At 41.4% G+C, this 132,904-nt stretch overlaps 1 protein-coding gene across 1 annotated transcript; it reads left to right on the top strand.

Annotated features, from left to right (window-relative positions):
- Positions 1 to 69,402: 69,402 nt before the first annotated feature.
- LOC132379095 (tetraspanin-3-like) lies at positions 69,403 to 132,553 on the top strand. Its single transcript, XM_059946657.1, has 7 exons — positions 69,403 to 69,638; positions 94,116 to 94,307; positions 98,681 to 98,755; positions 101,457 to 101,558; positions 102,475 to 102,627; positions 106,575 to 106,658; positions 131,881 to 132,553. The coding sequence occupies exons 1-7, from the start codon at positions 69,576 to 69,578 to the stop codon at positions 131,971 to 131,973; spliced, it is 762 nt and encodes a 253-aa protein (XP_059802640.1). The 5' UTR covers positions 69,403 to 69,575; the 3' UTR covers positions 131,974 to 132,553.
- The last annotated feature ends 351 nt before the right edge of the window (positions 132,554 to 132,904 follow it).

Genomic DNA, 132,904 nt, shown 5'->3' with positions numbered 1-132,904 from the left:
GAAATGTGGCCTGATTTGTGATGTTCTGAGGTGGAAGACCATGGTGTGGAGGTATTGGGTGGATAAGCAGTGAACTAGTCAACAGAAAGGTCACAGGATCATAGAGTCATAGAGCACTACAGCACAGAAACAGGCCCTTCAGCCCTTCTAGTCCACGCCTAGTCCCATCAACCTGCACCCGGACCATTGTGCTCGATATCCCTCTCATCCATGTACCTATCCAAATTTAAATGTTGAAATCAAACCTGCATTCACCACTTCCATTGGCAGCTCGTTCCACACTCTCACCACCCACTGAGTGAAGAAGTTTCCCCCTTATAATCCTCTTAAAATAAGTTCTTAACTACGTTCTAATCTAACCCATCTTCAGTGGGAAAAACTGCTTGCATTTGCCCTATTTATAACCCTTGTCATTTTGTCTACGTCTATCAAATCTTCCCTCATTCCCCTGTGGTCCAGGGGATAAAGTCCAAACCTATTCAACCTTTCCCTATAACTCAGGTCCACACGTCCCAAAAATATCCTTGCTAATAGTCTTTGTACTCTTTCAATCTTATTAATATTTTTCCTGTAGGTAGGTGACCAGAACTGTACACAATACTCCAAATCAGGCCTCCTTATTATCCAGACGAATTTACCTCAAGACACCAGATTTTCTGCTCATTCTCCTGGTTACTTTCTCAACAATAAAATGTGGTGTCTCGGACCGGTGATAATACTACCCTGTGTACAGAAAGCTCAGTGTCATCAGACTACATCTCAGGTTGGAGGAGCAACACTTCATGTTCTGTCCAGGTAGCCTCCAATCTGACGACATTAACATAAATTTCTCCTTTCAATAATTGTCCTCTGTCCCCTTCCAACTTCTGTCCCCCATTTTGGGAATTAGACCTTCCCCTAATGCCCTTCTTTTCCCCTTTCCCCCATAGTCTACTCTCCTCTCCTAACAAATTTCTTCTGCAGCCTTTATCTTTCCACCCACCTATCACCCTCTAGCTTGTCCTCCTTCCCCCCGCCCATCCATCTTTTTATTCTGGCATCATCCCCCTTCCTTTCCAGTTCTGAAGAAGGGTCTTGCCCCAGGATGCCAATTGTTTACCCCTTTCCACAGATGCTGCCTGGCCTGTTGAGTTCCTCCAGCATTTTGTGTGTTTTAATCTGGATTTCCAGCATCTGCAGAAACTTGAGTTAAAAATATAAATCCTTAAGTGTCCAGAGCAATGTGGTTAATGTGTGAGAGAGACACTGGGTCTCTTTCATTCTTGGGTAACTAGGGATAGACAACAAAAGCTGGAATTCAGCGTATGTGATTTAAAAAGTCCAGAGAAAATTCCCAAACTAAATCTTGTCTTCTTGCTCTTTGTTCGAGTTTAACAAAAATTCCTGGGAACAGATAAAAGCATAAAACTAGGCAATGCTTGGTGCTTAGATCAATATTTTTTCCCTCAAACAACATCAGTGCCCTGTGGCTGTCTGTAAGAAGTTTGTATGTCCTCCCCATGACTTTGTGGGTTTCCTCCCATAGTCCAGATAGGTACAGGTTAGAGTTAGTAAATCGTGGGCATGCTATGTTGATGCTGGAAGTGTGGTGACATTTGCAGGATGCCCCTGGCACATCCTCAGACTGTGTTGGTTATTGATGCAAACAAAGAATTTTACTGTATGTATCAATGTTTTGATACACATATGACAAATAAAGCAAATCCTTTAACCGAACAGCTTAATATTTAAATTGTGGGATCTTGGTGTGCATAAACTGGCTGGCAGATTTGGCTGCTTAGGGACTGTGACTATTTCCAAGTCAGCTTATCATTATCAAGTCATGTTTATCACATGTATGATCTTTATCCTACTTCAGAGTAGGCTTATTGTCCGTATGATGTCTCTGAAGATGTAAGGAGCTTCTGTTTCCTTTGTTTTAATTCAGACTCTCAATGCACAAAACCACAAGGTTAACTCTAAACTGTTCACAAGGATATCGGCTAACTAAATGAAGTTACGCACAGCTGGTTAAATGATTGCTCATTCCCCAGTTCAATGGGGAATTCCTGTAGCTTTTACCAAGCACATTACAGAGGAACTTAATATTGTGTACTTGGCTAATTCAGAGGAAGTTTGGGATTGAATTCCAGTCTCAGTAAATTCCTAAAAGTTAAATGCTGTACACAGCTTGGGTTATATTTTTAACCTCAAACTGTCTCTGTTTTCCCATTTTTATCATATGATAATAATTTGTGGGACAGTACAGAGGACATGGGAGATCAACAGTACTGCCTGAATGCCTGACGGCCAGTCAAGCTGATCTACAAAGCCCCACATTATATTCCCATCAACAAGAACCCACCCCCCATCCAGACCGTGTGCCCCTCTCACTACTACCATCGGGCAGAAGGTACAGGAGTCTCAGGTCCCACACCACCAGGTGCAGGAACAGATTTTACACTACAGCCAGGCTCCTGAACCAGTGTAGTTAACTTCACTCACCTCAGCTCTGAGCTGATTCCACAATCACTCTGCGTGGATGTTCATATTCTCAGTATTATTCTTTATTTGCACAATTTGTCATTTTTTGTGCACATTGGTTATTTGTCAGTCTGTTTTGTATAGCCTTTTTGTAAAGTTTATTGTACTTATTCATGCCTGCTAGAAAATGAATCTCAGGCCTCCGTTAGTCTCGATAGACCATGGATTTGCACCTTGGGAAATTTTCAGGACGCAAGCCTGGGCAAGGGTTTTTTTAATGCAAGACCGGCAGTTGCCCAAGCTGCAAGTCTCCGTTCTCCATGCCACCAATGCTGTCCAAGGGAAGGGAAGTATATGGTGACACATACACATGATGCTTGTGACAGGAGAACTGTGTGGGAGAGTTTTTAAAGTGGAAAAGCTGTTCCACTCTCTTGACCTCAGAAGTCCAGGTCCAGTGATATGAGTAGTCATCACAAACCAGGGTAGCAGATGCCCATGACATCTCCTGTGCCTCGTTATGCCTTTTGCTCTCCATGAGGCCTTGTGAACTGCCTCGCTGGCTGTTGGATCTCATCTGCCCAGGCCACCTGAGCTGACTTCACTCGTCCCTATCTCACCAGGGTATGAGGCCCGCCAGCTACCTTCATCTGCTTTAGCCTGCCTATCGATACAGTGTACTGGGGTGCGGCTGTTGTCACATGCCAACGATTATTTGGAGCCACAGGTGAGAGCTGAATATGCGGCGGAAATGATGGCCCAGAATAGACGCGACAAGCCCCCTCACCGGAGATGCTACACTCTCCGGCACCTCACACACCCCCGACGCGCACATTCTTTAATGATAATTTAATTTCCATTTTGGCTTCAGCACCTGAGCTGGGTCACCACAAATGTGATCCGCACTCTGGGGTTATTGAAGGAGGAAATCAGCACCTCTTGGAAGATTCTGGAAACAGATTGGGTTAGTTTGTTGTTAATGTTCAAATTGGGAATTCCCACATCTGCCTACATTCAGACTTATGGCAAGCTAAAGGCATGGTGCTGACAGCATCCACTTCCAAGGCAGCTCTGGTTACGTCTGGTAAGACGATGAGTGAAGGGGTGTACAGGGACAAACTATCGTGAGTCCTAAGCACACATCTGATTTTACAATGCAAAGTAAAACTGTAAGTATGCTGCTGGTTTTACATTTAACAAATGCAGAACATGTGAAAGAGAAAGTGGTTAACAAAGGAGGTTTGCAGATTAATGTGCTATCAGATGTTAGTGATGTGGTGTGAATTTTCAGCAAACGATGGCTGAGTCGTCTGACTTTGAGGAAGGTGTCTTGCTCTGTTCTTGGCATCTGGGAACAACTCACCTGACAAAGAGTCTGTTTCTGTCCTGTCTGACTCTAAGACCACTTGAGAGGGCAGGTAGGATCTTGGTTTAATGCCTGATGAGACCAGAGATCAGAAGAGCACAATCGATCTGTGACCCTGGTTCTTGGTGAAAGCCTGGGCTTTATACATTTATATATTTCGAGATACAATGTGGAACAGGCCTTTCCGGCCTAACGAGCTGCACCGCCTGCAGCCCACCTACTTAACCCTGGCCTAGTCACAGGACTATTTACAAAGACCAATTAACCTACTATCCAGTACGTCTTCAGACTGTGGGAGAAAACCAGAGCACCCGAAGGAAACCCACGTGGTCACAGGGAGATCGCACAAACTCCTTACAGGCGGTGCCAGAATTGAACTCTGATGTTCTGAGCTGTAATAGTTTTGAGTTAACCTACGCTACTCTGGCGCCCCAGTCTGCTGGCCAAAGCAGAGAGATTGAAGTAGAGTCATAGGCTCCCTCCGACTCTGCGGCACTCTACTGACAGGATCAAAGGATTTGAGCAAATGAAGCTGCCTTCTTGATGCACCATCAATAATTCACTCTGAGACGTAAGGCGAGATATCAGCTTTTATTGACTGGAAGAAGGAACCAGCAGTGAGTGACCACCATACGACATCCTGGAGACTGAGGGGCCGGGCTCAGGCCTCGATCGCCTTTATACAGGGGTCTGTGGGAAGAGCCACAGGAGCAGTCAGCAGGGGGCGTGTCCAGACAGGTATATGTAGTTCACCACACTTCTGGAGGCAGGATATGTTCAGAAGAAGCGAGGGAAGGGACAAGGAGAAAGAAAAAGGAGGATTCACACAAACTGCTGCAGGAACTCAGCAGGCCAGGCAGCATCTATGCTCAGCACAGTTGACGTTTTGGCCTAAGATCCTTCAGCAGGTCCAGATGCTGCCTGGCCTGCTATGTTCGTCCAGCACTTTGTGTGTACTGCTTGGACTTCCAGCATCTGCAGATGTTCTCTTGTTTGTGAAGAAAAAGTAGGAATCTGAAAGTGGGAAGAAAAGTGACAAAATATAGCCCAACAAGTGACTAGACTAGCAATTCCTTTGAATGTAGGAGAATGAGGAACTGCCTTATGGAAATGTTTAAGATGAGGAGAGATGTTGATAAGTGGGAGCTAACAGTTTTCTCCCCAGGCTAGGGGGAGTCCAATACAAGGGGGCATATACTCTGGGTGAGAGGGGAAAGACTTAAAAGGGAACTGAGAGACATCTTTTTCACACAGAGGGTGGTGAGAATATTGGACACAGAGTGGTTGAGGCAGGTGAGGTTCAAGTTTATTTGTCATGTGTACATCGAAAAAAACAGTAAAATGTATTGTTTGCGAGGCTGCACTGGGGGTAGGCCCAATGTGTCCCCACGTATTCCAGCGCCAACATAGCATGCCTGTGATGCTTGGCAGATCACAAGCAACAACAAACAACAGCAAAAACAAGCCCCTTTCCTCCTTCCTACTCACCAACGCACATAGTCACAGAACAGGCCTCCAGCCACCAGCTACCAGTGGACACAGACTCGGGCCTGCAGGTACAAAGCATCCACCTCCCCTGTAGACTCAGCTCCTGCCAATGAACCTCCACTTCTGCACTTGCAATTTAACCCTCGTGTCTTTATCCTCAGCATCAATCCTGAGACACGCCCATCACCAAACACTAGGCCTCAAACTCCAGACTTGCCAATAACAGGTTAATACTCCTCACGCTTTAACCCAGATTAATTTGTTTGTCACGTACATCAAAACATACAGTGAAATGTGTCGTTTGCACTAACAACTAGCACAACCCAAGGAATTGCAGAGGCCGGTCTGCAAACGTCACCACGCATTGTGGCACCAACATAGCAACCCCATAATGCTCAGCTGAACAACACAGAACACAACCAGAGCAACAGAGGATGAGAGGTGATCTGACAGAGGTTACAAGATAATGAGAGGCATTGATCGCGTGGATAGTCAGAGGCTTTTCCCAGGGCTGAAATGGCTAGCACTATAGCTTTAAGGTACTTGGAAGTAGGTACAGAGGAGATGCCAAGGGTAAGCTTTTTACGCAGAGTGGTGAGTGCATGGAATGGACTGCCAGCAACAGTGGTGGAGACGGATACGATAGGGTCTTTTAAGAGACTCCTGGATAGGTACATGGAGTTTAGAAAAATAGACGGCAATGAGTAAGCCTAGGTAATTCTAAGGTAAGAACATGTTTGGCACAGCATTGTGGGCCGAAGGGCCTGTATTGTGCAGTAGATTTTCTATGTTCTATGTTCTAACCAGAAACCAACAATAACAGCAAAAATAAGCCCCGTTACTCCTTCCTGACCACTCAGCTGCTGCCAATGAGCCTCGATTTCCAGACACTAGGCCTATATGCATACTGTATTGCTCTACTACTCAAGCTTTTGCACAGCTATGAACTAAACTACAAATGATCTGTTTTAAGCTTTCGATGAAGGATAAATAATGAGAGTTTCCTACCCATTGTTAAAATAGTGCCATGGGATCATTTATAAATTAGTGGAGACAGGAAATCTCACAACATTATACAACAGCTGAGTGAGGGGTTGAATTCTTAAGGCATTGTATGCTATGACAAATGAATTAGTCCAGAGAGGTACTTGGTGTCAGCCTAGACATGTTGGGCCGAAGGGCCTGTTTCGATGCTGTATGATTATATTGTCACTTGAGAGAGCAGGTGGGATCCTGGTTTCATGTCTCACGAGACAGACTGCTCCTCCAAGACTACAGCACTCCGGGTAACAGAGATCAAAGGAGCATAGCCCATTTTTGTTTCAAGTTCAACATCAGAATTCCACCATGCTTCCTTATCCCAACCGGTATATTCTGACATATTCTATGATATGAGGGGCCGGAATGGTAGCGTGGGTGTAATTCTTCACAGCTCCAGCAATCAGGGTTCAATTCCCGTTCTGCCTGTAGAGAATTTGTGTGTTCTCCCTGGGTTTCCACCGGTTACTCCAGTTTCCTCCCACATTGCAAATTCCAAACTGTACAGATTAGTAAGGATTAGTAAATTGTATGGATGCTATGTTAGTGCTGGAAACACGGCAACACTTGGGGGCTGCCCTAGCACATACTCGGACTGTGTTGGTTGTTGATGCAAACGATGTGCTTCACTGCATGTTTCAATGTTTTGATGCACAGTTCACAGATAAAGCTAATCTCTATCTTAATTAATCAAGTCAATAGTGCAACTAACAACCTGCTGAAGGATCTCAATGTGTCAGGCAGCATCTGTGGAGGGAGAAGGTCAGTCGATGTTTCAGGTCGAGACGCTTTGTCTGGACTGAAAGATAGAGGGAAGGTGGCCAGCAGAAACATGCGAGGGGGATGGTGGAGCAAGAGCTACTGAATTAGAATAAGATTGAGAACAGCTTCAGTCCAGATGAAGGATTTTGACCTGAACAGTGAACTGTCAATCTCACCATTGATATGACTATAAGGCATAGGAGCAGAATTCGGCCATTTGGCCCATTGAAACCATTCCATCATGGCTGATTTATTATCCCATTCAACCCCTCTCTCCCGTCTTCTCCCTGATGCTGTCTTACCTGCTGAGTCAAGTCAAGTCAAGTTTATGGTCATTTCACTATATACACTATATACGTGTATACTGTCAAATGAGACAATATTTCTCCAAACCAGGCTGTAAAGCATAGTACTACACATAACACACAATACTTAGGAAAGTAAGAATTCAATCTACAAGTGAATTATGCATAGATAAACAAAGTAAAGTGCATAAATTAAATATTGTAGGGTACAGTACAAGTTATCTGGTGACACTTTGAATACAAAGCGGCAGGGATTTCAGAAGCCTGATGGCCTGAGGGAAGAAGTTGTTTACTATGCTGACTGTTCTTGTCTTTATGCATCGGAGTCTCCTGCCTGATGGTAGAAAGTCAAAGAGGATGCTGGATAGATGAGTGGGATCCTAGATAATACTAAGGGCCCTGCATACTCAATGCTCCTGATAAATGCCCCCCACGGATGGTAGGGAGACTCCTGTGATCCTCTCGGTCATTTTCACTGTCCTTTGTAGACCCTTTTGGTCTGATGCTCTGTTGCTTTCACACCAGATGGAGATGCAACTTGTCAGGAAGCTCTCAATGGTGCTCCTGTAAATTTCTGTTAAGATTAGTTGGGGGGGGGGGGAGGTGGTGGGGAGAGGATTGTTTGCCTCAATCTCCTCAGGAAGTTGAGGTGCTGCTGTGCCTTTTCATTCAGGGAGGTGATATTCAAGAACCAGGTGAGGTCATCCCTGATGTGAACTCCCAGGAACTTGGTGCACTTCACTCTCTCTAATGAGGAGCCATGTATTCACGGGAGGAAGATATTGTCTGCACCTTCCTTAAGCCCACACATCATTTCCTTGGTCTTCTCCAGTAGCTTCATTTGTCTCTCCAGTCCAGCATCTGCAAAGTCAAAGTCAGGTTTATTGTCTATGCACAGGTGCATTAAAACACTTCCACGGCAGGCACAGAGTATCATATAAGGAGCAATTCACAGGAAAAGCTGTCTCTAGTGTCTTCATTAGGGAGATGGTGTTTATCAAAGGATTGCACATTTTCAAATTAATTCCAGAAATTCAGTGCCAGCAGAGGAAAGGCTCCTGGATAGGAATCTCACAGAGCAGTGCGTAGAGAGGTAGAACAAAGACAAAGAAAAATACACTGGCTGATGGATGTATTAAATGTACTAAATACTGTCCCAAATGTATTGGCCAGACGGTTGCCAGACAAATATGGGCTCTGATTTCAACTCAAATCTTACAGAAACCAAGTCAGATAACATGCTGTTGTAAGTATTTGACCACACGCGAGTTCAAAGAAAACCCAAGAGGATAAAACTGCTCTCCATTCATCGTTGATCTTTTCTCCAACCTCATTTCATTTTCACTTTGTGTCCTTTAACACTGGAACCTTGACAACATGGTCTGCCTGAGTACTGAAATTTATCTCTTTTGTTATTGGTCCTGTCAGTCACACCAGAAGCTAATATATTTTCTGCAGCTGCCTCTAAAACTTATTTTCTTTCTCCCCCTGCCTCGCCCCAGTACTTCCTGCTCTCCTGTTGAGCTGTTCTACAATGGGAAAGAATTGCAGGGCTTCCAGCAGCCCGCGCACACAGGAAGAGGAGGGGGCCATTCGGTCCCTCGGATCTGATCCACCATTCAATTCGATCAGTGACAATCTGTAAAGCCATAGAATTACGGAGAATTACAGCTAGGATATAGTCCTTCAACCATGTCCACGGAAGGTGCAGAGGAGATCTACCAGGATGCTGCCTGAATTAGAAGCATGTCTTGGGAGGATAGGTTGAGTGAGCTAGGGCTTTTCTTGTTGGCGAGAAGGAGGACGAGAGGTGGCTCACAAATTTCCATAGAGGTTCTGTAGAGAGCATTCTAACTGGCTCCATCACCGTCTGGTATGGGAGGGAGGTGGTGGGGTCTGCTGTGCAGGATTGAAAAAAGCTCAGAGAGCTGTAAACTTAGTCAGCTCCATCATGGACACTAGCCTCCATTGTATCCAGAACATCTTCAAGGAGTGATGCCTCAAAAAGGCGGCATCCATCATTAAAGACCCCCATCACTAAGACATGCCCTGTTCTCGTTGCTACCATCAGGAAGGAGGTACAGGAGCCTGAAGGCACACACTCAACAATTTAGGAACAGTTTCTTCCCCTCTGCCATCCAATTTCTGAATAGATATTGAACCCATAAACACTACCTCACTCTCAGCACACACAAAATGCTGGTGGAACACAGCAGGCCAGGTTGCATCTATAGGGAGAAGCACTCTCGATGTTTCGGGCTGAGACCCTTCGTCAGGACTAACTGAAAGGAAAGATAGTAAGAGATTTGAAAGTAGGAGGGAGAGGGGGAAATGCAAAATGATAGGAGAAGACCAGAGGGGGTGGGATGAAGCTAAGAGCTGGAAAGGTGATTGGCAAAAGTGATACAGAGCTAGACAAGGGAAAGGATGGGAGGCCTAGGGAGAAAGAAAGGGGGAGGGGAGCACCAGAGGGAGATGGAGAACAGGCAGAGAGAGAAAAAAACAAACAACTAAATATGTCAGGGATGGGGTAAGAAGGGAGGAGGGGCATTAATGGAAGTTAGAGAAACCTCCAACCAGGTTCTCCAACCTGATGGTATGAACATTGACTTCTCTAACTTCCAGGATGCTCCCAGGATGAGGCTTTCCATTCCAGGAATTCTCAAATGTCCTCTTTCTTTCAGGATCGTGGTTTCCCTTCTGGCATCATCAAAGATGCCCTCACCCGCATCTCCTCCACCACCCGCACTTCAGCCCTTAACCCATCCTCCCATCACCACAATAGGGACAGGGTTCCCCTTGTCCTCACCTACCACCCCACCAGCCTCTGGATCCAACACAATATCCTCCGCAACTTCCGCCACCTTCAACAGTACCCACCACCAAGCACATCTTTCCCTCCCTACCCCTCTCAGCTTTTCGCAGGGATCGTTCCCTCTGTGGCTACCTGGTCCACACGTCCCTCCGCACTGAACTCCCACCCGGCACTTATCCCTGTAATCGCAAATGCTACACCTCCCCCCTGACCACCATTCTGGGCCCCAGACAGTCCTTCCAGGTGAGGCAACACTTCACCTGCGAGTCTGCTGGAGTCGTCTGTTGCATCCGGTGCTCCCAGTGCGGCCTCCTCTACATCGGCGAGACCCGATGCAGATTGGGGGCCCTACCCCCTCCCCTATCTCTATTACTGGGCTTCGGCTCTCTCTTCCCCCCATTCCTGATGAAGGGTCTCAGCCCAAAATGTTGGCTACTCTTTTCTCACGGATGCTGCCTGACCTGCTGAGTTCTTCCAGCGTTGTGTATGTATTCCCTATAGATGCTGCCTGGCCTTGTGTGTCCCAACAGCATTTTGTGTGTGCTGCTTGAATTTCCCGCATCTGCAGATTTTCTCGTGACTACCTCACTATGTTTTTTATTTTTATTTTTACACTCCTTATTTAATTTAACTATTTAATATATATACTTACTGTAATTTGTTTTTTTCTCTATTATTATGTATTACATTGTACTGCTGCCAATTCGATGATAAGAGGCATTGATCGAGTGGATAGCCAAAGACTTTTTTCCGGGGTGGAAATGGCTAACCAGAGGGGACATAATTTTAATGTAATTGGAGGAAAGTATAGGGCAGATGTCAGGGGTAAGTTTTTTTTACATGGAGAGTGGTGGGTGTTTGGAAGGTGTTGCCTGGGGTGGTGGCAAGAAGGTCTTTCCTCAGATTAGGGGACCAAAACTGCACACAATACTCTAGGTGCGGTCTCACCAAGGCCTTGTACAACTGCAGTAGAACCTCCCTGTTCCTGCACTCAAATCCTTTTGCTATGAATGCCAACATACCATTTGCCTTTTTCACCACCTGCTGTACCTGCATGCCCACCTTCAATGACTGGTGTACAATGACACCCAGGTCTCGTTGCATCTCCCCTTTTCCTCATCAGCCACCGTTCAGATAATAATCTGTTTTCCTGTTCTTGCAACCAAAGTGGATAACCTGACATTTATCCACATTAAATTGCATCTGCCATGAATTTGCCCACTCACCTAACCTATCCAAGTCACCCTGCATCCTCTTACCATCCTCTTCACAGCTAACACCGCCACCCAGCTTTGTGTCATCCGCAGACTTGAAGATGCTGCATTTAATTCCCTCTTCTAAATCATTAATATATATTGTAAAAAACTGGGGTCCCAGCACTGAGCCTTGCGGTACCCCACTAGTCACTGCCTGCCATTCTGAAAAGGTCCCATTTACTCCCACTCTTTGCTTCCTGTCTGCCAACCAATTCTCTATCCACATCAATACCATACCCCCAATACTATCTGCTTTAAGTTTGCACACTAATCTCCTGTGTGGGACCTTGTCAAAAGCCTGTTGAAAATCTAAATATACCACACCCACTGGCTCTCCCCTATCCACTCTACTAGTTACATCTTCAAAAAATTCTATAAGATTCGTCACACATGATTTTCCTTTCACAAATCCATGCTGACTGTCTGGTGATTTCACTTCTTTCCAAATGTGCTGTTATCACATCTTTGATAACCGGCTCTAGCATTTTCCCCACCACCGATGTCAGACTAACCGGTCTATAATTCCCCAGTTTTTCTCTCCCTTTTTTAAAAAATGGGGCTACATTAGCCACCCTCCAATCCTCAGGAACTAATCCAGAATCTAAGGAGTTTTGAAAAATTATCACTAATGCATCCACTATTTCTTGGACTACTTCCTTAAGCACTCTGGGATGCAGACCATCTGGCCCTGGGGATTTATCTGCCTTTAATCCCTTTAATTTACCTAACACTACTTCCCTACTAACATGTATTTCCCTCAGTTCCTCCATCTCACTAGACCCTCGGTCCCCTACTATTTCCAGAAGATTATTTATGTCCTCCTTAGTGAAGACAGAACCAAAGTAGTTATTCAATTGGTCTGCCATGTCCACGTTCCCTACGATCAATTCATCTGTGTCTGACTGTAAGGGACCTACATTTGTCTTGACCAGTCTTTTTCTTTTCACATATCTGTAAAAGCTTTTACAGTCAGTTTTTATGTTCACTGCCAGCTTTCTCTCATAATCTTTTTTCCTTTTCCTAATTAAGCCCTTTGTCCTCCTCTGCTGGTTTCTGAATTTCTCCCAGACCTCAGGTGTGCTGCATTTTTTTGCTAATTTATATGTTTCTTCTTTGGACTTGATACTATCTCTAATTTCCCTTGTCAGCCGCAGGTGCACTACCTTCCCTGGTTTATTCTTTTGCCAAACTGGGATGAATAATTGTAGTTCATCCATGCGATCTTTAAATGCTTGCCATTGCATATCCACCGTCAACCCTTTAAATATCATTTGCCAGTCTATCTTAGCTAATTCACGTCTCATACCTTCAAAGTTACCCTTTAAGTTCAGAACCTTTGTTTCTGAATTAACTATGTCACTCTCCATCGTAATGAAGAATTCCACCATATTATGGTCACTCTTACCCAAGGGGCCTCGCATGACAAGATTGTTAACTAACCCTTCCTCATTGGTCAATACCCAATCTAGAATGGCCTGCTCTCGAGTTGGTTCCTCAACATGTTGGTTCAGAAAACCATCCCACATACATTCCAAGAAATCCCCTTCCTCAGCACCCTTACCAAATTGGTTCACCCAATCTATATGTAGATTGAAGTCACCATTATAACTACTGTTCCCTTATTGCACGCATTTCTAATTTCCTTTTTAATGCCAACCCCAACCTCTCTACTACTAGACACATTAGGGACATTTAGGAAACTCTTAGATAGGCACATGGGTGATAGAAAAATGGAGGGCTGTGCAGAAGAGAAGTGTTGGATGGATGTTAGAGTAGGTTAAAAGGTCTGCAGACCATTGAGGGCCTAAGGGACTGTACTGTGCTGTAATATTCTATTAATGGAAAAGACAACAGAAAGTGGTGGATACAGTAGAGTCTATCGCAAGCAAAGCCCTCCCCACATTGAGTACACCTACAAGGAGAGCTGCCTCAAGAAAGCAGCATCCATCAACAAAGACCCTACCATCCAGGTATGCCCTCTTCTCACTACTACCATTGGGCAGGAGGTACAGGAGTCCTGGGTCCTATATCACCAGGTTCAGGGACAGTTATTACCCTAAAACATTAGGCTCCTGAACTGGCGTGGATAAGTTCTCACCACTATGCTGCACTGCGTCTATGTCCTAACAGACAAAGGGGCTTGTTTTACTGTTCACTGCTGCTTGTGTTGTTCCGCTGTTGAGTTGGCACCACACTGCATGGTGTCACTTGCAGGCTGCCCGCAGCACATCCTTAGGCATGCTGGTTGTTGATGCAAATGATGCATTTCGATGTACATGTGATAAATACGTGAATTTTTATCCTACACCGGAGCCAGTGTTCTTCCCCTTCAGACCTCATACCTGATGCCGGCACAGTTTCTTCAGCACACAGGCACTCTTAAGTGCTGCTGCAGGGTCAGAGAAAACGTGGTTTGTGTGCTGAGGTCGCTGTGGCGTGCCACTAGGCTCCACGAACAAGAGAATCACATGTGCGACAGGTGCAATCTCCCACTGTGTGTCCATAAGGACCAATCACATTCAATAGCAATTTTCTCTCTCAAAGCTGTAACATAGCAACCTTCTTGTTCAGTGGAGTAGCACTTCAGGTAGACACGGAGAAGGCGGGAGAATGTGGTTGAGGGAAAATAAATCAGCCATGAGCAAATGGTGAAGTTGATTGACGGGCCAAACGGCCTAATTCTGCTCCTTTATCTTATAGTCTAAATGGTGCCTCACAGCTCAGCGACCTTGCATCGATCTGGACCTCCCGCCTGTGTGGAGTTTGCACGTCCTCCACATGATTGCACGGGACGTTCTGGTTCCTCCCACAACCCGGAGACGTGCAGGCCGGTTGGTCATTTGGCCGCTATACAGTTTTTTCAGTCTGTGGGGTGGTAGAATCTATGGGGAGTGTGGGGAGACTAGAACAGAATTTGTATAAGTGATTGATGGGACTTGGTGAGCCGAAGGGCGAGACTGTGTTCTGTTTGAACACATAGCAAGTACATTTCATGTTCTATGTCATCGCGACAGAAAGGTACAGCATAGGTTCTTTGGCCCATCTAGCCCATGCCAAACCATTTAAACTGCCTACTCCCAATGATCTGCATTGGGACCATAACCCTCCACATTGCCTACCATCCTATGGCTATCCAAACTTCTCTTAAATGTTGAAATTGAGCTTTCATGCACCACCTGCACCAGCAGCTTATTCCACACCCTTAAGATCCACTGAGTGAAGAAGACTCCCATCATGTTCCCCTTAAACTTTTCATCTTTCACCCTTAGCTCATAACCTCCGGTTGTCGTCCCACCCAACCTCAGTGGAAAGAGCCTGCTTGCATCTACCCTGTCTATACTGCTCATAATTTTGTATGCTTCTATCAAATCTCCTCTTAGTCTTCTACGTTCCAAGGGATAAAGTCCTAACCTGTTAGATTTTTCATTATAACTCAGATCCTTCAGAGCCAGCACCATCTTCGTAAATTTTCTCTGTACTCTTTCCTATAGGTAGGTGACCAAAACTGCACACAATACTCCAAATTAGGCCTCACCAATGTCTTGTACAACTTCAACATAACATCCCAACAAGGGAAAGTCAATTTCTTTCAAAAAGAAACTGTATCTGAGAGCTACATATTAAAATGAGGAATTTATACTGATACATAGAAATTCCATAGTTAATCTTATCAGCCTTTCAAGGTTCTGTCCAGGCCAGTTTACAGGGTGTTGTAACATTAGCCAATCATTGAAAACATTACATAAATTACAAGTCACGGCCTCTGTTTCAGCTACTAAGCTCTAGAATTGACCTAATAGAGGAGTATAAGATGACAAGGGGCATTGATCGTGTGGACAGCCAGAGGTGTTCTCGCAGGGCTGACGTGAGGGGGTATAGTTATAAGGTGCTTGAAAATAGGTACCGAGGGTATGTCGGGGGTAGGTTTTTCACACAGAGAGTGGTGGGTGTGTGGAATGCACTGCCAACAGCGATGGTGGTGGAAGCAGATACGATGGGATTTTTTAAGAGCCTCTTAGGATAGGTACATGGAGCTTAGTAAAATAGAGGGCTATGTGCTAGGGAAATTCTAGGCAGTTTCTAGAGTAGGCTACATGGTCGGCACAACATTGTGGGCCGAAGGGCCTGTGACATTCTGTAGATTTCTATAGATTCACTCTATAAATTCTATAAATATATTAACCTCTGGTTCTCTACCTCCCTTTCAGAATCTATCTTTTTGATTAAGTTTTCACAACTCACCTCATTCTGTGTTTGTGAAGTACATTGAGTTAGATTAATGACAGTATAGAGCATACGTTGTTTTTACAAGATATCTCACTGGACTGGTGCTGTATTAGGTTTAGACATTATTCTCAGTACTCAGTGGAGCCTGTAGCAAAGAACATGGCTTCTGTGTGAAGTAAGTTAACCCACCTCCTAATGGTCAGGAGCTAACACATATGTTTCTGTTTTGGCACTAACCCACTGAATTTGCTCAAGGAGATGACATGAGGACATCTAGAGGTAGTCAAGCAGATGAATATGGAGGGAATGGATCATGTGCAGGTAGAAAGGCTTAACTTAATTTGGCATGATGGTTGGCAGTGGTCTCATGGTCCAGAGGGCCTGTTCCTGTCCTGCACTGTTCTATGTACGTATCTGTATGGTGCTCGCGGGAGAGAAACTTCCAGCTGGGTAGTGTTACTGTGCATCAGTGCCCTTAAACCTCTGGGTGGTTTTAGGAGGAACCTTGTCCACCTAGGTCAGGAGTTCCCAACCTTTTTTAAGCCATGGACCCCTACCATCAACCGAGGGGTTTGTAGACCCCAGGTTGGGAACTCCTGACCTGAGTAATACAGATTACAATCTCAGTGAGGCCATGAATGGGTAAGGAGAGGCTGACAAAAAAGTCAGGTCCCATTTACAATCTTCCCCTGAGGTCTAGCACTACCTCCCCCTCACCTCCATTGACACTTACCTCATCAATAATTGACCAATTAGGTTGTGATTGGTTTGGTGAACATCTACTTTCAGTTTTTTGCTTTTGGCTACAAGAAATTATTCACATGAAACATCCTTCCTGGTTGGCTTTTCCCATTGGGGGGCACGGTTAGGTCAGGGTTCAATTCCCGCCACCAGCCGCAAGGAGTTTTACGTTCTCCCTGTGACCGTGTAGGTTTCTTCTGCGTGCTCTGGTTTCCTCCCACCTTCAAAAAATGTCCGTTAGAGTTGCACGCATGCTATGTTTGTTCCGGAAACATAGCAACACTTGCAATGTCCCCCAGCGCATCTTCAGAATGGGCTGATTGTTGACACAAAAATACACAGTTCACTGTATGTTTTGATGTTTAGGTGTAAATGTGTCAAATAAAGAGAATTTTTATTTTAATTATTTTTTTGTTTTGTGTCTCTCTTCCCCAAAATATCTTGTTGCCAGGCTTAAATATTTTCTAACTCCTTGCCACAGGTGCCGAGGATGTCGGGCTGTTTCCGCGTAGCTGTGTGAGGCAGATGAGGAAACAACATCCAAGCAATCTGTCAGAACTTCCTGCATCCGGACCTCACTCGGTCCTGACACAGAGCAGAGGCAGTGAGCAATGAATGCCATCTGCTCCAGACTGGTGAACAAACGTGAAGGTCCGTGAAGACCCTTCCTGTTGTTGCTCACTGCCACCTAAACACATAGGAAGAGCTTCTTCCCCTCTGTCGTTAGCTTTCTAAACAGTCTGTGAAACCATAAGCATTTCCCTGGATTTTGCTCTCTTTTTGCTCTAATTATTTTTTATACTTTGTGTAATTTACAGTAGTTTTCATGTATTGCATTATGTAGCTGCCAAAAAATAACAAATTTCGTGCTGTACATCAATGATATAAAACCTGATTTTGATTTATTTATTTATTGAGAAACAACATGGAATAGGTTCTTTCAGCTCTTCACACTATGCTACCCAGCAATCCCTGATTTAACCTTTGCCTTATTACGGAACACTTTACAATGACTGATTAACCTACTAACCGGTAGATCTTTGGACTGTGGGAGGAAACCCACATAGAGAGCATACAAATTGCTTAGAGCTGCTGAAATGAAACCCTGATTGTTGGTACTGTAATCCATTGTACTAACCACCATGTGTAAATCATTGTGCTAACCACCACGTGCAAATCATTGTGCTAACCACCACGTGTAAATCATTGTGCTAACCACCACGTGTAAATCATTGTGCTAACCACCACGTGCAAATCATTGTGCTAACCACCACGTGTAAATCATTATGCTAACCACCACGTGCAAATCATTGTGCGTACTCTACCGTGCTGGCACTAATTCTGATTCTTCTCATGGGGTTTTAGGAATGGTTTATCAGTGTCTGTTTTCCATGAATGAGTAAAAAATATTCCATTGCATCAGTACATTGTGAGCCCTGCCATTCATCACCACAATGCTCACTGTACCAAATCAGCTTCCTGTCCAAAAGCACCTCAGACTTTCACTTCCCAATTTTGTATTCAAGTATCTCCTTTGTCTCACCCCACTCTATCCCTCTTCCAATGCCTGCAAACTTCCAAGACACTGCCAATTCCTACATCTGGTGCAGCGTTGATTTTCACCACTATATCCACCATGATTTCAGCTGTTTATTCCAGTTTGTAAACCTCTCCACTTTTCTCTGCTCCTTTAAGACTCTTCATAAACCTCCACCATCCTCATCTTCCATTTGCTGGTCACTTGTAATAATACCTGGGGTCAAATTCTCTCCGCTTCTGCTCCTGTGAAACTTTCTGAGAGACTTTGCTAATCAAGGCACTATATAAACACAAATTATAAACACAGAGGTTCTGCAGATGCTGGAAATCCCGAGCAGCACACAGAAAACGCTGGAGGAGCTCAGCAGGTCAGGCAGCATCTATGGAGGGGAATAAACAGTCCATGTTTCAGGCTGAGACCCTTCATCAGGATGGTGAGATGTTGTTTATGCTCTTCCGAAGAGCACAACTCTTTCAAACAACAGCATCTCTTCAGTGCAGATGTCTGCCAGATCAGCTTGTCAGCTTTCGATGCCTAAAGACTGATGCTGTCTCACGCTGTGAAGAGCACAGACATGATGTTGGGAAAGACAATTCCGTTTACATGGCACCTTTATGTCGTATTCAGCAATTATTGTTTGATGTCGTCCCTATTTTTAAGATAAATAAATGCCCATCGTATTCCCATAAACATTCAGTGGGTTGACTGGGCAAGTGAAGGGTATTTGATAAGTCTGAGCAGAGAGCACTCTGTGACATTGCTTGTTTATACAAAGCACTCGGGGATGGGAATGGAGCTTGAACCCCCTGATGAACAGATGTGAAGGTTTGAAGTGAAGTTTCACGAATGTGAATATAGGGTTTGGATTATCCTTTCAGTCTTAGTGTGAATCAGCTGTGAGTCATTCAGCTTGTTGAGCCTTATTATGTCTCACAGTGATGCATTAACAGTGACATTAGTGACCCTAATCAATAATTATGCCTTTAGATATCACAATTTAGTTTTCATCACATTGAACATCTGACTTAATTGAACAAATTATAATAAGGACTAAAATGGAAAATTTAAGAGACCATTTAGCCCATTACTATAATACAATCCTCTTAGCCCCTTTGTATACAACATCATTAAGTGCAGAGGAACCTTACTTATGTAATAAAAGGAATTACGTCCACCACACTCACTCCGCCATTGTACCAGACACAGGGCAAATAACATACATAAAGAATCCAATTATATTGAAATACAGTTATCAAAATATTTTAAAAACACATTTGTGATATAGTAATATACAGTATGCACTTCTTTATTAATGCATTAAATAACAATATCTGTGATTTCTGTTAGTGACGAAGTCACAGGTACTGCTAATACTACTGTGATTTGTTACCTGCATACATAAAATTGAACAAAGTGCTAAACTTCAGCTAGGGGTTAGTAAAACTAATGGTGTAAATTTTTTCCCAACCAAGTTCACAGATCCCCTGGAATCTATCCACGGATCCCCAAGGTTAAGAAACACTGCTCTAATCACCTCCCGTCCAGATGTCTATTTAATTGTCGTTATTGTATCTGCCTCAAGTACTTTCTTTGGCAGCTCATTCTGTAAACCCACCAACCCTTTGCATGAAAATGTTGCCCCCTTCGTCTCCTTTTAAATCTTTCCCCTTTCACCTTAAACACATGGCCTCTAGTTTCGGATTCCTCTCCATGGGTAAAAGACTGTGTCAATTCACCTTGTCTATGCCCCTCTTGATTATTTACTTCCCTAAAATCCCATCTCACAGACTCCTACATTCTAATAAATAAATTTCTAGCCTGCCCATCCTCTCCCTATAACTCAGCTCTTATGTCCTGGCAACATTCTCACAGTTCTTTGCACTTTTCCCAATGCAATGATATCTTTTCTTTAGCGGGTATTCCAAATACAGCCTCATCAACATCTTGTACAACTGCAACCCAATACTCACTGCAATTACTGATACTATTGTACAAAAACATTATTTCACTTTTGTTTATGATCCACAGTAGCACCATTAACTTTTGAGTGAACCCAGTAAGTTCAAAGGACACTGGAAGTATACAAGCATGCTGGACCCTGGCTCTGACCACAAACCCATTCATGTTCTTGATGCCTGGTGTTCCAGATCCCAACCCAAGCTCCAACCCCACAGCCAACCCACGGCCCAGATACTGACCCTTGCCGCACCCAAGACCCTCGGGCTCTCATCATATACCTTACTTGCACTCTGGGCTCTTGGCTCACACTACAAGTCAGAAGACAGACTGTCAAGATTTCTGACTAATCGGATGCCAGGTTGTTTGAATTTAAGTATACTGTGGAAGACAGCCGGTGTAGGAGAAGTTGTTTCAACATTTTAGCCGTAGGGATGAATGTACCATACAATAATTATGATCTACAGCCACATAGCTGTAACCCTGTATAAAATATAGTTGTTCTTATACTCCAGGGCCTCTTACTTGTTGGTAATTACCACTTGCACATATGGTAGTCACTAATATTAAACTGCAGGTTCAGTAATAACTAATATTATACAGAGTATCCAGCAGTTACTAGTGTTAGTTTACAATCCCTGATGTGCAACATGAAAGGACGCTGTTATTGGGTGGTATCTTTTCTGCCGTAAAGAATAATCAAGCAGCCTTCTGTTTTTTGTTTAGCAAAAGAATTCCAAACACTCAAAATGCTCAAAGCCTTGAGTTCAAAGATCAGCTGAGGTTCAGTTGTAGGTGCCTAGTTGTTGGAAACTTCCCATCAGTTTTCGCTCTGCCAGGCACCTTCCTCCTGTTGCCCCTAGCAACGCATTCTTACCGTGGGGCCTGCTGATCACAGGCCTCTGATGGAATTCCACCAAGCTGGCTGAATTGTTTGCTGAGAGCCCTTTGGGGATTTGGCAAAGCAGTGGGCTGAAAATCTGTGATGGGGAAACTAAGGGACGATTTGTTTAATTTGCTTGAAATTATTATGGGAAAAGGTCAGAGGTTGAAGTTGGGAATGAAACTGTTGATTTCTTTAGTGCAGATGGCAATAATTCAATTAATTCTTTTATTTTCTTTTTTTTCTGGACACGGTTTTATTTTGTGTGTTTTATTGGCATACAGCCCAATAAATTATATTGTTAACCCTGCGAGTTTCAGCCAGAATAGAAAATATCCTTGCAGAGAATGAGCTTGAAAAGGACTTTATGCTTCTTTTCAAGAAAATAAAACTGCCAATGTTCTCAGAAATGGGCTCATGATTAGGCTAAAGGTGTAGACATTTGAATGTGAATGTGATGTCAGTCAGGATTAGACTCGGTTGCAGATGGCTTGAAAGTGAATGTAGAGCATTGGATGCAACAGTGTGAAAGGCTGTCTGTTTCCGACAGCTAAACTGAATGTCTGTACCCAAGAGTGGAGCACTCTGCAGCCACTCCAGGCTTGGGAAATGCAAAGGCTGGGAAATGAACGGGAATGTTTCGCTCTGTTCATTGAGTAAGGAATCAAACCTGCTGGGAAATTGTTTACTGAGCGCAGCCGCGGTTGCTGTTTTTCTGGGAAACTTCGCACAGATGAGGTATGAGACCGGCCTTGATGAAGAATCTCGACCTGAAATGTTGACTGTCCATTTGCCTCCATAGATGCTGCCAGTCCCGCTGAGTTCCTCCAGCATTTTGCGTGTGCTGAGATCAAGTTTCATGGGTGTGAGTTTGTATCTCTTTCAACCTCCTATTCCATTATACACTCACTTCATCTTGAGGTAAAATCAATTCTCAAATCACAGATTTAATGATTCCCAGTGTCCGCTAATAGAACACAGCTCTTTCTGAATTTGATTCCCTTGTTGCCTTGGGTAGAGAATGTGGAACAGACATTGCTCTTTAAGTGATGTTGATCGAAAGACAGATATTGGAGAGGATATCCAAGGAGAACCGCCTGCTGTTAAATCATAAAACAAAGGAGCAGAATTATGCCATTTGACCCTTTGGATGTGCTCCAACATTTGATTATGGCTGATTTATTATCCCTATCAACCCCATTCTCATGCCTTTTCCCCATAACCTTTGACACTCTTTCTAATCAAGAACCTATCAGCTTCCACTTTAAATATACCCAATGACTTGGCTTCCATAGCCGTCTGTAGCAATGAATTCCACAGAATCACCATTGTCTGGCTAAAGAAATTGTTCCTCAACTCTGTTCTACAGGACATCCATCTATTCTGATGCTTCTCCATCTGATCGAAGACTCCCCACTGTAGGAAACATCCTCTCCATGTCCACTCACCCTAGGCCTTTCAATATTCAATAGGTTTCAAAGAGATTCCCCCATCATCCCTCTAAACTCCAGTGAATACAGGCCGAGAGCCATCAAACACTCCTTATCCATTAACCCTGACATTCCTGGGATCATCTCTCATGAACCTTTTCTGCACCCTCTTCAATGTCAGAACATCCTTTCTTAGATAAGGGTTCCCAAACCTGCTTACAATACACCAAGTATGGTCTGCCCAATGCCTTTCTTTGCTTTTATATTCCAGCCCATTCGAAATCAATGCTAACAAAATGTATGGAAGTAAGTTGAAAGGGGGAAAGTTTAATGGAGATGCACGGGACAAGTTTTTAACACACAAGTTGGTGGGCCCTGGAACAGGCTGCCAGAGGTGGTGAAGGTAGCAGATACAATAATGGTGTTTAAGAGGCTTTCAAATAGACACATGAACATGCAGGGAATGGCGATGTGCTCACTGAATTAGAATTTGAATCAGAATTAAGTCTCATATCACTGGTATATGCTGTGAAATATGCCAGTGATTTTAACCTGATTTTGATTCAGATTCTAATTCTATATACTCGTAAACTATATATATTATTGTAATTTATAGTTTTTGCATTATGTATTGCACTATACTGCTGCCACAAAACAACTTGTATATGATATAAACAAGAGAAAATCTGCAGATGCTGGAAATCCAAGCAATACACACAAAATACTGGAGAAAATCAGCAGGCCAGGTAGCTTCTGTGGAAAAGAGTGAACAGTTGACGTTTAGGGCTGAGACCCTTCAGCAGGACTGAAGAAAAATAATGTGGAGCCAGAGTAAGAAGGTGAGGGGAGGGGAGGGGAGGAACAAACACAAGGAGTTAGGTGAAACCAGGAGGGGGGGAGCAGTGAAGTAAAGAGCCGGGAAGTTGGTGAAAGAGATACAAGGCTGGAGAAATGGGGGCGGGGGTGGATCTGGTAGGAGAGAACAGAAGGCCATGGAAGAAAGAAAAGGGGGAGGAGCACCAGAGGGAGGTTATGGGTAGGTAAGGAGATAAGGTGAGAGAGGGAAAAGGGAATGGGGAATGGTGAAGGAGGCAGGAGGGCATTACTGGAAGTTCAAGAGGTTGATGTTCATGCCATCAAGTTAGAGGCTACCCAGACGGAATATGAGGTGTTACTACTCCAACCTGAGTGTGGCCTCATCACGACAATAGGGGAGGCCATTGACTGATATGTTGGAATGGGAATGGGAAGTGGAATTAAAGTGGATGGTCTCTGGGAGATCCCACTTCTTCTGGTGGATAGAGTGTAGGTGCTTGGTGAAGCAGTCTCCCAATTTACATCGGGTCTCACCTATATACTGGAGGCCACACCGGGAGCATGGGACACAGTATATGACCCCAACAGACTCACAGGTGAAGTGTCGCCTCACTTGGAGGAACAGTTTTATGCGTCTATGCTCAGTTTGATGTCGCTAACTCTGAGCCTCCGAGGAAAGCCACCACTACAACCTGCAACCTGGTCATCTCTGAGGCTGAGGTACGCAGATGTTTCCAACGAGTGGACAGTTGCAAGGCTACGGGACTGGACGGTATCCCAGGGCGAGTACTTAGGATGTCCGCAGCACAAAGGGCAGGTGTGTTTACTGATATTTTTAATCTCCCCCTCTCCCAGTGTAGAGTAACCCTCCTGTTTCAAATGATCCACATTGTCCCTGTACCAAAAAAGACCAAGGTAACATGCCTGAATGACTGGTGTCCTGTCACACTCACCTCAATAATAAGCAAATGCTTTGAGAGGCTGGTCAAGGATTACATCTGCAGCTTGCTACCACCCAAAATGGACCCCATACGATTCATCTACCGACACAACCGATCAACAGATGACACAATAGCCACTGCTCTACATACCGTCCTTACACATCTGGAGAAGAAGGATGCTTATGTGAGGATGCTGTTCTTGGACTACAGTTCAGCATTCAACACCATACTTCCATCCAGGCATGACAAGAAGCTCAGAGACCTCGGCCTTGATCCTGCCTTGTGCAGCTGGATCCCAGACTTCCTGTCAGATCACCAGCAGGTGGTAAGAGTGGGCCCCTCATCTCCAACCCTCTGACTGTCAATACAGGAGCCCCTCAGAGCTGCATAATGAGTCCCCTCCTTTACTCCCATGACTGCATCACCACTCACAGTTCCAATCTGCTAATTAAATTTGCCGCCGATACAACATTGATTGGCCTTATCTCAAACAATAATGAAGTGGCCAACAGGGAAGAAGACATCTCTCTGACATAGTGGTGTCAAGAAAACAACCTCTCCCTCAATGTTGCAAAAATAAAGGAGCTAGTTGTGGACTACAGGAGGAATAGAGACATCAATGGATCCGGGACAGCTTCTTCCACCAGGCCATCAGACTGATGATCTCATGCTGATTTGAGCATACTCTGTATTACATTGACTGTTCTATTTATTATAAATTATTATGATTGCACATGGCACATTTAGACGGAGATGTAACATCAAGATTTTTACTCCTCATGTATATGAAGGATGTAAGAAATAAAGTCAATTCAGTTCAATTCAGTTTGGGGCCCTGAATGGTAGTGAGGGAGGAGGTGTAGGGGCAGGTGCAGCACTTGTTCTGCTTGCAAAGATAAATGCCAGGAGGCAGATCAGTGGGGAGGAATGAATGGACAAGGAAGCCACATCAACATATTGGGCCCAGGATAGATCCTCAGATGTCGACACCCAGGAACTTGAAACTGCTCATCCTTTTCACTGCTGATCCCTCAGTGAGGACTGGAGTGTGTTGCCTTGATGTCCCCTTCCTGAAGTCCACAATCAATTCCTTGGTCTTGGTGACACTGAGTACAAGGTTGTTGTTGTGGCATAACTCAACCAGCCGATCTGTCTCACTCCTGCTCATCAGCATCTGAAATTCAGCCAACAGTAGTTGTGTCATCAGCAAATTAATAGATGCCATTTCAGTTGCCTAGCCACAGTTGTGGGTGTAGAATAGAGCAGTGGGCTAAGCACAAACGCTTGAGGTGCACCAATGTTGATTGTCAGTGAGGAAGAGATGATATTTCCAATCTGCACTGACTGTGGTCTCCTGGTGAGGAAGTCAAAGATCCAGTTGCAAAGGGACGTACAGAGGCCCAGGTTTTGGAGTTTGTTGAAGGAATTTAGATTAATTTAACTTCATGTTCAGCGCAGATATCACAGGTTGAAAGATCTGTGTTTTGTTTTGTGCTGTGCTGTTCTATGTTAGAGGACTACAACACAGAAACAGGTCCTTCTGCCCCACCTAGTCCATGCCAAACTATAATTCTGCCTACTCCCATTGACTCACACCTAGACCATAACCTGCACACCTTTCCCATTCACGTCATATCCAAATTTCCCTTAAATGTTGAAATCAAACCTGCATCCTCCACTTCCTCCAGTAACTCATTCCACGTTCTTACCACCCTCCGAGTGAAAAAGTTTTTCCTCAGTTTCCTCTTAAAACTTCACCTTTCACCCTTAACCCATGACTTCTAGTTCTGGTCTTACCCAACCTCAGTGGAAAAAGCCTGCTTGCATTTACCCTACTGTAAGTACATAGTAAATACATGCTGATATTTAACTATTTATGCACATTTTATTCCATATCCATCCTTTAACCTCTAACTTATTTTTGTGTGACACTTTGCTTTTTGTAATTGTTTATTGCACGTCGCACCAAAACTCCACAGCAAATTCCTAATATATGCAAATGTATATGGTGAATAAAGTTGGCCTTTGATTATTGATCCTATACCCTTCTTAATTTTATATACTTCTTTCTCTAGGTTCTATGTTATCTGATCCACAATGACCTGAACGTTGTTAGGATGGTATTCTTCCCAGTTAGTGTGGAGGTCCAGATTACATCTGATGCCCTTATGGGCCTGTGGAGCAGACAATGGCTTGTACTACAGGGAAATCAGCATTACTAGAAAATCTCACTGCCTTATTTGCCACCTGGTCTGTACTGATATCACAGCTCACCAACTCATCTTTGCACAAAGTGTCGGGTGACTTTTCTTAAGCAGTGGTTAGCAGCAAACCTTGAGACTTTGCAGAGATCAGCTGTAGGCTGATTGAGAAGATTGTGTGGTGAGGGGCTTCAGTGTCATGTGGCCTTGACCTTCCTGGAGAGAATAGTCCTGGTACGAGAGTGTGGCTGAAGGTCTTGCTGCAGAATTTCACAAGCCTCAGCATTGGCAGCCTTGGAAGAGCTGAGACTGGAAAAACATTGTTATCAGAAAGCCCTAGGTAGGTACAGCATCTTGATTATTTTTATTTATTATTTAGAGATATAGCATGGTAACAGGCCCTTTTGACCCAACGAGTCCACACCACCCAATGATACCCATGTATCCAATTAACTTACACACTGTATATCTTTGGAGTTTGTGAGGAAGTCGGAGACGACGGATAAAACTATGGGGTCGCATACAAGCTTCTTGTAGACGGTGGCAGAGATGAACTGGGGTTGCTGGCACTGTGATAGCATTACACTAACAACTACACCACTGTGCTGTCTCAACTCTTCAGCCCTGAAGATTCTGTGGGAACAGGTTCTTTGTAAATGGGCATGTCTTTGCCTCTTGCCCAAGGTGCTGAACGCACGTTGTGTGGCCAGTCATTGCCCCTACGGTGGTATGACCAGGGCACTCACTTTCTGAATATCTTTGCAACTAAATTCGATTAGTTTAAGCACATGCTGTGAAATTGGGAACGTGCTTGAGTAGCCTCCAGTCAGGTCTCAAGCGGTCTAATTAAGAATCTTGATGTCAGCAGAATGTCACGTTAAATAGACATAAAAGAACATTGATATAATCCTACTTATGCACACAGTGGCCACTTTATTAGGTACACCTAAGTCTAATCAGTCAATCACCTGGGAGCAATTCATTGCATAAAAGTATGCAGACACGGTCAAGAAGTTCACTTGTTGTTCAGACCAAATATCAGAATGGGGAAGAAATGTGATCTAAGTGACTTTGACCGTGGAATGATTGTTGGTGGCAGAGAGGGTGGTTTGAGTGTTTCAGAAACTGCTGATCTCCTCGGGTTTTCATGCACAACAGTCTCTGGAGTTTATGGATAAATGTGCAAAATACAAAAAAAAATCCAGTGTATGGCAGTTTTCTGGGTGAAAATGCCTTGTTAATGAGAGAGGTCAGACTGGTTCAAGTTGACAGGAAGGTGACAGTAATTCAAGTAACAGTGGGGTGCAGAAGAGCATCTCTGAATGCACAACGCGTCAAACCTTGAAATGGTTGGGCTTCAGCGGCAGAAGACCACGAATGTACATTACACTCAGTGGCCACTTGTACGGGAGGAATTGTTCACTGTCATTCTTCACTATACAGGTATAAAGTTCATCTAGTTATCTGAAGGTCGCTAGTTCGAGCCTTGGCTGAGGCTTGCGTGTGTGTCCTTGAGCAAGGCACTTAACCACACATTGCTCTGCGACGACACCGGTGCCAAGCTGTATGGGTCCTAATGCCCTTCCCTTGGACAACATTGGTGGAGAGGGGAGACTTACAGCTTGGGCAACTGCTGGTCTTCCATTAAAAAAAACCTTGCCCAGGCTTGCGCCCTGGAAACTTACCAAGGTGCAAATCCATAGTCTATCGAGACTACGGAGGCCTACACACTACACACTATAAAGGAGAAAAAATGATTGGTACTCTGGACCTGATGAAGCCAAAAGATAATAAAATCATAATGAACACAATAGATATAAATACATAAAATTAGTTGGTATACATAGACTGGTTGTCCATAATGTGACACTAAATACAGGCATATCTGTACACAAGGTGACTCTTGACAGAAGTGACAAAGTAGTGGTGATCGGCGGGGAGGGTGTGGTTGGTGGATGGAGGTGTTGATCAGCCTGATGTCTTTAGGGAAGTCTGGTGATCCTGGTGTAGATGCTGCATAGCTTCTTCCCTGATGGGAGTGGGAAAAACAGTCTATAAGCAGGGTGGGAGGGATCCTTCATGATTTTGTGGCCTTTCTCTGGCACCTTCCTGTATATGTGTGTCCTTGGTGATGGGCAGGCTGGTACCAGTGATGCTCTGGGCTGCTGAACTACCCATCTTCTGAATAAATGGACAGGAATGCTGTTGAAGAATTAATCTTGCTGTATCAACAATATAACTTCTCCACATAAACCATAAAACACCTCAAGTGTAGAAATTAGTCCAAAGCAGCTTAAAGAAACGGACTGTATAAAATAAATGAAAATACAACATTACAGTAAGGCTGCAACATGACATTAGGAAAACCCAATTGTTTGGCATCTGGCTGACAAGAGATACTCACTGCACTCCCTTGAAACCACTGTGGGCCTGGTCCCCATGCTTCCTGGAAACTCACTGGGTTCAGTGGAACATTTACTATAGTACCATGAATTTATCTCTTCTCTCTTCTCATCAGGCAGAAGATACAAAAATTGAGATTATGCACCACCAGACTCAGATTCAGAATTTATTTATTACATGTACATTGAAATATGTAGTGAAATGTGTTAGAATATTGTGGGCCCATTGTCTCAGAAAAGAGGTGCTGGCATTGGAGAGGGTCCAGAGGACTTTCATGAGATTGATTCTGGGAATGGAAGAGTTAATGAATGAGGCACATTTAATGGCTCTGGGTCTGTTCTCATTAGAATTTAGAAGAATGAGGGGTGGAAGATATCACTGAAACCAAGAGAATAGTGAAGGCCCAGATAAAGTGCACAGGGAGAGGATATTTCCTTGAGTGGAGGAATCTCGAATCAGAGGGCATGGCCTCAGGGATTTCCATGTAGAAAAGCGATGAGGAGGAACTTCTTTAGCCATGGGGGGTGGGGGGGAATCTGTTGAATTCATTGCCACAGACAGCTGTGGGGGCCAGGTCACTGGGTATATTTAAAGCAGAGGTCGATATATCCTTGATTAGTAAGGGCGTCAAAGGTTACGGGGAGAAGGCAAGAGAATGAAGAAGAGAGGGATAATAAATCAGCCACGATGAAGGGCAGAGCAGACTCGATGGGCCAAATGGCATAATTCTGCTCCTATGTTTCATAGTCTTAATGTTATTTGCATTAACAACCAGCACACTCAGTAACATAGCATGCCCACGTCATGCCTACAGGTCAGCTTCTACCCTGCTGTTATAAATTCCCTGAATGGACCTCTTTAATGATCCCCCAGTCTACCATATCTCAGCCTGTGTATATTACCGTCTGTTTGCTCTGTGCCTTCTCTGTAACTGTAACACCATATTCTGCATCCTGTTATTGCTTTTCCTTCCCTGCTAACTGTGATGTGCTACTATTTTGAAATGATCCGTATGGATAGCATGCAAAACAAAATTTTTCACTCTACCTTTGTACATGTGGCAGTAATAAACCAATTATCCATTTACTTCTAAAAACGTGAAAAGTGTTAGGGTAATCAATAGGAATAAATTCCTATGGTCTGGAATTCTGCCAGTCTAATACCACCAAAATCCCTAGTGTGCTAGATTATCATAGTTTTACAGTACATTTATTTCGTCTAATTTATTACATGCTGCTTTGATTTTGTTGTTGTTCTGTCTGTACAGTTTTCATTACCGCCGTGAGTGTTTGGTCGCACTAAGGTCTTATGAGGACTCCTTGTGGGAACTTGTGTAAATGCTGCATCAGCTCACCTCCTGCTCGCAGTTTTTAAAGATAGAGACTATACCGTTATTTGTCACACGTACATTGAAACAGACAGTGAAATGAAACGACCGACACAGTCCAAGGATGTGCTGGGGACAGCCCACAAATGTCACCACGCTTCCAGTGCCGACAATATATGCCCACAATTTACTAACCGTAATCTGTATATCTTCAGAAGGTGAGAGGTTTATCCAGAGGAAACCTACGTGGTCACGGGGAGAACATACAAACTCCTTACAGGCAGCAGTGGGAATTGAACCCCAATCGCTGTTGCTGTAGAGATTACTGCTCACTGCTAAACTATCACATCACATCCCCCCCCCACCCCGTCCTGCAGAATTGTGCCAGGGTTTCCACAAATTAAATATTCATCTCCATTGAATAAGTGTAGACCATTCAAGTAAAACTATTCAATCTTTAAAATTTTCAGTACATAATATTGTTTTAAATGTTTGGATATTCATGGAAAAGATGAACATTTGGAAGATTTAAGGCAGAGATTGTTTTCAGATTCAGGTCAGCAACAGGAACAGCAAATCAAGCCCCTTTCCCAGCCTCCCACTCACACACACAGACAGGCCTCTAACCCCAGGACAGGCCACCTCCTGGCCTATAGCCTCCAGTGCTTGGCCCCAAACTTGCAGACTTACAGACATTGGCCTCCAACCTCCGGGCAGCTGACACTGAAGCTTCAAGCTTTGGGCCTCGACCTGCAGCCTCGCTGACTTCAGTCTTTAATCTTCCAGGCTTTGACCGCAGGACCTCGACTGCCAGCTTCACTCTCCGGGCTGTCGATCTCTAGGTATGGACTGCAGGACTCAGGGACTGTGGGGCTTTGACCTCTGAACTTACATGGACCTCCATCAGACAAATTTCCAAATGCTGTTACTTTTCTTATTGGGAATAGACAACCAATATTTGGGAATCATTTGAAAACTCCAGAAAACTATTTGTGGTTGCCAGCTCTAATTGCACCAGCTGTCTCCTTTGTGTTGAAGTTGCTGTTTCATTATTTCTGCTCTTTTTTTCCCTTTAGTCATACAGTAATTGCATCCCTGCCTGGGATTCTGGTGTGGAGCGAGATGGGTGTAGGGCTCTGTTGTGGCATCTGAGCTGCCTTTCCAGTATTCCAGAGTAATGTGGGAGGGCAGGATGTTGGGGCAGCATAGTGCTTAGTACAATGCTTTACAGTATTGGTGAAAGGGTTCAATTTCTGCCGCTGCCTGTAAGGAGTTTGTACATTCTCCCCATGACCGCGTGTGTTTCCAGTTTCCTCCCACGTTCCAAAGACCTACTGGTTGATGGGTAATTCATCATTTTAATTCGTCCTGTGATTAGGTAAGGATTAATTGGGGGATCGCTGGGCAGTGTTGGAAGGGCCAATTCCGCGCTGTAGCTCAATAAACAAATAAATTAATTAATAAGTATTTAACCATAGTGCAGGACCCAATACTGTTTGCATTTACCTCAGTGGCCAAGAGCTTACACTCGAGATAGTTTTTAATTCATTATCATCCTGGCCAAAGGTTAACTCTCAATCAATATCACTACAACATATTATTTAGTCATTATCAGCTAATTGCTTAAAGAAGCTTGTTAATTGCTGCACTTGCCGCAATATCACAGTGATTACATGTCAAAGAAGTACGTATTTCATCCACACTTTGGGCTGCCATGAGGTTATGAAAGCTGAATTATTAATGGAAAGTTTTCATTTTGACTTAAATACCAGTGTGTTACAAGTGCACCAAATGGGTAAATCAGAGCTCTGCAGTCGGTACAGGAGCGAGACTAATTGGACAGGTCTACCAAAGAACTGGCAGTAGAATCATAGCTGCACGAGGTCTTTTCTGTATCCTAGGTGAAATTCAGTAATCAGAGATATGCCATCTACTGCTGTAACGAGGGCAGTGTCAGTCTTTAGTAGGTGACTAATTTACTGCATAGGTTAATATTAGGCATCAAGATAAGATCAAGAATTAGTCCCCATATCATTATGGGTTAAATGTTCTTAGTCAGTGTTCAAATAATTGCTATAAATGGAGTCGGCTGGCTCTGTTCACCATCCTCTGTTCTTGCTGAAAGCATATGCTTTGGCATTAGATGAAGATATGATCGGCTTGCCGATGATGACTTTAATGGCTTAACATTCCAATACTGCTGTTAAAGTTTCCATTTTTAAAACGTGAAAATGAGTGGCTGAGGCACTAAGAAAGCAGACAGACTCATTTATTTAATTTAATGGTGTTACCAGATGCAGTATTTCTGTTTTGATTTTACTTTAGAGATATAAGATGCTGCAGATACTGGAATCTGGAGCAACAAGCAATCGGCTGGAGGATCTCAGCAGCTTGCGGAGCAAGGGGAGAGGAAATGATCCTCCCCCCACCTTCTCTACCTGGCGCAATCTGCCTGCTACATTTCACCCCTCCTTAGCCACCCTGTCTCATTACTCCCTCCTCTCCTACTTATATTGGCTATCTATCCTCTCCGTTCTTAGTCTAAATGATTCTTTAGTATTCACTTCTGGGGACATGAATGCCATCTCCATCTTCCAAACATATTTAAACATGGAAAAGCTGTCAGCCAGTCTCGCTGTTTTTGTTTCCAATACCTACAGTTATATGTATTTCCCAAAACTATTCTTTTTTTGCCTTAGGCATTTTCCACATAATTTTCTATTTGACCGCAGAAAGCACCACTAATAAGACCAATTTTTGCACTTCATAAACACAAGAGGTTCTGCAGATGTTGGAATTGCTGAGCAAGGCACGCAAAGTGCTGGAGGAACTCAGCAAGTCGGGGAGTATCCATGGAGGAGATATAACAGCTGGCGTTTCAGGCTGAGTCCCTTCCTCAGGACTGGAGAGGAGGGGAACAGAGGCCAGAATAAGGAGGTGGGCTCAGGGAAAGGAGTACGAACTGGCAGGTTGTTACAGTGATTTTGTGTTTAACATTTAATAATTGACTTTGGCTACCAGTCTTCGTTTCTGAAAATGTATTGTGCACTTAATTTGGAGTGCGCTCTGAATAATTTGAATTGAATTGACTTTATTTATTACATCCTTCACATATATGAGGAGTAAAAATCTTTATGTTATGTCTCCATCTAAATGTGCAATGTGCAATCATAGTGATTTATAATAACCTATAATAAATAGAACAGTCAATGTAACATAGAAATACACTCAAATCAGCGTGAGTTCGTCAGTCTGATGGCCTGGTGGAAGAAGCTGTCCTGGAGCCTGTTGGTCCTGGCTTTTATGCTGCCGTACCATTTCCCAGATGGTAGCAGCTGGAGTAGATTGTGGTTGGGGTGACTCGGGTCCCAATGATCCTACATGCCCTTTTATACACCTGTCTTTGTAAATGTCCTAAAAGCTGTGAATCCCAGTCCAGACAATGCTGATTAAAATTCGTTTGGGTGTCTGTGGTGTGGATGTGAATCAGGAGGTGTGGAGAATGTATGTAGTTTCAAAGAAAGCATTGTCCACACATTGTAAATATGGAGTTGTCCTTTGATGTTTGGCACATAAAATATGGAGCCCCACATTGGGCCAGGAGACCTTTCCACCGAAAGCGTCTCCATTTGAAGCCTGCTGTGCCTTATTTTGTCAAATAACAAAGCTGCTTTGTATCTACCTGTAACTTTCTCCAGTGACTTCTTTCACGCAATAACACAGGTGATGTATGAGGCAAGGTGAGGGGGAAGGTAGATGCGTGGGGGCAAGAGGAGAAAGTATTCCTTCCCTCCCCCACCTTCTTTTCACTCTTCCTTTCCAGTCCTGTCGAAGGGTCTCGACCTGAAACATCTACTGTTTAACACCCCCCCCCCCCCCATAAATGCTGCCTGACTTGCTGAGTTCCTCCAGCATTTTGTGTGTTACTCAAGTTTTGCACATGGTCTGTACCTGCATGTGAGTACTGGAAACGGTTCTAATCAGATCAGATATCCCCTTCTTCAGACCTTTATTGTTTTCACCAATCAACTTCCCAGCTCTTTACTTCACCCCACCTCACCCAATCTCACCAATCACCTACCACCTTGTACTTCTTCCTCTCCTCCCCCCACCTTCTTACTCTGACTCCTCATCTTTCTTTCCAGTCCTGACGAAGGGTCTCAGCCCTAAATGTACACTGTTTACTCTTTTTCATAGATGCTTCCTGGCCTGCTGAGTTCCTCCAGTGTTTTGTGTGTATCTGCAGATTTTCTAATGTTTGTAAGTAGAAAGTGATCTGATGCAACATTTCTGACTGATTTTCTCTCTGCATTTTCAAGGTGTTAAAGTCAGATCAACATTCCTGACACCATGCCTAGTGTGAAACCCAGCTCTCCCAATTAATTATTAAAACTTATCAAGCAAATTGCCCACCAATTACTGAAGCTTTCCCTCAAAAGTGTGTATCACTTTCCATCATGAGACAAAAGCTCTGAACCAGAGTGGCATTTATGAACAATTAAGTGTAAGAGATTTAAAATGAAATCTTGGAAAAGAAATAATCATGGGCCGTTAAACAAACTAACAAACTCTTCTATTTATATATGATTTGCTACTTCAGTTCATGGCTACTTTAAGGCTTGTGAAGTGTGGTTGGTCAATGTAGATAAGTCTGCAAGATGCTACATCTTCAAACAGCAATGACAAGCAACTTGAAAATCTTAAGCATGAGGAAGTCTGCATATGCTGGAAATCCAGAGCAACACACACAAAACGCTGGCGGAAGGGTTTGAAGAAGGGTCTTGGCCTGAAATGTTGGCTGTTTATTCATGATGCTGCCTGACCTGTTGAGTTCCTCCTGCATTTTGTGTGTGTTAACTTGAAAATCTGATGCTTGTAACATTGTTACAGCCCCTCAGAGACCCAGGTTCAACTCCTGCCACTGTCTGTACGATCCCCCCATGGCAGTGTGGGTTTCCTCCAGGTGCTCTGGTTTCCAAGGACATACGGGTTAGCAGATTATTTGGTCAGATGGGTATAATTGGGCAGTGCGAGCTTGTAAAGAAGATAAAAATAATTTTAGATTTTAATTTAATTTTATTTAGAGATACAGCACGATAACAGGCCCTAGCAGCCTAATGAGCCCATGCCGCTCGATTACACCCATGTGACCAATTCCTATTAACTCATATGTCTTTGGACTGTGGGAGGACACTGGAGCACCTGGAGGAAACCCATGTTGTTCACAAGGTGCAGAAGTCGACTGACGATCAGTGAATATGACTTTTGGAAGAGATGAGCTCCAACTTGTGCACATATTTGTCTGTTCCCATGCTTGAGAACAGTGGCCACGTGGTAGTTAAATTATTGCCCAGGTAATCCAGAAACTCACAAGACAATCCAGAGACAGGGCTCAAATCTCATCATGATGCAGCGATTGTTAACTTCAGTTAATAAACTAAGGTGTAGAAGAATGAGGGACTTCTTATAGAGGTATACAAAATTATGAGGGGTATAGATAGGATGAATGCACACAGGCTTTTCCCCCTCAGGTTGGGTGAGGCTCACATGGGGGATTGTTGGTTTAGGGTGAAAGATGAAATATTTAAGGGAAATCTGAGTGGGAACTTTTATACTCAGAGGGTGGTGCAAGTGTAGAATGAGCTGCCAGTAGAAATGGTAGATGCAGGTTCAATTGCAACATTTAAGCAATGTTTGTATAGGTACATGAATGAAAAGGTTTTGAAGGGATATGATTTGAGTGCAGCTGGATGGGACTAGGCAGAAGATTGGATCGGCATAGGCTGGATGGGCTGACTGGCCTGTTTCTGTGCTGTGGTACTCCATATGACTGTTTAATTATAATGGGCATGGGCCCTTTTAGTTTTTTTCTTTCTTTTCTGTACTAACCCTACAGTTAAGTTAACATTCATGAATATACTTCCTCTAATTATCTGCAGTGCACTGTTAGTTATTTCTTGGTGTAACTCACAGTTCGGCTAGCGGATTAATTTAGAGGAAGACAGCCCTTGGCCCGGCCAAACTTAAGAAATCTTGTCTGGGTGGATGCTGTGCGATGTGTCCCCGTTACAAATCAGTACCACGAAATTACAAACAGTACACAATATGCGATTAAGCGATTGAGCTTTATAAATCTTAATTTGACAATACGGTTAGTAAAGAAACTAAAGAAAAGAAAAGGGCCCATTCTCATGAAACAGTCTAATGCGCAATGTTGGAGCTCATAGTTCAGTCCACTGGTTCCCCGTTGACCTCCTCCAAAGGTAGCCGGCACTCGGACCCTCACTCCAAGTCCATTCCATCTGGCGGTTTACCAACTCTCTCCATTCATGTCTTCTCTCCTCATCTTTCCCTGGCAAACGACCGCGAAATTCCTGCTCCCAGACCCACAAGAAAGAACAACATCCCTCTCATTGGATTTACCTCTTGCCATAACCCAAACATTGCTGCTACAGAGAAACCATTAAATTAGCAGTGAAACCTTACAGCTTGTTACATTGGCATCAAGTAGTAATGGGGTTGTAAATTACACAAAACTCACACAAACCAGGGCTTGGGGCGGGAGAGCCGGCCCGATCTCACGGATTTGGTAGGACTGGAGTGCGTGTTCCCTAGATTTATGCAGCTCAAGGAAACCAGGGTTTCATATGTTTCAATGTGCCTGTGACAAATAACATTAATCTTTAAGGCCTAGATAGAGTGACCATGGAGAAGATATTTCCAATTGAGGGTGAGTTTCAGAACAGAGGCCACAGCCTCAGGATACAATGACGTCCCTTTAGAACAGAGATGAGGAATTTCTTTAGCCAGAGGGAAGTGAATCTGTAAAATTTATTGCCACAGATGGCTGTAGAGGTTAAGTAATTGGGTATATTTAAAGTGGAAGTTGTTAAGGTTCCTTATTAGTAAGGGTGTCAAAGGTTATGGGGGAAGGCAGGACAATGGAGTTGAGAGGGATAATAAATCACTATGGAACGGTGGAACCTTAAGGTTGTCATAGTCAGGAGACATGGTGGGGATAAGCTTCCCCTATCTATTAAATGCTCCCAATGGCATGCATCTCAAATAGCCTCTGACAATCAAGTCCAGCCCCTGGTCTTTACATGTGGCTTAGCTACTAAACCTGGTAGAATCATCTCTACTGATGGGAGAAGGGGCATGTTCATATCACGTTCCTAGTTCCTTAAAAGTAGTCACTTCGGGAGGGATGGGGCTCGTCAGCCTTGGTTGGCAACTCATCTAGGAGAAGAAAAGCTCTGATCTCAACCCTCCACTTTGTGGCTATACTCACTCACGGGGAGGGTTTTGGGAGTAAACACCATGGAAGAGTCCGGAGCTGGAGTCCCTAAGGCACTTCTACATGGCGTTCAATGCTGACATGCAACTCCTGCGACACAACTGATGTCGAAGTGTGCCCGTCTTTGCTGTTCCTTTGTATTCATCAGCTGCACGGAGAGGCAGAGCCTGCTACATGGGCAACATATCGCGCTGCCCTGGCTTGCGTATCACGTAGACAGCTGGAACACAAATCCGAGGTAAACCTCGGCCAATGAAGGGCCTCAAGGTGGAATGGTTCAGCAGGCCTAACAGGCCCAATGATCTAAATCTGTTCCTATGTCTCACCAGAAAGATGTCACCTCTGACAGTATAGCATTCTCACAGATCAGCACTAGAATATTAATCTGTATTGTGTGCTGAAGTTCCCCTACAGTAGTTACTCAGAAGAGAATGTGCCAAATAGAGATGAATAACCCAGTAATTACAGGCCAGTCATTTCAACCTCAGTGGAGATGAAAGTCTGAGAAACAATAATCAGGGGCTGAATTAGCTGTCACTTGGACATTGTGAATTGATTAGAAAGAGGTGGCATGAATTTGATTAAGGCAGATGAACTAGATCAAAGTTATTTTTAGCAAATAACAAAGAAATTGGATGAGAGAAGTGTGACTGACTTGGGAACTGTTTTCTAGAAGTCATTTGGTAAAGTGCACCATTATAGGCTTGTCATCAAAACTGAAGCCCATGGAATAGAAAGGGTTGTAGCAACTTGGACAGGATATTAACTCATTAACAGGAGTAATAGTTAAGGGTTGTTTTTTAAACGGTAGAGCTGAGTTGGTATTATGGACATGGGTTTTCAAAATAAACAGTATATGTTAATAATTTTTACCTGAGTGAAAAATGCACTATTTCCAAATTTATAAATGACACTAAATTTGGAGGCATGGGGAACCCTGAGAAGAACAGTAAAAGACTTCACTGAGACATAGATTCAGTAAATTTAATGCTGCATAGGATAACATCTCTTCCAACAATGACTGGAAACCTGCGTGGGAGAGTTTTTAAAGTGGAAAAGTCAGTGCACTGGGGCAGCTCCATTCTCTCGACCACAGAAGTCCAGGTCCAATGGTATGAGCAAGCGTCATAAATTTGGATCTTCTTTGGTTGCAGTGGGTGACCATGTCACATCTGTGTTCTTCGCTCTCCATGGAGCATAGCAGTACGTCCTGCCTAGCTGTTGGATCTCACTGTGGACCTCATTCACCAGTCTGCCAAAGCTGACTTCACATTCTAGGACAGACATGTCCCTGCCTCACCGCATGCAAACAGCTTCTTGGAACCATAGGTGAGAGCTGAGTGCCTGGTGGGGACCAAAGATGAGTGAGCTGCCCCAGAATAGGGTTTCCAGGGAAGAGTATTGCAATGTACTTGCTGCCGTAGCACAACAAATTTCACAATATATGCTGCTGACATTCAACTTGATTTTTGATTGTGATTCTGATTTTTCTGCCTTTCCTTTGACATTCATTCTGATTAAGGAAGAGAATCTAAACAAGATAACCAATACAAAAAGGGGTGCAAACAGATATGGGGGGGGGGGTGGTATACAGGCATAGTTTCTGAAATAGAAAGGCAGATGAGAAAGTGGTTAAAAAAGTGGATGTATTCTTCATTTTATAAACACTACCATAGTGTACAAGAGCAAAGAAGTCACGATTAATCTTTATAAAACTGCATTCACTATAACCAAAGCATTTTGTACTTCTCTTCATGCGCCTATCACCTCCATATGGTGTCCCTCCACCTTCCTTTCATTCCATGGTTCACTCTCCTCTCTATCAGATTCCTTCCTCCTTCCCTCTTTGTAGAACTGCTGTGCCCTAAAATATGTAGTACAGAGATCATTTCCCCTCTCGACCCACCTACCTTCCTGCTTACCTGTCACATTCAAACATGTACTCCTTCCCCTCCCCCACCTTCTTCTTCCAGCTTCGTCCTCCTTCCTTTCTGGTCCTGGCGAAGGGTCCCGACATGAAATGTTGACCGCTAATTCCCCTCCATAGATGCTCGTTAGCATGCTGAGTTCCTCCAGTATTTGTGTGCGGCATTCTGTATAATTCCAGGTGTCACACTTTTAAGAAAGATGAAAATATTTTAGAGAAGATTCATAATCAATTTACTAAAATAATTCCAGCAATGAGGGCCCTTATTTATGTTGGTAGACTGATTGGAACAGGAGGAATTGTAGAACTGCTGCTTCACAGCTCGAATGCAGTGGGTTCAATGCTGCTCTCCGGTGCTTTCTGTGTGGAGTTTTCATGTTTTATTTACATAGGTTTCCTCTGAGCATTCCAGTTTCTCTCAATTTCCTGAAGTGTGTATGAGTTAGTAGTCAAAATCAAGTTAAAGTCTGTCACCATGACCTTGAGATACTACCTTAAGATTCATTCTTCTTGCAGGTATTCACAGGAAAATGAAGAAATACAATAGAATTTGTGAAAAACTATACATAAACAAAGACTGACAAACAGCCAATTCAAAAGAAGACAATGTGCAAAAATAATAAAATCCAGTAAATAAATAATACTGCAAATAATAAAAATCGATAGACATGTAGATAATACTGAGAACATTAAGTTGATTGGTTGTGGAGCAAGTTCGGCATTGAGGTGAGCAAAGTTATCCAAGCTGGTTCAGGAGGCTGATGGTTGTAGCATAATGACTGTTCCCAAACCTGGTGTCAGGCTTGCACATCCAGTATCTGTCCATCCATGTTTCCAACTCATTGCCTGCAACCTATTTAGACCCACCTCTCACCTTGTTCACTCATATGAAGCAGCCAGCCTCAACCAGTTGCTCCTAACCTTCAGGTACCTTGTTGCCTTGTCATGTTTTGCATCTTCTTTCTCTTGTTTTGTGGCCCTTTGTGGCTTGTGACTTTTGCCATCTATTATTAAAGTTATTGTTCAGTGCTGAGTCATCTCCACTGATCTGCTTTTAGGTCAAGCCTCCTCTATGTTTCTTCACAGATTGAATGAACCAGCAATTGTTCAGAGTATGCTTGCCTAAAGGAAGTTGTCCGTCAACAGGAGCGCGTGATCCAGAAGCAGCAGGAAACCATTGACCATCTGCTTTCCACTCTCAACCAACTCTCCGGCTCGATACCGCAATCCTGCGCAGGTCAACCTCCTCCCTCTGAGCCCCAGGTTCTGGTGCCCAGACACTTAGAGAGATCCCCGACCTAATGCAGCAACTTCCTGTCCCAGTGCATCTCACACTTGGAGCTCCAGCCATCTTTGTTTTTGACGGAGCGAACCAAGATTGCCTTCATCATCTCTCTCTATATACTGGTCGAGCTCTGACCTGGGCCACTGCTAACTGGGACAATAAAATGTCATTTGCAACAAATATAAGGAATTTAGCACTGAGATGTGCCATGGTTTTGACCATCCAGGAAGCAGAAGGGGGTCATTGTTTCGATACTGTGCCTGCGTCAAAGCTCGCACACAATGCTGGAGTAAGTCATGGAATTCAGGACCCTCATCGTGGAGGGTGGCTGGAATGCACAAACACTGACTTACCATCATGGCCTCTCGGAGTGCTTGAAAGACGAGCTGTCTATCCGGGAGATGCCCACCGACCACGAAAGCCTCATCACTTTGGCCCTCTGAATTGACAAGCATCAGATGGAATGGCTTTCCAGATTGTCAGCCGGAAACCTGGTTCTGCTCCCAGCTCTATTTCAGGCTGCAGGACCCTCATCGAAAATGCCCCCAGAACTCAGCAGCTCGAGGGAGCTCCCTTAACCCCCACCCTCCCCACCAAGAATGTGAGTGTTGGCGGGAAAACAACTTGAGTGCTTACTGAAGAGCTGTTGATCAGTATGCATCAAATGCCCACTGCATCCAGGAAAACGGCACCACCAGGTAGCCATGAGGGATCTTCCATCTGATAAGCTCACCCTGGCATTTCATTTTGGTACTATGGTTTGGCACTCACTTTCTCTGTCCTCCTCCACAGCCCGACGGCTCTATACACATGGGAGGCTCTGGTGGATTCTGACACAGCAGGCAACTTTCTGGCCCAGACTCTGCGTGAGTAGCCTTGACTCCATTACTGAACCTTCAGTATCTCTCACCCCTTCAACATCATGGCCATTGATTGATGTCACGGAGTCAGAGCACTCATACAGCTTGTACACATGAGCATTGGAGAGCACTGCAAGTCCATCCAGTTCTTCCCGATTGACTCACCCAACCCTCCTCCATCCTGGGTTAACACCGGAAACCCTGACTTCGCCTGGTTATTGGGTTCACAGCTGAGCTGGGACCCACCTGCCGAACCACGTTCCTGCAACCTCAGTTGACCCCACCAGGTCAAGCCATGGAGAGGGAGGAAACCCTCAACCTCACCAATCTCCTACGGGAATATCAAGACAGCCATTGCCTTCAGTACAAGAGAAGCCAGCTCCCTGCCACGCAACCATGCAACCTCCTCCTCAGCACCACCTCTCCCTGAGGTCATCTGTTCTCCCTCTCCCTGTCTAAGACCCAAATGATAAATGGCTACGTTGCTGAGGTGCTACAGCATGGCTTCATTCATCCATCCCAGTACCAGCCAGTGTTGTAATCTTTGTCATGAAGAAAGGTGGGGGTCTTCATCCCTGGTTTGATTACCAGGGACTCACAAAATCACCGTTAAGAACCACTACCCCACTACCCTCTCCCCTTGATGGGTAGCATATTTGAAACACCCTGCGGGACCCACATCTTTAGCAAACTTACCTATAGAACACGTACAACCTGACCTGCGACTGCTGGGGTGAGTAGAAGTCCAAGTTCATAAAACCCAAAGCCACTACAAATACCTGTCGATGTCTTTCGCACTCTCCAGCAGTCCAGTCATTTTCCAAGCCTTCATCAACCAGATCCTCTGATACATGCAACACAGGCTTGTGTTCATCTACCTCAACAGCGTCATCTTCTCCAAGGACCCCCAAGACCACGCCAGTCACATCTGATCAGTCCTTCGAAATCTCCTCGAAAACCAACTGTGCTGTAAGTTAGAAAAATGCCAGTTCCACACTTCAGTCATTTCTTTCCTGTGTTATGTCCTTTCACCCCAAGGCATAACCATGGACCCAGAAAAAGCACACACTATCGTTGAATGGTTCTGGCCACGCTCCCTCAAACAGCTACAGCACTTCTTGAGCTATTCCAACTTCTACCGCTATTTCATCAGAAGCTACAGCCAAATCACAGCTTCACACAGCTCCCTCACCAAGTCACCCACCTCATTCTTTAGCCATGGACCATGATTTCGAGGAGCTCGAGGTGCTTCCCTACCGCTCCCTTTCTCTGCCACCCATGTTGGATGGCAAGGGTGGACGCAACTGACATTGGTGCCAGGGCTATCCTTTCCCAGGGAGGACTGATCGGGAAGATGCACCCTCGTGCCTTCTTGTTGTGCATCTTCAACTCTGCACAGTGCCTTTATAGAGTGGGAGAGCTAGTTACTACAAATGAGCCTTGGAGGAATGGAATCTTTGACTATTGGCAGACACCATGTCCTTCCTGATCTAGGTTGACCAGAAACTCATATCCCTTCAGCAGGCTCACTAACTCAACCCACATCAGGCTCGCTGGGCCTTCTATTTCAGCAATTCAAATTCACCATCTCCTACCAACCCAGCTCCAAGAATGTTAAAGCAGGTGTCCTGTCATGACAGTTTGATCCAGCTGAAATGGAGATCGACCCTCAGTCCATCATTCCATCCTCCCAGATCCTCACCCCGATTGTCTGAAACCTTGAGAACCACATCAGCCAGGCCTTACAGCATGTGCCTCTTCCGGCTGTCACACCTGACATGTATGTGGCATTCCAGTGGGCCCACTCCTCACCCCTCTCCAGCCATCTATGTGCCCGACGAACTCTAGGTTTTCTGCAATGCCATTTCTGGTGGCCCACCAGGATTACAGGTGTATGACAATTCATCTCTGCCTGCCCTTAATGTGCCCAGTCCAATTCCTCCAACCAACAGCCCTCTGGGCACCTATGGCTCCTGCTGGTCCTTTGATGCCTGTGGTCCGATAGCAGAGGAACTGAATGTGTATTTTGCATCAGTCTTCACAGTGGAAGACATTTACAGTATATCAAACATTCAAGAGTGTCAGGGAAGTGAAGTTTGTGCAGTGAAAATTATGACTGAGAAGATGCTCAGGAAGCGTAATGGTCTGAGGATGGATAAATCTCCTGCACCTGATGGAAAGCACCATTGGGTTCTGAAGGAAGTAGCTGAAGAGATTGCAGAGGCATTAATGATGATCTTTCAAGAATTGATAGACTTTGGCATGTACCGAATGACTGGAAAATTGCAAATGTTACTCCACTATATAAGAAGGGTGGGAGGCAGCAGAAAGGAAACTATAGACTAGTTAGCCTGACATCAGTGGTTGGGAAGTTGTTGGAATCGATTCTTAGGGATGAGATTATGGTGTACATGGAGGCACATGACAAGATAGGCCAAGGCCAACATGGCTTCCTGAAAGAAAAATCCTCCCTGACTAACCTACTGCAATTTTTTGGAGGAAATTACAAGCAGGGTAGACAAAAGAGGTGCAGTAGATGTGGTGTACTGTACTTGGATTTTCAGAAGGTCTCTGACAAGATGCCGCACATGAAGCTGCTTAGTAAGATAAGAGCCCCTGGAATTGCAGGGAAGTTACTAGCATGGGTGAAGCATTGGCTGATTGGCAGAAAACAGAGAGTGTGAATAAAGGGGTCCTATTCTGCCTGGCTGTCAGTTACCAGTGGAGTTCCACTGGGGTCGGTGTTGGGACTGCTGCTTTTTATGATGTATGTCAATGATTTGGACTATGGGATTAATGGTTTTGTGGCTAAATTTGCCAAAGAAACAAAGATAGGTGGAGGAGCAGGTAGTGTTGAAGAAACAGAGAGCCTGCAGAGAGACTTAGATAGTTTAGGGGAATGAGCAAAGAAGTGGCAAATGAAACACAATGTTGGAAAGTGTATGGTCATGCACTTTGGTGGAAGAAATAAACAGGCAGATTATTATTTAGCTGGGGAGATAATTCAAATGCAGAGATGCAAAGGGACTTGAGAGTCCTTGTGCAAGATACCCTAAAGGTTAACCTCCAGGTTGAGTCAGTTGTGAAGAAGGCAAATTCAATGTTGGCATTCATTTCTAGAGGTATAGAATATAAGAGCAGGGATGTGATGTTGAGGCTCTGTAAGGCCCTCACGAGACCACACTTGGAGTAGTGTGTGCAGTTTTGGGCTCCTTATTTCGGAAAATATACTGACATTGGAGAGGGTTCAGAGAAGATTCGCAAGAATGGTTCCTGGAATGAAAGGGTTACCGATGAGAAATGTCTGGCAGCTCTTGGGCTGTATTCTCTGGAGTTCAAGAGAAAGAAGGGGGATTTCATAGAAACATTCTGAATGTTAAAAGGCCTGAACAGATTAAATATGACAAAGTTATTTCCCATAGTAGGGGATTCTAGGACAAGAGGGCAAGACTTCAGGATTGAAGGACATCCTTTTAGAACTGAAATGCGGAAAGATTACTTCAGTCAGAGGGTGGTAAATCTGTAGAATTTGTTGCCATGGGTGGCTGTGGAGGCCAAGTCATTGGGTGTATTTAAGGCAGAGATAGATAGGTTCTTGATTAGCCAGGGCATCAAAGGGTATGGGGAGGCAGGGGAGTGGGGATGACTGGAATTGGATCAGCCCATGACTGAATGGCAGAGTAGACTCAATGGGCCAAATGGTCTATTTTTGCTCCTATATTATATGGTCTTATAATTGCTCATCACTGCTGCTGCAAAGCATTATGCTGCACTGCTGAGACGTAGAGAGCAATTATTCCTATTGATGAACGGGTTAAGGATCTGGATTACAGAATGAAGGTGATTGCCTAAAAAGCCAAACATGATAAGAAAAGCTTTTTCATGCAGGGGTAAAAAATTTTCTATTGGGGTAATAGTGGAGGAAGAGTTGATTGTAGTTTTTGGTTAAGAGTTAAGTATAAGAACATGAAGAACTTGTGGGGCTGTGGGGAAAGAAAGTAGAAGTGAGACTATCTAAATCATTTTTAGATAGGACACAGACAACCATGATGGGCTGAATGGTCTCTTTCCAAGCTGAAATAACTTTAAACATTGCAGATGTGGTTGAATGACGGAGGTAATAGATCAGGTGCAAAGGATTAGGATTTCTGATAGTTTACGATAAACATCCTAAACGTTGGATTGTTTTGGTGGTTAACATGAATGATGCATCCAAAGTCAGTTCAAAGATGGCAGCAGTCACAGTTCAGAAGCTGCCCACAAAACATCGTCATACAGCCTATCACCAGCATAATCTTGATGGCATTTTACTGTATGTTTTTGATGTGCATGTGACAAATAACGTATAGCTTTATAAATTCACTCTCTATATGCCTACATAGAACAGCTGTGCCCTACAATGTGTAGTACATAAATCTAAATACTTGAACAGATGTTTATTTTTATAGGAGAACTATCTAACCTGGCATTCATAGTTTTACTTATTTATGCCTCTGTTAAACCTTTGTGGTAGAGCTGAACTGTATTTGCTTTCTTCCTTCAATTTAATTTCTCTACCCTTGTGGTAAACTGTATATACCTGTCTAGACACGCCCCTCTGCTGACTGCTCCTGTGGCTGCTCCCACAGACCCCTGTATAAAGGCGATTGGAGGCACTGCTCCTCCCTCAGTCTCCAGGATGTTGTTGTTAATAAAAGCCCATCGTTTGCCTCCCGTCTCCGAGAGTTATTGATGGTGCATCAACCCTGCAATATATTCCACACTTCATTTATTTAAAAAAATACAAACGTCTACAGTTACTTGTCCCAAATTGAATTATCCCTAATGGTTACAATTTTGCCTTTACCACAAAATAAGGTAAAGAGCCTTGTCACCAAACCTCATCCACAGTCATTCACTAGGAGACTGTTTTATTGTGAGATGCTGCCAAAGATAAATGCAATTTCCTTGGCTCATCACCTTCAACCACTCTCTTTCCTGTGTTGGCAGAAGATGCTTCACACGTCTCTTACACTACTGCTACCTCTTGCAACTTGAGAGTTCAGAGAACCATCTCAGGAAGGCTTACTTAATTCCTTGCATTTTAAATTTCAAGTTTTGATGCAAAGATTTGAAATGGTTAGAATTCTACTCGAAGTAAAATGGGAATAATAAATAATTGATGTGTCTCAAGTGTACAGATCGAATAGAATGCCGAATGAAACCATGGAAATGGTTTATGATGAAATTGCAATACTGCAGTAGAGTGTTGGGCACATGTAATAACTTAGTACTTCTATAAGACATTACATAAAAGTGTTATATTCATACCCAAACAAAAAATACACTGGCAGGGTTTTATTTTACTTATTAATGTTCAATACAAAAATCTGACCACTAGAATGCAGAAAAAAAGCAAAGCTAAAGAAATGGTCTAATCTAACAAAATACTGAGACTTTAGTTATTGTTTACAATAAATCAGTGAATATATGGTCAATGGAATGAAGTTTGGATGCAGAGCACAATGTTTCTTTATAGTACGTCTTGTGCTAGCAACCTGGGATAACTTCTCGGCACAATATTGCTGTAATAATGTGGAGCTGTTGTAAACAATGTGGAATTGTTTGTCAGTAACAGTGTGGAGCTATATGTGACACATCACTTCAAGAAGCTAATTTGTGAAGAAATATACCTTGGAGAAGGATTAAAGTTTAATTCTTGTTAAAGAGGGATGTTTTCTGATGAGAATATACTTCGTAATAGTATTGAAAGCTTTTGGTCCAGAAGGATACCTGCTGTTCCCATGGGACTACCTCAGATCATAACGAACTGCTCGGCATTACACCTCTCAGCTTGTGACTTCAAGTGCATATCAGAGTACAGTTTATTCATTTTGAAAGTTTCTGCATCTACCTTTGCCCAATGAATTTCTGGTCACCGGCAAAACAAAAGTTGTACGTTATATCCTTCTGGTAAGATGGTGATACTCTCGGACACAGTGGCTTCTATGGGTTCAACCAAAGGTGTTGTTTTCCATTTCTTTAAACATTTTTTACCATTTCAAGACCCTGCTGGGCATTGTGAATTCAATGTACTGCAGGTCTATCCCATCAGCAAGATGCTCATTGATGGAGCTGGACTTGGTGCTGCCTGTGACAGAGAGACGTTGGTGCATGAAGGAGGTGTGCGGTCTCACAGCGAGTGATTATCTTAGTCGCTTTCTTGTGATTGCAAAACCCTATCGGACCTTGATGGTATGGAATGCTGAAGTCCAATTTCTTAGTTTATTAGCAATTGGTGGGGGTGAATGGTGTGGGAGCTGTGTGGCTTTGGTCTAAGCAAGGACTAGACCTCAAGTGGTCGTGTTGCCTGTTTTGCGGTTGCCCAGGGGGTGGTGTCGGAGTCAGGTGCTCCACTGCAGTGCCGGAAATGGTATGGCGTATGTATCCATACGGGAATTGGAGCTGCCCCCCAGTGTTTGCTTGGCAGAAGACAAGCTGTATTGTGTTCAGCATCAGACGCTGGAACATTCGTGGACTCAGGGGCTTGGACTATTTTTTTTTTGTCTGACTATTTTACTGTACTGCTATCTTATGTGCTGTATATGGCTCAAGCTGTTTTACACCTTGGTCCTGGAGTAATGCTGCTCTTTTTGGCTGGATTCAAAATTGATTGACAATTAAACTTGAAGTAGAAAAGTTTTCAACTCTCCTCTAGCCATTTCAACAATCACATTAAGTCCATGATCCCTGTGCTATAGACCACTTTGCTGAAGGATATATCCACTTCTTAAAGGCCTTCAGAATTATATATCCCTCAATAAAATATCCTTTCAACCTACTTATTCCATCTTTTCCTATCTTTCCTCATAACTATTTTTATTTCTATCTATAGTAATCTTTGTGTCCCAGCAGCATCCCTGTAAATCTCCTTTTTCCCCTCTCTAGTATAGTTGCATCTTGCACATAAAGTGCATAGTACTCTGTTAGTGTTATATTCACCTAGCATAACTTCCCTTCTCTTATATTCCAGAACTCAGCTAAGAATGTATCCCTTATTTCATCTGTCCTGTTATCATGAAGAATTAGTTGACACACTCTTCAAGGTCCCCTACTCCTTCATACCTTCTGTATCCCGCTATGTATACACTGTACAATCTTGAGATTTGTCTCCTTACAGGCAGCCTCAAAACAAAGAAAGCCAATAGAACCCTTTAAAAAAGAAGACAAACACCAAATGTGCAGAAAAAAGTACGAACTTTGCAAACAATAAAAAGTAAGTAAAAAAATATTCAGAAGTAAAATTCAGGAAAACGAGTTCATAGACACGAAGCCAATCACAGCCAATCTAGGAGCTCATTAGCTGCACGCTACAGCCTCATTTCAGTGCAAAGACGAGTAAACCTCAGAGTGGTGAGCCGAACACTGGCCCATCCCTCACCTTTGGTCCTGGCATCCTGACCTTTTCAATCTGGCCCAGTGCTTAAATCGGTCAAACAACGGCTCATTCTTTGCTCTTGAGCCCGGGCCCCACCGCTTCAACTCTACCTCACATCGGATCTACCACTTTGAACAGGCTCCAAGTCTGCTCCAGCAACGGCTGTGCGTTGGCATGTTCCTCACTCTCGGGCCTGGGCCCCGCTGCCCCAGTTTGGCCTGTACACGCCACGCCGCAACTGTCTGGCACCTTTGAGACTTCAGTTCTCACCACAAAAATGGCAGGTTGTACAGGCAGATCTGAAAGGGAAGATACAGGCTGTTGATTGCAGTTTTCCAGAAAAAGTATGAATTAATAAAATAGTTAGTGGCTTAGCAAGTCATTGCTGTTTCACCAGCACTGACTTAAACTGGAAACTCTAATGCCCACACTCTGCTCTCCCCAGTCTGAGGAGTTCTCTGTGTTAAGAAGCTCAATAGTTTAGCCAAAACGTGAGAGAGAGAGACAAACACGAGGAAATCTGGAAATTCAACACACACAAAGTGCTGGTGGAATGCAGCAGGCCAGGCAGCATCTATAGGGAGAAGCACTGTCGACGTTTTGGGCCGAGACCCTTTGTCAGGACTAACTGAGAGGAAAGATAGTAAGAGATTTGTAAGTAGGAGGGGGAGGGAAAAATGCGAAATGATAGGAGAAGACTGGAGGGGGTGGGATGAAGCTAAGAGCTGGAAAGAAGATTGGCAAAAGGGATACAGAGCGAGAGAAGGGAAAGGAACATGGAACGGGAAGCCCAGGGAGAAAGAAAGGGGGAGGGGAGCACCAGAGGGAGATGGAGAACAGGCAGAGTGATGGGCAGAGAGAGAAAAAAAACTAAATATATCAGGGATAGGATAAGAAGGGGAGGGGCATTAAAGGAAGTTAGAGAAGTCAATGTTCATGCCATCAGGTTGGAGGTTACCCAGCCGGTATATAAGGTGTTGTTCCAACCTGAGTGTGGCTTCATTTTGACAGCAGAGGAGGCCATGGATAGACATATCAGAATGGGAATGGGACGTGGAATTAAAATGTGTGGCCACTGGGAGATCCTGCTTTCTCTGATGGTCAGAGCGTAGGTGTTCAGCGAAGCGGTCTCCCAGCCTGCGTCGGGTCTCACCAATATATAAAAGGCCACACCAGGAGCACCTGATGCAGAATACCACACCAGCCGACTCATAGGTGAAGTGTCGCCTCACCTGGAAAGAGTGTCTGGGGCCCTGAATAGTGGTGAGGGAGGAAGTGTAAGGGCAGGTGTAGCACTTGTTTTGCTTACAAGGATAAGTGCCAGGAGGGAGATCGGTGGGAAGGGATGGGGGGGGGGGGGGGGAGAGAGACAGCAGTACCTGGTGATGAGGGAGTTCCTTGATCACTGCTAGTCAGCACCAATGGTTGCTCTCAACTATTGCTGGCCTGGGCCTTGTCCTGAGCTGGCGCGGTAGCATGGCAAATAGTGTCGCACCTTGCAGTGCCAGTGCTTGGGGTTCCATTCTCGCTGCTGCCTGGAAGACAGTTGTACACTCTCCCCTTGACTGTGTGTATTTCCTCCAGGTGTTCCAGTTTTCTTGCACATTTCAAAGACATATCAGTTTGGTTTAATGAGTTGTGGGCATGCTATGTTGGCACCAGAAGTGTGGCGATACCTGCAGGCTGGCGACAGCTTATCCTCAGACTGCATTGGTCATTGACGCAAGCAGCACATTTCACTGTATATTTCAATGTACTGTACATAGGACAAACAAAGCTCATCTTTAATCTTTCACATCTCCACATCTCAGCACTGAGTGGCTTGACAGTCCAACACCAACCTTCACAGGCAGCCTCTTTGAAAGAACTGTGGGTTTGTTCACTGCTGATTTTGTTGCCAGGTTCTTGGCAGAGTAACAGAGGGAAGAGGTTTGAGCCAAATTCCCAGCACAGTAACACTGTCAGAGGTGGTGATGAATCAGCTTATGGGAGGGAGATTGAAAATCTGGCTGAGTGATGCCACAACAACAACCTGTTACTCAAAGTCAACAAGATCAAGGAGCTGATTATTGACTTCAGGAGAAGGAAACAGGAGGACCATGAGCCAGTCCTCATCAGAGGATCAGAGATGGAGAGTGTAGGAAACTTTATATTTCGGATCTGTCCTGGGCCCAGTGTGTAAGAGCAATTACGAGAAAAGCACGGCAGCAACTCTGCTTCCTTAGGAGTTTGCAGAGATTCAGCGTAACATCTAAAACTCTGACTAACTTCTGTAGGTGTGTATTGGAGAGTATTTTGACATGGCTGCATCATAGCCTGGATTGGAAACACCAACGCCCTTGAATGGAAAATCCTAAAAAAAGTAGATGATATGGCCCAGTCTATCACGGGTAAAACTCTCCACACTATTGAACACATCTACACGAAATGCTGGTGCAGGAAAACAATGTCCATAATCAGGGACCCCCACTATGCAGATTCTCTCTTCTCACTGCTGCCATCAGGAAAGATGGTACAGGAGCCTCAGGACTTGCTCCACCAGGTTCAGGAACAATTATTACCCCTCAACCATAAGGCTCTTGAACCAAAGGGGATAACTTCACACAGCTTCACTTGCTCCTTCACTGAAATGTTCCCACAACCTATGGTCTTACTTTCAAGGACTCTTCATTTCATGTTCTTGATATTTATTTCTTATTTATTTATTATTATTCCTTTCTTTTTGTATTTTCAGTTTGTTGTCTTTTCTAGACTTTTGGTTGAAAACCCAAGTTGGTGCAGTCTTTTGTTGATTCTGTTATGGTTATTATTCTATGGATTTATTGAGTATGCCTGCAAGAAAATAAATCTCAGGGTTAAATATGGTGATAAATATGTACATTGATGATAAATTTACTTTGAATTTTGAACATTATACTTTGAAATCGTTGCTCTATATTTTCAGTCCTGGTATAATTAGACTCTTGGTTCTAGGAATGCATTTTGTAAGCTACACAGAAATTTGCAAAATATGGCAAAGTTCAAACTATGCTGCTGATGTGTGTATGGAAATATGAACTGACAGGCAATTATTCACAGAGAGACTGATCCCTTGTGAAGCTTGACGTTTCAGCTACAATGCCATTCTATAAATGTGTTATCAATGAAGTGCAATGGAAAAGTTATACAGGAAAAAGGTTTGTCATTTATAGGAATTGTGTGCAATATATTAAAATGGCAAGGACAGATAAAAGCATTATAATTATAAATGTTTTTATTTACTGTAGAAGAAGAATTTGAATTTTTGTTGTACCTCTCATGACATCAAGCTGCACAAAATGCAGAGCCATGAAAGAAAGACTTTAAAATATTTCATACATGTAATCAGTGAATTAACATCGCCACTGTTAACAGAATGCCACAGAAGCTGGATGCGAAAGAAATATCACTTGCCTATGGGAAAGATATCAATAAGATTGAAAAACGTATAGAATAAAAATTACAAGGATGTTTCCGGGACTTAAGGACTTGAGTTATAGGGAAAGGTCGAATAGGTTAGGATTTTATTCCCAGGGGCATAGGAGAATGAGGGATGAGGATATAGATAGAGTAAATGCAAGCAGGAATTTTTTTTCCCTGAGATTGGTTGGGACTAGAACTAGAAGTCATAAGTTAGGTGCGAAAGGTGAAATATTTAAGAGGAACCTGAGGGAGAGTTTTGTTCAGAGGGTGGTGTGAGTGTGGAATAAACTGCCAGCAGAAACAGTAGATATGGGTTCAATTGCAATATTCAAGAGAAATTTGGATAAGTACATGCATGGAGGGATATGGAGGGCTATGGTCCATTGTGCAGGTTGTTGGGATTAGGGAGATGGGCATGAACTAGATGGGCTCAAGAGCTTGTTTCTGTGACTCTAAAAGGGCAGGTTTTGCTTTCTCCATTCTATTTTCTCCTTTGTATGTTATATTCTACCTGTGTCACTCATTCTCAGAAACTTTGTTTATGTACTCATTTCTGTAGTACAAGTTGAAATGGCAAACGTCTACACACTATTCAACTATGAAGAGTCTAGCTACATTCTGTATACAACCAAAGGAAACTTTCCAGCAGATGAAACTAGACACAACTCTTATTGCACAAACAACAACTGAAGGTGAAATTGCAACCCTGAGGTTATCAATTGGAGATGGGTGAAGTTGTTTTGTTAACCACAGATGCTGAGGAAAAGGCAGGGCATTAGTTAACAGGTCAATCACAATCTCACTGAACAGTGCAATATCTCACTGTTTCTCATAGAGCTGGAATCCTTGCTAAAGGTCCTGACTTTATTGAGAACACAAGTCCCATGTCTTTTAGATACTGTCACTACACCAAAGTGCAAACCAAATTTTGAACTTATTATGTTCTTATGGTTAGCACAGGTGACCATGCCTCAATGCAGAACCACATGGCCGTAACTACCATCTGTCACATAACATCCATGGGTTATGATAAGTCAAGTTCAAGAGCTGGTTCCACTGGAATAATGATAATGTTATTCTAGAGCTTACATTACTGCCTCTGTGACTAGTCCCATCAAACCCAGAAAACATCAAAGCAAAAATTAACAGACCCTACATCAACTGGGGGACAACTTTGTTGAGCATCTTTACTCTGCCTGCCACAAAAGGTGAGATCTCCCAATGGCCATCCATTTCAATACAAATTCCCATTCCCTTTCTGACCATGGTCTCCTCTACTGTCATGATGAGGCCACACTCAGGTTGGAAGAGCAATACTTCATTTTCTGTCTGGTAGACTCCAACCTGATGGCATGAACATTAATTTCTCTAACTGTCAATAATTTATTCCACCCCACCCTTCCCTGGTTTTCCATTCCCCATTCCATCAGCCCTCTTACCTTTTCCCTTCTCCTCACCTGCCCATCACCTCCGACTGGTGCCCCTCCTCTTTCCCTTTCTCCCATAGTCCACTGTCCTCTCCTAACAGATTTCTTCTTTTTCAGCCTTTTTCTTTGGGTGGCAGGGTGGAGATGCATCTCTACCAAAGGAAGTGTAAGGTACTCCTTCCCTCCACTAGCCTGGGTCACATGAAACCATGGGAGCAGGTGGTGGAAGGTCGTATGAGCAACTGGTGCATATCACAAGTCCTGTTTTAGCAACAACTGATGCCAGGCAGACAATTTCTGAAGAGGATTGATAATAGCTTGGGTCACCCATTTCGTAAAGTCACTGCCCAGAAGAATACAATGGCAAACCATTTCTGTAGAAAAAATTGCCAAGAACAATCATGGTCATGGAAGACCATGATCAGGTTTGTCGTACTACATGCACATAACAAACAAACCTTTTCCACCTATCACCTTTGAGTGTCTTACTTCCTTCCCCCTCCCTCACCCACCCACCATCCTCCTCACCTAGATTCACCTATCACCTTTAAGCTTGTACTCATTCCCCTCATCCCACCACATTGTTCCGGTTGTTTCGTCTTTCTTTTCCAGTCCTGATGAAGGGCCTTGGCCTGAAACTTTGATTGTTTACTCTATTCCATAGATGCTGCATGACCTGCTGATTTCCTCCAGCATTCTGTGTGTGTTGCTCTGAATTTCCAGTATCTGCAAAATCTCTTGTGTTTAAAAATGATCCAAATATGTTTCAATAGCATGACATTGCAGCTTTGAGTTATTCCAAAGTGCAATGAATTATTTCTGAACCTTAATTTTAATTATTTATTTTTTGGGATTCAAGTATTGCTGGCAAGGCCACTGTATATTGTTCGTTCCTAAATGTCCTTGAGATGGTGATGATGAGGCACTTACTTAAACTCCTGCAGTCATCTGAGGGAGTTCCAGAATTTATACACCACAATAATGAAGCAACAGCAATCTATACCCAGTGGCCACCTTATTAGCTCCCATATGCACAGAAAGGTGCCAAAAAAAAGGCCAGTAACATCACAAAGATCCCACACACCCTGATCATGGTCTGTTTGTCCCACTCCCATCAGGGAGCAGGCTATGTAGCATCCACTCTAGGGCTACTAGACTCAAAAACAGTTACTTTCCTCAAGCAATAAGGCTGATCAACACATCCACCACCAGTATTTTATCATTTCCTGTCAGAGTCGCCTCATATAGACATTTAGTCAATCTATGTCTTCTTTAACAAGATAACTTGTGTATTTATATTTGTTGTGTATTTTTTATTATTGTGTTCTTTATCTTTGCACCCCCCTGGGCCGCCTCAGGCTCACTCAGCTCATTCTTGTCTAGGGGGAGCAGCCTTCGGCCCTACCAAACTTGTGTGGATGCTGCGTGATGTCCCCACCTCGCCAAAAAACAGACAGGACACTATATGTGATTAAATGATTACAATTTATAAAGATTACTATAACGAATTGATTAATAACGATACAGTATATATGAAGGAAAAGAAAATAAAGAAAAGGCGCCAAAACTTATCAAAGTCCAAACCACTTTGTGCACAACCGTTGGAGCTCAATTACTGAAGTCTTCTGGCCACCATTCGATCCCCTCTGAACTCCTCGACTTGCAGCTCAAGACCACTGGAAGTGGTCAACCAAGCACATCTATCTTCGTCTCCTCTCCTCCAGGTACCTCCTGGCCTTGGATCCCCGCTTGGGGTCCGTTCCTCACCCAGTTTACAGCATCATGTCCTCTCTCTCTCTCTCACCCCCTCGCACCGATCTCCCCAAAAGCCCGCCAACAATAGTTTACAGACTCAGAAGAAAGAACAACATTAATCCCAATTGGTTTACAAAGGAAAACAATTCTCATTATCAGTAAATTTTAACCCAAACAAGATTCCAGCACTCTTTTGCAACAAAGAAGCATTCCTACTTTTAACAAAACAAAGAAGCCATTTTGATTAACATACGCAGTAACAAAGAAAAAGAAGAAACCCACTTTACATCTTAAAGTGATTTTTGTACAGCGTCAGATCTGGAGTAACAATTATTCTGTTCTCCTTTACATTTGTGTGCTGGAAATTACATTAAACAATATTGAATCTTGAAAACTGTATATCTGCTTGTTAATGCACCTCCTGTACACCTTGTTATTGCAAATATCTAATCAGCCAATCATGTGGCAGCAAGTCAATGCATAAAAACATACAGACATGGTCAAGAGGTTCAGTTGTTGTTCAGAACAGACATCAGAACGGGGAAGAAATGTCATCTAAGTGGCTTTGACTGTGGAATGATTGTTGGTGCCAGATGGGGTGGTTTGAGTATCTCAGAAGCTGCTGAACTCTTGGGATTTTTGTGCATAATAGTCTCCAGAGTTTACAGAGAATGATGAGACCAACAAAAATATCCAGCCAGAGGCAGTTGGTGGGTGAATATGCCTTGCTAATGAAAGAGGTCAGAGGAGAATGGTCAGACTAGTTCAAGCTGACAGGAAGATAGATACTTTATTGATCCCAAAGGAAATTACAGTGTCACAGTAGCATTACAAGTGCACAGATATACAAGTATTAGAAAAGAAGTAAGAAAACATAAAAAAATAAGTTGCCACAAACAGTCTAACAGGAGGAGGTCATCACTTCCCTGGCTATAGGCTGACTCATTGTAGAGCCTAATGCAGGGATGGGCAAACTTTTTGACTTGTGGGCCACAAAGGGTTCTAAAATTTGACAGGGGGGCCGGACCAGGAGCAGATGGACGGAGTGTTTTGGTAATACACCTCATAAGAGAAAATAAAATATCATGGGATATGTAGAAAACATGTGCTTTAATTTCAATTGAAAATGAACAAATGCATTACAACAAAATATCTGTCTTTGAAGTCCCATGGTATTTGGCTATTTATTGAAATGACTTTTAAAACACTGAAAATTAAATGAATAAAATACAGCTTCTTTTAATAGTAACAGTTATTATTTTAAAGCACTGAAAATTCTGTTATCCTTCAAGATATTATTATCATCACTCTCCTCCTGCCTGTCTTTATTTCAAAAACGGTAGGAGATGCAGGTCTACTTGTCCTGCTCCTTCTTATTCAATTGTCCCCTGTGCCAAAACTCAACAACGACCCGCACAATGACAGAACAGTGACAGCGCGCCAGTATGCGGAGCGCGTTATTTGATCTGGAGCGCATTTTTTATTTTGAGAACGTACGTGCACCTGCGCACTACTCATGTCCAGCACTTAACAGAAATGACATGTAACATGTAAGGCTTATTGAAAAAAATATTTTCAAATGCATTTTTTACATAACACAACGAAGAAACTTATTTTAAATTTCAGTGGGAACAGTGTTGTTGGTCTCCCTTTTTAGCCAGCGCATCAAAGTCTGGATTTAGTTTTGTTGTGGCGATTCTCAGGATGGATCTGAGGTGTTGGTCAGTTAACTTGGATCTGTGGCTGGCTTTGTTGATGTTCATGACGCTGAACGCCTGTTCACACAAATAGGTCGAGCTGAACAAAGAGTAAAGCGCAAATGTGGAGTAATACGCTGCACCTCAACAAAGGTCAATGTGTAGCGGTGTGCTACATGCAGCGCTAAAATTACGACACGGAGTCGGTAACTGCAGTCGAAGAAAAAAACTTTATTCGAAATCCCCAGCCTCACTTTTAAGCCTCCCTCAACCTGCCCCCCCCCCCCCCCCGTGGCGCAAAGGCTCCAAAGCTCTGTGCTCGCAAATCCCCGCAGGCTATCTCCCTTAGCCGGAACGCTGGCTAATTGTGAGCCGGTTCGGATGTGCCAGGAAATGGGTCGCCACAAATGTATATAGAGTGCGTCATCTATTGGGAAAACGCCAGAATTGCGGGGAAAAAACGTTAACAAGGTTTATTAATATAATTTCATCAAGTTCTGCGGGCCTGATTAAAAAGCTTAACGGGCCACATATGGCCCGTGGGTCGTAGTTTGCCCATGCCTGGCCTAATGGCTGAAGATAAGAATGACCTCATATCGCGCTCTTTGGAGCAGTGCAGTTGTCTTTGACTATTATTAAAAGTGGTCCTCTGTTTATCCAAGGTGGCATGCAGAGGGTGAGAAACATTATCCAGAATTGCCAGGATTTTCCATAAGGTCCCTTGTTCTACCACAGCCTCCAGTGTGTCCAGTTTGACTCCCATAACAGAGCCAGTCTTTCTAATCAGTTTATTGAGCCTGTTGGCATCATCTGTGTTGATGCCATTGCCCTAGCACACCACTATATAGAAGATTGTACTGGGGACAACAGACTTGTAGAACATGTGAAGGAGAGGCCTGCATTCTCCAAAGGACCTCAGTCTCCTCAAGAAGTAGAGGCGACTCTGACCCTTCTTGTACACGGCCTCTGTGTTGGTGCTCCACTCAAGTCTGTCATCCAGGAGTATCCTCAGGTACTTGTAGGTCCTCGCCATTAGTAATATCAGGGAGCAGTGCAGGCTTAGTCTTCTTAAAGTCCATCACCATCTCTTTTGCCTTACTTATGTTGAGCTGCAGATGACCCAGCTTGCACCATTTGATTAAGTCCTCCACCAGGGCTCTGTATTCATCCTCCCATCCTCCCTTTACACACCCAACTATTGTTGAGTCATCAGAGAATTTTTGCTGATGACATGACTCAGTGTTGTATCTAAATTCCAAGGTATGCAGGAATGGAGCCAATACAATCCCCTGTGGGGCATGAGTGCTGCTTGTAGCCATGTCGGTCACACAGTTCTGAAGCTGCACAAACTGTGATCTATTCAGATAGTCCATTATCCAGGATACAATGGTTGGCAACAGTAACTCAAATAACCATGCGTTACAACAATTGTGTGCAGTGGAGCATCTCTGGACACTAAACATGTTGAACCTTAAATTGGTTAGTTTACAAATGCTAAAGACCACGTATATGCACTCAGTGGCCACTATATCAGATACAGGAGATATCTAATAAAGTGGCTACTGGCTGTATTTCCAAGATGTAATAGCTCGGGAGTTGCAGAGGAAAGTGGTGGTGTTCCAATATGCTTGTTGTTCTTCTTCTTGGTAACTTAGAAATGGGAAACTGTATTGGAAAGTGAGAAGATTCTGGTGTATTTTGTAAGTGGTATATACCGTAGCATCAGTGCACCCGTGCTGTTGGGAATGGACATTCAGAGTGCGTATTTCGTGTAATAATCAATCTACCAGCTTCTCCGTGTGTAGTGTTGAGTTTTTTGAATGATGTTGCAGTTGCACTCAGCAAGGCAAAGTGCAAAGTGTTCTATTGGACATGTCTTCTATAACATGTGACATCGTTGTGAAGTAAGGAGGTGGTTTATTCACTGCATGGTACCAAGCCCCTTTCTGTTCTTGTAAATATGGTTGGTTCAGTTGAGCTTCTGCTCTATGGTGACCCCTATGATGTTGATGGGTCCATCTCTCATTGTCCTTTATTGGAGAAAGACATTAGCTGGCACTGTACTTGGTGCATGCAGGCTATACAATAAGCAAACCTGCTGGCTAATTTATAGATCATAGAACAGTACAGCTCCTTAACCTACTCTAAGATAAATCTAACTCTCCCACCTACATAGCCCTCTGTTTTATTTTCATTCATTTGCATATCTAAGAGTCCTCAAATGTCCCTCATGTCTCAGTCTCCACCAACAACCCTGGCAGTGAAGGCCAACACACTGCATATCCTTTTAACCACCCAATCAACCTGTGCAGCAGGTTTTGGATGTGGACCACAAGATCCCTCTGTTGCTCCACACTACTAAGAATTCTGCCATTAACTTTGTACTCTGCCTTCAAGTTCAACATTCCTAAGTGTATCACTTCGCACTATTCTGGATTAAACTGACACTTCGCAGTGCACTATCAATAACACCATCTAATCTTTGTGTTATCTCAAAACTTACTAACCCACCTTTCCACTTACTCATTCAGGTCATTTATAAAATCAGAGAGCTGGGGGTCTTCAGCTGTGATCACTGTGAAACAGCACTGATCACTAACCTCCAAGCAGAACATGCTCCGTCTACTATCACCTCTGCCTCTGGGAAAACAAATCCCAAATCCACAAGATCCCATTGGTTGAGAAGAAATGGCAACTCCCTTGTTTCCCTAGGCTGGAAAGATTTCCACCTGAAAACTAAAATTTATGTGTTTGTGTGTGTGTGTGTGTGTGTGTGTGTGGGGGGGGGGGGGGGTGGTTAAACTAAGGTTGTAGGTGGATGGGAATCAGAACAGATAGAGGGGTTGTGGAGAAAGATACAACATACAAAGTCTGGAATCAAAAATTTGAGCATGCTGAGACTTGGTTGCAAGAGGGGCAGGAGGACTGGCAGGTCAGTGTTCCGGGTTTCTGTTGTTTTAGACATGATAGAACAGGAGAAATTAAAGGGGAAGGGGAAAATGTCATGGCAGTACTCGGTCGAGACAGACTGGAGAGCTCATCCAGTGAGGCTTTATGGGCTGAACTGAGGAATAAAGAAAGTATGAACATGGTAATAGGATTATCATATAGATCAACCAACATACCCTGGGATTTAGAGGCGCAAATTTGTAGAGACATTGCAGATTGTTGCAAGAAACAAAAGGTTGTGATAGAAGGTGATTTTAACTTTTCACGTATTGACTGGGACTCCCATACTGTAAAAGGGCTGGATGGGAACGTTTGTCAATCGTGTTCAAGAAAGTTTCCTTAATCAGTACATAGAAGTCCCAACTAGAGAGAGTGTGTTACTAGATCTCCTATTAGGGAATGAGACAGAACTGGTGATATAAGATTGTGTAGGGGAACACTTTCAATCTACTTAGCATGATGTCATTAGTTTCAAGGTAATTATCGAAATGGATATGTCTGTTCCTCAGGACGAGATTCCAAATTGGAGAAAGGCCAATTTTGATAGTAGTCTGGGGCAACAAGCAAGAAGCTGGAGGAACACAATGAGCCAAGAAGTGGACAGTGAATGTTTTGAGTTGAGACCCTTCATCTAGACTGAAAAATAGAAAGGAGACTGCCAGTATAAGGAGGTGAAGGCAAAGATCCAGGTGAAGAGGGGTCATAAGCAAAGAGAGGAGGAGAGAATAGAAATACTGACAGACATTGGGAGGAAATAGGTGTTGTAGCCCAGGGAAAAATACACACTCAGGACAACTACTTTTTCGGGTTTTAACTCCTTTATCTGTTTTAGATTTAAAGTGCCAGAAGGTCTTAAGACAAAACAAATGACTTTACAATCAGGTCCTGCCATTACAATCTCTGTTTAACCTTCGTTCCCCACACTTGTGTCTCAACCAATTACGTATGCAGTATAAAAATAGAAAGAAAATCGCACAAAACTAGTACAGTACCAATATGGAACTAATACGGTAGTGGCAATTCTGAAGAAACGCAATACAAACAACATTAGAATCCCCCCAACCCTGTACCTTATACATCGCAGTGAAAAAAGTAAGCGACTACATCTCGTCTAAGATGTCTACTACTCTTTAGTACACACGTGCTGAACCCCCAAACGGAGACTAAACATTCACGTTACGCTGTTACACGCACAATTAGTCATGATACAATAAAGTTAGACAAAAGGTACGCTTTGGCACAGCTTTTACAAGATATTGCCTGGTAGTTAAATTACAGGAAGACTGGCCTAATTGACTGGTGAGGAACTTTGCAAGCCACGCTATCCAGTGTCGAGTTCTTTACTCATGAAAATCTAAGGCATCCATATGTAAAACATGTCAAATTACCAATATTCTTGATTCACCAACAAGCATAAACGAATTCATATGGATATTGTAAATTACTGTTCACATTTCCTCACCATGCCTAGCATCTCTGGGGGAACTTGATTCCAAAGCCCCACCAGCTCCTGCAGCAGAAAACAAAATTGTCTCCCCACTATCCCGCGTGTGTGTAATAACGTCACCATCTCCACTTAAAGGCACTGACAACTATTCTAGCATTACCCGGATGAATGCCTAAGTACACTTTTAACAATACTGAATAAGATTCGATGGTCACCCGGTTACATAGGTCTGGTCCTCGAGTTGAGATTCTAAGTTGGAGAAAGGCCAATATTGATGGTATCAGATAGGATCTGGAAAATGTGGATTGGGACATGTTTTCTGGCAAAGGTGTACTTGGTAAGTTGGAGGCCTTCATAAAGGCAAAGTTGACAGGTTTATGGGTTCTTGGTTTTTGAGAGTTATTGAGGCCCTGGTTTACAAAAAGGAGGTGCATAGCAGGTATAGACAAGCAGGAATAACTGAGGTATTTGAGGAGTGTATAAGAGATGCAAGAGAACACTTAAGAAGTGTGGTGAACTATGTGCCTGTCGGGACACGCCCCCTGCTGACTGCTCCTGTGGCTCCTCCCACAGGCCCCTGTATAAAGGAGATCTGAGGCCTGACGCTCGGCCTCAGTCTCCAGGACATTGTATGATAGACACTCACTCCTGGTTCCTTCTTCCAGTCAATAAAAGCCGATATCTCGCCTTACGTCTCAGTGTGAGTTATTGATGGTGCATCAAGAAGGAAATCGGAAGGGCTGAAAGAAGACATGAGGTTGCTCTAGCAGATAAGGTGAAGGGAAATCCCAAGGGCTTCTATAGATATATTAAGAGCAAAACGATAGCAAGGGACAAAATTGGTCCTCTGGAAGATCAGAGTGATAATTTATGGGTGGAGCCAAAAAAGATGGGGGTGGTCTTAAATGGACTTTTTTTTGCATCTGTATTTACTCTATAGATGTGAGGCAATGCAGCAGTGAGTTCATTACAAAGGAGAAGGTGCTTGCTGCCTTGAGGCAAATTAGGGTGGATAAATCCCCAGGGCCTGAAAACGTTTTCCCTTATCATCAAAGCTTGTCACACCAGCCAGCCAGCTACTCTGGTGTTGTTTGGTTGATGCTGAGCAGGTCAGTGTCTGCTAAATCAGGTGAGAGTGGGCAGTTGCGCAGAACGTGTTCAATGTTCTGCACCCTTTTGCCACACTCACAGGATTCGCTGTTCTTTAAAGCCCACTTCACCATATTGTCTCCCGTCCTACAAACTCCCACTCTTGCTCTGTTGAGAGTGCACCACTTCCGTCTGTCAAACCGTGCCCCATCTGGCAACATTTCTGTGGGGTCTTGCACTGTATTGTTTGCTGGGGTTCTGGCTTCTGTTTGTTGCCAGAGGTTAATCCTGTATGTTTGGGGGGATGTTCCGTGTGGTAGTTCCTCCACTGTAGCAAAGCTTTTCTTCGATTTTAGGCGGTTGGAAACTGGCACATGATGATGTACTGGGTGCTGTGGATCCCAGTTCTGTTTATCTTTTTCAATTTTTGTTGTAGTGTGTCTTCGGATCTCTGGGGGAGCGATGCCTGCAAGTCTATAAATGATGATAGTGGGTGTGGAGCATGGTGTGCCTGTGATTATTCAGCAGGCTTTATTAGGCAACGAGTCTATTTTCTTCACATGGGCTGATGTGCCCCACACAGGTGCACAGTACTCTGCGGGTGCATAGCAGAGTGCTAGGGCGGTTGATCCAAGTGTGTGAGCATTAGCTCCCCATTTTGTGCCTGCTAATTTTTTCAAGAGAGATTCGCAACAGCCAACTTTCCCTCGGATTTTTTGGATGTGGGTGGCAAATGAGAGCATCCTATCCAATATCACGCCCTGGTAAATTGGAGTCGGATGGTGTTCAAGCTCCTTCCCACACTAGAAGATCTTGAGCTTCCGAGCTGCTTCTCAATTCCTCAAGTGGAAGGCACACACTTTTGAGTTTTTGATGGATTTGGGTTCAGACACCATTTTTCATAATACTGCTTCATTGCTTCGAGGACTGCTGTAAGTCGTACTTGAACCCTGAACCCTGTGGGAAGTTAGTTCAAAAATTGCAGGGGCCCTAGCAGAGTTATTTAAAATATCCTAAATCTACGGGTGAAGTGCTGGAGGATGGAGGACAGGTGGATAGGTGATGTTGTTCTGTTGTTAAAGAACAGCTATAAAAATAAACCAGAAAATTATAGGCCAATGAGTCTGACATCAGTGGTGGCAAAGCTACGGAAGGTATTCTAAGGACCAGATATATACGTATTTGGAAAGACAGGAACTGATTAGGGATATTGTACATGGCTTTGTGTGTGGTAAGTCACGTCTAACCAATCTTAGAGGTTTTTGAGAGAGATACCAGGAAAGTTGATGAAGGCAAGGCAGTGGATGTGGTCCACGTGCACATTAGCAAGGCCTTTGACAAGGTCCTGAGGGAGGTTGGTTGAGAAGGTTCAATTGCTTGACATTCCATTCAAGATGAGGTACTAAATTGGATTAGACATTGGCCTCATGGAAGAAGCCAGAGTGTGGTTGTGAATGGTTGCCTCTGACTGGAGGCCTGTGACTAATGGTGTGTCACAGGGATTGGTGCCGCGTGTGTGGTTGTCATCTACAATATGTCAAAGATCTGGATGATAATGTGGTAAACTGGATTAGCAAATTTTCAGATAACACCGTGATTGGGGATGTAGTGGACAGCAAGGAAGTCTTTCAAACCTTGCAGTGGGATCTGGACCAGCCGGCAAGACGGGCTGAAATATCGCAGATGGAACTTAATGCAGGCAAGTGTGAGGTGTTGCAGTTTGGTAGGACCAGCCTGGGGTAGGTCTTATACGGTGAGCAGTTGGGCACAGAGGAGTACAGTAGAACAGAGGGATCTGGGATTATAGATCTATAATTAATTGAAAGTGGTATCACATGTAGATAGGGTTGTAAAGAAAGTTTTTGGCACATTGGCCTTCATAAATAAAAAGAGAAAATTTAAAGGCTGTTGCTGGGATTTGTGGACCTGAGCTATAGGGAAGGGTTGATTGAATAAGTTAAGGCTTTGTTCCTTGGAGCGTAAGAGAATATTTGATAGAGGTATACAAAATTATTAAGGGTATAGATATGCCAGCAGGCTTTTTCCACTGAGGTTGGGTGAGACTGCAACTAGAGGTCATGGATTAAGGGTAAAAGGTGAAATGTTTAAGGGGGAACAAGAGGGGGAGCTTCTTCACTCAGGGGATGGTGAGAGTGTGAAACAAGCTGTCAAGTGCTGGATGCAGGGTCGATTTCAATATTTAAGAGAAATTTGTATAGTTACATGGGTGGGAGAGCTATGAAAGGCTATGGTCTGGGTGCAGATCAATAAAACTAGGCAGACTAATGGTTTGTCATGAACTAGATGGACCAAAGGGCTGTTTCTTGTTGTGGTGTTCCTTGACTCTATAACTGTAAAGTTGTAAATCTGAAATAATAATTTCCTACAAGAAGTAGTGGTTGAATAGAAAATCCTACCTAAGTAGTGGATACGGCCCAGTCCACCATGGAGCCCTCCCCTCCATTGAGGAAATCTCCGTGAAGCATTGTTGCAGGAAATCAGCATCCATCATCACCACCCAGGTCATACTCGCTTCTTGTTGCTGCCATCAGGAAGAAGGTACAGGAGCCTCAGGATTCTCACCACCTGGTTCAGGAGCAGTTGTTGTCCCTCAACCATCAAGCTCTTGAACCAAAGGGGTTAATTTCACCCAACTTCACTTGCCTCATCATTGAAATGTTCCCGCAACCTATGGACTCACTTTCAAGTACTCTTCATTTCATGTTCTTGATATTTATTGCTCTTTAAATTTATTATTATTATTTCTTTCTTTTTGTATTTGCACAGTTTGTTATCTTTTGCACACTAGTTGAATGCCCAACTTGGTACGGTTTTTCATTGAATTCATTATGGTTATTATTCTATTATGGATTTTTGTGCATGCCCACAAGAAAACAAGTCTTATGGTTGTATATGGTTACATATATGTACTTCGATAATACTCTTACTTTGAACTTTGAGAACAGAAAATACTGTACTAGAATCTCCTAGCAGGTTAGGCAGCATCTGTGGGAAATGAAAGAAGTAATGTTTGAGGCCCAGGGCCCTTTATCAGAATGGTTTTGATTAAAAACTCTGGACTTGTAATATTAACCATTTTCCTTCCACAGAGCAAACACGAGGAAATCTGCAGATGCTGGATATTCAAACAACACACATAAAATGCCAGTGGAACACAACAGGCCAGGCAGCATCTATAAGGGTCCTGACAAAGGGTCTCGGCCTGAAACATTGACAGTGCTTCTCCTTTCTGCTGTGTTCCACTGGTATTTTGTGTGTGTTGTTCCTTCCACAGATGCTGCTTGATCTGCCAAGCGTTTCGACAATTTTCTGTTTCTATTTCCCATCTGAAAGCTGGACATCCAAGTTCAATTTCTGTTTCAGCCTAGTTTATTTGTTTAAATCTCCTTACACCTTATTTGTTTAAATCTCCATGGACCCTCGGTTAATGGTAAGGGTGCATGGCGTAACAAAGGTTGGGAACCCCTGTCCTCGAAGCAAGAGTGTGACCACTAAGGCATGTTTGGATGAATATCTTTAATCACTCTCTGTAAAATGAATGTCTACATGTTTCAAGCATTATTCGCAGAATGGACACTCCGTTTAGTGAATAAACTACATCAGCCAAAAGTTGATACAGAAATCTGCATTCCATGAACATAATTCCATGCTTAAAATTATAACACAGACATTTAGGTAAACATGAATCAGGAAATCCAAACCAGATAAAGGGTTGTATTGGGACAGTTCTGGAGACTAATTCTTTAATACAAAAATAAACTGATTCTAATATGACCCAATATTGAACAGGAATACACAATATTTTCAAGTTCAAGTTTATTGCCATTAACTATTCACATGTATAAAACTAAGCAAAGCACATTTCCTCGGGGACAAAGGTGCAAAACACACTATATATATCAAATTCAGCACATAAAATAATAACTGATCATAAAAAACTATAGATTTTTATTTATATCCTAAATGCTTAACCAGGGGTTGGCATGTAAAATTATTTATAGCTCTCGTTTTGAAACTTCACAAACAGGACACAAGAGGAGGTACTGCAGATGTTGGAAATCTGGATCAATACCCACAAAGCGCTGGAGGAGCTCAGCAGGTCAGGCAGGATCTATAGATGGGAATAAACAGTCGATGTTTTGTCCGAGACCCTTCATCAGCTTAGAATGGATTTGACATTCAGGGATTAACTGCGAGTTGACAAATTTTGTGCTAATGTGTAGCCAAAGCCACATTATTATCCAGATTGTTGATACAGATAACAAGTAACAATGGACCTAGCACCGATCGCTGCAGCACACCACTAGTCAAAGGCCTCCAGTCAGAGAGGCAACAATGTACTACCTCTCTCCGGCTTCTCCCACGAAGCCAATCTCTAAAGCAATTTACTACCTCATCATGAATGCCAAGCGACTGAACCTTCTTGACCAACCTCCCATGCAGGATCTTATCAAAGGACTTATTCAAATCCACGTAGACAACATCCACTATCTTGCCTTCATCAACTTTCCTAGTAACTTCCTCACAAAACCCTATAGGATTAGTTAGTCAAGACCTACCACACGCAAAGCTTGGAGTGACAGAGGATGAGAGATGACCTGATAGAGGTGTATGAGATGATGAGAAGCATTGATTGTGTGGATAGTCAGAGGCTTTTTCCCAGAGCTTAAATGGCTGCCACAAGAGGACACAGGTTTAAGGTGTTTGGAAGTAGGTACAGAGGAGATGTCAGGGGTAAGTTTTTTCCTCAGAGCGTGGTGAGTATGTGGAATGGGCTTCCAGCAACGGTGGTGGAGGCAGATACGATAGGGACTTTTAAGAGACTTTTGGATAGGTACATGGAACTTAGAAAAATAGAGGGCTATGGGTAAGCCTAGTAATTTCTAAGGTAGGGGCATGTTTGGCACAACTTCGTGGGCCAAAGGGCCTATATTGTGCTGAAGGTTTTCTATGTTTCTAAAGCCATATTGACTATCCATAATCAGTTCCTGTTCATCGAAATACATATATATCTGGTCCCTTAGAATACCTTCCAATATCTTTCCCACTACTAATTTCAGGCTCCCCAACCTCAGTCTTTCTTAAACAACAGGACAATGTTAGTTATCCTCCAATCTTCCCGCACCTCACCAGTGGCTAAGAATCTCTGCTCGGGACTCTGCAGCTTCTGCACTAGCCTTTCACAGTGTCTGAGAGGACACATTGTCAGGCTCTGGGGATGTATCCATCCTAATTTACCTCATAACAAAATGGGCTCCTCCTCTGTAATCTGTATAGAGGGTGACCTCACTGCTGTGTTGTCTCACACCTATAGACTCTGTGCCCGCCTTCCGAGCAAATACAGAACATCCATTTAAGATCTCCCACATCTCTTTGTGTTCAACACATAGATTAATTACACTCTGATCTTCCAGAAAACCAATTTTGTCCCTTGTTATCCTTTTACTCTTAATATATTTGTAGCACCTTGTCTGCTACAGCAACCTCATGTCTTCTTTTACCCCTCTTGATTTCCTTCTTAAGTATACTCTTGCATTTCTTATACTCCTCAAGTACCTCATTCGATTCTGCCTGCCTACACCTGCTATGCACCTCCTTATTTTTCTTAATCAGGGCCTCAATATCTCTCAAAAACCAAGGTTCCCTAAACCTGGTTATCCTTGCCTTTTATTCCCACAGGAACATACGAACTTTGTACTCTCAAATTTTAATTTTGAAGGCCTCCCACTTGCCAAATACACCTTTGCCAGAGAACAACCTCTTCCAATCCACACTTGCCAGATACTTTCTGATACAATCAAAATTGGCCTTTCTCCAATTTAGAATGTAAGCACAAGGACCAGACCTATCACCTGCCAGTGTCTATCACAACTTTTACTCTCTCCTCCTCTCTTTCCTTATGACCCTTCACCTCGATCCATCAATCACTTGTTCTTTCCCTTCACCTCCTTATACTGGCCATTTCCTTTCTATTTTCCAGTCCAGCTTAAGGGTCTCAACTCAAAACGTTTAATGTCCATTCCCTGACCCACTGTATTCATCCAGCTTCTTATTTGTTGCTGCAGACTCCACCATCTGCAGTCTCTTGTGCCTTCAACACTCTCCTTGTTGTTCTCACCAAAAAAAACAGGAAATGCTGGCAGTACTCAGCAGGGCAGGCAGCATCTAGGTAGAGAAAAGCATTGAATGGTTCAGTTGGTGACATGATGAAATACCATCAACCTGAAATGTTAATCACTGACACAGGGGTCTGGAGATGCTGGTACGTGGAACAACAAAATTAATTGTTGACCATCATAATGCAAAGTGTTGGAATATCTCAGCAAGTCCGGCAGCATCTACTGGGGGAACAAATAGTCGATATTTCAGGTCGAGACCCTTCCTCAGAATGTATGTCAACTGTTCGTTTCCTCCCACAGATGCTGCTCGACCTACTGAGTTTTTCTTAATGTCAGAGAGTTAGAACAGGCCCTTCGCGCAAATGCCTCATCCAAGCTAGTTCCGTTGGTTCATAACCTTCTAAACTTTTGCAATGTCGTTCCAACTGTCTTTTAAATGTTGTTACTACACCTGTTCAAAGTGGAAAGTAAATTTATTATCAAAGTGCATGTATGTCACTATGTACAACCCCGAGATTCATTTTCTTGCGGGCATACTCAGTGAATGCAATAACCATAATAGAATTAATAAAAAACCTGTTGAAATGTTAATTGATTCTGTCTCCGCAGGCGCCGCCCGACCTGCAGCAGATGCGGTTGGGGCACAGTTTTGACGCACGAAGGTATCACAGACAACCAGCAGCCGGGACGTAAACGGTGACGTAATGCCTCGGTGACGCGTAGGTCACGTGGGAGGCTGGGTCGTTCCCGACTCCGGGTGCCGTCGTGTGCACTTGTCAGTGGTCGTCGGGAGTTGAGGGGGCGATAGGCCAGAGTGCCGAGCAACAACCGAACCTTCACAGGGCGGTTGTCGAGGACAAGATCACGACAAACTCGCATTGCAAATATGGGTCAGTGTGGGATAACATCATCCAAAACCGTACTGGTGTTCTTAAATCTGATATTCTGGGTAAGTAGGTCGGGAAAGGACTTGCCGTCCGCTGAGGAATTGCGCCGTCTCCATGGCTGTATGCTCATGCAACCTAACCTGATAAATGTAAATTGGAAGGCTTGATTGATGTTGTGCTCAGCATCCTGATTGGTTTTGGCTGTCGTTGCTAGGCAATAGGGGTGGGAGTTCGTACGGCGTGAAGTTTGTGTGTGCCGACTAGCCGTGGCGGTGCATCTGTGGCTGGTTGTCAGGCTTTGCCGCACGGTGGAGACGAGATACAAATAAGTCGGGTTTTATTCTCTTTTAATTTCATTTTAAAGACCTTTTGTAGATTTATATTTTAGTATTCTTCTGAAGACGACTTTAAATATAGTATTTCCTTTTGACTTGAAATAAAATCCAAGCACCCTTCATCTATCATTTTAGTTTTCTAGTATTTTTCCCTTTGCTTTATTACTAAATGTTTTTATGAATTAAAGTGATGAATGGGCAGAGAAAAGAAAAATGATAACTTGTTTTTTTTTTCTTGCGAAAATGCTACCCTGAAAAGTTTTAGATGGGAAGAGGATGTAAAATCAAGATGGAAAGAACTGGCCAGCTCCATTTTAAATGATTCATTTGCCAAGTTAGATGCAGTTACTGGGTAATTCAGTACAGTGTCCCATTGTATTCATTGCCTCAAGAGGCTTCAATAATGCAGAAAGAGTCTTTATTCAGATAAACTTAACATGGTTCATATTTCCATTATTAAGATGTGTATTTAATTTCGCACCACCTAATCAAATTTTACAACTTATAATCAAAACAACACACAATGCAGTATGAAAAATAGTTGAGGGAATGAGAGTGCCGCTACATAAAGTGTCATTCATTCTTGGTTTATTTTAAATCTTTGATTTAGTGTAAAATTAAAATACCACCACAGACACTGTAAATCTGATAACTATAAACAAAATGCTGTATTCAGGACAGGAGGGGGAAACCAGTGAACATTTCAAATTGATTAACCTTTAATTTAATTTGTTTTAATACAGCTTTTTGGAAATGTGAAATCTTGACTTACACAGAACTGATTTGGTATACTTCAGTGATTTAGTAAAAGTTGGTGTTATATTACAACAGTATGGAAGGCGCAAGGGTACTTTGCTCAAAACTGATTAAGAGAAATACATTCTTATAAGACTAAGGAATGTGGCCTATAATTTAGACCCAATACTTTCAGGTGTGAAGCTACAAAAAATAGTGGAAATTTGGAACTGCTAAAAATGGTTCTTGATGCTAATTTAACCAAATTTATTAAGCATTTTGGTGAACAGATGGCTACATGGAGTTAAGTCACAGATCAGCCGTAGGCCTGCTGAATGGCAGTTGCAAAGGATAAGGAGGTGGAGTACAAGAGTAAGCCTCGTTGAATTTGCAGGAATTTAGTGTGGCTGTATTAAGAACACTACTGTTTTGAGACTCCATACATGCAAAAATCTACAGTGTCTAGTCTCTATACTACTGTGTGCCATATAGATGCACAAGATCTTCTGTGTGAAGAGTGATTAAGGAAATTTGGCCTATGCTCAGTGAAGTTGAGAAAATATGATTTCATTGAGGTGTGCAAGAATTTGAGGGGTGTTCATGAGAGATGCCAAGAGGCTGATTCCTTTCAGTGGAGTCCAGAACACTGTCTTCAGGCTACGATGAAGAGCATTTCATAAATAGTATGGTGTAAATGTTTTAATTTCCTACCCTGAGCATTTTCAGTACTCTTAAAAGCTGAGTTTTATGGATTCTCTTTGATCCTTGAGGATACAGTATGCAAATTGCCAATGCATAGTGTAGTAAATAGTTGTTGAATAGCAGAGCAGGTTTAAAATCACTCCTGGCATGCTCGTGTTTACTTCCTTGTGTTCTTAAAAAGCTTTTGCTACAAAAGTAAATCCTACTATGTAACTACTGCAATTAAGTATATTTAATAACTGTTGTACAATAGATTTGGGATTATAAGATTTGAAAGTGTGGCATTTAGAGCAACGGGAAGTTTTCAGAATATACAGAAACAGTGTGAATGCAATTAGAATTACCAAATCTATCGATGGAGTGGAGTAATATAATCACCAGGAATTGAGCTTCAAAGTTTCTTGGTTTAAAAATATTTGGATAAAAGAAGGGGATAGATCTTCACTATTATCTCCATCTTCAAGCAAATAAATTTGGCTGAGTATTTTTTAAATGGTAAAGTAAATGAGAAATGCAATTGACCATTAGAATTAAGTCTCTAAAGTATATTCTGTTCAGTATACCCCTTTCTATTGCATTGGTAAAAAGAGTTTTGCAGTATTTAAAGCTAAACGTGCAACAGATAAGAAATTGCCATGTGCCAAAATAAATTCCTCATCTTTCAACTTTTTTTACTCAAGTTCAGGTACATGTATGAGTAGTCGTTTTGCCCAGATTGGACGCTCTGCTCACCCCAACATTGCATCATTTAATAACATCAGCATCTTCCATATGTTTTGAGCATTCTAATTTGCACTAAGCAGAAGAGATACCAGGTCAATATTTGGTCAATGGTGTTGGTTTAAAAGGAACCTCTAAGTAGGAGAGAGCAGGAGTTTGAGTCAGAATTTCTGAAAGTCCTAATGAATGACTTGAGATTTAGCCTTCACTTCCTACCTGGGTGATCATACAAGTTTTCTTTTGTCCTCAAAGTAAATAATGATCAGGAGCAATCTATCCTAATGCCTTTGCAAAGAAAAGCCTTCTGAAGTATTTTGCATAGAAAGTGGTACATCAGTGAATATAGTGGCATGATTTTGCAGCACCTCATATTTGTCTTTGTTCATATTGTAGCATATCTATCCCTACAGATATATGAAGTCCTATAATATTATTACAAGAAATCATTTACTTAAAGCATTGCATAGATTTTCAAGAGTAGTTTGTTTAGGGATATAGTGATTTTTAGCCTGAAAATCATCAGCAGGGTTTCATAAATAGTGGTCCACTGATAGTTCAAGTCTGATCCAGAGCTTTTTGCTGCTGACTGCAACTGAGAAATAAACCTGCACTGACCAGAAGTTGTATTGGGGCATTAAAAATGAAATAAATATTAGAAATGCTTGGACAACATTTTTAGGGAGAGGGATTGACAAAGTCGATGATTCAGCCCGATGCACGTTGTTCTAATTAAAAAAGTCAATCTGAGACACTCTGGGCAGTGTAGTTGACACTTACTCTGCAGAGCACTAACATTTCCTTCCATCATTGGCTTGAACCACAGATTAACCACAGTGTTTAACCATATGCAGTTTATATGAGCATTTCTCCTGTTACAGGGAAGCCACAAAATGAATTTACAGATAGTCATTTTGCAACCTTCAACAGCAGACTTAATAGAAATGTATATTGTCTCCTTAAGTTAAAATGAATTACTTTTGCTTCCCTGTTTTAATTGCTCTTGTAGTTGCTGATAATTTTGCAGATATTTGAGAAAATATTAATCTGACAAAAATGTGCTTTTTGAACCATAGATGATATCAAAAAGTTATGCATAAAAGATTTGGGGCAGCATGGTAGCACAATGATTAGCTCAACACTTTATAGTACAAATGATCCAGGTTCAATTTCTGCTGTTGTCTGTAAGGAGTTTGTATGTTCTCCCTGTAACCGCTGAGTTTCCTCTGGATGCTCCGGTTTCCTCCCACAGTCCAAAAATCTATCAGTTGGTAGGTTAATTGGTCATTGTAAATTGTCCTGTGATTAGGTTAAGGTTAAGCCAGGTGGTGCAGGGGCAGTGTGGCTTGAAGTGCCAAAAGGGCCTACTCTGATCTGTATCTCAATAAAATAAAATTTAAAAAAAATACAAGGCTCAAAGTAAATACAAACATGCTTGAATTGCTGTAAAGCCTTAGAAGGTACTTGGGTAGATGATCAAAGAGTTTAAAGTTTAAGAGTCCTGAGAAAGGTCTTGGCACAAAATGTTGATTGTTTATTCCCCTCCATAGAAACTGCCTGACTTGCTGGAGTTCATCTAGCATTTTGTTGCTCTGGGTTTATGGAGAAGAAAAGAGAATTGGTTTAGGTAGGGAAATCCAGAGTTTGGGCTGTTGGAAGCTGTAACACAGCCTCCAAAGGTGGAGCAATTAGAAAAGAATGTTTATTAAAAGCCTGAATTGAAATAGCACTTCAAATCCTTTCTGATGTTTCTCCTCTCTGTCATTGAAATCTCCTGCAGCTCTGCTGCTCTAATTCTGGCCTTTTGCCTATCCCTGAGTTTAATTGCTGCACCATTAGCTACAGTACTATCACTTGCCAAGCTTCTAAATCTCTAGAATTTCCTCCTTGAACCTCTTTGCTCTTCCATCTCCTAAGACATTTTACAACCTACTGTGGCTACATGTTTGATAATCTTTAATGTTTGCTTATGCAATTCAGTTACTCTTTCAGACATGTGTCTCATTTAAACAAACTGAGCATAGGTTGTTGTATTTTTTATTGGCTGTTTTTTTCCTGAATTTAAACTTCCCTGGTTTGGCAAGAATAAATTCTGTATGTGCATCAGTGAGGCACAATATCAAAAATCAGCACCTCTCAGGCACAGTAACAGAAGTGCCTTGTTAGCAATGTCTGGAAGTTCAGGGGACCATTGCTACTAACCATAAGACATCCTTTGTTAAGACATCACAAAGATGCAAAGCTCACACAGTTGTGCTTATTGTGTTGAGATGCAAGGATGAAATTTACATTTAATGAAGATTTATTCTTGGAAAAGGAAGGCAAAGATGATGTATGATGTAAAGGATGTGTAGACAGCTCTTTAAAATGCTCGATTTCTTGAACTGCAGTGAATTATATTACTGTGAGTTAGTAATAGCTCGCAGTATTACTACTGTAGTACTAGTTTTTTCCCAGTTTCTTCTACAGCCAAATGTGGATTTATTTTCTTGATTGTTTTTAATCAGTTTTCATCTTAAGTAATGAATCTTATACCCTGGTTTCTTTGTTGTTTTCATTAATTTTTACCTTGCCATGTATATTAACCTGCTCATTTTTCCTGTTTTGCTGACAATGGTGACAATTTAAAATAACACTTCAAATAGGTCTGTAACTGCAATACATGTACTTAGATTGAAGATGTGCAATATTCATTGAAGGTTGTGTTTTTATAAATTTGAAATGATTTCTTCCTCTTGTACTCTTATTCACACCGTATGCACATATGTTGTTCAAAGCCAAGCTTTACCAGCTGAGCCATGTATCCAGATTTTGGATGATCTACAGCAAATCAAAATTAGCCTTTCAAAATGACTTTCTAAACCATCTGTGAATGTTTTAGTTCTGCACTTAATGCATTTCTAGATGAGTGGAGGTAATGCACTCTCTCAAGCTCTTAAAACTATACCTTGTGTTTTTTTCTCATGGCCATTCCCCCTATCATAACCTATTTCCTCCCTGAATGTGCTGATTCTTTCAGGGTTGATGTTGACTCTCGGTGCAATTCTGCAATTACTTTCTGATGCTCTTTGGCTGGATCCATTAAATGTGAGTTCTAACTGCAAGTTTAAGCAGTTAGCTGAATGCTTAGCTAATGGTATGTGAAAATTTCTTTGTATTTATTTTCATTCATTATCCTGCATTTTAGGTTGGTCTAATTGACAGATCAGTTGAATAGAGCAGAACATTTCTCTCTGAAGTCGTACATGTGGTACTGGCCAAAAGGAAGAATTAAATGTTTTTAGAATTGTCTATCTCAAAATGTCAAATTACAGTACGTTTTCTAAATTATTTTTTATGCCGTAACTCCATTTAGTGAGCCTCAATCTGAGGCTCTTTGCTTGCCAAGTGGTATTAGTCCTACTTATCCCACTTGCACCCTTCTATAAATAAATTTATTTTGAACTGTGGACTCCAGTGCTTGTAAGTGACCTGCCATTTGCTTTGTACTGTCTTCTTGCATTTGACCTCCCAAAATGCACCACTTAATACTTGTCCGGGTTAAACTCTGTCATTTCTCCACCCAAATTTCTAATTGATCTAAATCCAGCTGCATTGTTTGATAACCTTCCTCATTAATATATTAGAAAATATATTACTTAATATATCTGTGTATTTAACATTTTAGTAATATTGTAAATGTATTTGATTAAACACTCCTCATTTAAATAGATCATTATGGGTTATATGTAACAATAAGTGAATTGCATATGTCATGATGCTTCCACCTGATACAGGCATGCCCTGCTTAAAGTAAACACCAGGTTAGACTCGCATTATTGGCTTTTTCATTATTAGTTTTTGTTTTGGAGTTACAAAATATAACATGGTGGCGAGGAAGTTTTAAACTAATCAAAGATTACTTATTTATTGAAGTGTAGCGAGTCATTCAAGTTTTCATAAAGCGCAGTGAGAAACTGTCGAATAAAAAAACCTGTGCTTCTTCCAGAACAAAGACCATAGAGTTTTGGGGGAAAAAGGCAGACATTTAATAAACAGTAAATACCAGATGATAATCATAAAAATAAAGAGCAGAAATAGCTGGCCACATCAGAAATATTGACATGTTTGATTACACAACAGGATAACTGGATATAATATACAGAGAGGATTGAGCAGTATTTTAAAGCAAATGAAATAACCAGTGAGAAATGAGTACCAGTTTTGCGGAGTGCATTGGATTTAAAAGGCATACAGTTTGTTTTGAAGTTTAACTGCTCCAACCAAACCAGATAAACTGAGCTTTGCTGATATTGTAAATGTAATGTAGGAAATTCTAGAACTGAAACCATTGTTGAATATAGAACCTTTTAGGCTTCAGAAGCAAAATCAAAAGGAAGGGGAGTCCATTTCATCATATGTGGCTGAATTGAAGAAATTGTCTGAGTATTGCCAGTTTGATAATGGGCTTAATGCACTTTAGCAATTGTTTAGTTTGTGTAAAGTGTTCAAAAATGACTCCTATCTGAAGGAGTTGAAATACCTGTATCAATGGAAACAGCAGACAGAAGTGAAAATGAGAGTGAACAAAATTGCGGCATTTAAACAGAAACCTGCTTTGCCAAACCAATTGTGTTACCTTTGCGGCAGGGGTTCACGTATATCTGAGTAATCCAGATTTAAAGGTGAAATTTGCAGAAAATGCAACAAAGTACTTTGCCTTATGAAGACAGGCTGAATGAACCCGGCCTTTTCTCCTTGGAGCGACGGAGGATGGGAGGTGACCTGATAGAGGTGTATAAGATGATGAGAGGCATTGATTGGATAGTCAGAGGCTTTTTCCCAGTGCTGAAATGGCTGCCACAAGAGCTTGGGAGTAAGGTGCTTGGGAGTAGGTACAGAGGAGATGTTGGGGTAAGTTTTTTATGCAGAGAGTGGTGAGTGCGTGGAATGGGCTGCCAGCAACGGTGGTGGAGGTGGATACAATAGGGTCTTTTAAGAGACTACTGGATAGGTACATGGAGCTTAGAAAAATATAGAGGGCTATGGGTAACCCTAGTCATTTCTAAGGTAGGGACATGTTCGGCACAACTTTGTGGGTCGAAGGGCCTGTATTGTGATGTAGGTTTTCTATGTACAAAGAGCATATCAGGCATCTAAAAAAAATCGACTGTGCAGGGAAGAGAAAAAGCTAAAAAGTTAAATTGCTGTTTCAAAAAAACCCAGTAATCTGCATGTTATTGATGATCTGATAAGAGTGACACAAGACTGGTTAGCCTTGAGATTTACCAAAGGTACCATACTGAGGCCTGCAGATAAGCAGCTAACGGCTTGCACTGAAGAAAAGGTAACTCTTCTGGGAATGACATTTGTAACAGTAAAACACAACAACCAACAAACCACATTGGCCTTGTATGTGGTTTAAAAAACAGGGGTGGACAGCATTGTGGGGATATGAGTGGCTGAGGTAACCGTTACTTAATGGAACTCCACCACCATTTGTATGCCATATCCCCTGTAATAGGGTCAACTTAAAAGCGTATTAAGAAAGGTACTGCTGCATCTGTCTCCATGCTGTACGCCATGAACTGTTGCCCATCAGAGGGCAAACAAGTGTTGGTGCCAACCTCTGGTTTGAAAGCAGATTAGACCAAGGAACGACCATGCTGAGGAAGCATGAAAGTAAGCAGTGGTCGAGCTACAACAGTTTTTGTAAGTAGCGTGTCTGAGAAAGCATCTGATATGTTAGGCAGTTACTTGCAAAATGTGGCTTGGTTTTAAGCTGGAAGTGAGTTCATGTAGTTTCACGAAAGTTGCAAGCATTTGGCTTTTGTGAGTATAAAGAACCAGAATCTACTCTGCATGCATTAAGGTTATTGTGTGAACTTAAAGTGAAAGACAAAAAGTTGCCTGTAAAAGTATCTGTAAAGACAAAAGCCCAGCTGGATGAATAGAAGACCAAAAAGAAAGGAGTCAATGGAGATATGAAAACAGAAGATTCATCTGATTATGTTGTGGATGAAAAAGCCAAGAGGAGATATCAGATTGTCAAGGGAGCAATAGAAGGATTAATACGAGAATATTCCTTTGATCTAAATGGACCTTCCCAAGATGCACAAACTAGAAAACAGAAAAGGAAAGTGAAGAAAGGTAACCAGAGCTGTTAGAACCACTTCCTACTTTCCTAGAGTCGACTCCTACAAACACTATGGAAGAGGCCCCAGAACCTGAGATTGTTTTCATAGCCACAAGTCTCGCCTGCCAAGCAGAATGACCTCCCTAATCAGAAAAGACATTATTTTACAAGAATAAAAAAATCCTTCAATGATTAAATCTTTACGCCTGAATGGGACAATTTGAAAATATACTATGCTGTGGTTGTTTATATAGGTGTTGTATTATATAGTATACTGTGTATGGTGCATTCTGTATTAGAGTTGGAGTTTATAGCTAAGCAGGGAGGAGTGTTATTTAATATTTCAGTTGTACTCGAGTAATACTCGAGTAAATATTCTTCAATTAAGCATTCTTTATTTAAATTCATTATGGTAAGCGAATTGCATATGTCTTGATGCTACCATGTGATACATGTGCACCCCACTTACAGTAAACACTAAGTTAGACTCACATTCCCATGTCTTGTTTTCCTGTCAATTAGTTTTAATGTTTTGGAGTTGCAAAACAATGTCTTCAACAGAAAGGTTGTGAATCATTGGTAAGTATACAGAATATTCTGAAAAAGGGCAGATAACTCAAAATAATGTAAAGATTGTTGTTCCTTATTGTGCATTGAGTGGCATTTTTGCCATTTCCATAGCATTTGACCATTTTATTTATAAGGCTGAGTTGCTAACTTGAGGTTCAACCTAGCATGGATGGAAAGTGTGCAAGCAGCTGTCCAGATTTGTACTTGGAACCATTCTCCTGGAAGTCCAGTGCTGATGCCTCTACACCACCAGCTGGCTAAAGGTTATGGTTAGATTAGCTTTTTTTTGTCATATACAGTACATCAAAAAATGTGCCGTTTTACCTCAACAGCCAACATAGTTCGAGGATGTGCTGGGGGCAGCTCTGAAGCGTCACTGTGATTCTGGCAATGAGGGAGCTATTGTAAGATCTCAGAGTAATATATAGATATTCATTTGACTTTTGCTAAACAGGTGGCTTGAGTTTTGCAATCCATTCACTAGCTTCAGAAGTCACATAGTGTGGTTAACTCCATTGTAAGATAAAGTTGGTATCATTCAGTTACCTGATCAAAGCTCTGCATTGGGCTTATTAATTTTAATGTGTTATCAACCACTATTTCAAATATGCAAGGCTTTCCTCTTTTATCCCTCCAATGTTGCATTTGAGGGTTTCATATTTTTCTCTGAAAGGCCACATTGATTTTGTGAAGTAGACATTTCCTCCTCCCATCACAAAAAAACTTACGAAAGTTGGTGTTCAGATTTTTTTGTAGCTGTTTTTATGGAATAGATATGGCTAGACTGGTTGAACTTTGAGCATTAGGATAAGAACTGATTTGCACCCATTTACCCAGGGAATATAATCTAATTAAGATAATGTATTTAAATTCCGATCTTTTGGTGTAGCTGTTCTTTTTACACTGAGATTAGCCCTCTACTATCATGGGAGCAAAGTCATGAAAGAGATCATTTGATGCAACAATCAACTTTATTCGTCATATACATTTACATGTATTAGGAATTTGCAGTGGTGTGTTGGCACAACATGCAACAAAATAAAACAACATTCAGTAATTATAAAGAATTATATAAAAACATAAGGCTAAAGTAAAGATATGAAATATAATGTGCATAAATACCAGTTTTAATTTACAATGTAAGCAGCATTATATTAATTGGTTTGAAGTGTAGTGCAGTGAGTGAGGTAATAGATAGGGGGTGTGGTTAGGGGGTAACTAGAATGGTTGATCAGATTAACTGCTTGAGAGGGATAGAAACTTTTAAAATGGTGTGAAGTTTAATCTGGTGACTTCCTTCTGCACACCACCTGCTAAATGAAATTCCTGATTCATCCAAGTATCTTCTGGGTTGAATTCTGTGAAATAATATTTCTAAGTAGTTTAAAGCTATTTCCAAAATTATTTTGTTTGTTAGTGACTTTCATTTTTGCTTATCACCAAGAACATTCTTCAGTGTTACGTGAAATGGAGTGAGGTTGGAGACCAAAGAGGATGCCATAAAGCTCAGGAAAGCTGTTGACCTGGTTAACAGTAAATACTGACTTTACTGTATTTTTGTCAGTGTCATCTGTTGATTCTATAGAAGAGAAATATAGTACTTTCAAAAGTCTGGGGGAGTAGTTCTGCATGTAACTTGTGGGTAATGTAAAACAGCAAACCTAATTTTGCTTGGGGTAATTGGTTAAATTTTGTATCACCTTTTTGACCTGAAATTAAAGAATAAGTAATAATTATGAAGTATAGAACAGTGTTGTACAAGTAATTCAAGTGACATCTTTAGAAATAAAATTTGTTGTAGCACAGTACAGTAAATTTCTCAACTCCTTACCACCCACATAAAGATTTACAATTAAAAAAATTTGTAAGTGGGAGCCTCGATTCTGCAATATTATCAAGCTTGCCTGAACATGTTTTTAGTTGCAAAGTTCTTGCAGAATTGGAAGGAAAAACATCCTCTTGCTGGAAGCATTTTGGAGTTCTTTAATGCTGTTATGAGTGACAGTTTTGTTCCTGGTACACCCAATGATGAAACTTTATTATAATGCAGAGTCTTTAAATCCTGGACTTGAGTATTAGAAATACTAATGTCAATTTTGGACTAATGTGTTTTCTGTAGCTAAATTAATTAGCTTCAAAATTATTGCTATTTGTACTCTTGTGCTGATGATCGCTCTAGCCAAACACCCATGACAAATTAAGAATAGTGCAAAACTGGAAGAGCTTTTTAACTGATGATATGTTTTAACTTGTGAGACAATTATACTTCGGAAAGATTCCATTGATATTGCCTATGCAGTCAGAAAAGTGATAGTGCTCCATTTGACCAACTGCTTTGTAGTAATCTTTTTTGACCTCTGAGCCTTTGGTGTTGGTTCCGTTCTGAGTTAGACTATTGCGCATTCAAGACTTTAGCTGGACTTGCATTCCTGTCCTGGAGCAGTTTATAAGGATCTTCTGTCACTACTTAAGACAGTTAGAAATGAGAAATGGAGCCTTGAAATAATTGCATCCAGTGCAGCAGTCAACGACTAGGAACTACTTGTTTCTGTTAAGATAAACCATTGGTCCTTTTGAGAAGGTATAACAGCACAGATAACACTTGGGATTTCTTTACTTAGACTAACTCACTGTCATATCTGAATATTGATTTAAAAGCAGCATTTGGACTGACTTCCAGTTAGTGCTTTGGATATTTATTTTTGTTTTTGAACAACTGTTGCTTGTATATAATTTCAGTTGCTGGTTATTTTCTGATACCTTGTCAGTGAAATGGTCACATTCCAAAGTGTGTATTGATAGCCAATTCTGTTAAATATTGCAGCAGTGGCATACTAGGCCTGGAAGCATTTGATGTTACTGTCTAATGTGCAAGAATACTCTGACTCTTACTAGTTTTAGCTGTACTTTTTTCATTTCATTTCAAAGCTTTGAACATCTTTGTAGAATTGAATTTTTAGTTTTTACATATTCATAAATTACTCAAGTAGATTTGTGTTCTACACCAATACAAACCTTTCTGAACATGCTATCACAAAGCAGGAGTTTTAGATGTTAGTTTATTTGATCTAGGCAAATTTCTCTAACAATGCTCCTTCTATGCAGATAATAAACAATGATACAAACAGATGGTTGTAGATTGTAATTCTAGTATGCATAAATTAAAGCTATGTTTAGCAGAGAAATCCAGCATCCCACTTCTGATTATTCTCCACAAAATCTGGTTAAAATATTGATATGCAAGTTTGGTTTTGAGTGAATTGGGCCAAGCTCTGTTAGTTGCAACAACCGAGTGGCCAATAGTGGCTCAACTGCTTACAAGAATGATCCTCATTTGAATCAGATACCAGAAACACTGTTGCTATGATAGATCTGTTCACCTGAAAGAGTTGCTACTTTCAGGAAAAAGAATGTAACCAATATTAAACTAAATCCTAATTGATCTAGCTGTCTTGATTTTAATTGTTTTACAAGACTTACTAAAATATTTTTGCTGTTATTGCTCAACATAGTATTCATAATTTATGTTAGAAATATTAATACTTTATCCATGTTATCAATTCTGTATCTATCTTGTTAGTTTATCCACAAATACTTTCTAGCAGGTGTCACTCAACTGGGAATCTTTAGTTTATTTCCTTTAGCAGCTGAGCCAGTATATTTCATGTGTAAAAGAATATAACTTTTGTCTAGATTTTAAAAATCCTGGCGGGCATCTCGATATCTATTTGTTCTTAGGCCAATGGATTGTCTAAAGGATTGTAGTAACTCAATACTTGATGTTAATGTTGCATTATGTTTATATTTAATTTAACCTTCAAAGCCTCATTTCTTGAGAATATATTAAAAGCTTGTGTTGGATGTTGCCTTAATATCAGCAGCTGTACTAGTTTACTTTTCTAGTATCAGAGTATTGATACTGGGTATCAAGGATAACATGCCTCTACATTCATTCTAAGCATGGTAGCTGATGCAGACAGCCATATGGTCTAGGCAGATCAAGGTCTTGATCAGGTGATAAGGAAGTCTAAGAATATTAGAGATTGGGCTCTGCTGCACCGATTTGCCACGGACATACAAAGATACACATGAAAGCACTCTGACCAAGCATGTATAGACACGGGAACAATCTTGCCTGCCCCCACCTCTCCTTTGTGCCTTCTAGACCTTGATTGTCTATGTTCTACAGGTCTCTTTAGCCTCTTCAAGTCTAATTTTATTGTCATTCAACTGTTGACATGTATGCTACCAAACAAAGCAATGTGCCTCCGGACCAAGGTGCACGATACAGTACATACAATTTACACACAGTACCACAAATAAACAGATAATGTGCATTTACGACACAGGTTAATAAGTAAACAGTATAGCACTGCTGGTGCTTCAGACATGGTGAGACCTGGGTGCTTGCTGAGAGTTCAGTAGTCTCACAGCCTGGGGGAAGAAGCCGGTTTCTATCTTAACAATCCTTGTCCTAATGCTACAGTACCTCCTTGATCATAGAGAGTCAAGACCGATGGAAGAGATCTTTGCTAATGCTAAGGGCCATGTGTGTGATGCGTTCCTGATAACTATCTTGGATGGGTGGAAGAAAAACCCGATGATCCTCTCACCACCAGTCCTCATAATCCTTTGTATGGTCTTGCCATCAGATGCCTTGCAATTCCCATAGCAGACAGTGATGTAGCTGGTCAGGACACTCTCAATGGTGCTCCTGTAAAAGTTGATTAGAGTTGGGATGGGGTGGGGGGGGGAAGTCTCACTCACTTCAGTCTCCTTAGGAGCAAAGCCACTGCTGGGCTTTCTAGAGGTGGTGTTGAGGGAGCAAGTGAGAACTTGTCTCATCCCCACCCCATGTTCACCATCATCTTAAGTTGATTGCCCACTAATTCCCCCCTTCAGAATTAACTTCCCAAGTTTTCCATCTTCTTTGTCCCTAATCATGCAGATAAATTGAGTGAAGCATGAAGCCTGCAGCCTCGTTCAAATCTCTCTGACCTCAAATAGGTAGATTACAACCTTAAAGTACTCAAGCCTTCTGGATTAATACCAATGTGACTTTTCTGGCTGATGGTTGTGGTTTCATCCTTGTAGGTATAGGACCATCCTGCTCAAGATATATGGCCTCATGGGTGGCTTTCTCATGTACATTCCCTTCAGCTTGGCAGGAGATGGGGAGAGTGGAGTCCTTAGTCAGTGTGTAGTAGAAGAGAATCCTTGTTACTACAAATGGCGAATTGTGAATGTGAGGCACTTCCACACCATAGACCCTCATTATCCATTCACTACATGACAAATAGTTGTTTCAATACAGCTAGATTGAAGAATCCTGATATTATATCAGTCCATGTCCATGGGACATCAAGGGCATCTTCAGGCAAAGGGTGCTGAATATTTGGGATAAGCTTCTAAAAGTAGTGATTGAAGTGGGTACATCCATAACCTTTAAAAGACATCTAGCTAGGAATGTCAGTAGCAGAGATTTGAAGCATTGTGGGCCAAATGTGGGCAGACGGCCAGCTCATTGGGTAACACATCTGACATTGGTGAATTGGGCCATCAGACCTGTTAACATGCTGTATGACACTGACTCTCTTGCTACTCTGTGACTTGGTGTGCCCTGCTCACTGTATTAGTACCTGTTGAAAGTAGAGCTTGATCTGCGCTGTGCACATAAAGTGGCCACTTTTTTAGTTACAGGAGTGGAAGGAACACAGCGTGTTCTTCTGCTGTAACTCATTCAATGTGTTCCACGTATAGAGATGCTCTTCTGCACACCACTGTTGTAACATATGATTATCTGAGTTACTGTTGCTTTCCTGTCAGCTTGAACCAGTCTGGCCATTGTCCTGACCTTTCTCATTAACAAGGCATCTTCACCCACAGAACTGCTGCTCACTGAATGTTTTTGTGTTTCACACAATTCTCTGTAAACTGCAGGGATTGTTGTGCGTGAAAATCCCAGGAGGATCAGCACTTTCTGAGATATGCAAACCACCCCATCTGGCACCAATAATCATTCCACAGTCAAAGTCATTAGGATCACATTTTTCCCCTATTCAGATGTTTGGTCTGAGCAACAATTAAACCTCTTGACCATGTCTGCATGCTTTAGTGCATTCAGTTGCTGGCACATTTAGTGCATTCAGTTTGGCTGATAGATATTTACATTAACAAGCAGTTGTACAGGTGTATCTAATAAAGTGGCCACTGAGTGTATAGTATATTATAATACAATTATGCTGGTTTCTTGTCAATAGGATCACTTATGGCACAGTTTACTTATCCCATCAACACATGCCATTTTCTTCTAAATGAATTAATTCATCCTATTTCTGTTCTCTCTCCATTACCTGGCAAATCATTTTCCCTGAAGTACCACTATAAGTTCCTGTTTAAACTCCTGATTAATTCTTTCTATTACCTCCTCGAGTCAGTGAGCTGCAGACTGTAATTGTAAATGTTTTTAAGGAGAAAAAAAAATTCATTGTAATCCCTGTTTTGTTTGCCTATCTTTTTAAACCTGTGTCCTATTGTCCTCAAGCTATGAATTAATGAGATAGACTTCACTCCCTTCAAACTCATTATCATAACGTTCACTTTTATCAAATCTGTTAGTGTTCTTCTGGTCGCAAATGCACTGCCTAATCTTGTACATTAAGTTTCTCTTCTCACAGATCTATCCTGTGCCTTCTCTGGGATCTTTACATTTGTGTTGACCAAAAAAAATCTTATACAAGAGACACTGCAGATGCTGGAAATCCTGAGCAACACCTGCAAAATTATGGAGGAACACAGCAAGTCAGACAGCATATGTGGAGGGGAATAAACAGTCCATGTTACAGGCTGAGACCCATCATCAGGCTACTATTCTAGACAAGCAACTATCGTTTGCCATGTGAAATCTAATGGCAGAGACCAATGTTGCTAGTATTTCCCAGCATTGCTCAGAGTAAATGACTGTCCAGTTTTGCATCTCCAAGGGTTCAATGGAGCTTCAATTGCTACCCAGACTTACTACTCGACTCTGAAGAACAGTATGAGTGGAATTTAAGAGAGTGGAGGAGATGTGGGTGGTCTATGAAATTGACTATATATAAACCTGTTAAATTTGCATGTTGAGTAAGCAGAGTAGGGTCCCAAACCAGCAAGATTTGCATAGAACCTCCAGAAACACAAGCAGGAATTGACGAAAGGGCCTTTTAAGCCAGCTCTGCCATAAGTCAAAATCATGGCAGATTTTCTACCACAGTTCCATTTTCCTGGGCTCTCTCCATATTCTTAAAGGCCTGTATGTTTTGAATGAACACAATGATTGTGCTTCTGCTTGCACAGAGATTTCCAAAGATTCACCACCCTCTGAAGAAATTTCACCTCATCAAGGTTCTGAACAGCCTTATTCTCAAACAGTGCTGTGGATCCTAGATTCCTCGCAGGGATGGGGAGAATATCTTCCCTGTATCTAGGCCATTGTCCTTGAAGAATTTTAAGTGTTGAGACCTTTCATTCTACAGGGTGGCATGGTGGTTAAGCAGTTAACATAATGTTATTACAGCAACAGTGACCCAGGCTCAATTCCCACCACCAGGAGTTTGTACATTCCCTCTGTGACTGCATGGGTTTCCTCTTGTATTCTAAAGATGGGGTATGGGTGTAATTGAACAGCATGGGCTTATTGGGCTGGAAGGTCCTGTTACTGTGCTGTATCTCTAAATCTAAGTTCTAAATTGTAGTGTATGGAGTCCTAGTTTATTTTATCCCTCCTCATATTGAAAACTCACCATCCCTGTATCCAGCATAGAGAATATGACAACTCCAGTAAATCTGGTCTAACGTGTTGTGCTACTTTTAAAATAATTAATGCGCAGGTAGCCAGTTCCTCTATTCTTGTGCAAACACTTTAAGACTCTATCATTTGACTTATAATGTTCATGTAATCATAGAATCATACAGCACAGAAATGAGGCCTTTACAGCTCATGCTGTCCATGCTGACTGACTTGCCAATCTATACTCATCCCAGTGTCTGCATTAGGCCCATCTCCCTATACAAATGAGAAAATTTGCAGACGCTGGAAATTCAAGCAGCATACACAAAATGCTGAGGAACTCAGCAACCAAGGCAGCAACCCTTCAAAGGGTTTTGGCCCAAAATGTCAACTGTACTCTTTTCCATAGATGCTGCCTGGCCTGCTGACTTCCTCCAGCATTTTGTGTGTGTTGCTCCCATCTCCCTGTACTCCTGTTATGTCCCAAGTATCTCTCCAAATACTTTCTCATATTGTAATAGTATTTGCCTCCATTGCCTCCTCTGGCAGCTTATTATAAATACTTCACACTGCATCTGTGGAAAAATTGCCTATTGGATTGCCTTTCTCACTTTCAAGCAGTGCCCCTCTAGTTTTAGACATCCCCATCTTGGGGAAAAAGAGATTTTATTCATTCTTTATATACTTTATATAGATAATAGAACAGTACAGCACAGTACAGGCCCTTTGGCACATGACAGTGTGCTGATCTTTTAACCTACTCCAGGGTCAATCTAACCCTTCCAGCCCACACAGCCCTTCATTTTTCTTTCATCCACATGGGATTGGAGTAGGGGGCAGGGATTCAGATTTCTGGATCATTGAGACCTCTTTTGGGGCAGGAGTGACCTGTATAAAAAGGACAGATTGCACTTGAATCCAAGAGGGACCAATATCCCGGCAGGGAGGTTTGTTAAGGTTATTGGGGAGAGTTTAAACTAGAATCGCTGGGGAGTGGGAACTGAACTGAAGAGACGGAAGGGGCGGTTGGCTCACAAATAGAGAAAGCTTGTAGACAGTGTGAGAAAGAGGATAGGCAGGTGATAGAGAAAGGATACGCTCAGACTGATGGTTTGAGATGTGTCTATTTTAATGCAAAGAGTATCTTGAACAAAGCAGATGAGCTTAGAGCGTGGATCAGTACCTGGAACAATGATGTTGTGGTCATTACAGAAATTTGGATGGCTCAGGGGCAGGAATGGCTTCTTAAAGTGCCAGGCTTCAGATGTTTCAGAAAGGACAAGGAGGGAGGCATACGAGGTAGGAGTGTGGCGCTGCTGATCAGAGATAATGTCACAGTTGCAGAAAAAGAGGAAGTCATGATTGTCTACTGAGTCTCTGTGGGTGGAAGTTCGGAACAGGAAGGGGTCAATAACAATACTAGGTGTTTTTTATAGACCACCCAGTAGTAACAGGGACATCGAGGAACAGATAGGGAGACAGATTCTGGAAAGATGCAATATTAACAGGGTTGTTGTGGTGGGAGATTTTAATTTCCCCAATATTGATTGGCATATGTCCCTAGGGCAAGGGGTTTAGATAGGATGGAGTTTGTTAGGTGTTCAGGAAGGTTTCCTGACACAATATGTAGATAAGCCTACAAGAGGGGAGAGGCTGTACTTGATCTGGTATTGGTAAATGAACCTTGTCAGGTGTCAGGTCTCTTAGTTGGGAGAGCATTTTGGAGAGGTGATCACAATTATATCTCCTTGACCATAGCATTGGAGAGGGATAGGAACAGACAAGTTAGGAAAGTGTTTAAGGGGAGTAAGAAGCTATCAGGCAAGAACTTGGAAAAATAAATTGGGAACAGATGTTCTCAGGGAAATGTATGACAGAAATGTGGCAAATATTCAGGGGGTAATTGCGTGGTGTTTTGCATAGGTACGTTCCAATGAGACAGGAAAAGGACGGGAGGGCACAGGAACCATGGTGTACAAAGGCTGTTGAAAAAATAGTCAAGAAGAAAAGAAAAGCTTATGAAAGGTACAAAAAGCTAGGTAATGATAGAGATCTAGAAGATTATAAGGCTAGCAGGAAGAAGCTTAAGAATAAAATTAGATCAGAAGGGGCCATGGGAAGGCCTTGGTGAGCAGGAGTAAGGAAGACACCAAGGCATTCTACAAGTATGTGAAGAGCAAGAAGATGAGACATGAGAGAACAGGACCAATCAAGTGTGACAGTGGAAAAGTGTGTATGGAACCGGAGGAGAACGTGGAGGTACATAATGAATACTTTGCTTCAGTGTTCACTATGGAAAAGACCTTGGCGATTGTAAGAATGACTTACAGCAGACTGAAAAGAATGAGCATACAGACATTAAGAAAGAGGACATGCTGGAATTTTCGGAAAGCATCAAGTTTGATAAGTCACCAGGACCAGGCAAAGTATACCCCAGGCTACTGTGAGAGGCAAAGGAGGAGATTGCTAAGCCTCTGGCAATGATCTTGGCATCATCAATGAGGATGGGAGCGGTTCCGGAGGATTGGAGGGTTGCAGATGTTGTTCCTTTATTCAAGAAAGGGAGTAGAGATAGCCCAGGAAATTATAGACCAGTGAACCTTACCTCAGTGGTTGGTAAGTTGATGGAGAAGATCCTGAGAGACAGGATTTATGAACATTTGGAGAGGCTTAATATGCTTAAGAATAGTCAGCATGGCTTTGTCAAAGGTGGGTCGTGCCTTATGAGCCTGATTGATTGAATTTTTTGAGGATATCACTAAACACATTGAAGGTAGAACAGTAGATGTATATGGATTTCAGCAAGGCATTTGATAAGCTACCCCTTATTGAGAAAGTAAGGAGGCATGGGATCCAAGGGGACCTTGTTTTGTGGATCCAGAATTGGCTTGCCCACAGAAGGCAAAGAGTTGTTATAGACAGGTCATATTCTGCATGGAGGTCAGTGACCGGTGGTGTGCTTCGGACCTGTTCTGGGGACCCCTTTTCTTCGTGATTTTCATAAGTGACCTGGATGAGGAAGTTGAAGGATGGGTTAGTAAGTTTGCTGATGACACAAAGGTTGAGGGTGTTGTGGATAGTGTGGAGGGACGTCAGAGGTTACAGCGGGACATCGATAAGATGCAAACTGGGTTGAGAAGTAGCAGATGGAATTCAACCCAGATAAATGTGAGGTGGTTCATTTTGGTGGGTCAAAAATGATGGCAAAATATAGTATTAATGGTAAGACTCTTGGCAGTCTGGAGGATCAGAGGGATCTTGGGGGTCTGTGTCCATAGGACACTCAAAGCTGCCACACAGGTTGATTGTGTGTTTAAGAAGGCATATAGTACATTATCCTCTGTCAACTGTGGGATTGAGTTCAAGAGGTGAGAGGTAATGTTACAGCTGTTTCGGACCCTGGTCAGACCCCACTTGGAGTACTGCCCTCAGTTCTGGTCATCTCACTACAGGAAGGATGTGGAAACTATAGAAAGGGTGCAGAGGAGATTTACAAGGATGTTGCCTGGATTGGAGAGCATGCCTTATGAGAATAGGTTGAATGAACTCGGCCTTTTCTCCTTGGAATGATGGAGGATGAGAGGTGACCCAATAGAGGTGTACAAGATGATGAAAGGCATTGATCGTGTGGATAATCAGAGGCTTTTACCCAGGGGTGAAGTGGCATGAGAGGGCACAGTTTTAAGGTGCTTGGAAGTAGGTACAGAGGGGATGTCGGTTAAGTTTTTTACGCAGAGAGTGGTGAGTGCTTGGAATGGGCTGCTAGCAACTGTGGTAGAGGTGGATACAGTAGGGTTTTTTAAAGAGGCTCCTGGTTAGGTACATGGAGCTTAGAAAAATAGAAGGCTGTGGGTGAAGCCTAGGTAATTTCTTAAGTAAGTACATGTTCGGCACAGCATTGTGGGTTGAAGCGCCTGTATTTTGCTGTAGGTTTTCTATGTTTCTATGTCTGTGTGCCAACACATAATGTTGTAAACCTCTTAAGTCACATCTCAGCTTCCTATATTTCACTAAGAATAAGACCAGCCTTCTTGCAACTACAAACCTTAGCTGGGCAACACTCTGGTGAATCTCTTCTCCACTCTTGCTTGAACCACATCCTTCCTGTAATGTGATGAACAGAACCATTATGAATACTGTTACAAACCAATCAATGTTTTGTGCAGTTGCAACTGGGCCTCCCAACTCAATGCCTCAACCCATGAAGGCTTCTGCTTTCTACTAGAATGTTGTATTTCCAACAAGTCAGCCTCTTTGTGCTGTTATGTGTTTATTGCTGTCCACATTATTTTATACTGCACTTCCAAGTTTGGCTTTGTTACTTAACAAATTTCTTCTGGCTTTTCTGTATTATCAACACAGGAGATTGCCAGAAATTCAGAGTAACACACAAAAAGCTGAGGATTTTGGGAAGTCTGGCAGTGTCTGTGGAGGGGAATAAACAGTCAACGTTTCATACCGAGACCCTTCATCAAGACTATGGAGTCCTAATGAAGGATCACAGCACAAAATGTCAACTGTTTATTCCTTTCCATGGATGCTGCCTAACCTGAGTTTCTCAAGCAATTTTGTATGTTTCTTGTAATAATTGATTTTTTTTGTCCTTGATTTTATCTCCCAAGCTTCCTCAAGTTCAAGTTTATTATCGTTCAACCATACACATGGCTACCACTGAATGAGACAACTTCCCTCTGGATCAAGGTGCATAACACAATACACACAAGTTACATGCATAATACAAATTTTACCATAAATTAACAAATAATGCATGTATACTACTAGTGCTTCATACATGATGAGACCTGGGCGGTGGCAGGGAGTTCAATAGTATTATGGCCTGTGGAAAGAAGCTGTTTCCCAGCACAGCAGTTCTTGTGCTAATGCTATGGCACTTCCTGCCTGTTGGTAGGAGGTCAAAGAGATTGTTAGACAAATGGGAGGGATTGCTGATGATGCTAAGGGCCCTTTGTATACAGTGCTCCCGTTAAATATCTCTAATTCATAAAAGACCACTCACCACCTAAAATTAAACTTGCCTGGCATATCCTGGATATATTTTATTTTGGGCACTGATAACATTTCTATTCACCTTAAAACTCCTTTATAACAATATTGAATTAGAAGATGAACGGGAGGCCCTTTTGCTCTTCCCATACTGACCTTCCCTCAACATTCTTTAATGTATGCATCTCAACCACATTTACTCTTGCATAACCAGTTTTTCTAATGCTCCTCTAATCTGAGAAACACAACCAAGTTGCCTAACTACAAAGGAGGAGGATATGACTCAATCATAGATTATTTGAATGATCTTGATCTAGATTGTAGGTATGAGAAATTGAATCTGTAGCAGAAGCTATTCACTCTGATTAAATAACATTATACATGTCGTTTGGAATGGACAGGACAGGTACAATACTTTATTAAAATATACAGTAGACCTAATGTGGCATAGTTTAGATATGACAATATTAACAAATATGTTAGTAAGCAGAATGTTTTAAATTAAGGTATCCAGAAAGATGACAGCTGGTGAGTCATTAACTATACACCTGCTACAAGGTTCTTGCTGTTTGAAGATATGAATGTGCAGATGGGTAGAACTGGCTCCATGCCTTTAGCCTGCTGCAGAATTAGTCAATTGTTTCAATATCAGATTTGCGGTCTGCTATTGGTTCCTGGTATGTTATCAGTTTCTGTTTACACATCTCCAGTGATGGATTCTTCCCATTTGATGAGCTGGAGCATGCATTCCTTAATAGTTAAAGTAGAATTGCATTTCATTATGTTTAAGAATCTTAAAGGAGTCCTTGAGCTTCTAACCAAATTGTATTTCTGTGTTGTTTCCCCTGGCATTGACATGCATTATACTATTCAGAATTGTATTACACAATTTTAAATAATATGCAATTTTCTTTGCATATTATTTAAAACCTTGAGAAGCTTCAGAACTGTCTTAAAATTGTTTACTTGTAAGTTAAACTTGGGCTTATTAATCAACCTGTCCATCAGTCTCACTATGTTGGTAATTCAAAAAGCAACTTGAGCAATTAACCAGATTTCAAGGCACAACCCATGTAAAGTTTCTGTAAGTTTTCCTAATTTCATGTTTGCAATATGTCATTGCCATTTAACTGAACTCGTACAAGTTGTACTTGTTCCTTAATCACATTTTATTTACCTGGACACAAGGAGATCAGCACGGCCTCTGTCACTGCTCTGCACTGAAGTTCGAGCAAGGAAATGCTATTTTTTTATATATAGAATCTGGTATCAGTTATTTATAAGTATTGAACTAATAGAAACTTCTGAATCCCAACATTTGCATATTTAAGTACCTATCATATATATTTCAGCTGTTAATAACCAATTAAATCCACATGTTAAAGGCCAACAAAACTTGAGAATTAGTAAAATAACTGTCCAATAAGTGTTGCCCTATAATATCTCCTTTCACATTTTTATCTTGTCTTGGTATGCTCAATAACCTTGGTTCCCAAGCTTGAAGAGAACAGCTGTACAAGAGTTAGACTTTCAAGAACCATGTTCAGCCTGGGTGACTGCATACAGTTGTCAGCTAATCATCTTAACTTGTTGTCCTAGTGAACTTTCACACAGCGAAAGGCTGTGCGAAGTGGCTGCATTAATTTTAACCCTTTATTTCCACCCTTTTTGACCATAAAGGATGACATCTTATGAATTTCAATAGCACATCGTCTCTGAACCTTGATGACAGCTTCATCAGGGGCAGTTGGCTGATGGAGGGCAGTGGCCTGTGAATAGAGTAATGAAAAGTGCTTTTAGTTAAAGAGTTGGGACATGTTGAAGTTGTTTTTTTTTAAGATACATTATTTAGACTGCACTTGGGTACAGGAAGTATGTGATAGTGATAACCAATGTGCACAAGAGATTATTACGGTGTCAGCTGAAATGGAAGGCTATAGTTAGATTGGATAAGTTGGTTTGCTCTCACTGGACATAGGAGAATAAGGGGTGACCTTGCGTAAAATTCTTGAGGGATGATGGATGGAATAGGTAGTAAAAATACAGTAATGTTCCCAAGCAGGGGAGTGTAGAACTGGACGGCAAAAGTTTAATGTAAGAATGGGGAAATTTAAAGGAGATTTGAATGTTAAGTTTTTTCCAGAGGTCGGTGAATGTCTGTCAGAGGAGATAGAGGAAGCAAATACAATTATGTTTAAAGGGTGTTTGGACCAGTTCTTGGATATGAAAGGTGTAAGGGGATGGGCCTAATTTGAGAAAATGGATAGGTCATAGTTGGCATGGACAAGGTGGGGTGAAAGGGCCTGTTTCTGTATTGTGCATTTCTGTAGTTCCCTGCACCACTTTCTAGGTTTGCACAGAGGAAAATAACAGTTATACGTACTACCTGATCCAGACATATGATGTGTTTGGGAGCAGCTGGAGATGGGGTGATAAATGAAAGGCTGCCAGTGCCCATGTTGCAACAAATTAAGGTGAAGCCAGTGGTTCGAGGTGAAATATAGCTAGCTGGTAGAAACTGTCACTTGCATTTGACTATAGAGTAAAAGTAGTTGCAAAGTGTTTGATGTTTTCCTTTTGTTTTACCACACAGGCGGCAGCAGGGATCCTTTGTTACGTTGGTGCCTATGTCTTCATCACATATGATGACTACGATCATTTCTTCGAAGATGTCTACACGCTGATACCTGCTGTTGTCATCATAGGGGTCGGGGCACTCTTGTTTATAATTGGTTTAATTGGCTGCTGTGCCACTATCCGTGAAAGCCACTGTGGCCTGGCAACAGTGAGTTGGACAAACTTTATTACTAATAATTTGGAGTATTGTGTTCTGTCTGAAATATTTTTGGAACAATTATATTTTAAAATCTGTTTTAAAATTAAGATTCTTTTTTTTTTAGATCAAATACTGCTTAAGTATAATTCCTGGCCTTGGATATTAGTTTCAAAGCTCATTCAGAATGTATCATCAATCTGAAGGAAGCACAGTTATGGAACAAATCAAGGATTTGTTCATCTTACGCATTTATGTATTATGAATTTGCTGTGGTGTGTTGGCATAATGTGCAGCAAAAAAATCATCAATTCTACAGAGTAAAGAATTAGATAAAAATAGAGGTTAAACAGGGATATAGAATAAAGTGTACATAAATATCAACTTGTATTTACAGTGTAAACAGCATTATAAAAAGCGGTTTAAATTGCAGTACAGTAACAGATAGAGGGGGTAGGGATGCTAACCAGTGTGGTTAATTAGATTAACTGTCTAGCAGAAGAAACTTTTAAGATGGTGTGAGGTTCTTGTTTGATGACAAATAAGCAAAGGAGCAACTGTATTTTAAATGCTGACTCCAATAGGCATTTTAATGTACAGTGATTACCGGATAATTGCGCCACATTGGAACCAGTACATTTTGGCCCAATTAGCTGAAGTTTAATGGAAATAGATAAAAGGATGTTAAAAAGACAAACTACAGTTTAAATGAGTAGCAAATTGTGTATTTAAATGAAATACAGAACAAATTAGAATTTTACAAATTCAGTACTATAAAACTGTGTATTAGCTCGTTAAAGTTACTTGCATAGGAATTCATCCAGTGTACACTGCCATGTTTTCAATTGACTGTAACTGAACAAAATCAGCACAGGCATCTAGTGCTTTCACTGATTGCATCTTCCAAATCTTCATTTTCCTTACAACATTCAAGATGGTTGTTGATAACTTCAAATTCTTTGTAGTTCCTAACTTGAAGCAGTGGAATTGTTTCATTTTCACTTGGCCTGAATGCTTGAAATTGCAGTGAGCAAAACAGTTCTGAATTGTCTTTCTGCTCATTTCTCGCCAACAATCTGTGACAAAAAGTGCTTATTTTTTTTAACACAAATGCACACAACTGATTCTATTTAAAAACTAAACGCAACTCGAGTGAATCTGCAGATGCTGGAAATAAATAAAAACACAAAATGCTGGCCGAACTCAGCAGGCCAAACAGCATCTATGGGAGGAGGTAGTGACGACGTTTCGGGCTGAAACGTCGTCACTACCTCTTCCCATAGATGCTGTCTGGCCTGCTGAGTTCGGCCAGCATTTTGTGTTTTTATCTATTTAAAAACTGTTTGCTCTAAGCTTGGTCTAACAGCCACGCAAGTGCACACAACCTACACCAGTTAGAAATGGTTTGGCAACAGTCTCCTGCCTCTAAACAGCATTGTACAGTCGGCCCTCCGTATCCGCGGGTTCCGCATCCACGGATTCAACCAACCGTGGATCGGGATTAAAAAAACGGAAGTTCTGTCTCTAGCACTCATTGTTTGAGCATGTTCAGACCTTTTTTCTTGTCATTATTCCCTAAACAATACAGTATAACTATTTACATAGCATTTACATTGTATTGTGTATTAAAAGTAATCTAGAGATGATTTAAAGTATACGGGAAGATGTGTGTAGGTTATATGCAAATACTACGCCATTTTATATACGGAACTTGAGCACCCATGGAATTTGGTATCCGCGGGAAGTCCCGGAACCAAACCCCCGCAGATACGGAGAGCCGACTTTATAAACAAAGAGAATTCTGGCTATTTTCTCAATTTTTCCTTGAGTTGTCCTAAATATGCAGCTGTCCTAATTAACCAATAGCCGAAACCATTGTATTTGAAGACTGAAATACAAGCCATGAATGACACCATCTAATTATCATTTTCATAAAGTTCTAATTTTTTTTCTCCCTCAAATTTGTACTTCCCTAACTTGTACTGAGATATATTTTCAACAATAAAGCTCTCAATCAGAATCGGGTTTATTATCACCAGCATGTGTTGTGATATTTGTTAACATAGCAGCAGCAGTTCAACACAATATATGATCTAGAAAAGAAAAAAATTGTCAATTACAGTAAGTGTATATATGCATATTGAAGAGATTAAAAATAGTGCAAAGACAAATGATATATATTTTAAAAAGTGAGTTAGTCCTCCGGAGGAAAGATTCAAGCTTCTTCAGGTAGGCATCCCTGGAAGAGACTTCACAGTGTAGTAATCCAATCACAAATGAGAAAATTTGTGAATGAAAATCACAAATGCTGGAAATCTAAGCAACACACACAAAATGCTGGAGGAACTCAGCAGACCAGGCAGCATCTATGGAGAAAAGTGCAGTCCTACCGAAGGGTCTTGGCCCAAAATGTCAACTGTGTTGCTTGGATTTCTCGCATCTGCAGATTTTCTCCTGTTTGTGAGTTGGTCCTCCATTTCATTAAAACTTGCCAATGAGTGAAAGTAGAAATAAGCAGTTCCACATCTTTTTGAAACTTTTCCACACCAGCTGTTAGTGGTCTAGTTGGTGCTGACGTTACTTACCACCTCTCTCCTGGGTTGAGTTGGCTAAGTCATAACAGGTTGGGAATCAAGTCCTCAGTAAGTAAGAAGTAGTGGAGAAATGGTTTTTTTGGGTTGACTACTTAAACAGTTAATGCTGGTAATGTCATTGGCAGAGACTGACTGATCTTGCTGATCACTTTAAATGAAACATTCCCATGTTAATGACAAGTGCCCCTACAAGTAAATACTATTGCATTTTGTTATCTTCCAATGCAAAGAAGTGAAAAGATACTAATTGCAAAATATGATTTGAAAGATGCTGTTGGTGATCTATATGTAAAATGTGCTAGTTATGCTGAAAATGTGCAGCATGCTAAAGTTGCTGTGCAGAAATCTGATAAATAGGTTGGTAATATTTAAGAACTGATTGATTTTGCATTATATTCATCAATAAACCCTTTGGATGAGCAATATTAGAAAGCATTGTTTATACTTTGTAACCCACCTGAGATTCACAAACAGCACAGAACTGGGCTTTTAAGCCCACAATGCCCATGCCAACAATTAATTTCTTATCTATACCAATAACTTTTTACACACTTTACCACTCAGGTTCCTGATTCAAACCAATCGCTGCATAGAAAAAGTCCTTCCTCAGATCCGCTCCAGATTATTCCAGAGGAAGCAAGCAAAGTGTCTGCTGCAGCCCAACATGTGATAGCCTTTTCAACTTTACTGGCTAGGAGAGCTATTCTGCTACACTGAAAAGAATCTAACCCACCTACTGTTTGCTATTGGCTCTCCTCCATTATGTCATGTCTAAGCTTGGAGAAAATTAGAAGCCGGACATTTGATACATCCTTTAATTTTGAACAAGTCTGGCGACCCTTTATTCAATATTTTCACATGATTTAATTTATTTTTATTTATTCTGTTTGGGGAAAATCCTTATCCATGACTGGAAGGATGTTTTTTTTCCCTCCCTTTTTTTTCTAATTTTATCCTCAATTGGACTGCCCAATCTTTCTTTTTCTTTCTCTTTTTTTGTTCCAGTTTAGTTAGTGGGTTTTCTTTCTTTATCAATAAAATTTCCAATTTTGTTTTTGTGATTGCTATGAGGAGTTGTTTTTTTTTTTGACCATTGTATATATAACAGCATAATATTTTACCTATTTGATTTTGACATTATATACTTTCTGTTTTTATTATTGCTGTTTATATGTCTTTTATATTATCTATTTGCTAAACTCCTCCTCCGATTTGTATATTCTTTATTTGAAAATCAATTAAAAAAAAAGATTGAAAAAGATCCACTCCAACACTCTAATTTTGTGTACTTTTTATCAGATTTCCTCCTTGGCTCCAAGAAAATCTGAGTTAATCCATTCTCTCCTTGTAACTAAAATGCTCCATCCCAGGCACCCTCTCCAGTGCAGTCACATACATCTATTGTGTGATGATCAGAACTATTCACTCTTGTTGGCCAATTCTAATTGTGTATATGATTAACACTAGAGCACCTGCAATTAAACAATGCTGACCATCCAAGACCATTGGAATACAGTGGCATTTAATGGAATATCAAGACAGAATATCCTTAAATGTTTTGAGCAATCATTAATAGCCTTTAGCCTGTTGGTTACCAGATTAAGTGACTTCTGAATTGCCAAAAAATCTTTGTTTAACTTTTTTATATCTGTTTAGAAACATTTATTGTTGGGTATTAAAAGAAGTTGCACAGTAAGAAAAAAATCTGTTCTGAAATTAGTTCAAATTATTATTTGTAACACAAATTCATAAACTTTAGAAACTGAAAAGCTTTTCTCTTCTTCACACAAGTTTGTGCTGATTCTACTGATAGTTTTCATCACAGAAGGAGTTGTCATAGTACTTGGCTACATCTACAGAGCAAAGGTAAATGTTCTATTTCCTGTTTTGTTTAGGATAGGAGAGCCAATGTTAATTTTGTTTTTGGAAAAGAAGGTGTGAAAAGATTGCTAATCATAACTGAAAAGCTGTAGCGGAAAAGCTTTACTATATATTTAAATGTCATTTGTAGTTACCAATTACAAACTGATAAAAGTAAATAAAATGCCTGTAATTTGTAAAATTAAATGTCAGTTTGTGCTGCAGTAACCTGTGACACACATCCTTTGCACACATTTGTGACAGATGTTTACATTTCAGACCCAAAATTCTTTTAATGTTACGTGAGAATTAAAACGGGAATATTTTGACAGCATTAATAGTCTCTAAGTGTCACAGTGTTGTGATCAGTCAGCACCTTGGATTTCATTTCCATTTCCTCTCACCTATTTAACTGATAGTTGAGCTCCAGAGAATGGACAAAAAAGAAGTTAGACGTCTTGGAGTTAGTTTCTAAGCATGAGTTTAGACAAACTTAAATGCTTGGCTTCAAAGTGTGATTGATAGAGCAGCTTTGTAGCAATCACAACACAAAATCAAGTTGGCATTCAAAGTTCAAAGTAAATTTATTATCAAAGTACGTGTATGTCACCCTGACCTGAGATTCATTTCCTTGTAGGCATTCACAGTAGAACAAAGAAATACATTAGAATCAATGAAAAACTGCACACAAAAACTGACAAACAGCCAATGTGCAAAAGTGGACAAACTGTGCAAATACAAAAAAAAAACATGCATACATACCTCACGATGAAACACCCTGGTTTCCTTAGCTACATAAGTCTAGGTAAGGCAACCTCCAGCCCCACCAAACTAATGAGATCGAGGTACTGTCCCACCCCAAAGCCCAGTCTGTGTGGATGCTGTGTAATTTCCTACCCTGTTACAAATTGGTGCCATGAAATAACAGACAGTACACTGCATATGGTTAAAGGAATTATATTTATAAATCTTAACTAAAGAGTCAATAACAAAAAGGAAAGGGCACATTCTAATCAAATAGTCAAATATGCACAAATTGGAGCTCATCTTGAACTTCTCTGTCATACATGAGCTGGGCCCTCTTCAGTGTGAATGCCCACACCACCTTCCAAATGTTGCTGACAATCCATCTTGAGTAAACGGGTCTCCCACTGGGTCGTATGCTACGACCAGTTCTCCCCAGCATCTTCCCTCTTCACCTGCCACCGAACAACACAAAAAAACCCCAACCAACCTTATTGTCCCTCACCAAGAAAAGCCCCCACTAATTGGACGGTGCACATTCCATGTCATCCCTTATCTTCAACAGTAGCCCAAATAAACCAAAATGGAGCAAGCTGAAAATGAGCAGCTCTAACAGAACTACCAAAATGAAATTCATACAATATAACAGTAAAAATATGAACCAGGGTATTACACAACAATACTTAGAACATGAGTTGTAGAGTACTTGAAAGTGAGTCCATAGGTTATGGAATCAGTTCAGAGTTGAGGTAAGTGAAGTTACCCAAGCTGGTTCGGGAGCATGATGGTTGAAGGGTAATATCTGTTTCTCAACCTGGTGGTCTGAGACCTCCTTCCTGATATCAGCAGTGAGAAAACAAAATGGATGGTAGGGTCCTTGATGGGTACTGCTTTCATGTGGCAGTGCTCCTTGTAGATGTGCTCAATTGTAGGGAGCACTTTTCCTGTGTTGGGTTAGATATTGACTTAACTAGTGTTGCAAAAACTTTGAAAGCCAGTCCTTTTCCTAAAAGACAAGATCATTATGAGGGGCAAGGTAGAATGGAGCCTTGCTCCCGAGTTTCCTCATGTAAGGACAGAGTCTTCGTGCGCAATCTTCCGATATGAAATATCAGAAGTATTATAACCCACATTACAGATTGTATGATTCTGCACCTTGAGATGTCATTGTAGGAAAACAATGAAGGCAGCTAGATGTGAAAATTCAACTCATTGATTTGTTAGAATAATGGAAACCAGTTGTATATTTTCATCATGTCACTATATAGTTAAATCCTCCCCTCTCCCTCACAACCACTGAACCTGCATGGTCCTTTCGAATGTTGAATAACCAATTGTATGACTATTAAACTAAATAGATCTATGGCTTATGTTGCCTCTTCAAGATTTAGCTTTCTATGGTAAAACTTCAGACTATTTTGCTTATTCCATGCCAGCTGAATTGGTTGTTACAGATGATTGAAATCAATAAATAATTGGTAACATTTATGGTATTTTGCATGCAAATGAGTCGATCTCTAATTTATTCCAGAACAAGCCAGGATTAATTCAAGATAATAAAATTCCTTATTGAACAGAATTACTTATTTCCTGCCAAAAATTAGCATGGTTAATATTATAGTTGTAATCTCATACTGAACTCTTGGTGATGTTATTATGTCACTGTATTGTACCATCCTTGTGTATGGACATGATATTGTCTACACACCATCGTATTTAAAGATTCAAGTTCTTTTGCATAATTCATACCTGACAAGCTCTGGGTGTAACTAGTTAACTTTCTGTTTATTCCTGTTGCTTTAAAAGAAGCAGAGGAACCTGGTGTAAAGGAAATGCCTTCATTGGTTGTACCTCCAAATGTTTCCTAGCTGTAGTGAGCAAAAAAAAAATTAAAACTAGCATCTATTCTCAAAAAAGCATAAAATTATTTGGCCACTTCTGAATCTTGTTTCATTCTGCATAGGTGGAGGATGAGGTTGATAACAGTATTCAGAAAGTGTATAATGAATACAATGGAACATACCCGGATGCTGCCAGCCGTGCAATTGATTATGTACAGAGACAGGTGAGATTAGCTAAATAATTTACATTTATCTGTCTTGTCTTTGCCATTTGCACATGATCAAGATGTATGCTTCAGCAGCTGCATTTCAATAATTCCATATGCCTGTTAATCATTCTGCTTAGATTAAATGACATAAATTTAAGGTAAGAGTATCTAAGGAAGACCTTGTTTTCCACACTGCAGTATTATCTGCAGTGGCAATACTGGAGATGCAACCAGTTTACTACTTCCTGAATTAAGGAGAGGAACATCTATGGTACAGTTTACTCACTATTTGGTGGTTGCTAAAGGCAAGTGGGGCAGAGTGGGGTGGTAAGGGTATTGGGGGGAGTTAATTCACTAATTTGTCACAGTTAAAAATTTCAAGCCAAAGAACTAATAAGGGGTTAGGTGTTTCTGACCTCAAGTGTTAATACTCTCTTCCCATTTTGAGTATTTGCAGCATTTTCTGTTTAAATTTTACATATCCAGCATCTGCAGTTTTCCGATTTTTATCTTTGATGATTCAGTGCCTGGAGGACCAGGCAAACTACTAAAAGAAATGCTATCACGAGGAAATCTGCAGATGCTGGAAATCCAAGCAACACACACAAAATGCTGGTGGAACTTTTAAATCTCTTACTACCTTTCCTTTCAGTTAGTCCTGACGAAGGGTCTCGGCCCAAAACGTTGACAGTGCTTCTTCCTATAGATGCTGCCTGGCCTGCTGCGTTCCACCAGCATTTTGTGTGTGTTGCAAAAGAAATGCTATTACATGTTGTGCTGGTGATTGTGCTAGCAAGCCAAAGTATTTATTAAAAAAAATGTGCCTGGTTATTTCCATTCCTTTAACATTTAGTGATACAGGTATTTCAACCATAGTAAATGAGTTCCATCTCTGCAAACTTGAACTAACTTATGTATTTTCTTTTGAAAGCTGCGCTGTTGTGGTATCCATAATTACTCTGATTGGGAAGATACACAGTGGTTCAAACAAACCAAGAATAATAGTGTGCCAATTAGCTGCTGTAAATCAGGCATCAGCAACTGCACAGGCAGCATGAACCGTCCTTCAGACCTGTATTCTGAGGTAAGACTATGGAAAAAATTATAGGTATCACATAAGAAAATTCTGTTGGTCATGGAGTCATGTATAGCACTCTGGTTAGGCCACACCTAGAATATTGCTTACAGTTCTGATCGCTCCACTATAGGAAAGTTGGAGAGGGTGCAGAAGAGGTTTACTAGGATGCTTCTTGGTTTAGAGGGCATCTATCATGAGAGGCTGGACAAATTTGAGTTGTTTTCTTTGCAGTGGTGGAGGCTGAGGGGAAATTTGATAGAGGGTTATAAGATTATGAGAGTCATAGACAGAGTATCTTTTTCCCAGGGTAGGGATGTCTAATACCAGAGGGCATGGATTGAAAGCGAGAGGGGGTAGGTTCAAAGTGAATGTGGAGGGTAAGTGTTTTTTTTACTCAGAGCAGTGAAAGCCAGGAATGTGCTGCCTGGTATGGTGGTAGAGGCAATACAATAGAGGCTTTTAAGAGGTGTTTAGATGGGCACATGAATGTGAGGAAGATGGCGAGATATGGACATTTTGTAGGTAGGAGGGTTTATTTTTGGGGTTTTTGATTTACTTTTTAAGCTGGTTTGGCACAACCTTTTGGGCCAAAGGTCTTGTTCCTGTGCCACACTCTTCTGTGTTTGATGTTCTAGACCAGGACCCCATTTGGCCTGTAACCTACTAAACCTTTCCAGGCAACGTCCAACTGTCTTTAGAAGTTATTATTGTAATTGCCTCAACTAATTCATTGGCAACACATTCCACACACATACTACCCTTTGTGTTTAAAAGTAAATAATTACCCCACCATTTACTAGCAAATCTTTTGCTTCTCACCTTAAGCCTTTGCCTCTAGTTTTTGATTCGCCAACTATGGGCGGGGGGCTGAATGCATTCGCTGTATCTATGTCCCTCATGATTTTATACACCTCTATAAGATCACCCCTCAATCTGCTATGCTCAAAGGAATAAAGTCCTAGCCTGTCCAACCTCTCTCTGTAGCTCAGTCCCTAAAGTCCTGACGCCATCCTTGTAAATCTTTTCTACACTCAGCCAAAAGTTTCGTTTGTGATGGAAACCTAATTCAAAAGTTTTGTCTGTTTTCAGTGGTAAACAGTTCCATAAATCACCTTTTAAATGGAAGTGGGTTGTTTTTGTTTTATAATAATGGGTTATTTATTAACAACATTTTTATTTGTAAGTGTAAAGTCATTTTTGCTGTATATTACACCTTTGTATCTGCACCTTTGAACTTAATTAACGGCTCTTTGTAGCTGTATGTCCTGGTGAAGGATCTCTGCTCAAAATGTTGACTTTTACTCCCTTCCGTAGATGCTGCTTGAGGTGTTGAGTTCCTTTAGCATTTTGTGCATATTGCTCAAGATTTACAGTATTTGCAGAAGCTCCTGTGTTAATGAAATCCTTTACATTGATGCTTTCAGTCTTTTAAACCCAAGTCTGTCATGTGTCTTTCAGTACTTTTTTTTTGTTTTGTATGTTCTCCTCCTGTCCTGTCCAATCTCCTAACCAGGAAAATCAGTGTAATGTCCATTTCTGAAATTGTGTATTCTTTTGAATCTGAAATGTATGATTAAAGGCATACTCCGATCCTCTTGGGTAACTAGTGAAGAGTAATAGATTCTGTATGTTCCCCACCATCCAGGAATGGTCTTATGTTTAACAAAGCTGATATTTTGGACTATATGGTGTTAAAATACTAGGTTTTAATGTTAGTAATATCTGAGCTAGAGAAATTTTTTCATGGATTGTTTAATGGTCTTTTAAAATCAAGAAAAAGGTTTAATTTTACTGCTAATGCATTGTCAACATTTTCAGAGTAGCTTCTACCCCTCTGCCATCAGTTTTCAGAATGGACGGTGAACCAACCCATGAACACAAGTCCCATCACCCCTATTGGGGCATAGGCAACCAACACCAGCTTACCACAGTCCGCTATCCTCGACCAAAGGTTGATCAGCCCTGTGGATTTCACTTTCACCATATGACTTTGTATGTCTTCCTGGCAAAGATCCTTCCTCTCCTAAGGATAAGGTCTTTCGAGCTTCTGTTGGCATTTCTGTAACTCTGTTTTTATAGGATGGGGTTGCTAGTCCTATTACCCAGCTCTTTCACAGCCAGGCTTAAGACTGTCCATGGCTGATTTCATGAACACCACCTCACTATTTTTGCTCTCTTTTTGCACTACTTATTTAATTTATTATCTATGGTATTTTTTAATAGTATAGCACATAATGATGCCACTAAGCAACACATTTCACGATGTATTCATTGATATTAAACTTGATTCTGATTAGTTATAGCTGATGAATTGGTGTGAAATTCAACATTGTTTCATCCGCAACTTTTTTCTTAATGTTGGAAATTTGTTTGGAGGAACAATCCAAGGTCATCATTCAACTCCATGCGACTAGTGCCAGGCCTGCTCAGCAACCTCTGTGTGGATGCTTTCAATTCTCCAGTTATAGCCTATAGCTGTCATTTCCCTCTACTTCCCCCATCTCTGCTCATCAGAATCCTATACTAAAATAACAATGGGGTCAAACAAGATGCATGCAGTTTCATTGAATTGTAATATAGTGCCTCTGGAGATTCTTAAAACACATGTATATTTTGATGTGCCGTCAATTACTAAGAAAAAGTAGAATTTGCTTCCCTCTAATACAGTCCCATGCTGATTTTCCCTCGAGTTTTACCTGCCTTTCATTGGCTTCACTTATAAATTGTAACCTGACTCCATGTGCCAGACTTTGCCCTAGGGAAGTGATTTAATATTAAGCAAAACTTGATTGTTGTTCTTCTTCAACTCAGTGTAATGCTTCTACTAATTTTGAGAACAAAAGAATGGGAGGTGTGGGTAGGGTAAACACGAGGAAATCTGCAGATGCTGGAAATTCAAACAACGCACCTGGTCCGCCAGAGAAACCCGGATCTCCCAGTTGCCACACATTTTAATTCTACGTCCCATTCCCATTCTGCTATGCCTATCCATGGCCTCCTCTACTGTCAAAATGAATCCAAACTCAGGTTGGAGGAACAATACCTTATATACTGGCTGGGTAGCCTCCAACCTGATGGCATGAACATTGACTTCTCTAACTTCCGTTAATGCCCCTCCTCCCCTTCTTACCCCATCCCTGACATATTTAGTTGTTCGACTGTTCTCCATCTCCCTCTGGTGCTCCCCCCCCTCTCTTTCTCCCGAGGCCTGCCGTCCCATGATCCTTTCCCTTCTCCAGCTCGGTATCACTTTCGCCGATCACCTTTCCAGCTCTTAGCTTCATCCCACCCCCTCCAGTCTCCTATCATTTCGCATTCTTCCCCACCCCCCCCCCACTACTTTCAAATCTCTTACTATCTTTCCTTTCAGTTAGTCCTGACGAAGGGTCTCGGCCTGAAACGTTGACAGTACTTCTCCTTATAGATGCTGTCTGGCCTGCTGTGTTCCACCAGCATTTTGTGTGTGTTGCGTGGGAAGGGTGATGGGGCGGCAAATATGGGGTGAATGGGGGTGACAATGCTTTACAGCACCAGTGATCACCAATTCCCATCGCAATCTTTAAAGGGTTTTATTCACTCTCTCTGTAACCGCATGGGTTTCCTCTTGAGTGCTCCAGAAATGTGGTTATGGTTAGTTGTGGGCACGCTATATTGGCACAGGAGGCATGGTAATGCAGGCTGCCGCAAGCACAATCCTTGGATTGTGTTGATTGTTAATGCAAACAATGCATTTCACTGTATGTTTTGATGTATAGGTGACAAATAATCTTTGAAATAAATCGAGGTTTCTGATTCATTATTTAGTGATCCTTGCAATATATGTACTGGGGTTGGCTAAAAGGTGATAAGTACTGCTATTTTTAATAAGATAGGAGGACTTATGGTTTAAAAAAAGTGCAAAAATGCCAAGTAGTGAGATTTTTTTAAGATATAATATTGATTTTATTTAACAGGGATGTAAAGTTCTGGTGGTGAAGAAGCTGCAAGAAATCATGATGTATGTTATTACAGCTGCTCTAGGATTTGCAGCAATTCAGGTAAGGTTGAGCTGAGTTCCTTTAGAACCTAATATCACTGAAGGGAACCACGTGCTCCATCATCCTTGACCTTATTCTGCTAAAGAACTACCAAGCACTCTTGTTCGCATTTTATTGTATTGATTTTTATAAACTACTGTGGAAATAAGATTGTTACACCAGATTAAAAGCAGCAGCTGGTAAATGATGCTTTTCTTTCACTCAAATGAGAATTGAAGCTTCAAAGGTATTGTGTAAACTTGTTTTGAACTAACATCGTAATTTTAATTTGCAAGCTGTAAATAATTTGCAAGTTAACTGATCTGTAGTTTGTAGTTTGCAAGCCTATTTTACATGTTAACCTGAACTAGTGATACCATTAATGAAACTTGTAAATTCTGTTTTCTCTGGTGCTTCTCGTAGCTGCAAGTTGATTTGTTCATATATCACGACAACATGATATTTGAGGTTCCTGTTACAGGAAATTTGGGTACTTGTTTGGTGGAATATGTATGTTTTTGTTTAAATCTGTTGTGGGAAGTTGTATTCCTTTATACATAATAAACAGATTTATTAATTAATACACACACATGCATGCACGCAAATGTTTGGGCACCCCTGATCAAAATTTCTGTTACTGTGAATAGTTAAGCGAGTAGAAGATGAACTGATTTCCAAAAGTCTTAAAGATAAAGATGAAACATTCTTTTCAACATTTTAAGCAAGATTAGTGTTTTATTTTTGTTTTGTACAATTTTAGAGTGGGAACAAAAGGAAAGGAGCACCATGCAAAAGTTTGGGCACCCAAGATATTTGAGCTCTCAGATAACTTTTACCAAGGCCTCAGACCTTAATTAGCTTGTTAGGGCTATGGCTTGTTCACAGTCATCGTTAGGAAAGGCCAGGTGATGCAAATTTCAAAGCTTTATAAATATCCTGACTCCTCAAACCTTGTCCCAACAATCAGCAGCCATGGGTTCCTCTAAGCAGCTGCCTTGGACTCTGAAAATTAAAATAAATGATGCCCACAAAGCAGGAGAAGGCTATAAGAAGATAGCAAAGCTTTTTCAGGTAGCCATTTCCTCAGTTCATAATGTAATTAAGAAATGGCATTTAACAGGAACAGTGGAGGTCAAGTTGAGGTCTGGAAGACTAGGAAAACTTTATGAGAGAACTGCTCGTGGGATTGCTAGAAAGGCAAATCAAAACTCCCGTTTGACTGCAAAAGACCTTCAGGAAGATTTAGCAGACTCTGGAGTGGTGGTGCATTGTTCTACTACGTAGCGACACCTGCACAAATATGACCTTCATTGAAGTCATCAAAAGAAAACCTTTCCTGAGGCCTCACCACAAAATTCCTATGGACTGATGAAGTTAAAATAGAACTTTTTGGACACAGTGAGCTAAGGTACGTTTGGAGAAAAAGGGTGCAGAATTTCATGAAAAGAACACCTCTCCAACTGTAAAGCATGGGGGTGGATCGATCATGCTTTGGGCTTGTGTTGCAGCCAGGGAACATTTCACTGATAGAGGGAAGAATGAATTCAATTAAATATCAGCAAATTCTGGAAGCAAACCTCACACCGTCTGTAAAAATAAAAAAGCTGAAGGTGAAAAGAGAATGGCTTCTACAACAGGATCCTAAACACACTCAAAATCCACAATGGACTACCTCAAGAGGCGCAAGCTGAAGGTTTTGCCATGGCACTCACAGCCCCCGGACCTAAACATCATCCAAAGTCTGTGGATCAACCTCAAAAGAGCAGTGCGTGCAAGACAGCCCAAGAATCTCACAGAACTAGAAGCCCTTTGCAAAGAAGAATGGGTGAAAATCCCCCAAGCAAGAATTGAAAGACTCTTAGCTGGTTACAGAAAGTGTTTACAAGCTGTGATCACAAAGTACACTGCAGATGCTGTGGTCAAAGCAACACGTACAACATGCTGGAGAAACTCAGCAGGTCGGGCAGCATCCGTAGAAATGAGCAGTCAACTTTTCGGGCCGAGACCCTTCATCAGGACTGACAAAGGTTCTCGGCTCAAAACGTTGACTGCTCATTTCCACGAATGCTGGCTGACCTGCTGAGTTCCTCCAGTGTGTTGTACGTACAAGCTGTGATACTAGCCAAAGGGGGTTTTTACTAAGTACTGACCATGCAGTGTGCCCAAACTTTTGCTTCGGGCCCTTTTACTTTTTTGTTATTTTGAAACTGTGAAAGATGGAAATTTTAAAAAAGTAATCTTGCTTAAAATATTAAAGAAATGTGTCATCTTTAACTTTATGCCTTTTGTAAATCAGATGATCTTTTACTCATTTAGCTATTCACAGTAACAGAAATTTTGACCAGGGTGCCCAAATTTTTGCATGGCACTGTACATGCACGCACGCGCACAAGTTACACAGACACAGAAGAATTTTGGCTTTCCACACCTCAAATTGAACTTTTTTTTTTACAGCCTGAATTGTGACAGGTTCTAGATTTTATTCTATCAGATACTTGTGTACAATTTCAATCCAGTAGGCCAAAACTTTCCCTATCATGGCTCTCTATGTCATTGTGTTTAAGGCTCAACATGTTTCTGCTGTTCTTGGATGTTCTATGTGTACAAAATTCTCCCAAGATTACCATCCACTCTTTTGTTTATTCCTCTGTAGTTACAGACGTGCTTTATTTTTTAAATTGTTTCCAGGATGCGAATATTTTACATATATTAAGATTACATAGAGATTTTATTTGTAACTGCCTTTCCATTCCCTCTGTCAAGGGAAGTTAACAAGGGAGATGGAGCATTGCACAAAGCAGCAGGTTTTAGTGGAGCCACAATTGATAAGAGTGAACATTTGACAGATATTTCAAGCCATAAACATTAAATATGCATTGACATGTCACACACCATTTGGCCACTGTTACATTATGTTGTTGAGTTCCATTTAAAAGACTGGGATCTCATCATTGTACTCTTGTATGATAGATATTAGGAAATATAATAATCAAGCCTACATAGTATAGCTTTTGTGACATGGGAAACAGTGATGTTGAATATTATTGGTAATTTTTGCACCAGTGGCTCAGTGGATATACAGAGGTTGACACAGGCAACCTAACTTGACTATGGTGGCATTTCATGGAGTTATATTACCTAAGTGAGGTCGGGCTGAGTCAACACGAATTCTGATCTTGCCATTAACCTCAGTTGAGAAGCCCTGGCTGTTTTGTAATGCAGCATCGTGGAGCTATCGTATAATAGAAAGTTTCATTCACTTTTTTTTTTAACATGGTCAGCAAGAGTGGTGTTGTAATATTAATCCAAGTGGATGCAGGAGAGGGGAAAGAAAATGAACTCCCTTGATTGCTATCCAGCAATTCCTGTTTAAGTGTGCCAATGTATAGAAATTCCATAAGGGCTACAGAGTATGGTTTCCTCCAGGTCCTCCAGTTACCTGCCACAACCCAAAGATATTTGTAAAATGGTTGTTGTCACAAAAGTTTAAAGGTTAGCTTTATTTGATACATGCATATTGAAATATATAGTGAAATGCATCGTTCTGCATCAGCGGTCAACACAGTCCCAAGATTACAGCCAGCAAGTATCACCATGCTTCTAGCGTCAATGTGGCATGCCCACAACTCACAAATCCTAACCTATACATCTTTGGAATGTGGGAAAAAGCCAGAGCACCCAGAAGAAACCCACACGGTCTTAGGGGAGAACATGCAACTTTTTACAATCAGGGATGGAAATTAAACCCTGATCGGTGATCACTAGCACTGTAAAGCAATTGTGCTAATGACTACATTACTGTGCCACGGTGTACTACATAGTGGGGTACGGTGAAGAAATTGTTTTTGCATGCCATCCAGATAATTTCATCATATCCATAAGTTAATTGGTCATTGTCAATTGCTTCCAGAGTATAGGTGACTCGTAGAAATTGAAGAGAATGTGGGGAGAATTTTAAAAAAAAGTGGAATTAACCTGAGGATAATTGTAAGTGGGTGCCTGATGATTGGTGCAGATTCAGTGGGCCAAAAGGCCCATGTCCATGCTGTATCTCTCTATGAATGTAAAGAAATCAGTGCCCTTTGATGTTGCCCAATGGTACTTAATATCCAAGTTCACTTAGAATGGCAGGCTACTCACACTGTTAGGGACGAGGGACCTTTTGATTGTAATTGGTTAAGTATATTGGACAGAAGAGTGTTTGTTGACTTGTACATATTACAGCATTATATTATGGGCATAGAGTTTTAAAATCAATAAGAAGCCACCTGCTAAAGTGTCGCCTTCCCACTGAACTTCATGTCATATTCACTTGGCATTAAAACACTGATTATCTCACAGCAGTGCCACATTCAGTTGTCAATAGTGGTTATGTTGCCTGTGACTCTTTACAGTTGCTTTCGTACTCAAATTATTGATGTATTTATTGAATTGCTGTGAAATGAAAGTCTGCGTTTCCATTTATTAGTTCCAAGCAGTCTTTTTCCCCAATGTGGTGCTAGAATTGCCAACAACGCTCCTAGATGTAACACAATTTGCAATGCTCCCAGAGAAAACTTGCTATTAAGCTACTGGTGGGAGTTGCAATTTTATGGCTGAGCAAATGTGATTCTTCAGCCTAATGTTTTCTATTATTGTGTATATACACCCATTCAAGTAATGAAGTCTTTCTTAAACCTTTGGCTTTATCATTAGATAAGCTATTGGTTGCTGCAAATTTACTTAAGATTACATCAAGCAAGAAACTGCCTTTATTTGTATTGGCATGTGGACATAGGGAGGTGTTAGTTGTCACCATAGACCTATTGCGGACTTTGTCATATTACAACATTCTGCAAATAGATTTATGGATATGCAGGTTTTATTCTATAACAGCAACACAATATTGATATGTTTTTGAGTTCAGTAATGCGAAAAATGAACACTTTAAATGTAGGTTAAGCAGCTTTCAATTAGTTGCATGCAAATTGGGAGAAGGAATAGTCCACTTTGTCTCTTAAATCTGTGTGATTGCTTCAATTGGATCTTGGCTGATTTGATGGTAACCATAACTCATAGAGAAACAGAAACATAGAAAACCTACAGCACAATATGGCCCTTCGGCCCACGATGCCATGCCGAACATGTACTTATTTTAGAAATTACCTAGGGTTACCCAGAGCCCTTTATTTTTCTAAGCTCCATGTACCCATCCAGGAGTCTCTTAAAAGACCCTATCGTATCCGCCTCCACCACTACCACCAGCAGGCCATTCCACATACTCACCACTTCCTGCATTTAAAAAAAAACACAACTTACCCCTGACATCTCCTCTGTACCTACTTCCAAGCATCTTAAAACTGTGCCTTCTCATGTTTGCCATTTCAGCCCTGGGAAATAGCCTGTGACTATCCACATGATCAATGCCTCTCATCAACTTACACACCTCAATTGGGTCACCTCCATCACTCCGAGGAGAAGAGGCCAAGTTCACTCAACTTATTCTTGTAAGGCATGCTCCCCAATCCAGGCACCATCCTTGTAAATCTCTTCTGCACCCTTTCTATAGTTTCCACATCCTTCCTGTAGTACTTGGAGTACTGAGCACAGTATCCTCTCTACAATCAGTTTCTGGAATCCTTAGGGTCTTGTATATTTCAATTTAAGTCCCCTCTCACTAAGTAGATATATGTAAAGCAAGCTACCCCATCAATGGTGGAACTCAATAATTTTGGTGTTCCTATTTTAATTTATGATTGTTAAACTAGCCAAGCATCCACTGTATGAAGTTATTTTATTGCATTTAGATTAATTAAATGTTTTTTAGATTTTCAGAAGGTGTTTGGTAATGTATTGTACAGAAAGTCAGTTAACAAGGTTCAGTCACATGGAATTGGACTTATATGTCAGTGAGGATTGAGCATAGAGCTCAGTGTGTCCTTCTCAGGTTAGAAGGGCCCTGATCATTGAGGTACCACAAAGATGTGTGTTTGGCCCCTGTCTGGTCACTGTGCATAATCATTCATTTGGCTCAGAAGACTAAATAGAATATATCCAAGTTTCTTGATTGCACTTACTTAAAATGAGTATGCAAAGAAACTTCAAGGGATGTAGAAAAGCTAATTTAGTCTGCAACAGTGGGACGAATGGTGTGTAAATGTGGCAAAATGGGGGTGAAATGGTGAGATATTTGGTACCATCTGGGGGGAATAATAGTGATTTTTGGCAAGGTGTACACCCCTAGTGCTAGAAAATATGTGATGGCATTGCAGCGGTGGTAACTTTGTATGTTACCTTCATAGTCCATGAATGGAGGAAGGCGGAGTATAGAGCAAAGCTACAGGAGAAGATTCTGTATGCAACAGTGAATGGCAAATGTTACAGAATCACAGCTCAAGACAGTGAGGAGGTGTCAGCTGTTCAGTGTCAACAAGAAGAAGCAGATGGCCGCCTACTTCTGCATGCTATCCTGCCATAAGAGAGGGATACCAATCTGTAGTGATCTGCTCAGAATACACAGATGTCTTTATCATGTCTTTAGCATTTTGTGACAAGATTGAGGCCCCATTGTTCCAGAAGTGTGGCACTAGAACCCATACAGGGCTTGTAGACATCAGAAAGGTTGCTGCCACTGTTGGCATAGAGGTTTGTAGGGCTCTCATCAGGTTGCATACTTATACAGGATGTGACACTGTAAGAGCTTTTGCAGGCAAAGAGAAGACAAGTGCCCTAAAACTTCTGACCAGCAACAGGGTAACTCAGGACATGTTCTTAAAGTTGGGTCAGGAATGAGACCTCTTCCCAGAAATGGACAAACTGGAGGCATTTACATGTCTCCTGTATGCCTGAAAAGCATCGACACCAAGGTCAATGAGCTCAGTTACACCTTTTCTATGCCAAAAAAGGTGACATCGAAAATCAGTTCCCACCATGCAAGGACTGCTTAACAAAACATGTACAGTGACCCAACTACCAGGCTGGTGTTTGGAGAAGAACCCACAAGTGCCAAGCCTTGTTGGCAGGGAATGGAAGATGGAGAGAGAAGAGAAAGCTGAACAGTTGATGGTGCACTGGATGGAAAGCCAGCCAATACCCGATGCTGTCCTAGATCTACTGGTCTTTAACTATCCAAAAATGTTCACTCCCAAGATGTATGTGTGTTGCAAATGGCCTCAGGTGTACTGACATGTAGACTGCAGACCGTGAGAACCATACATCCACCATTTGAATTATTGTACTGTAATTCTATATGCTATGACAAAAGCTTAAGATTGTTTTTATTTGGTACAACAATATGGAAAATATCATGACATTGATAAAACTCAGAAATCTCTCCAAATGAGGTTTCTTACCTTTCTTTGGGGTGGGGGTAACATTTTCTGCTGTACTGATGTTAATATGGAATATATACAAAAAGTGATTACTTGAAGTAATAAAGCTACCACTGGGGCAATGCTATCACATATTTTCTAACTCTAGAGATGTATACCTTGCCAAAAATCGCTATGAGCATAATTCCCCTCAGATGGTACCAACCAACCCTACTGGCTCACGGACTATATAAAGAAATATTAAGGAGAACTGGGCTGTATTTTCTTAAAATGAGAATGAGAGCTGATCGCTTTAAAGGGTACAAAATTCTTAAAGGGCTCAACAAGGATGATAAGGCAGGGATATTCCCCTTGGTTGAGGGTAGGCCACTGAAATGCTTGGTATTCCCTACCCCATGGAGATTCATGTTGATTGCACTCAGCATTTTTAAAGAGTTAAGTGATATGGGGATAAGGCCATGAAATGTTTGAGATAGAAAAGCACTTGTGGACCTATTGAATCCCAGAACAGGCTCAACAGGCTGAATGGTCTATTCCTGCTCCTACTACTTGTAGATGGCATTGCCAATTAATGATTCATTATGGGTATTTTTATCCTTTCGACACAGTTCTATTTGGGATAGGTTTGCAAGACCTAGTATTAAGTTTCTCATTGGGTTTTATACAGCCTACAGGCTCCCATCCCATCAGTGCCTGTGCTTAATATTCTATTAAATGTTCTAAACATTTGGCGTGCAAGTTCTCAGTTAATTTCTTCTTTAAAGAGGAACTGCCTCCTATGTTGGAAATAAATACCACCTCCATAACACAGCAAAAATATTGATATTAGACATTGCATCACAGATGTGCTAGCTTCCGAAAGAGAAAATACAGAGGACTCTTTATCAACTCCACCCAGAAATTTCTTGCAAAGTAACTGGAAGTCCTCAGCAATCTGCACTTTTCACAGTAAAAAGCAGCTTTATTGTGATGGTCTTGGCTCTGCCAATTTGCATGTTCCTGGCTGCTTCTATATACCATTTGTTAAAACACTAATCCTTCTGCAAAATCTTAGGAGACAATAGCAGTTAATTCAGGTTTATCAATTGAAATACATTTTACCTTTTAAGGAAAACTGTTTCTTGCAAGGTTTTATTGATCACTTTATTCTTTTGTGATAAATTTGGCTTGAAAGAGTATTTTCTTTCAAACAAAAAACATTGTGCTAATTTCCAATCCTTTCCATATTTGCAGGCCAAAATTTTAGTGCATTTTCAAAACATCAGCTTTGAGTACAGTTCAAAGTACATACAGTGCTATGCAGAAGTCTTGGGCACATATTGTACATAGACTTTTGCACAGTACTGTATTTGTCATTGTAGAGCAGAGAGCGAGTTTGTAAATCAGGTGGGAGCAAAGGATGTTCAGAATGGCAAGGGTGGGGTGCCACAGGAATGGTGTAGGATATGTGGCAGAGAAGGAGTGCCAGGGGTGGAAGAAGGGTGGTGTGGTTGCAGAGACTTCCAGCCCTGAGACAACAGGCAAGATTATTTGATTCTAAACAATTGGTTAATTGGTCATTACACAATGGCTGTCTGATGCTTCTCATGCATTCCCTTCCCTTTCCCTTTTCCCAACCATGATTCCCCTCTCCCTGCCTCCTTCCCATTCTCAGTCCACAATAGATACCCATATCAGAATCAAGTTTAGCATCACTCACATATGGCATGAAATTTGTTCTTGTGGTAGCAGGACAGTGCAATACATAAATTTACGACAGTATTGTGTAAGTTGTAAGCACCCTAGCTAGATGTATGTGCCTAAGACTTTTGCCCAGTATTGTATACATTACCATAAACCACCCTAAGATTCATTTTTTGCAGGCATTCACAGTAAATACAAAGAATTACAATCAAATCAATGAAATACAGGCAAACAATCAAAGTACAAAAGACAACAAACTGCAAATACAAAGTATGGGGGAAGGGTGTAGTAATAATAATAAATATTGGGAACATGAATCCAAAAAGTGAGTACATTGTAAGTGTAGTTATCCTCTCTGGTTCAAGAGCCTGATGGTTGAGGGTTAATAACTATTCTTGAACCTGATGGTGTGGGACTTGAGAATCCTGTACCACCTCCCTGATGTTAGCAGTGAGAAGCGTGCATGGTCAAGTTGGTGGGGGCCCTGAATGGATGTTGCTTTCCTGCAATAGAGCTTCTTGTAAATGTGCTCAATGCTGGGAAGGGCTTTACCTGTGATGGACTGGGTTGTATCTACTACTTTTTAGTAGGCTTTTCCACTCAAGGACGTTGGTGTTCCCAGACCAAGCTGTGATGTAACCAGTCAGTGTACTCTCCCGTGCGTATCTGTAGAAGTTTGTCAAAGTTTTAGATGACATGATGAATCTGCACAAACTTCTAGAAAGTAGAGGCACTGCCATGCCTTTACTGTAATAGCTCTTGCGTGCTGGACCCAAGAACTATCCTCTGAAATGATAACACTAAGGAATTTAAAGTTGCTGACCCTGTCTGCCTCTGATCCCCTGATGAGGACTGGCTCATGGACTTCTAGTTTCCTCTTCCTGTCGTCAATAATTAGCCCTTTGGTTTTGCTGACATTGAATGAGAGGTGGTTGTTGTTGTTGTTGTAGGAACATTCAGCCAGATTTTCAGTCTCCATCTTACAGTATATGCTGATTGTCACTACCTTTGATTTGGCCAACTACAGTGGTATCTTCAGCAAACTTAAATATGGCATTAGAGCTGTATTTAGTCTTGCACTCGTAAGTACAAAGTGAGTTTTACAGGGAACTAAACACATAGCCTGTAGTGCACCTTTGCTGATGGTGATTGTGGCGATGTTGCCAATCCGAACTGACAACGGTCTGCAAGTGAGGAAATACATGATTCAATACCACAAGGCATTGAGGCCTGGGTCGGAGAGTTTGTTGATTAGTTTTGAGAGGATGATAGTATCGAATGCAGAGCTGCAGTCAATGTAGTGCATCCTGATGTATGCTGCTTCATTGTCCAGATGTTCCAGGATTGAGTGAAAAGCCAATGAATGGGCATTTGCTGTAGACCTGTTGTGACGATGGGCAAATTGGAACAGATCTAAATCACTACTCAGACAAAAGTTGATGTGCTTCATGACCAGACTCTCAAGTACTTCACAGTGAATTTAAGTGCTAATATCCAAGATCCAAGACGGTGGCGCGACGCAGCTTGCAGCGGCCTTTCCGGAACTGATTATCTGTTGTTTGTGAAGTGGGGTGCCGTGAGCAATCATAATCGATTGAAAACGGACGTGGAAGCACGGAGAAACATCAGAAAATTCCAGGAAGACCTTCTTCGTTGCTGCTGCTGCTGTGAGTTCTGGGACTCTGCTGGGAAGAACAGGCCCCCAGTCCTCGGGGTCGTATTGCCGATGGCAGGGCCGTCTTAATACGCTCGGCAGAGGATGGTGCTTGGAGAAGCTGTGCCGGAGGGGATAGTCGTCGGCTCGGAGGTTCGATGGACTCAGGTCACTTTCGGTGTGTGCAGCGTCTGCGAGGCTGAGTCGGGCGGCGCCTTGGAAGTCCATAGCGGGGGTACTCTCTTCTGCCGCCAGCGTGGGATGGCGAGTCTGTCAGGACCCTGGGGACTTGTGGAAACTGTGGTGATTTCTTTTGAACTTACAGTCCTTTAACATCTTTGGACAATTTTTACTGTGCCCATAGTCTTTTTTTTTATCAATTATGCTATTGTTTGCCCTGTTGTAACTATATGTTGTAATTATGTGGTTTTGTGCAGGTCTTGTAGCTTTAGTTTTTGGTCTTGTTTTTGTCTGGTGGATTTGGAGCTCCTTTCCGGGAAACGCGCTAGACGATAGCACGATATTAGTATGCAGCAGCCTCTCTGGACTCTGGATTGGGGATTGTCAAACATTACATGGATTTTCTGGTGTAGTCTGTTTTGTCATATGCTTTTGTGATATTCTGGGGAACGTCTCATTTTTTAACTGCAGTGCATTTGTGGTTTCTAAATGACAATAAACTGAATCTGAATCTAATGGATGATATTCAGGCAGATTCGCACATTCTTCTTTGGCACCTGTACAACTGCAGCCTGCTTGAAACAGGTGGGTACCTCAGTCAGCCGAAGTGAGAGAGTAAAGACCCAAGTGAACACTCCAGCCAGCTGAATAGCATACATATTCGCTATCTAGCCAGGTACCCCATCTGGGTCAGATGCTTTCCTTTGGTTCACCTTTCTGAAGAATTCTCTCACGTTGACCTCAGAGGCTGAAATCTCGGGTCATCGGAGGCTGTGGGAGTTCATGAATTTGCCTCCATATTTTGTTGGTCAAAGCAAGAATAAAAAGCATTGAGCTCATCTGGGAGTGAAACCTTTCAGATGTGTTGAATGTGTGTGATTACAAACTGGGTGAACAACCTTTCACTTCCTTTTGGGAAACCTGGTAACCCCTTTGCCTTGGTGAAAGTTAACAGTTTTGTATGTTTTAAGGCATCTGACTGCTGGATGCTAAACTGTTCTTTGAGGTGTACTTTATTTTCCCAACTTATAAAATATCAATTGTTGAAGTTCTCAAGTAGAACATATAACATAGAAAACCTAAAGTACAATACAGGCCCTTCGGACCACAAAGCTGCGCTGAACATGTCCTTACCTTAGAACTACCTAGGCTTATCCATAGCACTCTATTTTCCTAAACTCCATGTATCTATCCAAGAGTCTCTTAAAAGACCCTATGGTTTCTGCCTTCACCGCCACCGGCAGCCCATTCCACGCACTCACCACTCTCTGTGTTGGGGGGAGAAACACTTACCCCTGACATATCCTACTTCCAAGCACCTTAAAACTGTGCCTTCTTGTGCTAGCCATTTTACCCCTGGGGGAAAAACCTCTGAATATCCACACAATCAATGCCTCTCATTATCTTGTACACAAGTAAATCATATAAAATCCTGAATTTTTCCAATTTAAGTGATTTCACCTTTAAGAACAAATTCCATTAAACTTCGAATGTTCTATTTGATCTTTGTGCACCAGTAGAATGTACTATAGCCAACCTGGACAGCTTTTTCTTGGTGTCTTCAACAATGTGGTCAGTGTTCTCTCTGTCTAATGTTTTCACAATACTATCCTGTAGCATTGCAAACAGCTAAAATTGTATTGCTTGGAATGATTTTCTTTTAACCTGGAGAAATGCATGATTTGGATCTAATAAAGAAGTCATCCTCAATGAAAGCAATTCACAGAAATTCAGTCCTATTGGGACAATTTGTGGAAAGAGCAATATTAGCTATAGAATTAAATTGGAGAAGCTGGTTTGGCTTTCGGACTAAAGAAGATTGAGAGAAGTTTTAATAGGTGTACGAAATTATAATTGTTTTAAAAAAAGTAAACGGAGATGCTGTTTAGGAAATGTTCAGGGACTGGGAGTGGTGATTCAAATTGACATGTGAAAGAGGAAGTGAAAGAACTTTATGCAAAGAGTTGATGATCTGGAACTGTTCATTTGTAAGAGGGTCCAAAAGAGGTTCATGACAATTATCCTGGGAATGAAAGGGTTAATGAGTGTGGAGCATTTGATGGCTCTGGAATTTTAGAGGAATGAGGGAGGATCACATTGAAACTGATCAGATGTTGAAAGGTCTAGATAGAGTGGACGTAGAGAGGATGTTTCCTCTAGTGGGGGTATCTAAGAGCATAAGGCACAGCCTCTGAGTAGAAGGATGTCCCTTTAGAACAGATGAGGAGTAATCTCTTTACCCAGAGGGCAGTGAATTTGTGGAATTAATTGCCAGAGGTGTCTGTAGAGGCAGCATTGTTGTGTATATTCAAAGAGGAGGTTGATAGGTTCTTGATTAGTAAGGGTGTCAGAAGCTACAAGGAGAAGGGACGGTAATGGGGTTAAGAGGGATAATATATCAGCCATGATGGGATGGTGGAGAAGATTCAGTGGACTGAATGGCCTAATTCTGCTCCTATGTCTTGTGATCTTATGGTAAGTAGGTGGGCTCTTGGAAGGAAACTGAAGCTAATCCAACATATCTTGTCTATGTATTTAGCTGGACGCAGCCCGGTCTTGGATAATCAACTGGAAAGGGAGTGTAAATATTTCTTGTTCCTCCTCCTAAAAATCTAGAAACTGAAACTGACAAATCCTTAAGGCAATGTTGGACATGGTGTACAAAGGGGTAGAATTTTAAACCACATTGATAAACCACCTGCATTCATTTCTCAGTGGAGATCACCTTCACAAAGACTGTTCTATTTATCAATGAGCCCCCTTGAATATTTTGTGTTTTTTGGGCTGCCAAATGTGCACCTGTTCACTTTGAATTAGATGCAAATGTAATGTATGATGGTGTGGATGTTTGGAGATGATAGATGATTAATGATGACTAGTGTGGTGCCACTGAACTGTACTTCAGAAAAGTGGGATTGCCAAAAGGGAAAATATTTTCTTTAGTTATGAAAGTGCATTTGGGCTTTAGATTTGTTGCAGTTGTCTTGGATAGGCATACATTTATATGCATGTTTCCAAATAAATAGTGCTGGTAAAAATATTCTGTATAAACCAAGTACCCCAGATTGAGTCTGTTATAAATTTGAGTTTAAAAGCAAAATCTTGTTCATAATCTTGTTATCAATTCCTGACATTTAGATGAAATTAATTTTGTCACATTATTGAAACATACAGTGAAATACGTAATTTCTGTCAAATTATCGAGGATTGTGCTGGAGAGCCCTCAAATGTCACCAACATACTGTGGCCACATCCCACTAACCTTCACCATATGTCTTTAGGACATGGGAGGAAACTGGAGCACCCAGAGGAAACCCACACAGTCACAGGGAAAATGTACTACATCATTACAGGCTGCAGCAGAAATTGAACCCCTATCGGTGATTGATGGCATTGTAAAACAATGCACTAATCGCTACTGTGCCACCCATAATGTAGCATATAATGGATTGCCTTATTCCACTATATGCTGCATTTACCCATTTTCTGAAATACTTTAAAACCTTACTGGCTGAAAATCACTTTGTATTCTTTGTGGTTTCTCTTATGGAGCTGTAAAAACTGATCTGTGGAGGTATGTAGCAAACCTATTGTTGAACACTTAGGTGCTGCTGGGTCAACATCAAAAGGCTGCTGCAGTAATCTTGTCTGCTTTCTATTGAGCTTCAAAGAGTAGATTTTTTTTGTTCCAGTGACTGCTTTGCTAATGGACAAGCTGGCCTCTAGTGATTTTTGCTTTGGAATTGGTTTCATGGTGTGGGAAAGGATTGCAAGAAGATTGTAGAGCATATCCCTTTACCTATTGTAATCTACTCCACATTGTTTACTGACTTGATTTGTGTGGTGCCATTAGCTACATGGCTAGTGAATTACTCTGCACAATAGTCAAGCATTCTGTTGGGCAGTTCTGTAGTTTTACTCTGTCCTTCCCCCACCAGTATCTAAACTTTATTTACCTCACTTGTTGAACATTCTTTCATGCCTTAGTGCACCAATTTAAGGCAAAAAAAATGCAGTTAACAATATTTTGTCCTTGGAACATTTTTTATTAAAAAGGTATATTTACATTTTGTATCCTCTTTATTAATTACAATATTGTTTAATGCCATTTCCAGTACACAAGTGTACAGGAGAATGAAATAATTACTACTCCGGATCTAATGCAGCACAAAAACATACAACAAAACCTGCATTGTTCTAGAACATAGAACATAAAAATCTACAGGCCCTTCTGCCCACAATGTTGTGCTGACCATGTAACCTACTCTAGAAACTGCCTAGAGCTACCCTACTACGTAGCCCTCTAATTTTTCTAAGCTCCATGTACCTATCTAAGAGTCTCTTAAAATACCCTATTGTATCTACCTCCAATTCAGTATTAATTTTTAATTGTATTGTACTTAATTTAGTATTTATAAATGTACATTAAATTAAAACATTGACAACCGTGTTCATGATGTACTCCAGCCATGTGGCATTTACTGACCCCAGAGAGGCAGTGGCCTCTGCTTGTTCTTCAAGGGCACCTGGACATGGAAGAGAGGAGTAGTCTGTTGGCTCAAGTGGAACCCACAACAGCCCACTGACTGGACATGTGAGTTGGAGCAGAATAATGAAGAAGTCTTCCAACTGACTTGTGCCCTATCCTACCCTCCGCTCAGGGTGCCCAAGGATCAGGAGAACGGGAGGGGGGCTTATTAGTACTTGTGCAGTCCCTTCAAATACTCAAAACAGGGTTGCAGCTGTCCCACTAAACTTTGGAAGCAAATTCAAAGTTCAAAGTAATCAAAGTATGTGTATGTCACCATATACAACCCTGAGATTCATTTTCCTGCAAGCATTCATAGTAGAACAAAAAAATTACAGAATCAGTGAAAAACTAAACACAAGCACTGACAAACAAATCAATGTGTAAAATGTACATATTCATATGTTTACAGGTTCTTCTAAGGAAATCAGGTTCATAAAACATCAGTTCTGGCCCGGTGTTGTATTTTGGTGCTGTTTTGACCATGCAGGGTGGGGAGAAGTGGGGGTCAGTTGTTAGGAAGCAAGGGACAGCTTATTGTCCATTTATGGTTTGTGTTTTTGTATATACACACACAATTAGTTGCTGCACTGATTTGTAGGTTCAGTCTACGGCAATTATAACCATGAATTGAAACACTTGATAAAATCTTTCCAGTTAATGTTGACCTCCATTGACCCAGACCTGCATTGAAAAGTGCTCCTACACAAAAGGGAGTTTGCTTCACGCAGTCATTAGTGTGATGCAGAATGCAGGTAAAATCAATTTTAATTTAAAGTGAATAAAGGTTCAGTTCCACTAATTTGTACATGTCTGTTGTCTAGATTGTTTTGTTACTGCTTTATGAATAAACATCTCAATTGATTCTGGCTTAAGAAATAAAAAGCAGCAGTAAATCATTTAAACCTTCCCCTGCTATGCTATTCTATGAGGTCACTATTATATAAAAGATCATCCACTTTGGTGAAACAACTTTCCAAATTACATTCAGTCTTCCACATCCTTGCCATTTCACTTAGCCTGTACATATCCACTCAGTCTTGTTGGATTCCTTTCAACCTCTCACTGCCGCCTAATTTAATATACATTTATATAGGCTTTGTAAGGCATTGTATAGACCACATTTGGAAAAGGGTGGTGGGTTGAAGGTGCATTCTATCAAAGGAATTGTAAAGTGCTCCTTCCCTCTGCTAGCCTGCAGGTCACCCTTGGGCAAGGTGTAGCATCTACTCAGCTTCCCACCCCCCCCCCCCACCCTCCCAACCGATCAGGGTCACGTGAAGCCATGGGAGCAGGTGGTACATATCATATGTCCTGGTTACGTGACTACTGACACCAGACAAGCAATCTCTGAAGTGTATTGATAATGGTTGACGTCACTCATCTTGTAAAGACACTGCCCAGAAGAAAGCAATGGCAAATACCAAGAACAATCGTGGACCCAAGGCTATGATTACCCATGTCATACGGCATGGCACATAATGATGATAATGATCTAAAGAAAGATGTGCTGCTCTGGAGTAGGTCCAGAGGAGATTCACAAGAATGATCCCAGGAATGAAAGGCTTTGGGTATTTATTTATTAAAGATCCAGTCCAGAATAGGCCCTTCTGGCCCTTCGAGATATGCTGAGCAGCAATTAATGGGACATTTTACAATGACCTATTACACATAATCAGGACTTTCAATGTGCACCAGCTACTCCCAGTCTTTGGTCTTTGAACTGTAGGAGGAAATCCTCACTGTCAGCAGGTACAAACTACTTGTAGGCAGCAATAGGAATTGAACCCTTTTCACCTGAACTGTAAAGCGTTGTGCTAAACGTTATGCTACTGAGCCATTTAAGAACATTTGATGCCTTTGGGCCTGAACTCATTGGAGTTCAGAAGGATGAGAGGAGGTAGGAGGGTTCTTGTTGAAACCAAATGTCTGGATGATCTGGATATTTCCATTAACAGTAGAGTCCTGGATCTGAGAGGTGCCTCAGAATAAAGGGATGACCCTTCAAAACTGAGAAGAGGAATTTCTTCAGTGATAGGGTGGCAGATCTGTGGGATTCATTGCCATGGAGGGCTTGGAAGGCCAGGTCATTGGATGTATTTAAAGCAGAGATTGATAGGGGAATCTAAGGGTTGAAGAGAGTGGCCAAATGTGATTGAGGAAGAAAAATCTGCCATGATTGAATGGTGGGGCAGATTCAAAAGGCTGACTAGCCTAATTTTGCTCCTATAATTTATGGTCTTGCATTACACTTTGGTCTACTCATCCAAATCATTGATGTAGTTTGTAAACTGCTGGGACGCCAGAATTTTCCCTGCAGTAACCTACTAGTCATAGCTTGCCAACATGAAAATGAGCTGTTAATCCTATTTTCCTTATATTAACTAATCTTCAGTCTCTGCCAAGATGTACCAAATATCATGTTTTAATTTTCTTTAACAATATTATTTTATAGTTCTTTTTTTATAAGAGGGCTTCTGAAATTGTAGCCACACCACATCTACTAATTTGCCTATTTTCATTCTGTTTGTTACAACCTGAAAAAAACTCTTAAGTGTTGTCAAGCATGATTTCCCATAACAAATTCACAGTCCGTCTTTGCGCGTTCCTGTTGTTGCTTTTGTATGACCTACTTTCAGCACAGAATTGTAGGGATCAATACTGAGACCTCTATTCTTTGTGATTGATATAATTGACCTGGACAAAAATGTAGATGGATTTGCAGATGGCACAAAAATTGATAGAGTTGTGGGTAGTGAAGGTTATCAAAGGTACAGCAGGATATAAATTAGGTACAGTTATGGGCAGAGGAATGGTAGGTGAAGTTTAAGTGTGAGGTGCTCCACTTTAAGGGGTCAAATATAAACATTTGTCATTATTGGCTTTTGATCCCATTTATTTTTCCCTCATTAATGCTAAATTCATTCACTCTGGAACATTTATTCTCCATATCTTGGATTACTGTGAAGGCAAAACCCAATACATTTAATTTCTGTCATTTTCCTACTCCCCGATATAACTTTTACTGCCTCTTAATCACATTACTGTTACAGGGGACTTCAGGCAATTCCTGCAAATGTTGTCTGAACACCTGCTATTTCTTAACTCCGCCTAAAGGGGCTCCACTTCTCATTTTATTTTTTTAGCTATAATCCTGTGTGTGTGCCTGTCCATCTCCTTCCTTATTATCAGGGATACCACTCCTTTTCCATTCAGCCTATTGCCTTTATATTCAATTCCCAACCAATTTGCAGCCATGTCTCTGCATTGGCCATTGCTTTGTAGATACTTATTTCTATTCAAATCAGGTCATGAATCTTATTGTAAATCCTACCTGTATTTAGACATAAACTTCAGAATTTGTTTTATTGGCCTAACATGAATTCTAGCATCTCCTGACTCTTGGCTTAAGTGGTTTTTGTTTAGAAAGGAAGAGTTGCTTCTTATCTCTTAGTTCTTTCTTGAATGAACATCTTTGAGCCAATCCTTTTAAATGTATTGCTATCAGTGTTTAATTCACATTTATTCAGTTTTTGTTTCTGAACTTTCACTGCAGCCAATATATCCTTCCTTTAAGGATTCAAAGTACATTTATTATCAAAGTACATATGCAATATACAACTCTGAGATTCACCTTCTCCACACCATAATGATGTGATGACCTTAGAAATTCATGTCTGAGTTATGTTTGTTTATTTTATGAATGCTGTTTATATAATGCTAGGTGCCTGTGATGCTTCTGCAATTAAGTTCTTCATTGCACCTGTGTGTACATGTACTTGTGTGTATGATAATAAACTTGACTTGGCCCTCTGTGAACCTGCTCACTATTTGTTGCTGTCCTTTTGTTCGGGCAAATGGACTGCATGAAAATAAACTTGTACTGACACAGCCAGCATCACCATTAGAGTGGAAAGCATCTGCAAATATTTGATTTTTTTCACCCTTTAATTCCAGCCCTTGCTTCTCCTGCAAATAGTATAATGGGTCAGGGTTGCTAAAAGTAGTGACATATCTGTCAAGTAGACACCAGGATTGCTGTATTTTAAACTCAGTGATTTTTCATGCCCTATGGAGAATTGGATAGTGCGTACAGCATAGGAATAGGTCAGTCAGCCCCTTCAGTGCATACTGTCATCTGTGTTCTGCTAGAGCTTTCAACTGACTCTTCCATCTGGGTAACTATTCCTTTCCTTTGTGTTAGCTTCCACTCAAATGCATCTGTTGTTTGTATCAGCAGCTGCTCGTGCCAGTGAGCATTCTTTCCCCTTTAGGAAAGAAGCTGCCTGTGAATTCTCTATTTAATTTCCAGTCTATCTTTGAGTCATAGAATCGTACTGCAAAGAAAGCAAGTCCTTTGGACTGCCACTTCCACTCTTACTATCAAATACCCATCTGTACTAATCCCATTTAATCAGAACGCCCCCCCCCCCGCAACCCTTTGATCTATTACCCCTATTACTGCACTATAAACACTTTAAACCTCTTTTCATAAAGTTGTTTGCATCGTACACAACAGCATAAATATATTCTGGTATTTGTGTATTTATTCATATTTTATTCCATATCTGTACTTTAATCTAACTTTATTTAATTCTTTATTTTTCATAATTGTTGATTTTTTTTGCTGACAAACACACTACAGCAAATTCTAAATACATGTAAATATATGTGATGAATAAATTTGATCCTTGATCCTGATCCTATATACCAGCACTTGGCCCGTAGCTTTCTATGACTTAAAGGTCCAAGTCTTTTTATGTGGCTGAGTGAGGAGAGAGGAAAGTTTTGGGAACAATTGCTCATGAATTTGAGAACTGCATTAGTTTCAACAGCTTGTGTAAGTAAAGTCTCGTATCAAAGCTCAGTAAAATCTGAACTATTCTGGTTTACTCAGTCATCTGTGATGTGGTCTGGAGGGATTCTTTGGATTTCATTGTGTGAGCCATCACCGGGAGCGATTGCATTTACTCTGCTCATTGGTTCTGATCATGTTTACCAGTGCAAACTATTAACTCCAGCTGATGCATCTTTGCATTGGTATTTTAAGAGCAGAATATTGCACCAAATTTGATCCAAAGCTGCAGCTGATGCTCCTGGAATTTATTTTTTGTAACAGAGGGTCAAAGAAGTAACTGCCATGCCAGACTGAACTGGACTTGAGACCAGTGGCTCACGATATGGCTTCCTTGAAATATGTATAACAAAAGAGGAAAACAGAAATTTATTTTGATGGATCTTCATGTTCTTGAGGAAATTAAGGTTATGCATACAGGACAATTCAAATGAAAGTGTATCGTATTAACTTAAAGACTAAACTGATAAACTATGAGTGAAAATGGACAAGATAGGAAACCTGTCATGTAGATTTACACTGCTTTGTGTGAATTTGATGGCAGAAACCAATCATGTAGGGGGCTGGTTGCTTTATATTTTACAGCAAAGAGTAAGAAAAGCAAATGCCATGCCCAGCTGGAGACAGAAGCACTTCTGCATGCCCAGCTGCTGTTGTCTAGATGAGGTTCTGGCAGAAATGTTGGGCATGATGCTGCCTTCAATCATTCCATTCTTCACATCTGCAATCAGCTACTCTCACCAGCTCCTAAACTAACTCTTTCACCCAAGCTTTTTGTTTGATCATCTTCCCTGGTATCTTTTTTGGGTTAGTACCAAACTTCTTTAATGTTTCTTTTGATATTTTGCTGCATTAAAGTTACTATAACTAGTTACCAAAATTCAGTATTAATAGCTGTAATAGGAGCAGTGGAAGTGAGGTTCAGTAGGAGTATTTAATGTCAGAGAAATGTGTACAATATACATCCTGAATTTGTTTGCAAGCATCCATGAAAACAGAAGAGTGCCCCAAAGAATGAATGACAGTTAAATGTTAGAACCCCCAAAGCACCCCCCAGCTTTCCCCTCTCATGCACAAACAGCAACAAAGCTATGATCCCTCACTTCCCCCCAGCAAAAAAAATCATCACCCTTCACCGAACACTCAAGCGTGCAGCAAACATCAATAAAGTCACAGACTTGTTGTGCCCCAAGACTACTCATTCACCCAGTAATTTGACATACCACAGGTGCTCCCTCTCCCCCTTTCCCCCATGTATTCATATTGTGTTTTTATTATTGTTGTGTTCCTTATCTTTTTTTATGCTGCATCAGATCCAGCGTAACAATTGCTTTGTTCTCCTTTACAATTGTGTACTGGACATGACACGAATGGCCTCATGGCTGCCCGCTCATTGATATGCCGGATTTTCATGGTTCTGGAGACATTGCCTTAACTGACTGAGCCGCCATTTCGTTGCCTAAGCTTGGTCTCTCTTTAAATGATCTGTGATCAGTCATTGCACGTTGACGCAGAAGGAAGCTATCAGGTCCATGCTAGCTCTAAGGAGTGCAATCCCATCAGCCCCACTCCCCTGTTTCTTATTTTCCTGTACTGCTGTAATTTATTCTCTCACATACTTCCCTTTGCTTTTCTTTTGTCCATTTAACATGCGCTGAGGTATCATTTGTAGTAGCCAACTCCACACAGACAGCACACAAGGTCAGCATTAAATCAGTAGCGTGGAGTTGAGGCAATAGCTCTAACTGCTGATCCATCTCCGTCTTGCTGAATGTGCTAAGCCAGCACAAGGAAAATATTTTGCCAAATGCTAATGTAACAATGTGTGATGCAAGGATTTACTTTTGTTTGTCAAGCTTTGTTTATTTAAGTACCATTTTGTGCCCTGTGTAATTTTATTTACTAACGCACTATAGAGGGACACAGTTCTTCTGAGGCACCATTTTAATTTTAAATTTGACCCCTTTCAATTCCCAAACATTTCAAGCACTAACCAAAAATTAATTTAAATCCTTTATTTAAAACATGTCTAATCCTTATTAGAAATCCTTGTAATCAGTGTGTTATTTTTGAGTAAAATTGTATTCTTAAATTTTGCACTACAATCTTTGATTGCATAATTTCCATTGCTTTTCCAATAGTGGTTATGGCGATCAAATCTAGTCCCTGCAATCTGCTTAGCTAGCCATGACTGTGATCTGGAATACTGTACGACCAGAAATTATTCAAGTTAAATTATCATTCAAAAATACATGAATATCCATGAATACAGCCAAATGAAACAGTGTTCCTCTGGAGCAAGGGTGCAAAACACAGACCAACAGTCATACATAACACTGGGCATATAAAAGATAGCAATGAGCATCCAGTTACACAAAAAAATATAATCTAGCCCAAGTGCCTAAGTGACATGTCCCATAAATTGATGGAGCATGAATGTTGTCAGCAAGAACAAGCCCTCAGCAGTCTGCAAACGAACTTGCGCATGCATGCAGTCCGGCTTGTCTTTCACCCGGTGAACACTGAAGGGTAGCACCGAAGAGGGAGCCTGGCCTCAATCCTACATGGATGCCGCACCACACCACCTCTGGTGACCCCTCTCCTGGAGGCTGCAGCAGGCAACACCGTGGCATGAGGCCTAGTCCTCGCTACAACCTAGGCCAAGCAGCTTCCCCGTGTTGGTCTCACCAATAAACGAGTGTATTGGTTATTGAGTTTTGGACTTGAGTATTTTATGTTACCAACGTCCTATACAATAACTTGCTGTTAAACTTTGCAATGCTTTTGTGCACCGACTCTGATGCCTTTCTGTAGCAGGCAGCAACCCAGTCTATTTTCTCCATGAATAAGCAGCTCGCTGATGGGGTAGAGCTGCAGTACTTGAAGTTCCTAATGTCCAGCAGTATCTTGCGATCATAAAGACAAAAATATGTTTGTTGACCTCAGAGAGGCCGCTGTGTCTAAGTACACTGCCATCTTACTGGAATCTTATAATCAGAAATGATTATAAGGCAGTGTTCTAAGGGTGTTGTATTACATTGCCAGCTGTCGGAGTGCAGCCAACTTGAGTTGACTGCTGATTGAACTTGCCTATTAGATTGTAGTCTTGATCCACTTCTGGCAGTTAACACATCTTCAATTTTGTGTGGGTTTTGTGTTCATTCTATCAGCAGCTGCTACCAGTAAAGATACCAACTGTCAATATGGCTGTGTGCTTGATGTTTGTTCCCATAAAGGGATTTAACTGAGCATTGCCAGCAAATCAAGATTTCTTAAAATCTAAGGCTTTCATTTGGCTAGCTCTCAGATGTTGCTGATAGAAAGTGGACATAAAAGTGATCCTTTGGAGTCCATTACAGCTTGAACTGTTTAAAATGCCGATACATTAACAACTCTTGCAATTGAATAAGGTGATATGTTTCAGGTTGTCATTTTTTCAAAGATTTCAAGTGATTCAGAATTTCGGGTTTGCACTAATGTAGATATTTGAGGAGTTTTGATTTGCTGAAAGATGTATCTTGTATCTTGAGGATGACACTGGCTCATATCAGCACTAATGCCTAAGACCATAGACAGAGCAGAATTAGGCCATTTGGCCCATCAAGTCTGCTCCATCTTTCTATCTTTCTGCTCCCACTATCTGGTACCCATATCCAGACTGATATTGTGGAGACTAAGGCAATTATTATAGACCGACAGTGATCAGAGGATATTATTGTCCCATACACTTCACTTCCTTCTCCAAGTGTGTTGGTTTTACCTTTGGTTTTACTTGTAACTCAATGCTAAATCCATATGATAGGACTTGAGTCTGACTAAAGTGAAATTTCAATTATGATATTAAATTCTGTTACAATTTTGACCTGTTCACTCCATTCCACAGATGGTGTCTCTTAAGTTTATCTGTGGTTCCATATTCTTACTTATGTTCCCTTCAAAAAATAGTTGTTATAACCTGAGCTGTGCTCATCTGACTGCATTTCTTTAGTGAGCTTAGTGTTACTTTTTTAAAATTTCCAGATAAGAAACTTGACGCTGTATTTTATTACCTAAATATCACTTCATAAATTAAACATTGTTGCTGTGATACAGGGTTTTGAAATGTGTATTCTAAAGCCAGGCACTGAGGTTGCGTAACATTTTGGCATTACTACTCCCAAGGGTTGTGCAGTTGAGTTTGATAGTTAAATCTGTGCTCATTTTGTAACAAGTGATTGAATTGAGTAGACTTTCCTTAGTTACATAATGTGTACTTTATTCCAATCTGGAGGAATAGGAAAGGAATATATGTGCCCTCCTTTAAAAGCTTAAACAGAGAAAGGTAGTGTTGTGTATGACAGCTGTTACTTGGTATGCAGCCAGTGCCCTATTACATTCTGCTGGTGGACACTCCCATCCATGTATGCTTTTGTTAATGTACTTAACACTTGGAAGCCCTTTGCCAATTGGGTTATTATTTAATAAATAAGACATAAACTTGTACTGTGCGATTACTGGTCCAGTAGCTACAATTTTACCAATGGAAAGAGCAGCCTTAACAGGGTGCGAATGCTCTATTCATTGGAAAGATAGAGAAGCGTTTGCAGCGTAAGGCTGGTTGAATGAAGTAAGCCTAATGAAGATGGCATGCTATTACAGCACCACTGACCCAGGTTCAGTTCCATTGCTGTCTGTAAGGAATTTGTACATTCTGTCCATGACCATGTAGTTTTCCTCTGGGTGCTCCAGTTTGCCCCCGCATTCCAAAGTACAATTTAGTAGATTAATTGGTCACATGGGTGTAATTGGGCCACAAGGGCCTGTTAAATACTGGTCATCCTTATCTGTAAATGTTTGTAATCCTCTTTGTCCAGGTATGAAAGAAACAAGTTTGTGCAGTTTGTTTTTGCTAGCTTGATCTTGTGTGCATATATTGAAGCAGCAGGTCAATAATGGGCTGAAAGGCCCACCAGTTATTGAGTTGATAAATTTGTATCTTAAATATGAATTTTATTTCAACTTACATTGGTTAATATTTACCCTTTTCATTCTAGTTGCTGGGCATGCTGTGTGCCTTTGTTGTGCTATGCAGGAGGAGTGGAGACCCTGCCTACGAGCCGCTTATTCCTGGAGGAACCTACGCATAATCTGCTTCCTGGGTATTCTTTTTCTTTTCCCGGCCTTCTACCCTATTCCACCCCCCCCCCCCCCCCATCACCAATCCCCAATAACCCCTGGTACTCGGAATGGGTCAGCCATTCTTACCACTGGAAGTTCAGAGACCTTGTCTGTGGCACTGAAGTGGTTCTCCCTTTTTGTGTATATAAAGTAAATTTAAAGCACATCTTACAGTCTGAACTGCTGGGGGTTAATCACCCACAATAGGTATATCTGAGGCTCTGTAACTAGACAAGATTAAACAGTACAAAAATGACTAATACTGTAGAAATCAAGGAAACTGAAATCAGAAGTAACTAAATTGTTTCAAAAACCTGATCTTCCAAGATTTAAGCATCAACTCTAATCTATAAACTGAGTTTTGTTTTAGTTTTACTGTGTATGATCAAGGTATTTTACATTGTATAGTTTTCTTTCCAGTTTGCTGTCTTTGTAGTGAGTTCTGATGGGAAGTTTTAAGTTGTCTCTTAAAATAATGCAGCCTTGTAGCAAGGAATACAGTCTGTGAACTGAACTGAATTAATGAAAATAAAGATTGTTGAAACTGAATCTGTGCCATTTCTCTTCCCTCTGGTTTCAGTGCAGCTGGGTGCACAAAACATCCTTCTTCTGATTAAGTAATTTATACTGCTTAAACCGTATGGACCATCTGGATCCAGAGTTGATTCTTTGGTTTCAGAGTTAGCTGATCCTGCACTAGGAGTACGCCAATCAACTACAGCATCTGTACACTCCATTTCTTTAGCAATAAGTTCAATTTCAGACCCTTGGAGTTCACAGTTGACAATCCAGCCTAATCAGCTTTAGTGATAAGAATTTAGCCCCTGTTGAGAACAAAATAAAAACTTGCCCTGTTTAATTATTCATTAATATGTGTGTAATGTAAAATGACCGGAAGGA

This window comes from Hypanus sabinus, chromosome 21 (assembly GCF_030144855.1).
Source record: "Hypanus sabinus isolate sHypSab1 chromosome 21, sHypSab1.hap1, whole genome shotgun sequence".
Taxonomy (NCBI): Eukaryota; Metazoa; Chordata; class Chondrichthyes; order Myliobatiformes; family Dasyatidae; genus Hypanus; species Hypanus sabinus.
This window is presented reverse-complemented; position numbering and strand designations above follow the sequence as displayed.

Bases quoted from the DNA above. Each gene is read 5' to 3' on its own strand.
- LOC132379095 (XM_059946657.1), top strand. From the start codon at position 69,576: ATGGGTCAGTGTGGGATAACATCATCCAAAACCGTACTGGTGTTCTTA. The intron at 94,308-98,680 runs GTGAGTTGGACA...TCTTCACACAAG, and splicing joins GCCACTGTGGCCTGGCAACA to TTTGTGCTGATTCTACTGAT. The intron at 101,559-102,474 runs GTGAGATTAGCT...TTCTTTTGAAAG, and splicing joins TTGATTATGTACAGAGACAG to CTGCGCTGTTGTGGTATCCA.